General features: G+C 45.5%; 3 protein-coding genes and 1 long non-coding RNA gene across 7 annotated transcripts; 1 reads left to right on the top strand and 3 right to left on the bottom strand.

Moving 5' to 3' along the window:
• Positions 1-12072: 12072 nt before the first annotated feature.
• LOC115542899 (uncharacterized) lies at positions 12073-13343 on the bottom strand. Its single transcript, XR_003976631.1, has 2 exons — positions 13141-13343; positions 12073-12556 (listed from the first exon to the last, which is right to left on the bottom strand). It is a non-coding gene; the product is annotated as an uncharacterized LOC115542899 (long non-coding RNA).
• A 12643-nt stretch (positions 13344-25986) lies between these two features.
• On the bottom strand, positions 25987-97426 carry LOC115541881 (metalloreductase STEAP3). Of its 4 annotated transcripts, none has more exons than XM_030353789.1 (6): positions 97163-97411; positions 96097-96331; positions 89460-89726; positions 88586-89119; positions 58034-58198; positions 25987-26580 (listed from the first exon to the last, which is right to left on the bottom strand). In XM_030353789.1, exons 2-6 carry the CDS (start codon positions 96319-96321, stop codon positions 26278-26280), a joined length of 1494 nt encoding a protein of 497 aa, XP_030209649.1. In that variant the 5' UTR covers positions 96322-96331; positions 97163-97411; the 3' UTR covers positions 25987-26277. The 4 variants fall into 4 exon arrangements, with proteins under 4 accessions (XP_030209649.1, XP_030209650.1, XP_030209648.1 ...); XM_030353790.1 differs by lacking the exon at positions 97163-97411 and adding an exon at positions 97019-97148; XM_030353788.1 differs by lacking the exon at positions 97163-97411 and adding an exon at positions 96747-96868.
• LOC115541880 (uncharacterized) lies at positions 34190-40794 on the bottom strand. Its single transcript, XM_030353787.1, has 2 exons — positions 34533-40794; positions 34190-34278 (listed from the first exon to the last, which is right to left on the bottom strand). The coding sequence occupies exon 1, from the start codon at positions 40771-40773 to the stop codon at positions 34822-34824; it is 5952 nt and encodes a 1983-aa protein (XP_030209647.1). The 5' UTR covers positions 40774-40794; the 3' UTR covers positions 34190-34278; positions 34533-34821.
• Positions 97427-115201: 17775 nt separating the features above from the next.
• On the top strand, positions 115202-116782 carry LOC115541708 (zinc finger protein 862-like). The gene is made up of 4 exons (XM_030353553.1): positions 115202-115353; positions 115462-115858; positions 115949-116257; positions 116487-116782. The coding sequence occupies exons 1-4, from the start codon at positions 115204-115206 to the stop codon at positions 116780-116782; spliced, it is 1152 nt and encodes a 383-aa protein (XP_030209413.1). The 5' UTR covers positions 115202-115203.
• The last annotated feature ends 27397 nt before the right edge of the window (positions 116783-144179 follow it).

Raw genomic sequence — 144179 nt, 5'->3', positions numbered from 1 at the left:
TTATTATGTACAATTAGTTAAAAGTCTAGAGCAGTTATTATCCCATCCAAGGGTTTGACTATGATTGAAAAGGGACCCCAGAGGTGCAGGGAAGGTTTTTTTTATGACATTGTTGATGGTGCTCTTTTAAAATCACATCCCTTATTTTCAGAGAAACCAAATGCACTGCAGATTGTTCTATACACGGATGAAATACAGATCTGTAATCCACTTGGATCATTTGCATCAAAAAATAAGTTGTTAATGGAGCCCGATTAAATCCGGATATTTTAATAAATTTGGTGTTATAGGTTTTAAACAACATGTCCGAGTTATTTGAATGACAGAAGCTCCGCTAGCTCGATGCTAAAGTGCTAACCGGAGCTAACAGCCTGTCCCCTCCCGTCCTATTAACTGTATTTATGGCTATGCCTTTTTCTCTTTTCAATATGACCAAACACAATGGCCAGAGGACCAGCATCCTTTTTTAACTAATAAACAAAATAATCTTTGAGTTCTACATGTTCTAGAAATGTTCATTAATTGACAGTCCTAATGTTTATTTTCTTGTCTTCTGATTCTTTATTGCAGTATGGAAGGGGAGATTTGGAGGTACCTGGTCAGGTCTTGGTCAGCCTTCAAATCCCAGATGTGGAGACTGCAGGGATACCTCACAGAGAAGACACTAAAGAGTCAACTCTCATTCATCGAGTGGACTCATTGGTTTGCGAATTACCACAAAGATGCTCCCATAGGCAGATTGCTGCATGGCATGCACCGCTTATTCAAATTGAAGAGGTTGAAGCAGTCTTCCTTGTGGTCACTTGCCATAACAATGTCATGTGTTTTATGAAAACACCATCAGTAACATTTAAATTGAGTTAATGTGGACGGCTCTTTTTTTTGTCCGATTTCTTCAGTGTTCAGTGCCTGTTTGTGAGATATGCATTGTTTGAAAGATAAGCCTTTGATTTTGTTTAATTGTAATATGCCTTTCATCAACAGTGGTTTGGGGTTTTATAACAACAATTAAAGTGCTTAACTACTGGTGAACGATGTTGCAGAACATATATGGTTTGTGTTGATTGCATGGAAAAGGGAATAACCAGTTACAACTTATATGGTAAGAGCCTGGTAATACCATGGAAACAAACTAGGCTTCCTTTTACAGTAGTTTCAGCTTACTTACTGGGTAAATTGTCGTGTTTTACTTGGTAACGTCGCAGAACGTACATGGTACAAGTCTGTGTTGACTGCATGTAAAAGGGAATAATGTATTACAAATTATATGGTAAGAACCTGGTAATACCAAGGAAATAAACGAGGCTTCCTTTTACAGTACAGTTTCAGCTTAATTACTGGGTAAATTGTCGTGTTTTACTTGGTAACGTCGCAGAACGTACATGGTACAAGTTTGTGTTGACTGCATAGAAAAGGGAATAATGTATTACAAATTATATGGTAAGAACCTGGTAATACCATGGAAACAAATGAGGCTTCCTTTTACAGTACAGTTTCAGCTTAATTACTGGGTAAATTGACGTGTTTTACTTGGTAACGTCGCAGAACGTACATGGTACAAGTTTGTGTTGACTGCAGGGAAAAGGGAATAATGTATTACAAATTATATGGTAAGAACCTGGTAATACCATGGAAACAAACGAGGCTTCCTTTTACAGTACAGTTTTAGCTTAATTACTGGGTAAATTGACGTGTTTTACTTGGTAACGTCGCAGAACGCACATGGTACAAGTTTGTGTTGACTGCATGGAAAAGGGAATAATGTGTTACAAATTATATGGTAAGAACCTGGTAATACCATGGAAACAAACAAGGCTTCCTTTTACAGTACAGTTTCAGCTTAATTACTGGGTAATTTGTCGTGTTTTACTTGGTAACGTCGCAGAACGTACATGGTACAAGTTTGTGTTGACTGCATCGATAATGGAATGTATCTGTTATAAATTATATGGTAAGAACCTGGTAATACCATGGAAACAAACGGCTTCGTACCCAGTATTTAAGAAGATGTACCATGACACTAGAGGAAAACAGATTCCTGCAGAGGTTGTTACCAGGTAAGTAATTCCATAGTGGTAAATCGTATAAACCCTTTCTAGATGGGAGTAGCTATGAATAATAACGAAGAAAAAGTATTTTATTGTAAAGTACTATGCTAATTTCTAGATTGTACATCATTAAATTTGGGCTGTTGCCAACATAAACCTTGGATAATAGGTGTTTCTAAGAATTGGTAGCCTAATTTCGTAGGAAGTACACAATATCGGAGTTATTACCAACCTAAAACAGTTACAACTACACGCTACTTAGTTGAGTTGATGGGTAATAGTGAAGGTTTTACTTGGTACATCAGCTGTAATTCCTCTGTATTTACCCTCTTATTACCAGTGGTAATTACACAGTAATACACTATAATTTACCGGATAATTCCTCTGTATTTACCTTCTTATTACCAGTGGTAATTACCCAGTAATACACTATGATTTACCATGTATTTACCGGGTAACTACCTCTGTATTTACCTTCTTATTACCAGTGGTAATTACCCAGTAATACACTATAATTTACCATGTATGTACCGGGTAAATACCTAGTAATTAGGGGACTGTAAAAGGAAGGGTTACCAACATTGTCTCTTTAAACAATGGGCTTCCAAGCTTAATTTTAAAAATGTATGCAGGTCTTTGATTAATCAGAACCAAATATATGAAAGTTGTCAAAATGTTGACCCTTCCAAGCACCCAATTTTTTCAAATGAAAAAGAGATGGGACCTGTATCTGAGGTTAAGGATCTACAATATTTTACGTGGAAAATTTAGACTTTCTAGGTTTCAATGAAATACACCATGCTGCATCAGTAAAATGGCTTGTGATAAATGGTAATAAATACATAACTGAGAAGTCCATGATCCTTGCCAAAGTACTGAATGGTAATATGCCAGAATTTGGACTGGTCAAAAACATCTTTATTGTTGATTCTAGGCTTTATTGTCTGGAATATCAACCATTTCAAACTATACACTTACAGCGTCCACACCTTGCACAGGCCAATGATTTAGTTGATGCTGAAAAGCTGGTCAATTGTACCTCTTATTACACAATTAGCAGCAAGAGCCAAACGTATCTCATCTCATCTCATCTCATTTTCGTCCGCTTATCCGGGGTCGGGTCACGGGGGGAGCAGCTCAAGCAGGGGGCCCCAGACTTCCCTTTCCCGGGCCACATTGACCAGCTCTGACGGGGGGATCCCGAGGCGTTCCCAGGCCAGTGTTGAGATATAATCTCTCCACCTAGTCCTTGGTCTTCCCCGAGGTCTCCTCCCCACTGGACGTGCCTGAAACACCTCCCAAGGTAGGCGCCCAGTGGGCATCCTTACCAGATGCCCGAACCACCTCAGCTGACTCCTTTCTAAGTAAAGGAGCAGCGGCTCTAATCCGAGTTCCTCACGGATGGCTGAGCTTCTCACCCTATCCCTAAGGGAGACGCCAGCCACCCTTCTGAGAAAACTCATCTCGGCCACTTGTACCCGCGATCTCGTCCTTTCGGTCATCACCCAGCCCTCATGACCATAGGTGAGGATAGGAACGAAGATCGACCGGTAGATCAAAAGCTTTGCCTTGCGGCTCAGCTCTCTTTTCGTTACAACGGTGCGGTAAAGCGAACGCAATACCGCCCCCGCTGCTCCGATTCTGCGGCCAATCTCACGCTCCATAGTACCCTCACTCGCGAACAAGACCCCGAGGTACTTGAACTCCTTCACTTGGGCTAAGGACTCATTTCCTACCCGGAGTAAGCAATCCACCGGTTTCCTGCTAAGAGTCATGGCCTCAGATTTAGCGGTGCTGATCCTCATCCCAGCCGCTTCACACTCGGCCGCCAGCCGATCCAGTGAGTGCTGAAGGTCACAGGCCGATGATCCAATGAGGACCACATCATCTGCAAAAAGCAGTGACGAGATCCTCAGACCACCGAACTGCAACCCCTCCCGAACGAAACTGACTGGCTGCCGAGGACACGAACACAGCTCTCGCTTTGGGAGTACAGAGATTGGATGGCCCTGAGGAGAGACCCCCTTACCCCATACTCCCGCAGCACCTCCCACAGTTTCTCCCGGGGGACCCGGTCATACGCCTTCTCCAGATCCACAAAACACATGTAGACCGGATGGGCATACTCCCAGGCCCCCTCCAGGATCCTTGCGAGAGTGAAGAGCTGGTCCGTAGTTCCACGTCTGGGGCTAAAACCGCATTGTTCCTCTTCAATCTGAGGTTCGACGATCGGCCGAACCCTCCTTTCCAGCACCTTGGAGTAGACTTTACCAGGGAGGCTGAGAAGTGTGATACCCCGGTAATTGGCACACACTCTCTGGTCCCTTTTTTTGAAAAGGGGAACCACCACCCCGGTTTGCCACTCCTTTGGCACTGTACCCGACTCCCACGCGATGTTGAATAGGCGTGTCAACCATGACAGCCCCTCAACACCCAGAGCCTTTAGCATTTCTGGCTGGATCTCATCAATCCCTGGGGCTTTGCCACTGCGGAGATGTTTGACTACCTCAGTGACCTCCACCAGGGAAATTGACGACGAAACACCATCAACCTCGAGCTCTGCCTCCAACATAGAGGGCGTGTTATTCGGATTCAGGAGTTCCTCAAAGTGTTCCTTCCAACGTCCGTCAACCTCCTCAGTTGAGGTCAACAGAGTCCCATCCTTACTGTACACAGCTTGGATGGTTCCCCGTTTCCCCATCCTGAGGTGCCGGATAGTATTCCAGAAACACTTTGGTGCCGACCGAAAGTCCTTCTCCATGGCCTCTCCGAACTTCTCCCACTGCTTAGCCTCCGACACGGCAGCAGCTGCAGCCCTTCGAGCCTGTCGGTAACCTGCAACCGAGTCAGGAGTCCTCCAGGATATCATATCCCGGAAGGCCTCCTTCTTCAATCGGACGGCTTCCCTGACCACCGGTGTCCACCACGGTGTCCGAGGGTTACCGCCCCTTGAGGAGCCTAAGACCCTGAGGCCACAGCTAGCCACCGCAGCTTCAGCAATGGAGGCTTTGAACACCGCCCACTCCGGCTCAATGCCCCCAACCTCCACAGGAATGCCAGAAAAACTCAGCCGGAGGTGTGAGTTGAAGATACCTAGGACGGGGGCCTCCTCCAGACGTTCCCAGTTCACCCGCACTACTCGTTTGGGCTTACCAGGTCCATCCGGAAATTTCCCCCATTCCCTGATCCAACTCACAACCAGATGGTGGTCGGTTGACCGTTCCGCCCCTCTCTTAACCCGAGTGTCCAAAACATGCGGCCTCAGATCAGATGACACGATCACGAAATCGATCATCGATCTACGGCCTAGGGTACTCTGGTACCAGGTACACTTATGAGCACCCTTATGTTCGAACATGGTGTTTGTTATGAATAATCCATGACTAGCACAGAAGTCCAATAACAAACGACCGCTCGGGTTTAGATCAGGGAGGCCGTTCCCCCCCACCACGCCTCTCCAGGTGTGTCCATCGTTGCCTACGTGGGCGTTGAAGTCACCCAGCAGAACTACGGAGTCCCCTACTGGAGCCCCATACAGGACTCCATTCAGGGTCTCCAAGAAGGCCGGGTACTCTGAGCTGCTGTTTGGTGCATACGCACAAACAACAGTCAGTTTTCCCCCCTACAACCCTTAGGCGCAGGGAGGCGACCCTATCGTCTACCGGGGTAAACTCCAACACCGCGGCGCACAGCCGGGGATTTATGAGTATCCCCACACCCGCCCGGCGCCTCACGCCCTCGGCAACTCCGGAGAAGAATAGAGTCCAACCCTTATCCAGGAGTACGGTACCAGAGCTGAGACTGTGCGTGGAGGTAAGCCCCACCAGATCTAACTGATAGCGCTCCACCTCCCTCACAAGCTCCGGTTCCTTTCCCCACAGCGAGGTGACGTTCCACGTCCCCAGAGCCAGCTTCTGCCGCCCGGGTCTGGTCCGTCGAGACCCCTGACCTTCGCTGCCACCCATGTGGCTGCGCACCCAACCCCAACGGGTCTTCCCACAGGTGGTGGCCCATGGGATGAAGAGGGGGGGGTGCCAAGTAGTTTGTTCGGGCTGTGCCCGACCGGGCTCCGTGGCAAACCCGGCCACCAGTCGCTCGCCAACGAGCCCTCCGTCTGGGCCTGGCTCCAGACGGGGGCCCCGGGCTTCCTCCGGGCCGGATCACATCTCCTCTTCTTCCGTTATTCATTGAGGATTTTTTAACCATTCTTAGTCTGGCCCCTCACCTGAGACCACTCTGCCATGAGAGACCCTACCAGGAGCACAAGGCTCCAGACAACACAGCCCTCAGGTTCACAGGGACACGCAAACCTCTCCACCACGATAAGGTGACGGTTCCAGGAGAGCCAAACGTATGTACAAGTAAAATACCATCTTGAGGATGTTATGGAAATGCACAACACTTCAAACGACTCATAGTGTGTTCCCAAGATACAAAGCTTTTAACCCTTTCTTTGATAATAATGGCTTTCTTTGAGGTTTTTTCAAATCTTTATTAGACCACGTGTTAGCGTGTTTAGGTGTCAAGAATGATCACAATGCTGCTCCTGTTGTGTAGTGTCATTGCTCTGTACTGTATTAAATATCGGGACATATGTAATTGCTGTGTTTTAAGATTGACAATTAAACAATGAATTCCATTTGATTGTTAACTGTTTTTAATAGTTTGTAGTTAATTCAGATTTTGATTAAGCAGTTTTGTACTTGTCAGTATTGATGTAACACCTTTAGAATAATGGTAACTCTCATTTTAAGCATTAACATACCCAGAACCAGTAATTCAATCTCAATAACAGGTTATAATGAGTTATTAAGATAATTCAGGAAAAAAAACACAAGTGAAATGCTCTGACGCAAAAACTGCCTGGTAACAAGAATATTTTGCCTTGATTTAAGATATTTCATCTTTGCTAGATTTCAGTTTTTGCAGTGTAGGCTACCTGAGGCTGCACCTGGTAAGGAAAGTTGTGCTGGAGCCCGGGTAAAATCGCACATGGCTTATTCAAGTTGCACGCTAGACATTCTCTAAAGTGTCGAGGCTCAAGCACTTAACTTACCTTAACCGATTGTTCCATACAAATTTTTTAATTTGTATGTATTTTATGTTTGTATATATTTTTTTAATTTTTTAACGGTTTACCAACTTCAACATCTGCTATTACTGTAGTTTTTTTTATTGTAGAACTTACTAGGTCATGGGCTAATGACCTTGCACAGAGGGAAAACCACCTGTACCAATTGTCATTGATTTCTATGCATTCACCGATCTTTATAGATGGGTTTGTTTTAAGCCATTGAATTTAATTTCTCTGCCCTGCAACACATTATAAGCTACACATGTTGGTTTGTTAAAAGACAAATATGGTCTAGGTCACATTGAAACAGTTATTATACAAACATTATACCATCATAGCAACAGGCAAGTTTATTCAAACATCACACTAACAAGAACACAATAAGAACAGTAACTAAAAGTAAATAAACAAAAAAATTAGAAATGATTTAACAACACAGAACATACTGAACAGAGGCAGGGGAAAAGGACAGAGGATAAAGTCCAACTGTAGAGATCAAGAAAGGAAGAGGCATGAGGAGGAGTACAACAGAACACTGTGCTCTCTAGGAGATGGTTTACTGATGTAAACTAAGTTTATGCAGTCTTACAATTATGATTCAAATCCAGGTTTCTATTATAGGAGAAAGATAGATAATCAGCCGACAGCCAGCCAGCTGATAGCAGCTAGCACTAGATAGAAATCAATAGCGATGTTGTTACTAAAAAAAAAGCTTTATCATCGGCACTAGTGAGGATTAAAAAAAACACACTCTCTGTAAGTAACATAAATATGTAAAACATTCACGCATTTATTGTTTTTACATTAGCTCACTAAAACTCTCTGTAACTCGTGTATTAAGCAAAAAAAGCCTTCAACAGCTATAGTTATCATTGTGGATGCCACGAGAAAAGGGAATGATGCGGAAGTGCTGTAGTGATTCACAAACTGCCGTAAAGCAGTACCTCTGACAGTATGACAATGTGTGACGTCATCGCATTTTTTAACGCCTTTTTTAGAACAGACACGTGACCTTAAAAAATGCAATATTCAGCTCAGTTTATTATCTTAGCCCCACCTTTTGACCGCAACTTTCAAATTACTTGACAAAAAATTACATCGTGAGAAAAGTGGATTCTGAGGGTAAAACCCCATAGGCTCCCATTAATTCTGGACTCGCCTGCGAGCGCCCCGCGTGGACAGAGATTATTACTGCAACCAGTCCAGAGCCCTGTTTCAGGTATCTGGTTTAACATACTCTGAGTTTAATCCTGCGCTCTGAGTTGGTTGACTCAGAGTTCAGGGTTGAAAAGCAACTCTGGGTTTTCGGTTTCAGAACAGGTGATCAGCGTTGGGTTAATCAACTCTGGGTATGTTCACTATGGGTTGAGGGCGTGCCTGTTGACTATGAAGAGCCATCATCAATGGATCTCTGATAACATGATCAAACATGGACCAAAAGCGTAGATCCACTTACTTTTCCCCCACGAAATTGGAAATTCTAATGAACGCGTATGGCGAGCATGCCCATTTTAACAAAAAAAAGCAATACCGCCGCGGCAGCGAGAGCGCGAGAGAGAGCTTGGCAGGAAATTGCTGAACAAGTCAATGCGTGAGTAAAATAAATTAGCAAAATAAAATATGAGGAAAGTTTAATATCTTCCACTTATTCAATATGTAAATTGTGTGTGTGTCAATTCACGCAGGAACAACCCGAGTTGCCCCAAGAGGACTTGGCAGCAAATGAAGATGAAGTAGGAAAATATAGTTCAAACAGGTAAACTGTTTAATTGAAATCAAATCAATCAATTGTGCTGTTTTCTCTCCTCTACCTAATTTAACAGCTATATTCAACATGTGATGGGCATATTCAACATGTGATAATGCTTTAAGCATTATATATATCTTCAAAATAGCCCTTATTGAATATTAGGGTAACATTTTCCTCCATGTTAGCAAATCAAAAAAAAGCAGAGGCCCGGAAGACAGGAAGGGGTCCACCACCTGCAGCCCTCACAGAGGCTGAGGAGATGGCCCTCAGCCAACAGAGTATGCGTCCTGTGGCTGAGGCCTGGGGGGAGCTCCTCTGATCTCCCCCACCCCCCAGGATAGAAGTGCCTTTATAAGAGGTTGGTTATTCAAAATCATTTAATATGTACACGCAACCCAGCTCGTTGCAAATTAGATGGGGCAATATTCTGGCTCAAGTAATAATTTCACTGTCTAATCATCTTCTTCCAGTTACTGATAGCGTCATCGCCCTACTTGAACCTGATGCCCTCACCAACCTCCATGCAATTGTAACAATTCTTCACCTTCCACAGATTATTAATAATGTATTGGTAATTGCTGAACACAACTGTTAATGTCATTACAGGAAGATGATGGAGAAACATTGTCTGCGGCATTCGAAAGGGAAGAGGAAAGGCCTATTGAGGTTAAAACCTTTTAAAAATAACATCTAAAAGTTGATGATAGCGTTGTACAATTTAAAACTGACATCTTCTTTCTCTCAAACAGGATGATAATGAAACGCTCTACTTGGCACTGTGAAATCCAATGTCATTTTTTTGCATTCCTATAGCTTCCAGTCAAAGAGCTATATAAAATCTATCTAGAAAAGCAAATACACAAAGCAGACTTGGAAATGGACCACCTTAGGCAAAAGATGCAATAGGATGCTTTGGAGATCCAAATTTTGGAACGTAAGTTAAAGGTGGGTGAGGCTGGGATACTGTTCCCTGCTCTAAAAACATACCCAATATGAATGACTTTTTTCTTTAAAGAAATCCTCATAAAAAGTAGATTGTCTTTATTAGAACACGGGCTGTGGTGGGACAAGTTATTTTGTTAACAGTTTTAACAGTTTACTCAAAGGGTTTTACTTCAGTGAACAATGCAGACGATTGTGCTGAGCATGTGCATGTAGAGAAGAACAGCATCTGGTTAAAAGCAGTACCAGGGTATTTTCTGCCTTGCATTCTTAAAATGAGCTTCTTGACTTGCAGCAGTTATAGGTCCGAGGCTAGTCAGCTACTCTGATCATGGGAAAGCCACAACCTTAAAGTGACTGTAGTACAGAGCGGGTGGGATGCACGGGGCGGATCATTCTGCACATGCGTTAATTGCGTTAAAAAAAACCAACTAAAACTTAAAGCATGCCCCCGGTGCGTTTGACAGTTAACATGGGGGCTGAGAAGGTGGTCTAAATAAATGATAGATTGCACTGAAAAACGATAGAGCTCGTGAAGGAAATTATCAGGAAAAAAATGTATATCCAACCAGGGTCTAAATAAACGTTCCTCACGGAGATTCCTTCTGAGGATCGCAGCCTCTACGTCCAAAGGCTCTCGTAGAAAAGGACATGCCATTTCTAACACTTCCTTCTGTCGGATAGCTGCCTTCAGCCTTGTAGACTACAAACTCAGAGTAGGTCTAACCACCTCCCGAGCAGGTTAGACCCACGGCGTATGTTGCCGCAGCAACTAACTCTCGGTTGCGCTGAACCTGCGACCTGAAACGGAAAACCCAGAGTTTCCACTAACTCAGAGCAAACAAACTCGGGGTTGCCTCAAAACCAGCTACCTGAAACAGGGCTCAGAAAACCGGAACTAACCAGCGAGTGCCTATTCTCCTCATATTAGACCATTGGTTCTCATAGTGTGGCCCGCGGGCCTATGGCGGCCCGCAGAAACATTCCTGGCGGCCCACAATGACATACAGTTGTAAGTAAAAACAAATTAAAAAAAAAGTTGGTAACACTTTATAATAACTACACACAATTCATCATTTATTAAGCATTTTTTACCTATTGGGTAATGGTTTGTTCACCATTAGTTATTTATTGTTCATACATAACGTATCATTAGTAAAGCATTTCTTCACACAGTTATAAATGGGTTTGTTCATAGTAAATAAGCCTTCTAAAAAACTATTAAATAATGGTTTGTTCACCATAAGTTATTTATTGTTCATACATAACGTATCATTAGTAAAGCATTTCTTCAAACAGTTATAAATGGTTTGTTCATAGTAAATAAGCCTTCTAAAAAACTATTAAATAATGGTTTGTTCACCATTAGTTATTTATTGTTCATACATAACGTATCATTAGTAAAGCATTTTTTCAAACAGTTATAAATGGTTTGTTCATAGTAAATAAGCCTTCTAAAAAAGTAATTTTACCATTATTATCTAGGTACTTAGGAATGTATAAGGCCGGTTAAAACCTGGAAGTTGATGATTAACAGACTATCTAGACCTACTGTTCATGCCTTAAATAAAATTTTATGATTTAGAAATAGGCCTCAACTAATAGCTGGGGTGTTAATACACATGTTACAAATACTTACCAATTAGGTCACCCATGATTAATTCATGAGTTACTACGGATTAGTTGACTAAATGGTGTGAACCCATCTAAAGTAAGCACTTTCTATGCTTTACAAAGCATTTATAAATGAATTGCAAACATAACCTGGACACAAATATGTATTATTCTATTTGGACATGCCTTCAGAACTATGCCTACGGATAGCTAGTGTTACTGCATCTTTAACAAGCACTTAAAAAAACTTCAATTCATGATTAACTCATGAGTTACTACTGATTAGTTGACTATATGGTGTGAGCCCATCTAAAGTGAGGACTTGCTATGCTTTACAAAGCATTTATAAATGAGTGGCAAACATAACCTGGACACAAATATGTATTATTCTATTTGGACATGCCTTCAGAAATATGCCTACGGATAGTTAGTGTTACTGCATCTTTAACAAGCACTTAACAACACTTCAATTCATGATTAACTCATGAGTTACTACGGATTAGTTGACTACATGGTGTGAGCCCATCTAAAGTGAGGACTTGCTATGCTTTTCAAAGTATTTATAAATGAGTGGCTAGCAGATACCAAAGAGACACAAGTTAAAACAAAATATTATTTTAAGAAAAGGGAAAGAAGCTATGTGCTGAAGTGCTGAAAACGTACAAATATTTATTTTAAACTACATAAATTCTTCTTTTCAACAAAGAACACACAACAAAAAAATACAGATAAAATATGAACAGTGGTATTGTACAGAAAATGTAAAAATTACTTTACAGGAACACTTGTAAAGCATAATACAAAATGCACATAATTATTTATTTTTCAGTGGTAGCAGCTTACCACTGGCTTTAAGCGTGTTAACTGCGTCAACTATTTCTACATCGCCTAGAATTGTCAAGGCACAGTGTTCCGCAAATGCTTTCAATTTTGTGGAATGGGTATACGTTTTCAAAGCTTCCTTGTACTGGTCTGGGGCAGCAATGGAAAGCTCGGCGATTGGTGCATTGACCACCACTGTATTACGGTCAACACCGACCTTTCGAAATGCCCCAGACATGGTTCCAAGCCTCTTGTAGCATTTAAGAATCTTTTTGTACCGGGCCAAAGCCTGCTCGGGATTCCGGGCTGCAATTAAGAGAACATACAATTAGTGCTATCTATAGTAGTAGTTTTGTCATTTAGATTACTGTACTCATACTGTACTCATCTTTAACACGCACACACTATCTCCTTGCACACACACACACAACGTCAACTATGCTCAGTATGTGTTGCCGGTGAGAGTCAGGAGAAGCTACAGTGGTGGAATGCCCACACACACACAGGGTGAAGGAGCACACACACACAGAGTGAAGGAGCACACATACACAAAATCTACTTCCCTACACACACACACACACACACACACACACACACACACACACACACACACACACACACACACACACACACACACACACACACACACACACTACACTACACTATGAATCTAGTGTGGCTTGTCAGCTACACACTTAAATCTGATTTCAATCTAGAATATGAGATGACCACAAGCTATTCCTCTAAAATTCACTGTGTGAGTGCTAGAAACAATAAAACATGCAATGTCACATCATATGGGAAGAGCCAGCTTGGAGAACACAACACAGCGAAGCAGGAGTGATCTAGCACCCAGGTGAGTGGAAAGTGGTGAAATTAGTATTTCTAACCTCTTTGCAGAGTTTTTTCCATTTTAACCCTCTTGGATGCCTTCTTTCTCCCTTTCCCCTTCTTCTTCCTCTTTTTGTCCTCTGAGGATGAGCTGTTGGATGACTCCGAGTCTGTACTCTTTGAACTCATCTCGGAGGAAGATGAGTCCAGTGTAGAGACACTATTGGAACCGGCAGTTGCTTTGGGCTCATCTTTTTTAAGAGCTGTTTAAAAAGATTAAAATACAAACATAAGAGTCACAACACATCATACATAACAACACATATGTGCACGCATACAATGCACAGCCAGATCCTGCAAGTTCATGGTCACACTTTTTCCCCCACTACTTTTTAAAGTAATTTTAATACTAATGTGAATGTTAAAACAACAATCACAATACTAATGTAAATTGTATTCGGGAGATATGCGAATAACAGGTACACAAACACACGCAGACTGAGAGTCAGACGTTCCTGTCATTAATTGATAGATGTAGCCTGCTGCCAAGCAATAGTAGTACTATTTCCGATGAAAGCAAAGACTGCCTCATAAACCAGAACCTTACTAAGCGAAGACTTTAACATCATGAGTTTGCGGTTGTGTGTTAATAACAACAGTTCAATAACCTGATGGACTGTGGAAAGGGAATGTGTGGAACTGCTATAGGGCTTTGACTTTGGCCCAAAAATCATATTCGAAGTTTGTTTGTTTATTAATATTAATATTCGAATATATTCGAATATTTATTAATACTATTTTGACCATTAAATGCCTTCAGTAAGACCTGGGCTGAATCTGAATACTTAGTACATACTATTTCTGTTCAGTGTCTACTACTTCACCGTACTACAGCTATGCGTAGAACGCCTCTGAAACTCCACCGGACGTTTGGAGATGACGTATCTCCCCTCAGATGCCGGCAAAATTACCTTGATAAGTTACCTGTTTTCCGTCTTGTCATCGTTGCTATTAAATTAAAAATGTATCTTTTTACTTAATTACTTACTTTACTTTTTTAATGTCTCTTTTTTTCGCCGCTTTCTACGACGTCTTTCTAAGCCGCTGCTAGTGTCGGGTCAGCCATCTCTTCTTCGTTCGTTACCAGACTCCGGTTGCATTGTGGGATAGCGTAGGGACCTACCGTTGCATACTGTGGCGGTAGTACGCATTCTTTAACGTTTTCCATACTACACAATGCGTACTGAGCATTCGGACGCGCTATATTTGTGGCGTACTACAAAATGCATACTACAAGTATGAGTATTCGGATTCAGCCCTGGATTGGGTTTTGCGAGATTGTTTTGCGAGGTTGGTTTACCGGCGTTGCTATGGTTACCGGTCTTGCGTGTTCCAACGGTTTATTAGGTTTCTAATAAATCGCTGTCTAATCAATACTTCAGTCACTGCCTCTTCCGTGGTCATTACAATATTATGAATGGACTGCGTCAGGTTCTCCGACGTCTCTCCCTCTTGGCCTGCCCATAACAGGTTCGAATATTAAGGGCTGCCTAATATTTGTTCGAATTTTGATTTATTTTTTGATATTCGAATTATATTCGAATTACGGAGTTCGAAGTCAAAGCCCACATTCTTGGACCATTCGGCAGATGACTGTGGCGGACTGGAGGCGAAGAGGACACGCAATGCCTTCCTTCGACCCTACTAAAAACAAACCAACACTTTGACTAAACATTGTGTTGGGAGACTTGCCGGATGCTAGTTGTTCCTTGAGGAAATCTCTCTCCTTGGTCAACTCCTCTATTTTCTCATTCTGCCATTCCATTTTCTTTTTGCACATCTGCAACTCATGTGCTTTATTGTTTAGTGCCAGCTGTGCTGTGGGGGCTGCTGACGCACCTAAAATAAATACATATGTCATTATTGAATGAATGTAGAAAATCTAATTAAAGTAAAATCACTGGACACTGGACAAATCACAGGAATTCAGTAAAATGTCATTCTTCTATTCAAGCACGGGTTTCATAAAGTAGCCTATAAAACATTAACTGTTAGCCTATTAAAGTAACCTCATCTGACAGAAAGAAATTAAACTAATGGATTTCAGTCAATTTCCTTTTCTAACGCCTGTATAGCTTATTGTTCAGGTATGCAGTGTGAAATACTATACAATTAGTTCATTACAGACTGCATTCAGAGGTTTTCATTCGGTTATCTTATACTGTCTTTATAATACGTTAACAAGATTAATTTGGTTTGCTGAAATCAGGAGAAACATGCTGAATTAATTTGTTGACGTTCCATGGTAGTTAGGCTACAGTAAACTCTCACTTCTTATTCATTAAATTGCTGATGCAGTTCAGTGCCCCCGCATATGAGTAGCTAGCTACTATATGTGGCTGTACTGTATAAGTAGCTAGCAAGCTAGCAAGCAATCTACCTCATTGTCAATCAATGTAAGTTTAAAAAAACAACAAAAACACATATGTATACTCACCAACACTGCTGCCTTCCGCTTCTGTCTCCTCTACATATTTTTTTCCTCTGGTCTGTATCCGTTTTCTGTTTGCCATTATTACTGCTACTGTCAGCTGGAACAGGTGGCTATATCACTATAGAATAAGCGCGAAACCTTTCTTTGTCCCACGTTGATGACGCGATTCCTACTGAACGCAGGCGTTAGATTCTGTGGCAGCACGATCCTGGCGGCATCATTCACCAGTGTAATGACAAGATTCAGCAGTGTGAGAAACCTTCTACATCAGGAAGCTTCTAAACAAAATGCTTGGAAGCTTATTAAGTGGTTTCAGAGGAAGAAACTTTTGAGAAGAAAAATGAAATGCAGTAAATGCTATCATGGCATGGAGCTGAAGAGAAGAGGAAACAGTGTGGACCAATATGCTTGGTAAGAAAGGGATAGCTGAGATGAGATACATTCAGTTTGAATAGCATGATATGCTGCAATTTTTTATTGTAAAGAAACGAAGTAATTTATTTCTTCAACTTCATATGGGACTAGACTGAGCCTACTTGGGGTGCACATGTTGCACACTTGAAGAAAGTAACTCTAAACAGTGTGCTGGGAAAGATTGCCTTCATTTATTTATACATTTACACATATTTCAGCTCACTTCATAAGCAACGACTGCTTCCCTTTTCCTTATCATGTATTTTGTAGTTTATAGTAAAATATGGGGACATGTACAATTGTGCTGATTGTATTTTAATTGTATGATGCACCTCTCTAAATAACAACAACGGTATGTTACTGTTTGTTAGGATCTGTCGACGGGCTGCACATTACAGAAAGCCCACACAAAAATCTGTGCGGCATAAGTCAATGTTCAGTCATTCAAAGGTCTCTCTGAAAAATTGGATGCAATTCATGTACAGGTAGGTAAGCAATACATTTGAGTTTTAAGAAATCACCTTGCCATTCTGTTAATGTAATTGATTATGGAGCCATACTTTTATTAACTTTTTATAGTTGTACCTTTTTATTTTAATTGATTACTATTTGTTTTGTAGCTGAACATGCTTAAGCCTACACTCAATGTATTACGATGGCATTATTATTTGTATTATTGTAATGTATGTGCTATTGTTGAGTTAACATTATATTTGTCATTGCTTGTTATTATTGGCTATGTTGGTACTTTTTAGTGTTATGCGTTATGTGTAAGGTTAACAATAGGTATATAATATAACCACCTTTATACAACCCTATTAGCAAAAATAACTACAAATGTTATTCCAAGGAATTACCAGTGCATGACAATGCAAAAGTGACTTAACATGTCATTGAAAGCTAAAACAGATAATGCGTAGAAAGACTGTTGTGTTGCTAGACATGGTGGCTGCTAGGTAGTAGAGACAGAGAGCCTTTAAAGTTCAGCAGTTAAGTGAGCAAGGACCTTTTGAAATAGCACCATGCACTTGAGCAGAGGAAGTGTAGAAAAGTAAAACACACCGAGAAAAAGAGCCTATATTTTGAGTACTTGAAACATGCCAAGCATTTTCTTTTTAAAAATAAATAAAAGAACAAAATGAATAGTATAGAGTGCTCGGTTAATATGTGCTTGATTGTCTGAATATGATGTTAACCACATTTCTATGTTGAAGGTTCTCGAAGTATTTTTGGGTGCCGTCACGGCTGTTGATGTTTCAAACAAAACAGAGAGCTAGCATATTCAGCGGACAGGCAGCTAGTGGATCGTTAGGAGATGATTGCTGTATGTGACAAAATAAATGTTCTAGCTAAGAAACTGCGTAGCAAGATTTAAGCCAGTCAAGCTGAATTAATTATTGAAGAAACAATACAGTGTATTGTTTTGCTTTTTGCTGGTCTCTTTGATTGTGTTAAATGTATTAACAGTACAACATTTTTTCTATTTACCTTTGAAGATTTTCACAGGGTCTTAGACTTAGACAAATTGACATGATGGAAGACAGCATTGCAGCCAGTTCAGCCACTCTGACCAAAATGGCCAAAAAAATAAGGGAGGCATGTGTGTTTGCGATGGAGAGGTTGAGGAGGCGGACAGGTCAGCAGATTGGTGGGAGAAGGGAGTTTGTAGCTATTGATGAGAGCCATTTTCGACACAAACGAAAGGTATGTTTTTAGCTTTAGTTTACAACATTTTGATACTTGTGAAAAACAGTAGTTAATCTAGTTATTTTTTTATATTAATATGATTGTATAATAGTAAAATATATAACTGATTATATCTGTATTGTTTTTTTCCTGTATAAGTATGGAAGAGGAAGGATGGCTGGTGGGTGGAGACGGCGGAAGTGGGTATTTGGGATGCTTGGCGTGAATGGAGAGGCAAGGAGGCCAGTTTTGCGCCTTGTAGAGAAGAGATCCAGGGGGCACCTCGTGCCTTTAATAGTTCACCATGTCAGACCAGGGACATCAATTATAAGTGATGAATGGCGTTCCTACCGTGTACTCTCAGGGCTTGGGTACCACCATCATACTGTGAATCACAGTAGGTGGTATGTTGATCCGCGTACGGGGGCTCATACTCAGCACGTGGAGAGGGCCTGGCGCTCTTACAAGGAGCAGATATGGAGACTGAGGGGCAATCGGTCAGAAAGTCTGCTCTCTGACCATTTGACCCTCATAGAGTGGAACGAGTGGCTGGCGAAAAAGCACCACCATGGTGTATTTGGTCGGCTAATGCACGACATCTCAAAAAAATATAAGTAGGCCTAGGTAGTGTTAATTAATTGTACATGCATATGTTTATATTGTTGTTTGTTTGTTTTATGACAACATAAGTATGCATTAATTGTATTTTTTTATTTATTGTAATTTGCCTTTTTTTAATGTTTGTTCAATACCATTGTTCATAGCTTATTTTCAGTTTCTTTTTTTCCCCCTGGGGTGTGTGATCTTAGTCACTGTTTAAAAACACAATTTGTGTTGAAAATAATTATAATGTATTGAGTTTTAAATAAATATTTGTACGTTTTCAACACTTTGACATTTCTTTCCCTTTTCTTAAAATAATACTTATTTTACTTGTGTCTCTTTGGTATCTGCTAGCTTTTGCCACTCATTTATAAATACTTTGAAAAGCATAGCAAGTCCTCACTTTAGATGGGCTCACACCATGTAGTCAACTAATCCGTAGTAACTCATGAGTTAATCATGAATTGAAGTGTTGTTAAGTGCTTGTTAAAGATGCAGTAACACAAACTATCCGTAGGCATATTTCTGAAGGCATGTCCAAAAAGAATAATACATATTTGTGTCCAGGTTATGTTTGCAATTCATTTATAAATGCTTTGTAAAGCATAGAAAGTGCTCACTTTAGAGGTTAGGTTATAACCTAATTGGTAAGTATTTGTAACATGTGTATTAACACCCCAGCTATTAGTTGAGGCCTATTTCTAAATCATAACATTTTATTTAAGGCATGAAGGTAAAATTACTTTTTTAGAAGGCTTATTTACTATGAACAAACCATTTATAACTGTTTGAAAAAATGCTTTACTAATGATACGTTATGTATGAACAATAAATAGCTAATGGTGAACAAACCATTATTTAATAGTTTTTTAGAAGGCTTATTTACTATGAACAAACCATTTATAACTGTTTGAAGAAATGCTTTACTAATGATACGTTATGTATGAACAATAAATAACTAATGGTGAACAAACCATTATTTAATAGTTTTTTAGATGGCTTATTTACTATGAACAAACCCATTTATAACTGTGTGAAGAAATGCTTTACTAATGATACGTTATGTATGAACAATAAATAACTAATGGTGAACAAACCATTACCCAATAGGTAAAAAATGCTTAATAAATGATGAATTGTGCGTAGTTATTATAAAGTGTTACCAAAAAGTTTTAATTTTATTTAATTATTTTAATTATTATATCAATATTAATTTAAACTAAAATAAATAAATTTGAAGAGAAATGTCGACTCTCTAGCTTTCATTTAAGTCCTGTTACATTTGTTAATTTTAATCCGACTGTACAGTACTTTGAAAGGATGAACCTCAGTTTCCTGATATAGACCTCACTTGACCTCACTCCCAGAGGTCCACGGTGCAATGTTTTTCTTCACCACTGGGATGCTGACGGCGTTTCCCGTTTGATTTTTTTTCTTTGGCGGCCCTCAGTCAAATTTTGGGTTCCTAAATTGGCCCTCAGCTGTCCAAACTTTCAGAACCCCTGTATTAGACATTCTCTGGCCAAACTAGGGCAGACCGTCCTTCGGTCGGCCTTCACGGTCTACGAAGGCCACACCTTCATAGACCGCGTCCTTCGAAGGATGCGCCCCCTGAATTGAGACACAGCCACGGTTTTAATGAAGTGACAATTTTTTATTCTGTCCATTTCAATTGGAAAATAATTTCCCATTGATACATCCGATCCAACATGGCAGCTTGAAGGAGCTTTTTTCAATATGAACAGAACAAACTATTTTTATATCACTATCTTCTTCTGCAGTTCTAACTAAATAGAAAAATATGAATCAAACAAAACACATTTTTAAATTTAACAGAAAGACAGAGCAAACTCTACATTTTTTTTTTTTTTCACTTAAATTTTTATTGCAAAATTCACATAGACAGTCCACAGTCAAAAATAACACAATAAACAAAAAAAACAAAAAACAGAAACCAAACAGAAAGTTTGGCTTGGGAGTTACATTTCTAGCAGTTCTTATTTTCTCTTTGTGTCTTCGTCTAAGTAATTTGTTCCTGTCTATATTCCACGTCGCTGGTTTTGGTTCTTAATATGATCCATTTCTCCCACTTTTCTTCGAGCTGTGCTTGTTGTAGTCTTAGGCGGTGTGTCAGTCTCCCCATGACATAGATTTCCTCCACTATGCCTATCCATTCTTCCCTTACAAGGAGGCTCCACCTTACCCCATTTCCTAGTTATAGCCTTCTTACCAGCTATCAGTAGTATTTTAACCAAATATTTATCTCTCACTCTTATACTCTCTTCGGCAGAATTGAAATTACAAAGGTATAGTATCATATAGCTCATTGGAATATTGTAACCTAGTATCTTTTGTACAGTTTCATGTACAATTCCCCAAAACTTAAACACTTTATGACATTTCCAAAATATGTGTGAGTGGTCTGCAGCATCCTTTACTCCACACTCTCTCCAACATGTTAAATTTGTGTTATTATACTTGCTCTTGACCTTGGGCGTGATAAAAAAAACGAACCAGATTTTTCCAAGAGAACTCCCTCCATATCCGCGAATTAGTGGTTGTTTGATGTGTTTTCCACATGTCTTGCCAATCATCATCCGAAATTTTCGTATTAAACTCTGATTCCCATTTTTCCTTTATGTATTTAGTTGAATGTTTAGTTGTTGTCAATGTTTTATATAAAGCAGATATGATTCTTATCTTCTTCCCTTTGTATGTATTCATTATAAATTGGATCACACCATTCACTTCTGTGGAGGGGTCTATCCCGATTTCTTTTTTATAATAATCCCTTAGTTACCTGTAGAACTCCCGTTTATCCAAACTATATATATCTTTCATGTTTTGGAAACTCTTGAAGTACACCATGCCGTGACTCCCTTGTCTACCCACTGCTTGAATCCTTTATCATATTCAGCTGATTTAAAATTACTGTCAAATGCTACCCATCTAAGAACTTTTGTTTCTTTCTTTATCCTATATTTTTTAATAACTCTGAACCATAGTTCAAGTGTGAATGTTGTAATTGAATCTATATTATTTTTAATCCTTTTGTATATTTCTTGATCTCCAATAAGGCTCTGGATAGGATATTTTACAAACTCTATTTCCATGTCTTTCCATTTAGCCGTGTAATCTGGCATACACCAGCATATAATATGCCTAAATTGGGCAGCGTAAAAGTACTCTTTCAGTTTTGGGAGACCCATACCTCCTTTATCTTTTGGCAACTGGAGAGTTTCGTACCTAACCCTTGGTTTTTTGCCTCCCCAAATAAACCGAGATATTATCCTGTCCCAGGTCACAAATTGGGTTTGGGGGATCTCTACTGGTAGGGACTGGAATAAATAAAGAAGTCTTGGTTGTACATTCATTTTGATAATCTCAATTCTTGACTTAAGATCTAGTGGTAAAGCAGACCATCTTTCCGTATCTTTTTGTATCTCCTGACTTATCTTGTTATAATTGGCTTTATAAAGTTTAGATAATCCTTTTGTGATGGTAATCCCCAGATATTTAATTTTCTTTAGATTCCAATTTAAGTGAAATGCTTCCTGAATCTCCTTTGGTGGGGTGTAATTAAGTGCTAAAATTTGTGTTTTTGAAACATTTACTTTATATCCCGAAAGGTGTCCGTACATTTCGAGCTGTTTCATCAACGCAGGTAGTGATTTATTCGGTTGTTCGAGGAAGGCTACGACGTCATCCGCGAAAAGTCCTATTTTATGTTCCTTGCCATTTACTATAACTCCCTTAAGCTCTTCATTTTGGCGTACTGCTTGTGTCAGAGATTCGATAAAAAGCGCAAAAAGAGTGGGTGACAAACAACAGCCTTGCCGAGTTGATCTCTGTATACTAAATTTGTCAGTTAGGTTTCCATTTATTTTGATTCTAGCAGTGGGCTGGTGGTATAATGTCTTTATGCACTGTATTGACTTATTATTGAATCCAAATCGTTCTAATACTTTGTATAAGAATTCCCAATTTACCAAATCAAATGCCTTTTCTGCATCAATACTTACTAATATAGTACTTTGTTTTTCCTTTTGTGCTTGATCTACAATATGCAGGGCCCTTCTAATGTTATCATGTGTTTGACGTCCTTTAATGAATCCTGTTTGGTCTTCCTCTATCAGTTCTGTTATAAAAGTATTCAATCGTTTGGAGATAATTGTTGCATATATTTTGTAATCTACATTTAATAATGAGATTGGTCTATAGTTCTGACAGTGTTCCTTGTCCCTCCCTGGTTTTGGGATGATGGTTATAATGGCTTCAGCCCATGATGGAGGTATTTTATTGTTATGAAGAGTCCAATTAAAAGAATCCACAAGTAGTGGCGTCAGCTCTTTCCCGAACATCCTGTACCACTCTGCTGGGTATCCGTCACTACCTGGGGATTTATTATTTTTTAGTGTCTTTATTGCATCTTTCACTTCTTCTATAGTAATATTGGTCGTTAATGTCTCATTTTGTATACTACCAATTGATGGTAAATCCAAAGAATTTAAAAATAGCTTCCTTTCCTCCTCACATTCAGATGTGGGTTGTGTATATAGTTCCTTGTAGTATCCACAAAAGATGTTCTCTATATCCTCCGGTTTATCTGTTAATTCACTTGTATGTGGATCTCTGATTTTATGTATACTACTAAGTGCTTGTTGTTTACGTATACGTCTCGCCAGCAATTTAGTCGCCTTTGAGCCTGCTTCGTAATAATTTTGTTTGAAGAATTTGTTCCTTTTTTCAACCTCGTCTAATAAGTCATTTATCTTTTTTTTTACTTCCTTGATTTGTTGATATACCTTTGGATCTTCTGTTCTTTGATATCCCTGTTCTAATTCCCTCAGTCTCTCAGTATGTGTTCTATGATTCTAATTGAATTCGTTTTGCATGCGCAGTTTCCGCTATCAATTTCCCCCTTATCACGACCTTCATGACATCCCATAATATTGTTGGGTCTACTGCTCCATTGTTATTTTCCTCTATGTACCTTTTTATTTCTGCTTTTACCTTCTCTTTTCGTTGTTCATTGTTCAATATTCCTACATTCAGTCTCCATACAGTATTTCGTTTCCTGTTACTTAAACACATTTTTAAATAGAGTGGATTATGGTCACACGTCTGCCCCTCCTATTTTACATTCCGTCACTCTGTGTTTATCCCCTGTATTCAGTAGAAAATAATCTATCCTTGAATGAACTTTATGTGCAGCGGAATAGTGCGTAAAGTCTTTTTCCAAAGGATGCAGACTTCGCCATATATCTGTCATCCCCATCTCTTCTAGTGACATTGACAAATCTTGTTAAAGGCATTTTATTTCTTTCGAGACTCGTTGTATCCATATTGTGATTCATGACAACGTTTAGATCGCCCCCACAGATAAGGATTCCCTCTGTTTCTACTGCTATGACGTCAAAGAGGGACTTGAAAAAGTATTTGTCGCTTTCTGGGGGTGCATATACATTTACCAGTGTGATTGGTTCATTTTCTATTCTTCCTTTTACTAGTATATACCTTCCTTCTTTGTCTTTGATTTCCTTTTCGTAATAGAATTGTGTTGTGTTTGGTATTAATGTTGCAACTCCCCTCCTGCGTCCCTCCTTATATGTACTGTAGTATAAGCTCCTGTAGCCGTATCTTTTAAATTTTTCATGTTCTAATCTAGACAGATGCGTCTCTTGTAGGAATATAATTTGTGCTTTTTCCTTTTTCAATTTTGTCATCACCCTTTCTCTTTTCATTGTTACATTTAACCCATTCACATTCAGCGACATTATTTTGATGTTATTAGTCATTTACTGCTCTCTGAAAATATTCTCCCAAACCGTTACAAACTACATAAACATGAACATATAACTGAACACAAACCAAATACCTCCCGAACTTCCAAACATGGGGTATTCTTTTACTCCTCCCCACGTCCCCGTCGGTGGGTGAAGGGGATATCCTCATCTCTAATAAGGGCCCCTCCCTAGACCTAGGTACGCGCCCAACTTGTGGGGTACCACAGCGCCTATACATGTCCAACTTAAGTACCTCGACCTCTCCCAGTCGGTTCTTAATATATTATTCAAACTAAAGAAGTCCGAAAATGTTCAGATACTCACACCGTGGATCTATTCTTCTGTCAGTCTTTTTTCTTTTTGTTTGTTTATCCACTTAGTGCCGTACAGTGCTTGTTAATTAGTCTTTTTATTCCAGTCTGTTATTATGATCCTTTCCCATACCTTCTTTTAAGCAGAACTTATAGAACTTATTATTTCCACTGATAGTTTTGTAGCTTGTCTCTTGCTCGCTGCGCCGGGTCGGGTCCCCGTTCTTTCCCTCTCACTCGCTGCCATTCTGCCGCTCCTCGCATCCTTCCCTCGGCCGCGGCTCCGGTGTCTCCTCCTGGTATGTCCGCAGTGTAGCCTCTTTCCTTCATGTCCCGCGCCGCTTCAATGGCACTGTCATACATCTTCACTCCGTTGTTCCAGTGTATTCGCATCTTGGCGAGCGGCGTCTGGAAACAAATTCCCTTCTCCTTCAGTGCTCTTTTAATGCCCGCGTATGCCTTTCGTTTCTGAACAATTTCTGTAGGATAGTCATGATCAAAGAAGATTTGTTTGCCTCCTACTTGTAGCTTTTTCTGCCAGGCTCTCTTCAAAATCATTTCCTTCGTCTCGAACTGTAGAAAGTTGGCAATAATTGACCTGGGCGCAGCGTTCAGGGTCGGTTTCTGGTCTAGGGCTCGGTGGGCTCGCTGGATCTGGAGGTTGGTCCCCTCCGGGAGCTCGAGTTCGGCTTTTAGAAGCTGCTCCAGGTATATGGCTGCCGAGCTCCCCTCCGTGTCTTCTGGTAGCCCAAAGATTCTGATGTTGTTTCTCCTTGATCTCCCCTCGAGATCAGTTATTTTCTCTTGCATTCGGCGCGTCTGCCCCATCATCTCCGACAGCGCGGTACTGGCCTCCATTTTCCACTCTTCGACTTCTGCTATGCACCCCTGAACCTCGCTGATGCTCACCTGTTATGCCTTTAGGTCGTTGTTGTTCTCCTTTAGCTGACGGTCTATTTCTTGCCGGAGTTTGGTGATTTCCTCCTTCATCTCTCTCTTCAGCTTGTCTTTAAATGTGATCAGCTCATGGCGTAGTTCTTGTTTAAGTTCGTTGATGTCCTTGCTGATAGTAGCAAGCCCGACTCTCAGCGTCTCCGCGCTGTCCATGTTCTCGGTTGTCTCTTCTTCGTGTTCGCTAACCTCGTGTTCGCTAGCCTCGTATTCGGAGATTTCTTCCGTTACGGGTTGCTCTGCTGCTTTGTTTTGCTTTTTGTTGATTTTCTGACTTCTTTTCTTTTTTGTCCCACTCATACTCTAGTTTTGTTTGTCGAGTTATGTCTGAATAGTGGGAATATTTTACCGACTCTGGAGAGCTAGTTAACTATGCGTTTACTCTCTCCGCCATCTTCCCGGAAGTCCAAACTCTACATTTTAAAGTTTGGTTTCAGCAGAAGAAGAACAGCTGGGATAGATTCACATTGTTGCTCCTCGTTGAACCAAAAACACAGAATTCTTGAACGTACCACAGATTAACATATTAACACCGGGGTACAATTGATTTTTTTTTACATTTAACAATTTAAATATTTCTCTCTCTCATCGACCAGTGTGATTCTGAACATCCCAAATATGGGCAGATGTCCTGTTTTATGGGAAAAAGGAACGACATTCTCAAACGAATCAGAAATGTTTTATTTTTTCTAAATTATCACAAACTAAATAAATACATACTTATTTGATTGCATAGTACAGGTATTTGGTTTTATCGCCAATTCATTAATAACTAGTTTTTAATAAACTTTTTAAGAATTTAAGAATATATTGTTTTTTTTACTAAAACTACACCAGGTTAGTCTCCCTGTATCAGTGTGGGTTTTTGCACAACAGTAAACACAAGCGCACGTACACACACATCAAACACCAAGACACACAAAAACACACACCCATGGTCAACATACATAGCTATACGTTGCTGATGTCCTCCAGTGAGCGTCCATTCCCCACGGCCCCGCCCTCCTCTACGGGCAGGGAGAAGCGGAGGTGCCGGCTCCTCTCCCAGCCGCGGCGGATGCGTGCGAGCGGCGCCGCCAGGCAGGGCAGGCTGAGGGCCAGCCGGCTGCACAGCACGGCCAGGGGCAGGGCCAGCGCCACCATGAAGGTGGGCGGCAGGCAGAGGCGGTACTGCCCCGGGTCGAAGGCCCGGTCCCAGCCGAAGAGCAGCGTGTGGAGGGTGGCCATTGTCAGAGCCGCCAGGCCGATCCAAGACTGGGGAGGAGAGGAGAGGAGGTATCAGAATCAGAGTTACTTTCATTACATCTTATTGTACAACTACACAGGAGTTCAATTCTTAGGCTTGGTTCCTCAACAGCCACATAGGAGCAACAATACAAGATAAGTAAATCAGTAAACAAATAAGTAGCAGAAGTGGTAGTGGTACCAGCCAAAGATGATTGTAGTGCAAAAATGTTCTGCAAATTACAGAAATATATATTTAAATAATCTGTTTTTGTTGTGTGTGTGGGGTTGGTTTGGGGGTAGGGTGGAGAGAGGCGAGGAGAGAGAGGAGGTAGGGTGGAAAGAGAACAGGAGGGAGAGAGGAGAGGGTAGGGAGAGGAGAGGACGTAGGGTGGAGAGAGGAGAGAGAGGTGCGGGAGGAAGTAGAGGGCAGAGAGGTGAGGGAGATGATCGAGGGGAGAGTGAAGGGCGAGAAGATGAGATGGAGACTGAGAGGAAAAAATTAATGAGGAAGGCAAGGAAATCCGAGAGAGGAAGAGGAGCAGCAGGCGAGAAGGAAATGAGGTGGGTGGAAGAGTAGTTGGGAGCGGAAAAGGTGACAGAAGAGGGGCAGAGGGGACGGAGAGAGGAGTGTCTGCAAGGAAAATAAATGTATGCAGGTCTCCATCCAATACTGTTATTCGAATTTAGTATTAGAATTAGTATTTGGTTCATCACCATTAAACAACTGTAAATTAAATAGAAGGGTCAACGAGATGACAAATTTAAAAGAGCACCAGTCCAACCTCAAAGAAGGAAGTTATAGATAAATTGCCTCTATATTTTGCATAGCATTCGGTTTAGTTTTCCTTGATTGGAAGACACGTCAGTTTTAAAAGGTGTTCTCCATTAGAAGTGTCTTTACTTTATGCACCCAGCAAAGAGGTATTCATCAATATATGCACATTTCTCAGAAGAAGGTGAAACAACAATATATCGCTGTCGCTACAGTAAGGATGTTCATAGAACCAAGTGCCAAGCACTAACAATCGCTAGCTTAACCCATTCCCTGTATATACAACAAAGATAGCTAGGATAAGATGCTACAAAACTAAGTTCTATAGCGAAGTACGACGTACAATACGTGCGTACATTTAGTGCTAGGACGTACAACATACCGTAAGTGCGTACATTAAGTGCCAACATGTACATCATACAATAAGTAATATGGTGTGGGAGGGGTTGGCTAAGTATGCTGGTGAACTCTGAACAGGTGAGTCTTGAGTCTTTTGAGGAAGCTGGTGAAAGACTCTCTGACGTCGGCCGGGAGTTCATTCCTCCACTGCAAAACAGAGTTGTGACTTTGATGATCAATGCTTGCTTTGCTCAATTTTCGTTGTTTTCTGTCTTTTTGTTCTGGGTCCAAATGCAGCGGTGCTAGGAGTTCATGGGTTTGAATTAACCGGCTATTAACAAAGTTTGTACAGCAGAACAAACAAAGTTTGTTCTAGCTGTAAAACAGCAGAACAAACAAAGTTTGTTCTAGCTGTACAGCAATAAAGCTAGAACCGCTTTCTCCAGACTTGTACTGAATGTACCCATTGTTGATAAAGTGACATGACATGACTAAGCTACCAACATAAACAAAGAGGAGCTAGGAAAGGAAATTAACTAAGTGTTCAAGTTCAGAAGGGGCAAACGTGTGGCTACACACAGCACTACAAATCATCAGGATTGAAAAACAAAAAATATTTGTTGCACAGCTGAACGCTGTATCACCTCATGATCTGGCTGTTCTCAATTCACAACATGCATTCCATCCAATCTACATCAGGCATTCTGACCCAAACTCATGCACTCCCCACCATAATTATTACAGAATTCAAGCAAAGCAAGATTGACCAAAAGTCACTTTGTGTCAACAAGAGATTGACTCCACTCTAGTCATCTCCACTATAGTCAACACTGTGCGACGCAAATCGTGCAGAGGGGAACCCTCAGGGCCTTCTATGCCTTCAGAGAAGGCCTTAAAGAGTATTAAATAATATCTGTATTTATTAAAAAAAAATCTAACTAATTTAATTTAATAACAATACATCAAATTCCCGCAATGATTTATTTTCTCAGCCATTAGGGCTGAGATGAAGGCCCGGCTGTAGTGCTCCAAGTAGTCACCAAGTAGTCTAAATTAGACTACATGGTTGCTATGGCTAACATCAATTGCAACAGCCGACCACTTGAGTGCAGAAAACACAAAAGACTTTGCCACAGCACCAGCAAATTTTAAGCAATAAAATATTGCGTCTTGCCTTTATTTATGTGCTAGTAAAATAATAATAATTAATTTGATTCATTGAATTTATATAGCACATAATTTCTGGAAACTCAAAGCGCTTACAGTGAAGGGGAGGGAACCTCACTAACCACCACCAGTGTGTAGCACCCACTTGGGTGATGCACGGCAGCCAATCAGCGCCAGAATGCTCACCACAAACCAGCTTGAGTTGGATCGTGAGGGAATTAATGAATAAGCCAATCGTACAGGGGGATGATTAGGGGGCCAGATTGAATGAGCCTAGTTGGGCAGTTTTAGCCAGGACACCGGGGAATCCCCTACTCTTTGCGATAAGTGCCCTGGGATCTTTTATGACCTCAGTGAGGCAGGACCTCAGTTTTATGTCGCCTCGTTCCATAGTAATCATTGCATTTCGTTGTACTTTGTACAATGACAATAAAGCTTTCTATTCTATTTTATTCAGTGTCCCCGTCACTGCACTGGGGCATCGGGGATTGATGTTTTTGGCCAGAGGGAAGAGTGCCACCTACTGGCCAACACCTGGCAGTGGTCTGCAGATGCATCCCGATGTAGCCTACCACATCCATTGAGTTCAACAGGTTATCGCTCTGATACTGTCCATGGTATTAGCAACCTGCTCTTGTGCTTTTTACCTATGTATTCAGGCTATAATGACTTGATTGGCTGATGCCTCATCATTGCATCCCAGCCAAAGAGTATTGGTTTTATTAATGCCACATTCATTGTCCAAGCCTTGCTGGCAGCTCATACAAAAATAAGTAAGCAAGTCATTATTGAAAATAAGCCCCTTCAGGGCGAAGCAAGACCCCTCCGCTTCGCGTCAGTGTCCTGTTCGTCCTGTCTTGGCTTATTTTCCCGATAATGACCGGTGTTCTACACATTATCTCGCTTATTACATGGCTAATTACCAAAACTAAAAAATAACCTCAAAGACACACCTAACCGTGTGTCTTTTCACAATTTATTTGTTACCATTCGTGGTGTTGATCAGCAGAGAAATAGTTTGCCAAAGACGTTGACGTCGCTTATGGCGCGTTTCCACTGGAGGGTGCGGGTCGGGTCGGTTAGCAACCAACGACGCTGGGGTTGATAAGTTACCGGACTACTTGCGGAGTGATACGGAAGACATGAATCAGAGGCAAAAAAATCCACTTTCCTTGACAGTGGTCAAATATGAATCAGAATCAGAATCAGAATCACTTTTATTACATCTTATAGTACAGTACTCAAGAGTAAAAATCTTAGGCTTGGTTCCTCAACATTCACCATTCACATAGCAGCAACAGTAAAAGATAAAATAAATAAGAATAAGAATAAGAAACCATATGAAAAGGAACAAAGTAAAAATAAATAAATAAATAAGTAAGTAGCAGCATCAATAATACTAAAAAGTAACAACAGTCTGTTGTTGTGGTGTGCGTGTGGATGGTTGGGGCGTAGTGTGTTTTTCCAGGAGTCTGACTGCTTGGGGGAAAAAACTGCTTGTCATCCTCATTGCATCCCCATTGTCATCTGGCCCTTAGGCTTTGGTACCGCCTCCCTGACGGCAGTAGCTCAAACAGTTTCTGGTTGGGGTGGCTGGGGTCCCCAATGATTCGGAGGGCCTTCCTGACACACCGGGCCTTGTAGGTTTCCTGGATGGAGGGAAGCTCACATCCGCTGATCCTCTCAGCTGTCCGCACTACCCTTTGCAGCATTTTGCGGCTTTGGGCAGTGCAGTTCCCGTACCAGGCAGTGATGCATCCAGTCAATATGCTCTCCGTTGTGCCTCTGAAGAAGGCCCCCAGGATCTTGGGCCCCACGCCAAACTTTTTCAGACGCCTAAGGTGAAATAGGCGCCGCTGTGCTTTTTTCACCACCTGGTTGGTGTGCTCCTCCCAGGTGAGGTCTCTGGTGATGTGGACTCCCAGGAACTTAATGCTGTGTACCCTCTCCACAGCAGACCCATTGATGGAGATGGGGTGTTGAATCTGTCTCTTCTTCCTGAAGTCCACTACGAGCTCCTTGGTCTTATCGGTGTTGAGAATGAGGTTGTTGTCCTGGCTGTACTGAGCCAGACAGTCGACCTCGCTCCTATAGGCCGTCTCATCACCATCAGTGATCAGGCCCATGACTGTCGTGTCATCGGCGAACTTGATCACTGCATTGGATCCATGTGTAGCCACGCAGTCGTGGGTGTATAGGGAGTAGAGGAGGGGGCTTAGGACACAGCCCTGGGGGGCTCCTGTGCTGATGGTCAGAGGGGCGGAGATCTTAGGACCCATCTTCACCACCTGTTTTCGATCCGTCAGGAAGTCAAGGATCCAGTTGCATAGGCTGGGATCAATGCCTAGATCCCTGAGCTTCCTGTCAAGTCTGGAGGGGACTATTGTGTTGAATGCCGAACTATAATCAACAAACAGCATCCTCACATAGATGTTCCTCTTGTCGAGGTGGGCGAGGGCTAAGTGGAGTGCTGTGGCAATGGCGTCATCTGTCGATCTGTTCTTCCGATAGGAAAATTGGTGGGGGTCCAGGGCTGGTGGCAGCCTTCTGCAGATCAGCACCTTGATGAGCTTTTCAAAGCATTTGCTCACTATGGGGGTGAGGGCAACAGGGCGCCAGTCGTTTGGGCATGTTACCTTGCTCTTCTTTTGTACAGGAATGATTACTGATGACTTGAAGCAGGCTGGCACTATGCCCGCGGAGAGGGAGAGGTTGAAAATGTTTGTGAATACACCAGCCAGCTGGTCCGCACATACTTTGAACACCCGGCCAGGTAACCCATCTGACCCGGCCGCTTTTCGGATGTTGATGCGTTTGAACACCACACGTACATCCTCTTCTGTGATGACAAGAGCGCTGGCTGTATTATCTGCGTCCTCTGAGTAGGTCCTCTCTAGGAGACTGGTTTGGCTCACTTCAAAGCGGGCGTAGAAACTGTTCAGCTCGTCAGGTAAAGAGACAGAAGTATCAGCTGTGCAGCTAGAGGTCTCTTTGAAATCAGTGATGGTGTGTAGTCCCTTCCACATTCTGCGTGGGTCATTGCTGCTCAGCTGTGCCTCTATTTTTTTGCCATAATCCCTCTTTGCTGCTTTGATCACTTTTCTTAGGTTATACCGGGCAGCTTTAATTTCAGTTGTATCTCCCGTTTTGAATGCTGTTTTCCTAATAGTAAGTGCTGTATTAACATCAAAATTAATCCATGGTTTCCTGTTTGGATATACACGGACTGTTTTTGTGGGCACTACTTCTTCTATCACCTTTCCAATGAGACCCAGCGCTCCTTCCGCGATCTCGTTGACGTCACCACTGTTCTCCGCGAACTCAGTAATGGAATCAAAGCAGTCCTGGAGGATAGCGTCTGATTCGTCAGACCAGCATCGACATGTGCGCGTGATTGGTGGAGACGTTTTCAGCCTGTGCTTGTAGGCGGGCACAAGGAGAATGGAAGAGTGGTCTGATTTGCCGAACGGGGGGCGGAGGAGGGGTTTGTATGCATTGCGGAATTGAGTGTAGGCGTGATCCAAGCATCTTCCGCCTCTCGTATTTACAGTTATGTGTTGATAGAATTTTGGCAAAACTTTCTTCAGCGACGCTCGGTTAAAGTCTCCAACCACTATTAGAGCGGCCTCTGGGTGACTGTTTTCTATTTTGCTGATGGTTACGTACAGTTCCTTGAGTGCGACGTTTGTGTCAGCTTGTGGTGGAATATAAACTGCTATGCATATGACAGCAGTAAAGTCTCTCGGAAGCCAGTGTGGGCGGCAGAGCACGACTAGGTATTCGAGGTCCGGGGAGCAGAATGACTTGAGTGAGTGAACACTTACCGGTTTACACCAGGCTTTGTTCACCATGAAGCATACACCTCCGCCTTTACTTTTCCCCGAAAGTTCTCTTGACCTGTCCGCACGATGTACAGAGAAGCCCATGGGAGAGATTTCGTAGTCCGCGATATGTTCACCCAGCCACGTCTCTGTTAGACAGATGATATGGCAGTCCCTTGTTTCCTGTTGGAAGGTAATCCTTGCTCTCAACTCGTCCAGTTTGTTTTCTATGGATTGCACGTTGGCTAGCAGAATGCTGGGGAGAGGTGTTTTGCCTTCTCGCCGTCTGAGTCGGACGAGCAGGCCAGCCCGTCGCCCACGTCTCCGGCGTCTCCGACGCGGTAGTAGGGCCGTTGTTAGGCATTTGTCTACGTTTGCCAGCTGGGGTTCCCAGTAGAAAAACTCCGGTTGACCGTGAATAATTCCCGAATCTCTTATGTTCAACAGTGTCTCTCGGTCATATATAATGCAGCCCGCAACTTTACAGGGTAAAATCACGCATAAAAACACTAAAATAAGTAAAATACTGCTATGTTGTTGAGGAGTCCGTCGCTCGCTCGCCTTAACCGGCGCCGCCACCATGACAACCATATGCTGAGCAACGGTCAGTAATACAAAAATAATTGACAGCTGAACGTTGGGAAAGCCCATGCAACTGAATGTAGCAGTCTACAACATTGAGAAGACTCGTGTAATTATCCATAATCAACTCAAGGTTTTTTAAGTGATGGGTACAAAATTAATCTTGACGAAAACTGTTAGGTACTCGTCCCCAGGGTCCCCAGCGAAATTGACGCCTATGCTGCGAGGCGTGGTATTTCAGGCCAACTGGTAAAAGAGTGTGTAACAGCTTTCAAACATATAAACCATAAAGCCTATGGAAGCCTCGGGACCAGGGCTCCAGAGTGCGACCTATTAGGTTGCATATGCAACCTAATTTCTTAAGGTGCGAGTTCAAATTGAATGAGGTCGCTCCGGTGCTACTTGCAGGAGGACGTTTGAAAAAAATTAAATAGTTTTGTTTTTTTTCTTTCTCTCCCCACTCCCGCGGTTGTGGTTGATAATAAAATCTTACTTTCTGGCTCATTCCTGCGAGTCCACTACTCTCACTCGCTCCCTGTCTCTGCCTGCCTGTCTGTCTGCACCATTTACATTCTATGGTCTGCACACTACACGTGCACAGTCTTGCTGCGCAGGCAGCACGCACGAAAAAGTAAACAAAGCAGATACAATATGAAGCGGTCGATAGTCGATTATTTTAAGAAAAAAAATGTGCCAGAGGAAACGAATGAGGCTGTTGTTTAGTGGTGCAACGGTTCACGGGTTTCCCGTGATCCTATGCATCAACCCTCACGGTTCGGGACGCAAGTGATCCACGGATCGGTTGATAATAAAAAAAAGGTTGTTTTTTATCCGGGAACCGGAACCGGAACCGGGCATATGTATGTTTGTGTACTGTCCTCGGTGGGGTGTGCTAACTCCAACTAGACAGTGAGCTAAACTCTCTTCTATTCATGAACATGAAGAATGCCTTGAATTCTTGTTTGTAGATTTATTTTCATTCTTCACATTGTATTGAATCCATGTAGATAAGATCAAGAGATCAAAAGATGAAAGAGAGTGAAACTAGAAAACAAACAACAAAGTATTGCAATTAGTTAAGTCACCTAGTTTCCTTGAACAATACCTTAAGTATAGAAATCACATATAAAGCTAAATGTTAACATTTCTTAGAACTAACATTATCTTGAAGGCCAACGTGTTGAAACTAACATGCATAGTTAACATTCCCGATTAGTTAGCCTTATAACTCCGTTTTTACATCATGTAATTAACATACAAATGAGTCAACACAGCCACAACAAAGATACGATACGTACAAGCGATGCCTCTGCTGGGGAACCAACATGCAAGAAGCCTTTCTCTGGGGTAGTGACCGTCTGCACTCCCAAACAACCTGCCGTTTCCAACGTTTTCTACGCGCGCATTCTAACGTGATCTAAACTATTTTCCTTCCTGCTTCCTGTGCAGCTCGAAAATACAACGTCAAAATAAAAGTCTGGATGAAACACAAATTTAAAGTATTCAATTCAAATGAAATGCCTGAAGGGCAGAACACTCCCCGTCTGACCTTAAAGGTCACTATGAGCTTTTAAATGTCTCTGTCCTTTAACTACAGTCTTTTGGCAGAAGGAGAACTACTTCTGACACAGGTCTTAGGAACACCTTCGGAGAACCTTGATCCGATGTCCTGAGCTCCACCTTCCTTACTTTGCTGTCTTTCCCTGGAAAGACAGCTGTGATCATCGCCATAGGCCACACGTTGCGTGCGGCTTGATTGTCCTTCAGGAGCACAATGTCCCCTTCTTTCAGGTCCCGGTGGGAATCTCTCCATTTCCGGCGGGCTTGCAGAGTGGGAAGGAACTCCTGACGCCAGCGACGCCAGAATCTGTCGGCAAGGGCTTGGACTTGTCTCCATTGCCTGCTGAGAAGATCCTTGTCTGTGAAGTCTCCGTGCGGTGGGGTAACCCCAATCTTCTGGGTAAGTATCATTGCAGGAGATAGTATGAAGGGTGACTCTGGGTCAGTGGACACTGGAACGAGAGGTCTGGCATTGATTATTGCAGACACTTCCATCATCAGGGTGCACAGGACGTCATGGGTAAGTTGAATGTTCTCTTGAAGTAGGATAGCGTCCAGGATCCGTCTCGACAGGCCTATCATACGTTCCCATGATCCTCCCATATGGGACGCATGAGGAGGATTGAACACCCATGAGCACCCTTGCTGACTCAAGAAGTTCTGAACTGTGCTGTCAGGTTGTTGTTTGCTCATTCCTAGTTCCCTTGCTGCGGCTACGAAGTTTGTTCCGCAGTCCGATCTTATCTGCTTCGCAGGTCCTCTTATGGCAAAGAAACGTCTCAATGCATTAATGCAACTTGACGTGTCCATGGAGTCAATGATCTCGATATGCACGGCTCGGGAACTCATGCAGCAAAAGAGCATCGCCCATCTCTTGCTTTGGGCCTGTCCACCCCGTGTGCGTCTGGAGATGACTTGCCATGGTCCGAACACATCCACTCCTACATAGGTGAAGGGTGGGCATGTGTGCAGGCGTTCTTGTGGCAAGTCGGCCATGAGTTGTACCTCTGTTCTTCGGCGTAACCTTCGGCACACTACACATTTGTGCAGAACTGAGGCAATTAACCCTTTTCCGCCTATTACCCAGAAGCCTGCTGCTCTCAGGGCCCCTTCTGTGAGGTGGCGGCCTTGATGTTTGACATCTTCGTGATACTGTCGAACCAGTAGCAGAGAAACCTGACTGTTCTTGGGTAAGATGATAGGGTTCTTTTCCGGATTGCTCAAGTCGGCGTGTTTCAATCTTCCTCCCACACGAATGAGGTCGCCTTCAAGAATAGGTCTGAGCTTCTGAATGGAACTGTCTTTGGTTACAGCTCGTCCGAGCTCCAGAGCTGTGAGCTCTTTTGTGAAGACATCTTCTTGAGCAGCTCTGATGACGATGTGTCTCGCCTGAGCCAACTCATCCGGAGTACGTGGAAGGCTGCAGTGGTGCCATCCTTTACAGTCACTGGACGTGCTGTGTCTGTAAGCTCTGGCTATGTGAATTAGTAGCGCAATAGCCCTTGTGAGGGAGCACATGGAAGAGAAGCGCTGAAAACGTTCGGCGCTAAGGCCTTGAGTTTGAGTCTGAGTCAGGAAACTACACACTTCAGGGCGTATGTCCGAATCTGATTCTGGGTTAACAAGTCCAAATGTCTGACTTGTTTCTTCCTCGGGTAGTCTTTGTTTGTGCAAAAAAGCTGGTCCAGTGAACCACGTTGTCTGTGTCAGTTTGGATGCAGGAACTGACCTGGATGCGTGGTCAGCCGGGTTGTCCTCTGTGTTGACGTAGAACCATTGGTCAGGTTTTGTGGACTGACGAATTCGTCTGACTCGATTATGAACATAAACGTAGAAGCGTTTGGTCTGATTGTGAATGTATCCGAGCACGACCTTGCTATCACAAAAGAACTTGATTGTATTCAGCTTCGTGTCCAGTTCATCTTGGATGAGTTCAGCGACCTCCACGGCTAATACTGCGGCACACAATTCCAACCGAGGGATGGTAGGTTCGGACTGTGGGGCCAGCTTAGCTTTCCCTAGGATGAATCCTACTTCGACTTGTCCCTCAGCTTGAATGGTCCTGAGATATGCCACAGCTCCAATGGCCTTTGTGGACGCATCAGAGAATACACATAACTCTGTGTGTTCTGCATTGGAAAGTGACGTTGCAGTGTATGCACGTGGGATGTGCAGCTTGCTTAAGTCATGTAGTGACTCTCGCCACGCTTCCCATTGCTTCAGCTTTTGTTCTGGAAGAGGTGCATCCCAGTCGCATGTGTCAACACTGAGTCCCCTCAAGAGACTTTTGCCTTCAATGGTTACAGGTGCGACCATGCCTAAAGGATCAAAGACGCTGTTCACTGTTGACAGAACTCCTCTGCGAGTGAAGGCCTTCTTGTGCTCCGAGACTGCAAATGTGAAAGTGTCTGTCGTTGTCTCCCACAACAGTCCTAAACTGCGTTGCACTGGTGTGGCTTCACCACTGAGGTCAAGGTCTTTCAGGACGGCTCTGTCTTCAGGTGCGAATGCCTGTAGGACGGCTTCCCTGTTTGAGGCAAACTTGTGCAGCCTTAGGTTCGATTCACTGAGAGAGGTCTGCGTTCTCTGCAGGAGACTGATGGCTTCTGCTTCGGTGGGCACACTGATGAGCCCATCGTCTACATAGAAATGACGTTCGACAAACTGGACTGTGTCTTCTCCATGTTTGTGTGCACCTTCATGGATAGCTCTCCTCAGTCCATAGATGGCCACAGATGGGGACGGACTGTTGCCGAAAACGTGAACAGTCATCCTGTAGTCAACGATGTCCTTCGACATGTCGTTGTCTCTATACCACAGAAACCTCAAGTAGTTCCTGTGGTCTTTGCGGACGAGGAAGCAGTGGAACATCTGCTGTATGTCGGCGATCACTGCTACCTGTTCCTTGCGGAAGCGGATCAGCACCCCAATGAGTGAGTTATTGAGGTCTGGGCCTGTTAGAAAAACATCATTTAGAGATGTGCCAAAGTACTTTGCGCTGGAATCAAACACCACGCGGATGCTGCCAGGCTTTTGCGGGTGGTAGACTCCGAAGGTTGGCAGGTACCAACCCTCTTCGTTCTCCTCTAGTGGAGGAGCCACTTCTGCATGTCCGTTGTCGAATATTTTCTTCATGAATTCCACAAACTGGCCTCTCATCTCTGGTTTTCTCCGCAGCGTTTTCTCCAGAGAGGTGAAGCGAGTGAATACCTGTTCACGGTTATTGGATAAACGTTGCCGGGGAACTCGAAAGGGAAGAGGAGCGACCCAGTTGTTTGATGTCCCTCTGTACATTTCTCGTTCCATGATTTCCAAAAAGATTATGTCCTCAAATGATGGGGCAGGTTTGTTGTCGGAATCCGTCTCGTTGAAGACCTGTAGTCCGAGGGACTCCAATGATGTCTTGTGTGGTGGGTTCTTCTGCGCCCCTCCCTGGGACATATCCTCAGTCAGCTTCATGAAGCCTTTGCAAGGTTTGAGAAAGGTGGGTCGGCCATTCTCAAGCACATTTGTCTTGAATGTGCCCACAGCCGGCCTATGTGCGTTCCCTAGGCACACGTCTCCTACTATAACCCATCCCAAATCAAGTCTTTGTGCGAAGGGGGCATTGTGAGGCCCACTCACTTGCTGCCGGACTTTATGGACCCTCACAATGTCTCTGCCTAGCAAGATGAGGATCTCCGCCTTGGGATCGAGCTCAGGTAAGTGCGGCGCTACACTTCGCAGGTGTGGATGGTGACAGGCTGCGTCAGGGGTCGGTATTTCGGAGCGGTCGATGAGTATGTCATTACACTCAATTAGTGATGGTAGTTGTAGGCTGGTCTGCCCATCGAGTGATTCGACCTGAAAGCCCTCTGCCTTTCTGCCTGACGTCTCAACTAGCCCAGCACAGGTCTTGAGTGAGTAGGGGAATGGTTGACCCTTGATGTTGAAAAGCTGGAAGAAGTCTGATCGCACAAGTGAACGGTTACTTTGATCATCCAAAATCACGTACATGTTGACTGCCTTCTCACGTTGACCTTGTGGATATACTCGGACCAGACAAATCTTCGCACAGGATCTTGCTGTTCGACCTGGGCCACACACCTGGGTACAGTGTGAGCTGATGGCTGTGCTGTCGCTGTTGTGTTCCTCTTCCTCCCCGCCATTGTCTGATGGGGGTGTAGGCCTTCTGAAGACTTGAGGTGGCGGACCTGGATGCATAGCAGCATGATGTCGGTCGCTGTCACACTCCGCACACTTTACTTTTACTTTACAGTCTCTTGCAAGATGGCTAGCTGAAGTGCAGCATTTGAAACAAATCCCATGCTCTTTGAGAAGGCTTTTTCGTTCTTCGAGAACCTTCCCTCTGAATGTTCTGCATTTCCTCAGCGCATGTGGTTTGTTGTGAATGGGACAGTTTTTCTCTGGCCCATCAGGCTTTCTCTCAGGTGAGTTTGCAGGTGGGTCTTTACCTGGAGAGATGTCTGTCTTGTGAACAGATATTTTCCTCCCATAACTGTTAGAGGCTACTTTGTCTGACTTCAACCCGTTGCTGCTTGCGCATGAAAGGATAAAACTGGGGTCATTTCTCCGGCGTGCTTCATGACAGATGAAATCGGCGAAGTAATCAAATGGAGGGAAGTGGCCGTTGTTTTCTTCTTTAAACCTTGAACCTACTGTTAGCCATTTTTCCTGTAGCCCATAGGGGAGTTTCTCCACAATGGGCCCTATGCCCCTGGCTGTATCCAGGTAGGTCAATCCTGTGAGGTAACCTTCTTCTCTGGCACCCTGGAGTTCCATAAGAAGATCGCCTAGGTCCCTCAGCTTCCCATAATCTTTGGTTGATATTCTTGGAAATTCATCCAGTCTTTTAAAAAGAGCCTCTTCCATTACTTCCGGTGCGGCGTAGCACTCTTGGAGGCGGTCCCAGGCCTTTTTCAATGCTACGTCTGGATTTCCGACATACACAGAGCGGATCCTTTTGATGTGCTTGACCGACTCTGTTCCTAGCCATTTAATCAGCAGATCCAACATTTCAGTTGTTGTGAGTCCTAAGCCTGTAGTAGCATTACTGAATGATGACTGCCATGCTAGATAATTTTCAGGTTTATCATCAAATTGGTAGAGACTTGTACTCACTAAATCACGACGAGCCAGGTATCGTGCCAGGTGTTCTGTTTCAGGTGCCACACTTGCAGTGGGTGGAGCATACATGGGTACGTATGATGGAGCTGTTGCCTTAAATGGTGATTTGTGAGGATGATGTGTTGTCTTGGGTTTTGTGGGCTGTCCGTTACCTCTAGCGGGTGTTGTGTGATGTCCATTATCTCCAATGTTCGTTGTTTGTTGTCCATCGCGTCTTTCCTGATTTGTATGACCTCCATTGAGTGGTGCGCTGATGTGGGTTACATACCTAGATTTAGCACTGGGAAATGGCTGCCTTGGTGTTGCATCATGCCTAGATGGTCTGTAGGGAGTTTCATCTTCTTTTATCTCTCCCTGTGGCTCAGAGTTGTGCTCTGGTGGAGGGGGCCATGTGACGTAGCTTGCGTCTGATAGGGCTACTCCAGGTGATGTGGTATGGACGGATACCCTAGTCAGTGATACGTCAAGCCCAGCTTGTGCTTCCACATATTCGTTAGTGCGTGTTGCAATTTCATTTTGCAGATCTAGTGAAGATGGATCAGTCCTGATCGAATCTCCTATGTCTAGTTCAGCTGCTTCTAGTGCCTCGGCTTGGGCAATGGCTGCAGCTGCCTCTCTTTGAAGTGCGAGTGCGCTCAATTCAGCTTCCAGCTTGGCTTTACCTAATTGTAGCTCGGCTTCCTTCTCTGCTTTTTGTACCTTGAGTGTCACCTCTCTCACTGCAAATGTTGCTCGTGCTTTCGCCGCCTCTGCTTTAGCGCGCGCCCTTACTGCTGCACTCGATGTCGATGAGGAAGAACTCTTTGATTTTCTCGTATGTACAGATACATTAGAAGTCCCGGCTAATTCCATTTTTTCTTATCTTGCTTCTTTGGACGTTGAAACTCCAGTTGAATAACGCTTTTTCACTGTACTGTCCTCGGTGGGGTGTGCTAACTCCAACTAGACAGTGAGCTAAACTCTCTTCTATTCATGAACATGAAGAATGCCTTGAATTCTTGTTTGTAGATTTATTTTCATTCTTCACATTGTATTGAATCCATGTAGATAAGATCAAGAGATCAAAAGATGAAAGAGAGTGAAACTAGAAAACAAACAACAAAGTATTGCAATTAGTTAAGTCACCTAGTTTCCTTGAACAATACCTTAAGTATAGAAATCACATATAAAGCTAAATGTTAACATTTCTTAGAACTAACATTATCTTGAAGGCCAACGTGTTGAAACTAACATGCATAGTTAACATTCCCGATTAGTTAGCCTTATAACTCCGTTTTTACATCATGTAATTAACATACAAATGAGTCAACACAGCCACAACAAAGATACGATACGTACAAGCGATGCCTCTGCTGGGGAACCAACATGCAAGAAGCCTTTCTCTGGGGTAGTGACCGTCTGCACTCCCAAACAACCTGCCGTTTCCAACGTTTTCTACGCGCGCATTCTAACGTGATCTAAACTATTTTCCTTCCTGCTTCCTGTGCAGCTCGAAAATACAACGTCAAAATAAAAGTCTGGATGAAACACAAATTTAAAGTATTCAATTCAAATGAAATGCCTGAAGGGCAGAACAGTTTGTTTGTAGTCTTTTCGCTCTGTTCTCCGAATCAACCGTAGGGCTAGAACCAAGCAAAATTACTCTTGCAATGAGCAATGAGTCTTCCAACCGAAATCAATGGATTTACAAAATGCCAAATAAAACACGACAGAAAGTGTATTTCGCTACCATACTTTATGAAAAAAAAGAAGATGAGGATGTCAGCATTGTCTTGGGAGAGTGTAGTCTCTAAACTCTCCCCAGGCAATGCAGACATCCTGAATTTAAAGATGTAAATCCAGGGTTAGGGATAAACATTTCAACAAATGTTGAAATTAACATTTCCAGTCAACCGAGCACGCTTGAGCCAGATGCAGAAAGCAGACCCGACCCTTTAAGGGTGTTTTGCCAAGGTGGTGGGTAACAACAAAGCAAGGGATGAAAAAGTGGCATATATTATGGATGGTGAGATGCTGTTACGTAAATGGTCTTCCTTCGTAACTGATGATTCTGATTGTGATTCTGTTTACCAGATAGTCGTTCCTGTAGGATGCCGCCAGCATGTGATGTCAGTGGTTCACGAGAGTACGTGGGCAGGACATTTGGGCATAACCAAAACATATCAGGCCATCCTCCGACATTTCTATTGGCCAGGTCTAAAGTCGGACATTGCCAAACATTGCCGTGTTTGCCATGTGTGTCAGGTTGGCGGGAAACCTAACCAGATTGCCCCTCCTGCGCCATTACACCCCATTCCTGTGATAGCAGAGCCATTTGAGCGAGTGATTATTGACTGTGTTGGCCCTCTACCTCAAACTAAAAGTGGAAATCAGTATTTGTTAACTATTATGTGCGCCGCCACTCGTTACCCAGAGGCTATTCCACTCCGTTCGATAACCGCTAGTGCCGTAGTGAAGGCTTTGCTTAAGATTTTTTCTACTTTTGGATTACCGCGGGTGATCCAGACAGACCAGGGCTCTAATTTTAAGTCTGGTCTCTTCAGACAGGTACTCAAGAGCTTGAGTGTGCATCACATCGTGTCGTCTGCATACCACCCCCGATCGCAAGGAGCTTTAGAGCGCTGGCATCAGACACTAAAGTCGATGCTCAGGAAGTACTGTGTCAAGACTGAGAAGCAGTGGGATGAGGGAGTCCCCTTTGTCTTGTTCCTGCCCGTGCAGGAATCGACTGGCTTTAGTCCTGTACCGCTGACGGTATTGATCATCCTGTTGCTTACTTTTCCCGCAAGTTCAACCGACACCAGGCAAATTACTCCACCATTGAGAAAGAAACCCTTGCTCTTTTGTTAGCACTACAGCACCTTGAGGTCTATGTTGGGTCTACCTCTCTGCCTGTTGTAGTGTTCACTGATCATAATCCCCTTGTTTTTCTGTCCCGCATGTTTAGTCACAACCAGCGACTCATGCGGTGGGCTCTGTTGGTACAAGACTTCAACCTCGATATCCAACATAAAAAGGGGTCTGAAAATGTGGGCGCTGATGCTTTGTCTAGGCTCTAGAGCTATGTGTGTTAGCTATGTTTTATAAATATAGGTACAAAACCAAATAAACAAATCAAAAACAGTCGCTTTTTCGCTTCAAATACTTTATTTTCTTCTCAAAACTTGGGAAGTAATACAGCGCAGTACCGAGCGTTTGAAAACAATGTTGGCGTCTCCTGTGGCTGCCTTGCGCACCTGCGTTATATTAATAAATATGACTTTGGCAGTAATGTTTTAAACCCCGCCGTGCACGCAAGTGTAAACGTGAGCAGAATAGTTGGGTGCCTGCCTGCTTTCAGCGTGTAATTATTATTTGTAATTATTATTATAATTACAAATAATTATAATAATAACTCCTGAATCCGAATAACACGCCCTCTATGTTGGAGGCAGAGCTCGAGATTGATGGTATTTCATCGTCAATTTCCCTGGTGGAGGTCACTGAGGTAGTCAAACATCTCCGCAGTGGCAAAGCCCCAGGGATTGATGAGATCCAGCCAGAAATGCTAAAGGCTCTGGGTGTTGAGGGGCTGTCATGGTTGACACGCCTATTCAACATTGCGTGGGAGTCGGGTACAGTGTTCAAAAAGGGGGACCAGAGAGTGTGTGCCAATTACCGGGGTATCACACTTCTTAGCCTCCCTGGTAAAGTCTACTCCAAGGTGCTGGAAAGGAGGGTTCGGCCGATCGTCGAACCTCAGATTGAAGAGGAACAATGCGGTTTTAGCCCCGGACGTGGAACTACGGACCAGCTCTTCACTCTCGCAAGGATCCTGGAGGGGGCCTGGGAGTATGCCCATCCGGTCTACATGTGTTTTGTGGATCTGGAGAAGGCGTATGACTGGGTCCCCCAGGAGAAACTGTGGGAGGTGCTGCGGGAGTATGGGGTAAGGGGGTCTCTCCTCAGTTTCAGTGGGTGCTGGTCTCCGCCAGGGCTGCGCCTTGTCACCAATCCTGTTTGTGATATACATGGACAGGATATCGAGGCGTAGTCGTGGTGGGGAGGGGTTGCAGTTCGGTGGTCTGAGGATCTCGTCACTGCTTTTTGCAGATGATGTGGTCCTCATTGGATCATCGGCCTGTGACCTTCAGCACTCACTGGATCGGCTGGCGGCCGAATGTGAAGTGGCTGGGATGAGGTCATGAGGGTAGGGTGATGACCGAAAGGACGAGATCGCGGGTACAAGCGGCCGAGATGAGTTTTCTCAGAAGGGTGGCTGGCGTCTCCCTTAGGGATAGGGTGAGAAGCTCAGCCATCCGTGAGGAACTCGGATTAGAGCCGCTGCTCCTTTACTTAGAAAGGAGTCAGCTGAGGTGGTTCGGGCATCTGGCAAGGATGCCCACTGGGCGCCTCCCTTGGGAGGTGTTTCAGGCACGTCCAGTGGGGAGGAGACCTCGGGGAAGACCCAGGACTAGGTGGAGAGATGATATCTCAACACTGGCCTGGGAACGCCTCGGGATCCCCCCGTCAGAGCTGGTCAATGTGGCCCGGGAAAGGGAAGTCTGGGGCCCCCTGCTTGAGCTGCTCCCCCCGCGACCCGACCCCGGATAAGCGGATGACAATGAGGAGGATTATTATTATAATTTTTTTTTTAAACAATAATTTATCAGTCACAGCACTCACAGCAGCCTTTCCTCTTCGGGTAATTCGAGAAATTTAATGGCAACAGCAAATTTTGCATATCAAGTAGGCTAGCAAACACCGTTGCCATTCAACAGCGTGTGTGACAACAATGTGTGCTATGTTCTAAACTTCAACTCGTGTCCGCTGACTTTCTGCTTAATGTGCATGTATGCAAGTGTGTGCGGTTTCGTTTTTTTAAGTACTGGTTCGACAACCGTTTTAGCACCGGAACCGTTTAAAAAGTACCAAGTAGGCACTGGTATCGGATAAAACCCAAACGATAACCAACCCTAACTACTACTACTGTTTAGTTCTTTGGAGATGTGTTCATCCAGAGCGTCTTGCAGTCCATTTCCTTTAAAGGTCATTATGGTGTTTAGGGCCATCCTGCTCAAGGATGCCTACAGGTGAGACATCTGGAATCAATCCCAGAACCTCTGAGCTGAGAGTCAAATACCTTAGCCACTACCTTACCCCCTCCCCCACTATACTCTTATACACATACACAGCGTAGAACAAACAAGAAAAAACTGTTGTTTTTTTTGTTTGTTTGGCTCTTTGTCCTGTGTTTGTTGTAATTTACAATAAAGCTGACTTTGACTTTGACTTGACATTACAAATATGTATAATTAAATCATTTACTATGAAGGTATTAATATAGCATAAGTCTTTAGCATGCGTACACTAAAGTCACAAATGTGTAACAGCAAATTTGAAGTTGTAAATATTTTTCCTTCCATTGTAAACACAAAACAGGGGCTACGAGTTCCCAAGTCCTTTGTTACAGGTGCAAAAATCCTATTCTGTGCATCGCAACTTCAAAGAGTCATGCGCTTGACACTTTTGCTACAATCATTGCAGCGCAGTTGATGCAAAACACATTCACAAACCCGTGTTTCATAATCTGAGAACATGCACAAAATTTGTGCATTCCTAAACCCAAATGTGAACTAATGCATCAGAAGTTCCACATCTGTGAAATATTTCCTAACAAATGAATGATATAGACCACTATGTTCAATGAGCATTTTAATGAGCAAGCACAAGTCCATCGATACAACTGCTCGAATCTGCTGCTACGAGTCTCATCTGTTGTTTTTCTTGCGGATACTTTTGCCACACGTCTATGTGTTGCAAAAATGATTTGTATCCTATCTTTTGCTACAAGTGTAGCAAAAGTTATTTGTATCTGTATGACGCAGAGCATCCGTAGGCGGGACAAAATTGCTTCTTCTTCTTTCGTGTAACATCAGAGGTCCAACTCGGTGTCTTGTAGCCATGCCCTTGTCTCTGGTCCCACGTCAAAGAGGCCGGCTTCCGAGGGTGGTCTGTATAGGGGGCAGGTGGTCATAATATGCTCGACATTCTGTTCAGGGGCACCACACTCGCATGCAGCGCTGTCTGTCAGGCCCCACTTCTTCATTGAAGATTTGAACCGACCGACCCCTGTACGTAGACGGTTCAGCAGAGTCCATTGCCGGCGTGGAAGCTCGTCTCCTGTGGCGCCATCTCCTGGATCCAAGATGTAGTGGTGGATTTGGGTTGGCCCAATTGCATCATTAACCAATGAAAGTCGCTGGCAGGGGTTGCATTTTTCAAACTACACTGGGACCATCCAAGCAAACTCTTACTTTCTGCAGACAAGAGGGAATACTACACGACGGAGTTGGGTAAGATTCAAGATTAAAGATGCTTTATTTATCCCGAGGGAATTTACTGTGCAACAGTTACAATACAAAGGTGGGAAAGTAATACAGTGTTGGAGTCAAAATAGATAAAATAGATGGAAATAAAATAAAATAAGTACAAACTAAATAAGTGAAAAGGAGCGATTGGATAAAAGTGGTATTAGTGGTAAAAGTGGTAAAGTGATAAATATTATAGCAGCAATTGTTGGCAGCATAAATTAACCAAAGTTATGAAGTGAAAATTTCAAATTTCAAATTGGGTAAAAAATAAATAAATATATAAATAAATAAATTGGGTAAAAATAAATAAATAAATAAATAAATAAAGTGACATTGGACTCAGGGCATAGTGTCTCCACGGTCCCTTCTGCAGCCGAAGGTAGATGCATTAAACAGTCTGATGGCCACAGGAAGAAAAGAATACCTCTGGCGTTCTGTGTTACACCGGGGGAGGATGAGTCTATTGCTGAAGGTGCTTCTGCTCGAGGTCAGCACCTGGTGGAGAGGGTGAGCATTGTTGACCAGGATATTGCGTAGTATACACAGCATCCTCCTCTCAGACACCACCACCAAAGAGTCCAGCTGGACCCCCAGGATGGAGCCAGCCTTCCTGATGATCCTACTGATCTTCCTGGCATCCGCTTCCCTCAGCCTGCTGCCCCAGCACACAACTGCAAAAAAGATGGCACTGGCTATCATCGACTGGTAGAACATCCTCAGCATGATGTTACATACTTTGAATGACCGGAGCTTCCTCAAGAAATAGAGTTGACTCTGGCCCTTCTTGTAAACAGCCTCGGTGTTCTTGGCCCAGTCCAGTTTGTTATCCAGGTATACTCCAAGGTATTTGTAATCCTGGACGACATGGGTGTAGGGGCAGATTTCCTCCTGCGGAAATCCACCACCAGCTCCTTAGTCTTGGTGGGGTTGATAAGCAGATGGTTAGTTGCACACCACTCGATAAAGGAGTCAACAACGCTCCTGTACTCCTCCTCCTTCCCCTCACTAACACAGCCAACAATTGCAGAGTCGTCCGCAAACTTCTGCAGGTGGCAGGACTCAGAGAGGAACTGAAAGTCTGAGGTGTACAGGGAGAACAGAAAGGGGGAAAGAACAGTTCCCTGAGGAGCCCCAGTGTTGCTGACCACAGTATCAGACACACCGTCCTGCAGTCTGACATACTGCGGTCGACCTGTCAAATAGTCTGTAATCCAGGAAATCAGGTGAGGGTCCACCTGCATCACCGTCAGCTTACTCCCCAGCAGAGCAGGCCGGATGGTGTCGAACGCACTGGAGAAGTCCAAGAACAGGATTCTCACAGGGCTTCCCGGACTGTCCAGGTGGGCGCAGGCACGGTGGAGCAGGAAGATGATGGCGTCTTCCACTCCTAGTCTCGGCTGGTAAGCAAACTGAAGAGGGTCCAATGATGAGCTGGCCAAGGGCCGAAGAAGTGACAGGACCAGCCTCTCCAGGGACTTAATCAGGTGAGACGTCAGTGCCACCGGTATGTAGTCGTTGAGGATGCTGGGACGCGCCTTCTTCGGTACAGGTACCAGGCAGGATGTCTTCCACAGTACAGGGACCCTCTCCAGACTCAGGCTCAGGTTGAAGATGTGCTGCAGAACTCCACTCAGCTGGGTTGCACATGTTTTGAGGACCCTTGGGCTGACACCGTCGGGTCCTGCTGCCTTGCCTGGGCGGAGTCTGCACAGCTCCTTCCTCACCTGCTCTGCAGTGAAGGTCTGTCTGCCGTGTGTGTTGAAGGGGGTGGGGAGAGTTGATGGTGGGGGGGAGAGAACAGCTAGGGTGTAGTCAGGAAGGAATGGAGGTGGGCAGCAGGGCTGGAGGTTTGGAGTTGGATGGTTGTAGAGGAGCTGGGGGAGGGGTATTCCGGAGCCCTCTCATCAAACCTATTGAAAAACAGGTTCAACTCGTTGGCTCGTTTAGTACCACCTCCTATTGTTTGGCTGCCCGATGGTTTGTGGCCAGTGATGCTCCTCATGCCGCTTCACACGTCCTTCAGGTTGTTCTGCTGGAGTTTGCGCTCCAACTTCCTCCTGTAGCTGTCCTTACCCTGTTGGATCCTCTCCTTAAGCTTCCTCTGTACCCGCCTCATCTGCTCCCTGGCCCTATCTCTGAAGGGCCTCTTCTTCTCATTCAGCAGGACCTTGATGTCTCTGGTGACCCACGGCTTGTTATTGGGGAAACAGCGTACAGTCACTGTAGGAACAACACTGTCCACACAGAAGTTGATGTACCCTGTTATGCAGTCCGTGAGATCATCAAGGTCCTCTCCATGTGAATCACAGAGCAACTCCCAGTCTGTTAGTTCAAAGCAGCCTTTCAAAGCTTCATCGGTCTCCTGTGACCATCTCCTCACAGTCCTGGTGGTCACAGGTAGCCGCTGGACTTGGGGCTTATACAGGGGCTGCCGGTGGATGAGGTAATCGTCCGATTTTCCAAGAGGGGGAAGGGCAGTGGAGCTGTAAGCATCCTTAACATTTGCATACAGAAGGCCCAGTGTCTTGTTTTCCCTGGTAGGACAGTCAACAAACTGCTTGAAAGTGGGCAGTGTTGCAGCCAGAGTGATGTGATTGAAGTCCCCAGATATCGCAAAGAATGAGTCAGGGTGCCGTGTCTGGAGTCCCGCGACGACGGTGTGGATGACGTCACTCGCGTGCACCGCGTTTGCAGTCGGAGGAATGTAAACAACCAGGAATATCACATGTGAGAACTCCCTCGGCAGATAATATGGCCGCAGACTCACGGCAAGCAGTTCAATGTCCGGGCTGCACACCCGCACCTTCACCATGACGTGACCAAGATGACACCACTTGTTGTTAATAAGAATAGCAAGTCCACCACCTTTCCTCTTGCCACTCTCTCTGTGATTCCTGTTCGCCCGAACAGTCTGAAAGCCGTCCACAGTAGGGCTGAACGATTTCAGGAAAAGATTGAATTGCGATTTTTCTGGCAGATATTGCGATTTCGATTTTCTTCACGATTTTCTTCAAATCAAGCTTCAGTGCAATATTCACAATGTACAGTAATATTTACAAACATGACATCATACCATTAAAACATTACATGCTATTACTCTAACTAAAGTTAAAAAATAATTGTAAATGTATTTATTAAGAAACATGCATGTAAACTAAAGTCCTTGACCAACTGCAGTTGTTACAAATGAACTAAAAGAGCCATCTTTGACTGTCTTAACTTAGAAAAGTACTACTACTTTTTAGCTGTTTTTTTAAGACAGTCAAAGATGGCTCTTTTAGTTAATTCGTGCATTAGAGTATAACAACAAAGGGAGAGACGTCGGAGAACCCAACGCAGTCTATTCATAATATTGTAATGACCACGGAAGAGGCAGTGAATGAAGTATTGAATAGACAGAGAATTATTAGCTAGGCCTACCTAATAAACCGTTGGAACACACAAGACCGGAAACATAGCAACGCCGGTAAACAAACCCCGAGAAGCCCAATCCCTATGACAGCTCCCCGCGCTACGGCCATCCGGAGGCGCACAAAGTTTTTGTCCGTGATATTATATATAGAAATATTATATTACATACTATTATATTATATATATAGAGCTCCGGGAGTCGCAAACGGCAACATTCACTTTCTCCTCCATGCTGCAGTTCACCCCGGACTGAACTGCACTGAGTTTGACGGTTGAACGCTGATTGGCTGTTACGTTACACATGTGACTCAGTGGCCACGCTGTTGAACGCATGTTAACGCTGTTAACCATAGCAACGCCGGTAAACAAACGCCGGTAAACAAACCCCTCGAAGAGAGCTCCCAGCCCTACGGCCATCCGGAGGCTCACACAGCTTTTGGCCATGATATTATATATACAATTATATTATATTAATTCGCCCGATTCGCGTGTCTACTTGACGCGTGAACGCACAGTAAAACTGAAAAAAACGTGTCTTTGGCAATCCCGAGATCGCGTTGTCTGAAATCGTGATTTCGATCAGAAAACGATAAATCGTTCAGCCCTAGTCCACAGTAACATTAACGTCCGGAATGTCCTCATGGAGCCACGTCTCCGTGAAACACAGCACACTGCTCTCACGATACACCCGCAGAGTCCTCACCAAGCCTGCCAGCTCGTCCGTCTTATTAGCCAACGACCTCACATTCCCCATGGTGATGGAAGGGAGAGATGGTTTATATCTCCGCTTTTTTTCTCAGTGTTTACGTCCAGCCTTACATCCCCTGAACTTCCTCCTCAGTTCTCTGGGGATTTCAGGTCTCTCCCGCATCAGTGCCGATGGTTGTAGCGACAACAGCTGATCTCGGGTGTAAACAATAGATACGCCGCATTGTTGCGCCCCAACGGAGACGCGGTCGGGAAAAATTGTCCCAAGAATGAGACACACGGACAAAAAACACGAAAAAAAAGTTCCCAAACATAGTTGGCTAAGGTTAGTACAACAACTTACTAAAGAAAAAAAACGGTAATAGAAAACAATAAATATGAAACAAATAGCTAAAAGTGAAGAAAAAAGAGAGAGCAACTGTTGCTGGCTGCCGCTCGACACAGCGCCATGGTTAGGATACGCCATTATAACTTCGAGGCATTGATAACTTCGTAAGTGCACAGATTGTTTATTAATAAGGACATTATATACACACAATACCAGTAGTAGTTCACCCGTCTACGCCATCTTGTCTTTAAGATTCGATAAGTAGATTGAAGGACACAGAGACTGTGCCATCCGTCAACAACACGCAAGCGTTGTGTTCGCCAATCTACTTATCGAGTCTTAAAAACAAGATGTCCTTTTAATAAACAATCTGTACACTTACAAAGTTATCAATGCCTCGTTTTATATGTTAAGACCCTTATTATACTACCAAAGAAGTGTCAGGCTACTTCTAGCCTGTTAAGTGGTTTAAAATAACGATTAAATTTTTACCATAACACATGCCCCCATCGTTCCAAGTTTATAGCGTTTTGGTAGAATCGGCTAAAAACAGCCAACTTAAAAATGCGTCTATACGCGCTTTTTTGCTCCCAAACAAACATTCCAACTCGTTATCATACTAAACATATCCAAGATCCATTTTACACCGGATTTCTACTTTAACATGCCGCAAGTGTCCTTCAATGTATTTTAATGGTCTGCTTGGATGGTCCCAGTGTAGTTTGAAAAATGCACCCCCTGCCGGCTAGCCTGGCTCCGCCCGCCTAAGTACTTCCGCTCAATTTGAATTTCCCTTCAGTACTAGGTCTGGACCTGCTGTATGTAATTTGGTTTTCTGGGGCCGCCACAGCGGCGCCCAATCAGCGAACAGAGGGCGTGTCTGAGAACAATGACGATGGCGTGTTGTCAACGATTAGACCCAGCTTCGAAAGTTGACTGCATACATCATCTCTGGCCTTACTATAAAAGATTGATTTACAATGTGCAATTTTTCCCTGATAAATTAAATTCGACGAACAAAACCTGCAGCTGTCGTTGACGGACATTTTCGTGCAGACGCGCAAGGTTTTTGGTTTGTGTACAACCTGCGCCTGATTCCCGGCGCATGACATACGTCACAACCAAACGTTAGCGATTGGTTATGGCAGATCCAGAGTGGCACTGGGCAGATCCAATACTTTTAAACTTCAACAGACACCCGCCTTCAAGTGAGTTAACGTTTGTCAATTGATTAGGTCCAGACTCTCTGTACAAATGAAATGAAATGAAGTGAAGTACGAGAGTCTGGTAGAACCAGGCTACCTGCCGGCGACTTTCATTGGTTAATGTATGGAAGTAAATCTGTGCCATCGGATTTTGAAAATAAAAAGCCATTGAATTCTAAGCACTGAATATTTATGCATTGACATAACGTGTCTTGATATATTGCCTCTTCATTTAACTCAATAAATCATATGCAGCTTTATTTTTCAATGTAAAAAATTCAAAATCAAATTTTCAACGTTAAAAATTAAACGAAGAGATAATGGAAACGACCCCAAATTCCACATGCCAAATTCAGGTGCAAAATCCAATGTCTAAAAATTCAGTGTTAACATCCGGTGACCCAAGTCAAGCAAGGAGAGCGGGAATAAGAGCGTCACTCGCTGGTTCTTTCTTTCTTGATACAAACGTTAATTCTAAGCAGCATTTTACAGAGTAGCCAATAAAAGGAAATGCTCAAAGGTAAATCAACGTCATTAAACACTGACTGTTGCTTTTTATGGGGAGAGAAGCCACGAACAGTGTGACCCTAGGGGGCGCTGTTGCACATTTTCTGCAACATGCAAGAGTTTGAAGCGTAGACAGGCATGAAGTCGTTCACGTGCGGAAAATGCCCAAGCTTAAAACTTAAAGTGTAATTCCGGCACAAATTGAACCCAGGATCTTTGTTTTGGCATGAAAACCCATCTAATAAGCCTTCCAGATACCTTTTTAATTGAAAATCAAGTATTATAATTTGCCGGGCGCAATGTTTGGCGTCCATGTTGTTGGCTTGGGGCATTGAGTTTCGCTTCTAAATCTGCATTTTTGAACCACTAATATTGTTAAAAATAGCACCAAACCTATGCAGTAGCATGACTAGGGTCCCTACACATAAAAAGAAGCACAAACAACTTAGTTTGCTTTTATTTAAAAAGACAGTTTAACAAGCATTACCGGTAGGTCCGTGTTTACAGTCGAATGCCGAATGCGCCGGAGTTCAGTTCAAGGAGGAAAGTGTTGTAATTTATAATTTATATAATTTATATTCATAAATAATATATAGCAAATGTTGACACGTAAATGAAAGGAATTGCATATGTAAGTTAGTTACAAAATAATTGTTTGCTATAATCAAGCATGGCACGTTGTTGACGAAAGACGCACACGTGATTTCGTGACTCCCCCACACCAATTGTGAACAATCATATACAACACGAAAATAAGCTAACAACTTTACCTCAAGTCTATCCGTAGCCACTTGCTGCACTCGAGGGATTGCATTCCTCATCAATGAAACTCCTTTTGGGTTCTTTGGGTCAGCAGCTCTTTTGGGAATGATGAAGTCGTCCTTATCAAAATGAGCACTGCAGACACGGTGATCCTTCTGCATTAGCGTCTTGATTGGCGTCTCAATGACCATATTCAGAACAATAAGCCACTGGTCTACCAGAGATCGGTCATTGTACCGCAATGGCAGTCTATGGAAAGTTTCTGGAGTGTAACTTTTCTTTTCTTTTTTCGCAGCCAGGGACCCTAACCCTAAAACACAAACATGAACCATCTCTCTCTTGACCTTCAAGCTGTAGATGGGTAGTCTTCTCCGGTGATGAGTCAATCACGTGTGCTGTGCTTCTTCCGTCAACAACGTGCCATGCTTGATTGTAGCAAACAATTATTTTGTAACTGTAGTTACATATGCAATTCCTTTGATTGACGTGTCAACACTTGCAATATATTTTTTATAAATATAAATTACATAAATTATAAATTCCAAAACTTTCCTCCTTGAACTGAACTCCGGCGCATTCGGCAATCGACTTGTGTGGACTTCCTGTAAACACAGACCTACCGGTAATGCTTGTTAAACTCCGGGTTTGCAAACTAAGTTATTTGTGCTTCGTTTTATGTGCAGGGACCCTAGTCATGCTACTGCAGGGGTTTGGTGCTATTTTTAACAATATTAGTGGTTCAAAAATGCAGATTTAGAAGCGAAACTCAATGCCCCAAGCCAACAACATGGACGCCAAACATTGCGCCCGGCAACCTATAATACTCTATTGTCAATTAAAAAGGTGTCTGGAAGGCTTATTTGATGGGTTTTCATGCCAAAACAAAGATCCTGGGTTCAATTTGCGCCGGAATTTAACTTTAACTTTAACTTTACACTTTAACGTTTGTATCGTCATCGAGCACTCGGAATGGGGGTATTCTTTTAGTGACACTGGATGCACGTTAAGTGGCTGGAGCAGTTGATATGTCTCTGTGGTGGCATAACAAGAGCGCAACGAGCGCGCAGAGCCAAAATTATTCTGCACTGAGTGACACAATACAGATATGAGTATGACAAATAAAAAGCAGGTTGCTGTCGGGCGCCTCTTCCCGAGGCACGCCGTGCTTCCACTGGAACTACAGGCTGCTGCCGCTTCAGTGGCGCAATACTGTCGGCTCTGCGCTCTCGTTCCAGAGTGGACGGCGGGCTTCAGCATCACATCACAGATCACCCCAGCATCACACCAGACGTAGGCAAAGTGACGACGGTGGATGGCCCCAAATTCGTGCCCTAATAAATTGGGCTCCTTGACCCACTACAATTACTATTACGTTGCATGTAAATCCAGCCAAGTCACTGCAATCACACACACACTTCACATACAGGCATTAGTTCATCGTTTACTTCATACTGCAGTAAAAAAAACAAAAAAACGGTGTGAATTATAACAAAAACATAAATAAAACATAACCTTGTTATTAAATGTGCTTAATAAATACATTTGATTTGATTTGATTAGCATTTTACAGACCGATACAATGGCTAGGGCGTTTAGTAAGGTCCACCACCATTGCTTCTCTACCCATAAAAAGCTAGTCAGTGTTTAATGACGTCGATTTACCTTCGAGCATTCCCTATTATAGGCTACTGTGTAAAATGCTCTTATTCCCGCTCTCCTTGTGTGACAGCGATCTAGCATCTAGGATTGATTGCTCTTCCTTGGGTCCCCGGATGTTAACACTGAATTTTCTGACATGGAAATTTGTACCTGAATTTGGCATGTTGAGTTGGGAGACGTTGAAAATATTTACGTTGAATTTTTTAACGTTGAATATTTGATTTTGAATTTTTAACATTGAACATTTGCTACACTTGTACCACATAGACGTATTGCAAAAAAAACAACAGCTGAGACTCGTAACAGCAGATTTGGGCAGTTGCATCGATGGACTTGTGCTTGCTCATTAAAATGCTCATTGAACACAGCGATCTATATAATTTAATCTGTGAGGAAATATTTCACAGATGTGCAACTTCTGATGCATTAGTTCACATTTGGGTTTACGAATGCACAATTTTTGTGCATGTTCTCAGATTATGAAACACGGGTGTGTGAATGTGTTTTGCACAAATTCTGCTGGAATGATTGTAGCAAAAGTGTCAAGTGCATGACTCTTTGAAGTTGTGATGCACAGAATAGGATTTGTGCACCTGTAACAAAGGACTTGTGAACTCGTAGCCCCTATTTTGTGTCGGTGTGAACCGGTATACCGCCCAGCAATTAACGCAAGTTGACGCAGCAACACCATTGGGGCGGGGCAGGGGGCGTTAAAAAAAAAGTTATCAGATTATCCGATCTCGTTACTACCATTTACGTCGGAACCGGTGCCCAATTGGAACAGAGTGTCGGTGCTCAACCCTACTAATCAGTGGTGGTGAGGGGCCAGACCATCCATGGCCAAATATGGGCATGGACCTCTGCAGTGACGTCAGGGTTCGATCTTGAAATGTCTACAGCCAAACTGTAGGCTTCCTTGAGCAAATGAAGCCCCGCCTACATACTTAACGACATCCGAGTTGACCACTGCGGGACCAAAAGCCTGCTGATCGATTGATAGACCTGATCTCCAAACCCATCAGGAACGTGTCCTGCTCCGTGCCTAGACGCTTAAAAGAGATCCCAGAGTTAAAAAGTTGTTTGTAACAGCAGCAGTAGACAGTGTCAAGCGGCATTGGTGCTAATTGCTAATTTTGGACGGTGTTAATGAGCGTGTTGATGTGGTTGTCAGCAGGGCTGAACAGATGGACCACGATGCAGTACGGCAGACCGTATGGCGGCCGCGCGGCGTAGGCCTAAATTTTGTACCATACCGAACCGGTGACATCAGTGTCAAAATTGTTGGTTATGGTTATGATGATATTGTTGTTATTGTTGAATGTTCATTATGTGAAAAGAAATGGGATACTACCTGCAGTCTATTACCCAATGTTTTTATCCAATGCTCATGTGTGGCCAATAGACTGTACACTGAGATCATCATTACACTCATGCCTTCACACAGTCACTGTATTCTGTCCACTGTCCGGCTCTCCTCTGTCTGTTTCTTATCTTCCTGTATCTCCTCTCTTTGCTCTGTATCTCCTTTAACTCTTCTCTCTGTTCCTCCTCTCTCCAATCTCCTAATCTACCCCTTGCTAAACGACCTAGAAAAGCATGTCTGAATGTCTAATCAAGTGCTACAGCCCAGGTACACGTTCACACACGTTTCTGTTATTAGAGAAGCATCTTAAAAAGGGCGAAGGGGAGGGAGAGCTTTCTGAGAAAACTTTCTGCCAGAGTAAGCGTGTTCTTTATTTCCCTACGAAGTGATGACATGCACCAACATCATCCATGCCCGTTTGTTGTGTCTTTATACCCGAGATTGCATTGTAAGAGAAAAATACGCTTTGTAACACGCAGTACAGCAACTCAATAAACATAACTCAGTAGCGAAGAGCTGTGTACAATTAGTGGTAATATTATCGTCACTGATTGAATGCATAGGGTTTTGCTCTTTGGACTTTCTTTGTAATAGAGTCTTGTGTTTATATCTTTGGGAGGAGAGACGCTCCATGGACGCCCTGGTCGTAAGATTGAACTGTACTGATGTTTTGTAGTCAGTACCGGAATACATCACCAGTGTTTTATGAAGGGCTGTGTGTGTGTGTGTGTGTGTGTGTGTGTGTGTGTGTGTGTGTGTGTGTGTGTGTGTGTGTGTGTGTGTGTGTGTGTGTGTGTGTGTGTGTGTGTGTGTTTCCTTCTATGTCAAAACAAATCCATCATGACTATTAGTCGACCCAGTCGTCATAAACCGTGAAGGAAATTTCAGACACAAGTTTCACAAATCTTAAAGTTTTGGTCTGTTTCTACTTTTAATTCTTGTTTTATTTGTTATACACGGTGCAAACCTCAATGATTATGCTTACTTTTAGTTCTGTGATAGTTTCCACCAATTGACACACATGTCAGATTTAGCATGTACTTTTTGCATATATGTGTTAAACTCACACCAGAGCAATATTTCTATTTGCTTTTAACACTTCTAAATTACAACTTTGTGTTATAGCCATTCAGCTATAACACATATAGTATATCAACATTTTGAAACCTGAGACGTGTTTCGTTTAATATTGTTTAGTAAGGCTATTGTTTAAGAGAAGGCTATTTTGTAATTGGCCTATTTTGTAGATTAAAAAAAGTACACAAGCTGCTCTTGAAATGTTTGATCCTTAAATACACAACCGCAGAGCAGTGCTATGCTGCTTCAGCTTTGATATCGGGGTTCCTACTGGGCGGTCATTACTCTGCGGGGGAAATCAGAAATAGAATCTTGTTTCTATAATGCAGCTCTTTGCTTATTTGATGCATTGTATGTACTCATCTCTCCCAGTACCGTTAAGATTAAAATAAAAAACTCATGGTTGCTTCATGGTTGCTTCATGGTTGAATGCACTTATTGTATGTCGCTTTGAACCAAAGCGGGAGCTAAATTAATGTAATGTATTGCAACTCCACCTATCTAGGCCAGCCAGTAAACGTTGGGGAATTAACCTATCTAGTTTCAACAACAATAAAGACTATAAAACTACAATATATACATTTATATATAAACTATAATAACAATAGAAGCCCGTGCTTATCATCACAAAAAATGTGATTCCTCGACACAAACCGACGCTGAATAAGTCGAGTAATTCTGGATTTCTCACGCCACTTTCGAGCCGACCGATCTCCTGTGTGTGTGCATTTGACCTTACTTGCACAAAGGTGAATTCACGCCAGTTCAGGGCGTCGGCCACCGAGGGCAGGGAGGCGATGGCCAGCAGGGAGAGCAGACAGAGAGCCATGATGCCCGTGGAGAGGTACAGCTCCATCCTCCACACCTCATCCTCCTGCCAGGAGTCCGCCACCCCCTCCTTCACCTGGGGAGGAGAGAGGGATGGAAGAGCAAGAGAGCAGAGAAAGAGGAGAGAGGAGAGGGAGAAGAAAAGAAATAGGAAAAGCGAGAGGGAGAACTCAAATGTCATTAAATATATTAGATGCATTTTTTTTACTTACAATCTACGTAAAGCATTCAACTGTTCCTCTTTCTATTCAATATATCTTTCTTCCAAACTAGCCAGTGGACACACACCCAGAGCCATAACAACAATGAGGAGAATCATGAAAACTATTTCTTGATTACCTCATAGTTTGTCATTTCCTTCTGGGTTTTTCCTATTCCTTCTCTTTTGTTTCTCTCTCAAAACAGTGAATCAAAAAAAGGAGACGGACCAGAGGAAGAGACACATGAATCACATTTTGAAGTGGAAACCTGACACACACGGTCATGCAGACAAACCAATGTCTTGTTCTTTTTATTCAAGACCATAGACTTTCAATATGGCTATTTGCGTCCATTGTGTATTTACAACATTTACAAGTTGTAAAGACATTAATAGCCTTATTAGCCTTATTATTAGTACTTGTTCCCTTTGAAATCCTTTTGAAACAACACTGCGGTCACTCAGAGTTGCATATGCATGCTGTCCTTGAAAATTTCTTCTACCTCCATTGCCTGCATTAGCAAATTAAAGAAAATCAATGCATAAACGATATATATCAGAAAAGCCTTACCAACTGACGTCATTTGGTAAATTAATATTCATGGCCTCGCCCATCTTGGCTTGCGACGGCCCACGGGAAGACACCAGAGATGAGGGGACTCGAGTCAAAGACTTGACTCGAGTCCGACTCGAGTCGCCAGTTTTGCGACTTGTGACTTGCTTGACCAACACTAACGAAAGACTTGACTTTGACTTGCCCCTTCCTGACTTGTGACTTGACTTGAGTCATGTGACTTGCCAAGTCATTGCAATCTTGTTAAATATTTTAAATAATAATAAAAAAATATATATTAGATGAACATTGTTTTATTGTGCGCGAGTGCTCCTGACCTGCAACCTGGCAACCCGCCCTCTTCCACGCAATGTGACATTCCTGCATGAGTCTAGTGAGTGATCATCAGCAGAGATGAAAGGCGCTCCGACCAACATCCCGAAAATAATCAATTTTGGCTATAAAGATTACACAACATAAAATAAAAGAGGAGCGACATGCAAAATCTGCAATGTCAAAATTACGGATTTGCCAAGCACCACGTCGAATTTCATCCGACATTTCAGGACAGCACATAAAGAAAGGTGAGTAACATGTTGCAAACCTAGATGGATTAACGTCCTTGATTGTCATTTTGCTACTTGGCTGCTGACATTAGTGAGAGTACTAGTAGGCTAGTTGTTATTGATGATTTTACTTAAGCTAAAAAATATATATCTGAAATTGCAAATCTGGTGAAAAGTAGCTGCTATTCTCGAAGCGCTAGCTAGCTGTAACACCAGAACTGACTAGCTAGTTGCTAAATATCAATGCATGCACGCCTCTAATGAGGTTATACGGAATCAAAACTTTTTTTGCGTTTGCATCCCTGAGCTTGAACACTAAAACTGCATGCCTAGAATATAATGAGGCTATACGGAATAAAAACTTCATTTTCAAATGTTATGACTACTTTGTAGGCAGTGATGGCAAGCTCCCACATCATCCTCTGGTTTGCTCTCTTGCTTCGCTAGGCATGCATGGATAGATAGATACTTAGCAGGCGGTGTTCAAGCTTATGGATGCAGACACGTGTAGAGAGAAAGGCAGAGGACGAGGGAGCACATTTAAGGAGGCACTAAATCATGACTTCACATATCAGGGGTGCAAACCTGTCACCGTTTTTAAGCCAAAATAGGTAATTTGTGTGATTCATATAGATCTGTAATAGATCGGGGGGGGAGGCATTTTCAAAAAACTTTAAGGTAATGTGGAACGTTGGTACGCTGCAAGAACGTTTGGCTATGTAACGTTGGCTATCCTGCTCTCTCTCTCTCTCTCTCTCTCTTTCTCTCACACACACACACAGACACACACACATCACACACACACAAATAAAAAGCTGTTTGAGATTCATTCATGTTGAGCTGATTCATTACGTAACTTATCTTCTTACATTTAAAAAAAATGACTCTGAAAAACAGGTTTGATGAAATACAGACATTTGAAAAAAACGAATTTGATATGACTTGACTTGACTTGACTTGATGATGAGACTTGACTTGCTTGACTAAAGCTGTGCTTGGACTTGACTTGCTTGATCCTCCTTACTGACGACTTGGACTTACTTGAGACTTGAGGGCCAAGACTTGCGACTGACTTGAGACTTGCATGTATGGGACTTACTCCCATCTCTGGAAGACACTATTGATTTTGCGGCCAGGTGAAACAGACCCCATCTCGGCAGGTAGGAGGTAACAGCAAGGTGCAAACATTTCGGAACAAGTTCCTGCCTGTGCTATTTGTGGCGACAACAAATCAACGTTGCATCTCTTGGCCAAGAAATAAGAGTTGAGGAAGAAATGGTTGAATGTGACATTACCACTATTTCAACATTTAGTTTTCCGCATATTGAAGAGGCTAAAATACTGGCACTACTTCTTCCTGTATTCAATCAACCCCCAAGGAGCCCAGTGGTGTTGTTGTGGCTCAACCAGTGTTTTGTTATGAGTAAGAAGTTTAATGCTACAGGTAAAGAATACATGCTTTACATTTAGTCAGCATTACAGAATTATGTGTTCCAGGAATGTGCATTTCCTATGCGTTTCTATTCAGGACGTGTTCACTTCAAGACGGTTGGTTCCAATCGGCCTATCGCGTGGCTCCAGGAAGTAAACACTCAGTGGCGTCTAGCTGGTTCAGCGTTTCATTCAAATCTGTTAAATCCATAACAATTTAATTGCATCTGTGCGTCCATTAAACCTGTGGAAGTGAGAATTACGTTTGCATTGTCTTGGTGTTTTTGGGAAAGAGTTTAGCTGGCCATCAGGGTATTAGCAGACATACCGAGGACGGCACAACCAGAAACCCCCAAAGGAGCCCAGGGCCCAGTTTCCCGATAACGATGGATCTTCGCTCGTACGATCATTCTCACAATGGATCTTGTGAACCATCGTTCATTTCTTTGGAGCGTTTCTCGAAACTCCTCTTAACATGAACGCATATTCGCTGCACTCACAACGTTCGTAGGATTGCACCTGTCCACTGACATGGTGCTGAAACGGGCTATGACGCAGGGGGAGACGCAGGAATGTCGCAGGAAAATGGGGTTGAAAAGGGTTAAAATATCTCCCCATCAAGGCCAACCGCAGAGTAGCCTACGAAAAGGTAGTGCAATAATATGAATGCTAAAAAATTTAAAACACAATTGATTAGGCCTAGGCCGACATATATATCAGTCCTAATCCTGAACGCACTGTGCATACATTTATTCATGGCATTTCCCCCCCTGAAATAATTCCATATTACAAAAATCCAAAATAGCTTGTGTGACAACTACATTTATCTGAATGTGCTGATTTCTGAAACATACTGTAGCGACCCTGGGACATTTAAATAGTTTGTGTGCTATGTGTTGCATTGTATTTCGTTGTCCGTTATTCCAGTTGTTCTATGTGCATGTATTGCAATGTTCTTCTCGTCAATCAGTGTGGGGGCGAATCATTAGGTCAGCTGGGGGAGGGCCTTGGAAGAACAGGAGGGTGGGGGCTTGCACGTGAGAGAGACCGTGTTGGGGGTTGCCGGGGTACCCGGTGTTTGTTTGGTGTGGGATTTTTGCCGTTGATTACGCGTTTCAGTGACCTAGTTTTGTCACATTAAAAAATTCCTTCAAATACCTATGACTGGACATCATTATGTCACCGGCGAGGTCATTACATTGGTGTCAGAAGTGAAAGTTTTCTTTTTCTTTTCCCGTCTGCTCGGCGGGTCGGCTGAAGTTGCTATTGCCGTTAGCTCTGTTTTTGTTGTCGCTTTTTCTGTACAACAATAATGCTCCCTGTGGACTGTCGGGTGAAGATAGAGATGGATGACTACGGCGAGGGGGCGTGTGGAGTAGCTTCGGAGTCTCTGGTGAGGGGTAGAACCCAAAGGGAACCGGCTGCCATTGAAGAAGATGATTTTTCCCGCATAGTTCGCAGCGCAGACTGCCCGTGGCCGCCACAAGACGGCGACAGACATGGCGGTGCTTTTCTCACATCGAGCCCGGTGTTCATCAAGACGCCTAGATACACCGGTAAGGCTGACTGGGAAGCTTTCCACGCGCAATGTGAACTTTTGGCAGATGCTGCCGGATGGTCAGTGAAGGTCAAAGCCTGCAGCTTGCGATGTGTCTGGCGGACGACGCATTGTCTTGTTTGTTGCTGCTTAGCCAGGACAGGGGGGGACTATGTTGCCCTAGTGGGGACAGGGGGGACTATGTTGCCCTAGTGGGGGCACTAAGGACGCATTTTGGACTTTGTGTTAAGCCGGGGCTAATGCACTCAGAACTCTGTAATAGGCGCAGGAAGCCGGGGGAGATGCTGCGGGCCCTTGCCAACGATATCGAGAGCCTGTCTCGGCGAGCATACGCTCACATGCCGCCAGCCGTGCAGAGCGAACTCGCTCGGGATCAGTTTCTCCAGGCCCTTTCCCCTACAGAACTACACATGCAGACCCAGCTAGCCCACCCGCAGACTTTGCAAGAGGCCTTGGAGATGGCCATAGAGAGGGACCTGGTGTGGGCTGGAGCAATCAACGGTCATCCTGCTCGTCAGCCGATGGTGAGATCGGCAAGGGAGAGGAGTGAGGACTCACAGAAGCCAGCCTGGGTGGAGTCACTGAACTCGTCCGTGCTGTCTCTATGCAGGCGGACTGCCGCTCCCCGTCTCGTCGAGAGCAGAGGGTCTGCTGGGCTGCGGGCAGCCTGACCACCTTGTCAGAGAGTGCCCTAAAATTGTGAGAGCCTAGGGAAACGGGTCAGGGTCCGCGTAATTGGGGAGACGCGAGGCCCTGCCCCCTCACCCCCTTCGTCGTCGGGAGGAGCCCGTCATCGTAGCCGGGGGTACGGGGCTCCACCCCCCCCAGAAGCAGACGACAGCATCCTGGAGCCTGTTGTCTTTTGGGGGCGGACCTGGGCGGGGGACTTTTGTCATGTTCCTGTCACTGTTGAGGGGTTGGCCTGTTTGGCTTTAGTCGATACAGGGTCTACAGTGACCCTGGTGAGGCCGGACATTTTGCCATCCTGGACGGTACTCAAACCTACAACTGTGCAGCTCTGCACAGTCACGGGGGAGAGGGCTCCCATGAAAGGGAAAGGGTTGTTGTCCATCTGCGTAGGGGGAAAGACTGTCCTCCACACAGTGTGGGTAGCAGCTGTGCAGGACCCCTGTATCTTAGGGCTGGACTTCCCGTGGTGCACAGGCTGCCAGCTGGACCTGGAGAGGGGGGCGATGGAGGGCCCACAGTCTATATGGCCCCGCCAAACACCTCCTACATCCGGCCCCCACCGACAACAGCTCAGATGGAGCAGTCACACGTCCCCGGCCCCCTTCAACCCCTTGCAAAGACCTTCCAACCACCCTGTCTTCCCGATCCCTGTCCATTGTCTCAGTCCTCCTCCCGGAACCCTTCCCCCTTTCCCACCCCCTTGTGTCAATGTTTCGGCCCCTACAGACTACTCCATTGCCACCCCAGCACCCCACTGCATGAGCCTTGGCCCCTTCCCCTGCCCTTCCCAGCTTCCCCAGACAGGTGAGGAGACTGTGCTGTCTACTCTGCGGGCAATTTGGCAGGGGCAATGTGAAGCACTAGACCCTCAACATCAGGAGCAGCTGTGGCTACTACTGGCAGAGTTTAAGGACAGCTTTGCCTTGAATGAGAGCGATGTGGGGTCAGACGCACCTGGTGCAGCATGAGATCGATGCCAGGCCCATCAGAATGCGCCCGCGTCGCCTACCCTTGGCCCGCCAGGAGGCTGCGGACCAGGCACTGTGGGAGATGCAGCAGGCGGGCCTCATAGAGCCCTCAGATAGTCCCTGGGCAGCAGCCGTGGTGATGGTGCCTAAGGAGGGTGCCTTAGATGTCGTAGCTGGGTCGTCCTCACTCGATCTCCGCTCTGGCTACTTCCAGTGCCGTCTCGCCCCAGGATGCCAGACCCAAGACTGCATTCTGCACCAGCAGAGGATTGGTGCAGTTTCGGGTCCTCCCTTTCGGCCCTCTGCAATGCACCTGCGACCTTCGAGAGGCTGATGGACAGAGTGCTCGCCGGCATCCCCCGGCAGCAGTGTATCGGTCTACCTCGAGACAGCAACCTGCCTCGCTGCGTCAGATTCTGCAGAGAGTAGCTGCGGTGGGCTTGAAGCTCCATCCTGATAAGTGCCATTTCCTGAGGAGAGAGGTAACTTTCCTTGGGCACAGGGTGGGGGAGAAGGCATTAGCACCATGGAGGACAAAGTGCCAAGCTGTCCAGGACTGGCCCACACCCCACTGACACCAGACAGCTGAAAAGCTTCCTCGGACTGGCGTCTTACTACAGACGCTTTGTGAGGGGCTTTCTCGGTGCTCTCCCCTCCCTGACCCTGCCCTGCTCTTCATCCTGGACACGGACGCTAGTAACGTTGGCAACGGCGCCGTGCTGACACAGGAGGGGCGGAATGGTGAGCGGGTAGTGGCGTATTACAGCAGGACATTTAACAAGCTGAACGCCGCTACTGCTCACTCGTCGCGAGCTGCTGCCCATCGTTAGAGCTGTACTCCACTTCAAATATTACCTCTGTGGCCTGCACTTCACTGTAAGGACTGACCACTCCGCGCTCCAGTGGCTCAGGTCTTTCAAGGAGCCAGAAGGACAGGTCACACGGTGGATCGAAGAGCTGCAGTCCTACCGCTTCAGTGTGGTGCACAGGGCAGGGGCACGCCATGCTAATGCAGACGCCCTCTCCCGACGCCCCTGCAGTCAGGATGGCTGCCACTACTGTGAAAGGAGGGAGAGCCGTGAGAAGGAGCTATGCAGCCAGGAGGAGGGATGTTCTGCGGTGGAGGTGGCGTCCACAGTCTGCTGTGAGCTCCGGTAGGTCGACACAGCAGGATGGAGAAGGCAGCAGGAGGAGGACGCAGACCTTCGACCAGTGCTCCAGTGGTTGGACCTACAGCGGCGGCCCCCATGGGAAGAAGTGGCCGTTCTCTCCCTGGTCACCAAGGGACTGTGGGCTAAGTTTGAGGGGATGGCGTGCTTCAGCGGGCCTGGAAGGAACCCGCCACCGGAGAGGTGAGGTGGCAGGTGGTGGTACCTCACTCTCTGAGTGGGGAAGTGATTCAAGCGGTCCATGGTACTGTGGGCTCAGGGCACTTTGGGTTGACAAAGACCCTTCGTCGCCTCCGCCTTCCCTATGGAGAGGGTTGGGGTGGATGTGGTGGGCCCGCTACCCTGCACAGAGAGGGGGAACAAGTATGTCCTCACGGCCATGGACTATTTTACCAAGTGGCCGGAGGCGTACGCTCTGCCTGACCAGGGGGCGGAGACCATAGCGGACGCTTTGGTCGGGGGGATGATTAGCCGTTTTGGGGCAGCGGAGTCCATCCACAGTGACCAGGGGAGAAATTTTGAATCCTGTGTCATGCGGCTTTATGTAGCAGGCTGGACATGCAGAAGACCCGTACTAACCCCCTGCAGCCAAAGAGTGACGGCTTGGTGGAGCGAGTTCATCGCTCCACCAAGCGGGACTGTGACAATCATCTGCCTCTGGTGCTCATGGCATACAGGTCAGCTGTCCAGGAGTCAACGTCCTGCACGCCTGCTCTGCTGAAAAATAGCTATGATGTGTGTTCTCGTGGCAGGCACTTTGAGGCTGGGGAGCTGGTCTGGACCTACAGCCCGCTTAGAAAGAAGGGAAGATGCCCAAAGCTCGATAGCGAGTGGATCGGGCCATGCAGGGTCCTTGAGAGAATGGGGGAGGTGGTGTACAGGGTCCAGCTACCACCTCGGGGAAGGAGGGTGGCCCTCCACAGAGACCGGTTGGCCCCTTATCGAGGCACCGCCACCCCTCAACCTGCTCCAGCGAGCCCTGCAGCTCCCCGCACAGGTGCAAATGGGCCCCGGACACGCACAACTCAGTGTTCTGGCCCTGGGTCCCCACCTAAACCTATCCTTGTCTCCCCTCCCTGTCAATCACCACAGTCAGCAACTTGGCCCACAGCCCCGCCCCTCCCTTTCCCCCTGCCTGCCCCCGGACCTGACACTTGTGGGCCCCTCTCGCCCCCAGTCGCTTCTCCCCAGCCCCCCGTGGCCCCAATGCGGCCTCGTAGGGAGGGGAGAGCGCCGGGTCGCTTCCGGGACTTTGTTTGTTCCCTCGAGGACGAGGAACTTTGAAGGGGGGAGGCAATGTAGCGACCCTGGGACATTTAAATAGTTTGTGTGTTATGTGTTGCATTGTATTTCGTTGTCCGTTATGGCAGTTGTTATATGTGCATGTATTGCAATGATCTTCTTATCAATCAGTGTGGGGGCGAATCATTAGGTCAGCTGGGGGAGGGCCTTGAAAGAACAGGAGGGTGGGGGCTTGGACGTGAGATAATAATAATAATAATAAATGAAATTTATATAGCGCTTAATATGGTACTCTAAGACGCTTAGATAGACCGTGTTGGGGGTTGCCGGGGTAACCGGTGTTTGTTTGATGTGGGATTTTTGCCGTTGATCACGCGTTTCAGCGACCTAGTTTTCTTACATTAAAAAGTTCCTTCAAATACCTATGACTGGACATCGTTATGTCACCGGCGAGGTCGTTACAATACTTTGCGCAGCAAGAGAGCCGACTTTATCTGATTCCGCATAAGGTTTCATTGATTGGCTCTCTAGTATCGAATATTCGTAGACAAAAATGGTAAAAATGCAACGTTACATTCATTCATTATCATTCAAAGACGGCTATTGCTGACCCGATTAGGAGAGCTTGGTCTAGATCCTGCCCATATTGTTGGGCAGGATGAAGTAGGCTATAGGAAAGGTTTGAGTTATGTCGTGGAAATATCAATCATAACTATAAATATACAATCATATACAAATTATATTAACCCTGTTTATATAATTATTATGCACATTAGAAGGAACTGTATACATATAACTGTATATACTGTATACACATCCCTTCCTCTCTTTTAACTGAGAGATGTTAAGGTAATTCGGATTTGAGTTCCCACTGGAGCCAGTCAGTCTGGTATTGAGAACAGGCCAATCGACTGACTTCTTTGTTGTGTAAACTTGTTTACAGCCATGACTTACAGACCTGCAGACATGTTCAATTTCCACCTATTGTCTTACAAATTGACTTGGCCTAAGGTCACTCCCACTTCCTACCCACAATGAAAATGTTTCACTATAAGAATCTTGTTCATCTATTGTCTCGTCAAATGTATTCTTGGTAACTTTGCTGCCAGTACTTTTCCCATGATCATGCCTTAAGATTAAATCAAATATTCCGCTGTCCGACGTGTCCGCGAGAGAACTTTCTCTTCATCAAGTTTTGATTCCATCTCTGTGGGGGTCTCTTAAAGTTGTTGACGGTGGGGGGAGACCGTACCGGCCTTGCACTGAATTTTGACGGGGGGAGGGGGGGGGATATAGGACGTAAATATGGGCTATGACACGGCACTTCTCAATGCCGTGGAATGCTCCGTTCACTTGCATGGACCCTTCACAACAACGTCAGCTTTTTCGGTTGCTAAGCGTCGTCAACGTCTTTGGCTAACTATTTCTCTGCTGATCAACACTATGTATGGTAACAAATAAATTGTAAGAAGACACCTTGTGAAGTTATTTTTTCGTTTGACCGGCGTTCACAGAAAAAGGAATGCAGGAAGGTTGAACGCATCTGGCGTAAAACAAAACTTCATATTCACCATGATATCTATAAAGAGAGCCTCCGTGCCTACAATTTAGACTTAAAAAATGCTAAAGAAACATTTTTCTCCAATATCATTAAAACCAACACTAATAATGCAAAAACCCTATTTGCAACTGTTGAAAGACTGACCAACCCCCCCAACAGAAATTCCACCTGATCTCCATTCCACGCAGAAATGCAATGAGTTTGCAGCTTTTTATATTGATAAAATTGAAGGTATCAGACGCGCCATCAATATCTCCACGTCAAACAAAAATGTTGGACTACCACCCTGTTCAGGCAAAAATTACGTGGCAAGGATGGCATGCGTTAATGTTATAGACTCTCAAAATCTTGTGGAAACTGTGACACAACTAAAGCCATCCACCTGTTGCCTTGATACTATACCTACCAACCTCTTTAAGAATGTTTTCGACTGCCTAGCAGTAGACACATTGCAGATAGTTAACAACTCTCTCCAGTCAGGCAATTTCCCAAAAGCTTTGAAAACTGCAGTTATTAAACCCCTTTTAAAAAAGCGGAGCCTAGATGCCTCTATTATTAACAACTACAGACCAATATCAAATCTACCCTTCATAAGTAAAATCATTGAGAAAGTTGTCCTCCAGCAACTAAATCACTTCCTGGCATCAACTGGTTGCTATGACACCTTCCAATCAGGATTTCGACCCCTGCACAGCACTGAGACCGCCCTTAATAAAGTTGTAAACGACATCCGTCTTAACACAGACTCTGGCAAAACCTCAATACTAATGCTACTTGACCTCAGTGCTGCATTCGACACTGTAGACCATACATTACTTCAGGAAGGTTAGAAAACTGGGTGGGGCTTTCAGGCACTGTCTTAAATTGGTTCAGGTCCTACCTACAAAATAGGAACTACTTTGTTTCCATTGGCGACTTTGTATCAGAATCAACCAACGTGACATGATGAGTCCCACAAGGTTCAATCTTAGGACCCTCTTTATTCAACATCTACATGCTCCCACTAGGGCAAATCATGCAAAATAACAATATTGACCATCATTGCTATGCTGATGACACGCAAATCTATGTATCGCTATCACCAAATGACTATCGGCCCATAGATCTGCTGTCCCAGTGCATTGAGCAAGTGAAGGAATGGATGTGCCGAAATTTCCTTCAACTAAATGAGGACAAAACAGAGATAATGGTATTTGGTTCTAAAACGGAAAGGCTTAAAGTAACCCAAAACCTTCACTCTCTGTCCCTGAAAACCTCAATCAAAGCCAGAAATCTAGGGGTTATCATGGATTCAGATTTACATTTTGACAGTCACATCAAATCAGTTACAAAATCGGCATATTATCACCTTAAAAATGTAGCAAGACTTAGAGGGCTCATGTCCACCGAAGACTTACAAAAACGTGTACATGTCTTTATCACTAGTAAGCTTGATTACTGCAATGGTCTCCTTACAGGTCTCCCAAAACAAACTCTGAGGAAGCTTCAGCTTGTTCAGAATGCTGCTGCTAGAGTTCTAACAAAGACCAAAAAATTTGATCATATTACACCAATTCTGAAATCGTTACATTGGCTTCCTGTAGGTCAGAGAATTGTTTTTAAAATCATGTTGCTAACCTATAAATCCCTACATGGTTTAGGCCCAAAATATTTAACTGATATGCTTCCACTACATCAGCCTTCTAGACGACTAAGATCCTCTGAGACCAATCTGTTAATTATCCCCAGAGTAAACACAAAACATGAGAAAGCAGGATTTAGTTACTATGCAACAAATAGCTGGAATAAACTCCCAGAGGATTTAAGACTTGCCCCAACTCTGAGCACCTTTAAAACAAGACTGAAGACTTTTATGTTTGCTATAGCTTTCTGCTAAATCTTAAATACATTGCACTTTCTAAAAAGCTTTTTTAACTTTGCCTTTATTTTCTATTTTAATACTAAAATGCCTTTTTCTATTTTACCCATTTCTTTGCATATGTTTTTCTTTTACTTATCTATTATTTTATTTTATTGTATGACAATGTTTATATGTGAAGCACTTTGAGTCTGCCTTGTGTATGAAAAGTGCGATATAAATAAAGTTGCCTTGCCTTGCCTTGGCAAGTAGCCGCTCATTATTGAAAATAAGCTCCTTCAGGTCGAAGCACCTCCGTTTCGCGTTGTTGTCCGGTTCGCCCTGTCTTGGTCTTATTTTCCCGATAATGACCGGCGTTCTATTACCCCACTTAACGTCAATATTATTCTGCATGTGGAAGGAAAAATAGCTTTATTTGTAATTACAATATTATGCTGCTGTAATTTCAGAGACCCCCACAGATATTTGAATTTGCTGCTTTCTTGGGAGCCAGACCTCTCTCTATTGGGCCTTTCACACCGCCGCAAAATCTGACCCCGTTCCGGGCTAGTTCGGAGCCTGTTCCGGGCTAGTTCGGAGCTAGAGCCAGTGTTTTGTTTCACATCGCCAGAGAACTGGTACCAGCCTGTAAAAATCGGTTCAACTCCAGCCCCAGGATTTGAGCTGGGCTAGAACAAGAACTGCCTTTATGCCAGGGGCGGGGTTATCCTTACCTTCATAAAAAGGAAGACCAACGAAGACCGGCATTTTTAAAAACACTGAAGTAAACAATGGACCTGAAACCGTGTATGGTTCGTTCTTTGAATATTCTGATTTAAAACAAAATCAGAAAAAAAAATTAAGTCGTTTTTTGGTTTTTCTGATTTGGTTTTGAATCGGAAAAAGGGCAAAAGGAACAAACAAATAAACAGCATTTTATTTGTGTTTGTTTTTTAAACCCGAAACAGAAAAAACAAAAACAAAAACAGATACATTTATAGTTATAGGCTACACCAGAAGGCAGAACGCAGCGAAGAAAAAAGAGCCAACCACCTAAACCAGCAATAGACTGTCTAATTATATTTAGCCTTAGTTATGTCCGCAGTTAAACCTTATGGTGATATTTTTTTATTTGTTTATTCCTTTTTCAGTTTCAAAACCAAATCAGAAAAACCAAAAAACGACTCTGTTAATTGTTTTTTCTGATTTTGTTTTAAATCGGAATATTCAAAGAACGAACCATGCACGGATTGACGTGAAGATGAAATTTTTGTTGTTTGGTTTGAAACTGGCGCGAGGGTTCTTCTTCTTATTGTACAGTTCCGGCAAGGCTCGAGGGTTGCTTGGAAAGCAGAGACGTTTGCAGTGACGTCATGACATTGCTCTCGCTGGCTCCATGGCTGGCTCTGGCCGGTGTGAAACCAACTGGTTCATAACTGGGATAAGGCTGGAACCTGTTGTGAACTGGCCCTAGCACCAGCCCGGAACTGGCTCTTGGTTATTTTTGGTGTCAAAGGCCCATATGGGAGCTCAGCTCCCACTGGCTCCCACCTAACTCGAACCCTGGCTATAGGTCTTTTTACACTGCCGAGCCGGTTCGGTCGTAGCTTGGCACGCCCGGCGATTTCACCTTCTTATCTCAAGTTTCCTGTGTAAAACCGAGGGGGGGTCAAATCCCCCGTTCGTCACGGCGCGGGGTTTCTTGGTTCACTGGGGAAGGCGGGGCTGTGCACGGAGTCTCTGACCTCTTTAGAATAATTTGTATCATTGCATACTCCCGAATGTTTTCATTTTTTTATGAATGAAGACACCCGCATGCAATAATGAGTTAGAGTGTAGACTACAAACGCGATTAACTATGGTCAGGGATGTTCGTTGCTGTCTAGACAGGGTCCAATAAATAGTGAACTTCATCACAGCCTCACCGAAGCGCCTACAGGGCTTAATGCAAACAATTGCAACAAAAAACGCCTGCAGAAATTCTCAGACACCCGCTGGTCTCAGCATGATGCTAGTAGCCTATGTCTTCTGTCATTGATCAACATGAGGACATTTTTACCACGATGGTTGAATTAAAATCAGAGGGAGACAGCAAGTCCAGCTCGAGAGCGACCTCCCACAAAAGAGCAATGGAATCATTTGATTTTATTATACGAGTGTTGTGACGTGGCGTTTGATCTGTACATTTCGGCTGCGCATGTATTTTTAATTGCTGCAATAAATTATGTTGTTGTCTTCTAACATGTCTCTATCTTTGCTGTTTAAATCTAACAGTAGTCTTTGAGCAATATATCGGCGGTAACCACTGTTTTTGGTTGCGAAATGGCTCAAGCTGGGCATTCCGTTGTATTGGATGTGTTTTAATAAAACGCATCCAATACTAGGAATTCCGCTGGTGACGCCACTGAGGCTATAGTAGGCTAACGATGCTCTTAGCGTCCTACGAGTGGGAGTCCTCGTTAGCTACGAGCGTTTTTACGACGTTCGTTACCAACGATGCTTTCGGGAAACGGTGTGAAAACTGTATGATGCTCGTTACGACGCACTTCACGATCCACATAGGCTAACGATGCTTTCAGGAAAACTGGGCCCAGGGGTGTTGGTGAGTCTCTCTCTCTCACCACATTGACATTTGCATGTCATGGACTAAGAGCCAAACATCATGTCGTTTCCTCCCCGCCAACCTCCTCCACCACACTAGAACAGCATGAAACAGGAGCACCAGGAGCACCAGAGCATTTTTTTTCACTTAAACAGACGTCACACGGCATTCATTGCTACTAGTGACCACTGCAAAATAGAATGATTGTAGAATGATGAATGAATACTTAAATATCCACTAAAGACTTTACCCCATGTTCTCTGTGGTCCCTCGTGTCCAAGGAGTTGGGGTCAGAATAGTCAAGTAAAATTGAGAGGTTCTGGGTTTGATCTCCAATGTCTGCATCCTTACCTGGACACCCTAGAGCAATGGTTCCCAACCTTTTTTCTCCAGGGCCCCACTAATTTACTGATGGAATACGCGGTTTTTGGCTGTTTTATTTGGTTTCATTCTAATGTAAATGCGACAGCTCTGTGGTTCCGGGGGGGAACCCCGGAACCACTGTCTGCTGCACTGTCTCCACAGAGACAACGGAGCGATATCATCATGAGCATTCTAACTGGACGTCTGCCGTCACCTCACGGACCTGGATCTAGTCATGCAATTGGCGTGTCGGCACCATTTACGGTTTGGGCTGTGGGCACACTTTTAGGTTTAGGTGTGCTGGAATAAGAACTAGAACTGCAAGCAGTTATGCAGGGGTCCAAGAAATGTGCATTTCGCCGGCACAACGCGAAGCATGTGTTCAAAACAAATGGGCGTGGCCTATGCCAAAAGATGCAACTGACTCCAGTGAATCTGTGCATATAACGTTTTTGACTGTGGGAGGTTCGGTGTGGGAGTTATAGCCCAAAACGCGTTTTTAGAACATTCCATTGGCAAATTAGGAGACATACAATGTTGTCGTTTTTTGGCGCTGCCTTGTGGCGAAATTTTCCGAAGACAATTTTCCTTTTCCAAATAACTCCCGCCCACATTAATAATTCTTGGCCATATTTTCTATATAGACTCGGGATTGCCCCTTGATGGTTTCCCTTGAGTTTGAAGAACATTCCTTTGGCCAATTAGAAGATATACAATTTCCTCGTTTATTGCGCCCCCTAATAGCGAAATATTCCGTTTTTTTTATTGAACGCCATTAAGGGTAGCACCGACATGTTTCTAAAATTTGGGCTTGATCCGATGTCTAATTTTGGTATTTTTTGAATTTTTGCGTTTCGACGTAAAACATAGCTAATAAACCAATGTTCAAAACGCTACAGTTTCGTCGTCGAAGGTCGGATCAAAAAAGTAATGTAGGATTCCTTTTCGTGTGCGTCTGAAGATGCCGTGTGCAAAGTTTGGTGTCGATTGGTCAAGAAATGTGGGAGGAGTAGGGAAAAAGCAGTTTTGCGGTTTTCGCGATTTTGTGGAAAAAAATTATGGACGCAAATGGGCGTGGCCTATGCCAAAAGATGCAGCAGACTCCAGTGAATATGTGGGTACAAGTTTTTGACTGTGGGAGGTTCGGTGTGTGATTTTTGATTTTCCACGTCTAATTTAGCTAATATACCAATATATGCATTACCAATTACATCAATTTCTGTTATGATGACATCATGCCATCCAGGGTAATTCGTTGCTTCCCTAACAACAAACCATGGATAACCAGCAGCCTGAAGTCCTTACTAAATGAGAAGAAAAGGCTTTCAGGGAGGGCGACAGGAATAAAATCAAAGAACTTCAAAAGGAACTTAAGGTGAGGATTAAGGAGGGGAAAGAAGCATTTCGGCTCAAACTGGAACAACAGTTGCAGCAGGATGGAGTGAAGCAGGTATGGGCTGGAATGCGAAAGATCACGGGCATGAAGCAGAAGGGCAGTACACTGCCTGATGGTGAACTGAGTCTGGCCGATGATCTGAACCGATTTTTCAACAGATTTGACCACCTCCCCTCCCTCTCTCCAACACTCCTGAGATGTTACCTGCACAGAGTCCTCTCTTCTCACCTCCTACTCCACCAGCAACCCCACCTATGACTTTCCATACTGCCCAGGTTAAGATTATGCTGTACAGGCTGAAGCCAGGGAAAGCAGTGGGGCCCGATGACATCAGCCCAAGGCTACTGAAGACTTGCTCTTCAGAGTTGTGTGGTATTCTTACACACCTGTTCAACCTGAGCTTGCGCCTACAGAAGGTCCCAAGGCTGTGGAAAACATCTTGCCTAGTACCTGTCCCAAAGAAGACCCATCCCACAAACCACAATGATTACAGACCAGTAGCTCTCACTTCACATATCATGAAGACATTTGAGAGACTTGTCCTCTCCTCCCTCTGCACTAGTGTGTCTACGCAAATGGACCCTTTACAGTTTGCATATCAGCCTAACATCAGTGTTGATGATGCCCTCATTTACATGCTGCAGAGGGCATACACACATCTGGACACCGCTGATGCATCTGTAAGGATAACATTCTTTGACTTCTCATCTGCCTTTAATACCATCCAGCCACGTCTGCTAGGGGAGAAGATGGAGATGATGAAGGTGGATCCATTACTGGTACTGTGGTGTTTGGACTACCTTTATCTCAGACCACAGTATGTGCGCCTACAGAACAATATTTCATGCACCATCCTCAGCAGCACAGGGGCTCCACAAGGAACTGTTCTGGCTCCATTCCTGTTCACCATCTACACAGCGGATTACAAATACAACACTAAAAGCTGCTTCTTGCAAAAATATTCAGACGACACAGCTGTTGTTGGCCTCATTAAAGGGGGAAATGAGGAGGAGTACAGAGACACCATAGACAGTTTTGTGGAGTGGAGTACACACAATAATCTCCATCTCAACACCACAAAGTCAAAGGAGATAGTTGTGGATTTCAGGAGGGGAAGGAGGAGGACTCAACCAACACCAATCAGCATCGGGGGCACTATGGTGGAGATGGTCGCCAACCACAGGTACCTTGGTGTGCAGCTCGACAGTGAGCTGGACTGGAAAAGTCATATGGAAGCGGTGTACAAGAAGGGACAAAGTCGACTCTTTTTCTTGAGGAGACTAAGGTCATTTAACATCTGCCAACCCCTACTGTGCACTGTCTACCACTCAGTGGTGGCCAGTGCTCTGTTTTTCGCTGTGGCATGTTGGGGAGAAGGCGCCTGCACAGCGGACAAAAAGAGACTGGACAAGCTGATCAGGAAGGCCAGCTCAGTGGTTGGGGCTGAGCAGCTAAAGGTCCAGCAGGTGGCAGAGGCCAGAATCCTCAACAAACTGGCCTCAATAATGTCTAACCCCACTCACCCACTCCACGCCCTGAAGGTGATCAAGAACAGCACCTTCAGCCAGAGACTAATTGCACCAATATGCAAAACGGAGCGGTACAGGAAGTCCTGTATACCAGCTGCCATACGGTTTTACAATGCACAAAACTAACTTTGCACCTTATAGTATCTAGTATTTATTATTGTATTTATTGTAGTATTTAAGTATTTTAGCATATGAGGGAATGTGTGTTTGTTATGTCTGTCCACGCTGTTGTGACACTGTAATTTCCTGTAAAGGATTATTAAAGGATCTATCTATCTATCTAATATTCAAAACGCTACCGTTTCGTCGTCGAAGGTCGGATAAAAAAAGTAAGGTAGGATTTCTTTGCCTGTGCGTCTGAAGATGTCGTGTGCAAAGTTTGGTGTCGATTGGTCAAGAAATGTGGGAGGAGTAGGGAAAAAGCAGTTTTGCGGTTTTCGCGAAAAAAAAAATTATTGACGCAAATGGGCGTGGCCTATGCCAAAAGATGCAGCAGACTCCAGTCCGTGTGTCTAACGTTTTGGACTGTGGGCGGTTCGGTGTGGGAGTTATAGCCCCAAACGCGTATTCCTTGGTATAGCGACACCTAGTGGCCGGCATGTCTGGATTTGGTCGTCTGCCGTCACCTCACGTACCTGGATCTAGTCATGCAATTGCGTGTGTTGCACCATTACGGTTTGGGCTGTGGTCCCACTTCTACGGGGGAATAATAAGAAGAAGAATCCTACAAAACAATAGGATCCAACCTGTTGGCTTGGACCCTAATAAAAATCCTTACAAAAACAATAGGGATCCAACCTGTTGGCTTGGACCCCTAATAAAAAAGATCCTTACAAAAAACAATAGGGCTCCAACCTGTTGGCTTGGACCCCTAAAAATAAACACTACAAAAACAATAGGGATCCAACCTGTTGGCTTGGACCCCTAAAAAATCCTTACAAAAACAATAGGGATCCAACCTGTTGGCTTGGACCCCTAAAAATCCTTACAAAAACAATAAGGGATCCAACCTGTTGGCTTGGACCCCTAAAAATCCCAAAAAATCCAAAATTAGACGTCGGATCGAGTCCAAATTTTACACACATGTTGGTGCTAACCTTAATGTCGTTCGAGAATTTTTTTTGGAAAATCTCGCCATTAGGGGGCGCAATAAACGAGGAAATTGTACATCTTCTACAAAATTTCGCCATTAGAGGCCGCAATAAACGAGGGAATTGTTCATCTCATAACTGCCCAAAGGAATGTTCTGAAAACGCGTTTGGGGATATATCTCCCACACCGAACCTCCCACAGTCAAAACCTTTATATCCACAGATTCACGGTAGCGTTTTGAACACATGCTTCGCGTTGTGCCGGCGAAATGCACATTTCTTGGACCCCTGCATAACTGCTTGCAGTTCTAGTTAGGGGTCCAAGCCAACAGGTTGGAACCCTATTGTTTTTGTAAGGATTTTTATTATTTACCCCGTAAAAGTGGGACTACAGCCCAAACCGTAAATGGTGCACGCGCGCCAATTGCATGACTAGAACCAGGTCCGGCACCGCTACTCAGATAACAAAATCCAGACACGCCGGTCCCTAGGTGGCGCTATACCAAGGAATACGCGTTTCTCCTGCAGTCCAAAACGTTATACCATTACGCCCCGTGCCCACTACATGCGTCCGTTGACTGATGTGGGAAGGCGTGGCTGACTGATGGGGGAGTAGTCTTTGCAGATGCATCCGTCAGCCAATCAAATCGCTTCGCCGGGTTCTTCCCGCTACTTCCTGCTTGTTGCGATGCAAGATGACCCGCTTTCCATGCAGTATCGTCAGAGGCCAAGTCGCGTCACAGTGCTTAAATTTGCATACGCGATTGTTACGTCCCCCGCTAGGGGAAGGGGTGGCAACATAAAACCAGATGTCTTTGGTTAACTGGAAGTTGTTTATTTGTTTATTTAGCCCAGAGCATGGGATAAGTTCCCGTGTAGCAATTAACAAGAACCTCGATCAACCAACAAATAACCATTCGAAGACCCAATATGGCAAGCTTCATATCCAAGGCCAGCTGCCGTGGATGTTGAGCTCGCCCGTGCTTTATCCTCCCGGATCCTCGGCCCTCCGATGCAGCAGCCAATCACGTCCGGGGACAGGCACATCAAAATTAACATAATGGTCAACAAATCACACGCGGGGAAAAACACATTATCATTAGCATGAGCATCGACAAACTGAGGATTTTACCCATGAGGGCGGGGTGTCAATCAGCAACCGTACAGCAATCTGATTGGATGACGGATCCGTCGCTGCCAAAAAGTTGAACATTTTTCAACTTTCTGACGGAGCCGAAGGCTCCAACGGAACGGACGGATCCACAATGCATTGCGCTTCCGTCCCCATTAAAGTCAATGGGGATCACGCAACGGACGGAGGTAGTGGGCACGGGGCCTTAGATGCACTGGAGTCTGCTGCATATTTTGGCAAAGGCCACGCCCATTTGCGTCGATAAACGATAAACATTTTCCGCAAAATCGCGAAAACCGCAAAACCCTTCCCTACTCCTCCCACATTTCTTGACCAATCGACACCAAACTTTGCACACGACATCTTCAGACGCACATGCAAAGAAATTATCGGACAGTGTTTTGATCCGACCTTCGACGAAGAAACGGTAGCGTTTTGAATATTGGTTTATGAGCTAAATTAGACGTGGAAAATCAAAAATCCAAAAAAATCCAGAAGTAGACATCGGATCGAGTCCAAATTTCACACACATGTTGGTGCTAACCATAATGTCGTTCGATAAAAAATTCGGAAAATTTCGCCATTAGGGTGCGCAATAAACGAGGAAATTGTATATCTTCTACAAAATTTCGCCGCGAAAACGCTACACTGACTTCTCGCTACTCCTACCACAGTTAAATCCTTTGTATCCACAGGTTCAGGGTAGCGTTTTGAACACATGCTTCGCTTTGTGCCGGCGAAAGGCACATTTCTTGTCGCGTTGTGCCGGCGAAATGCACACTTCTTGGACCCCTGCATAACTGCTTGCAGTTCTAGTTATTATTTTACCTACATGGAAGTCAATGGCAGCCCATAGAACCGCTTGGCGAAAAGTTGTGAAATTTGGCACACTGGTTCAAGACAGCCCCATTAGCCCATTAAGCCAATGTCAGGTCGCTAGCCCAACAGCTCTAGCGCCACCAACAGGTCAAAGTTGCACATGCATTCATATTTATAACTTTTGACCCATTCATCCAATATTCACAAACCAGGTATCATTGGAATCCTTGGTCCAAGCGAAGTTCAACACACCCTATGACGTCATTTTGCGCCATGATGGATTTTCCGCCATCTTGGTTTATATCAAAAACCTTCAAAATGCTACTTCTATCACAAATCTTGTCTAATCATCTTGAAACTTGGCAGATATGATCTTCCGGCCATGCTTGATACAAAACATAGAATAGACTTTTCAAATTCACAACCGTTTGCCCACTAAAGCCAATCAAATTTGACCGCCAAGTCGCCAAACAGGAAGTAAGCCCATATCTCAGCAGCCCTATGACATATCATAACCAACCTTGGTACATAGACCCATGACCTGATAAAGGTAACACTGAATGAATTTGGTGACCTTTGACCTCTAGGGGGCGCTGTTATTAATGTTGATGTGTTTTGACTCCTCTCTCTTCACATGAGTATATTTAAAACTTATTTTCAATGTCTGGTGATACTATCAGACCTCCCCGTATAGCTAGTATATTATTTCTTGCAGAAATATCCGCGACAGCCAATGATATTCAACCGCGAAGCCGCCAGACCGGAAACACGCCAATATCTCAGCAGCCCTTTGACATATCATAACCAAACTTGACACATAGACCCATAACATCATCTTGGGGACACTGAATGAATTTGACCCCTAGGGGGCGCTATAATTAATGAAGACGTGTTTTAACTCCTTTCTCTTCACATGAGTACATTTCAAACTTATTTTCAATGTCTGAGGATACTGCCAGACCTCTCCATATAGCTTATAAGTTATTTCTCATTGCAACATCAGAACTTGGCCGCCATGTTGAAAGTTGTCAAAATCAGTTGTACATTTCCACAGGCCACAAATTATGTCCAATCTTCATGAACCTTGGCATATATGATCTTTAGACCAAGCTGAACAAATGTATTGAACAGCTTTCTCAAATTCAAAACCGTTTGGCCGTGACAGCCAATCAAACTTGAGGGCGCTCATTAATGGGTAGACACTGCACTCTTGTGGCGACAAGCGGTACTTTATGTATAATGCAACAATGACTATGTTTACCATTCCGCCCACTTACAATATAAACTGCAATTCCCACTGGATTAGATGCTTCACGAACAGGGGCGTTGCTAGACCTAGAGTTTTACTGGGGCACAGGCCCCCAACTGCCAATACTTTTTTTTTTTTTACGTGTGCACAATATGAAATAGATGGATACAGAAGGGTATGTGCGAGCTTCAAAATCATTGTCACTGTCATACTGTACAGTAGGCTATATTAAAGCACTGGTAAAGGTAAAGATTCAAAGATTCATGAGTACCGTACAATGATATTTATTTTAACACATACACATCTCAAAGATTTACAAATAAGGTAACTGACAAATAAACAAAAAGTCTCTTTATGACCTTCCTCTTTATCAGAAGTCTGCACATCTATATTTATTTAGAAGCTGTGTGGAAACAGCATAATTTTGCCAGAACGACATGGACTAAAAAGGCAAGAAAAAAGGTTGAGAACTAATAGAATTTCGGACTTAAGGTGAGGTGGCTCGTTGCCACCAATCAAACTGGGAAATGTAATAGAACCATCAAACCATCAAATTAAACTAAATAAGGCCATACATTACTGCATAGAGCCATTTTAAATGATTATTTTTTCCCTATCAGGCTGTATCGCCGCGCTTTCATGGTGGCAAAGCGGTCAATAACTTGGCTTTGACTCACTTTACATAGTTGCTCCCTTTCAATGGATAAAAGTGAAAGTTGGTGAAGCCTTCCCTGCCCCATTGTGGACCTAAGCCAGGTGTGGAGCCTTCTCAACACACTGAAAGATCGCTCACAACTACAGCTGTTCACAGGAATTGTGAGTGCAATCTGAATTAGCTGTGTCAGTGTTGGGAACATTGTTGGATCCAGTATGTTAACACCCTGTATATCCATAGTTTCCTTTTTGGTGTTCAGGAAGTTTTTGGCCACTAAAACTTCCTCAGGTTTTAGGTCAACACTGTAATGATCTGCCAGACCATGGAGGTGCTCTTGAGAGAAAAAGAAATCTGACTGGGGATTACAAGCCTGAACACCTCTAAGAACTTGACTGTTGACTGATGAAAATCGCTGCTCAATTTCACTCACCATCCTGTCCAGGCATGGTAGATACAGGTTTCTTTTTAAACATTCTGAATCACCAAGGTCACTCACTGCACCACATCTAGATTCCACTAGATAATCATCCAAGCGTTTCTGCTTCTGCCTTGCCTGTCTGGTACATGTTTCTGGAATCTCATTTGCTGCACAGAAGGTCTTTACTGTATCATACAGTTTAGCAGCATCCTCATCTGGGCGCATCTGTTTGAGAGTTACACAAACAGCTCCATTATATTCTACAGCCTTTGCCAGGTCCACTGTTTCACTCTGGAGATATTTGTGCAGATTCTCAGTCACAGACAGCAAAGTCTTGAACACCATGAGCTTATACACAGTGTAGAATGCACTGAGTTTAACGTGTAGCCCCACTGCATTGGCAGCCTTTATGCCAGAAAGGCACTCTAGAAGAGCAGGGTAGTTCTCCAGAACTGCATTTACAGAACGCAACTGGCATGACCAGCGGGTCTTTGACAGCTGCACAAGTTCAGATGGTTGCAATCCCAACCTATTTTGAACATCCCTGAATTTGTGATGATTTACCAGTGAAGTGCTGAAAAATGAGTATAGACTCTGCAATGTGTCAAATAAATCACTGGCTTCTGGCACTGCATGACAGGTGTGGCAGAGCACCAAGTTTAATTGATGCGCATAGTAGTGCACATAAATGGCCTCTGGGTGCTTGTCCCTGAATTTTGCTTGGACACCTCCAACAGCACCACTCATACTGCCGCCCCATCATAGGCCTGTGCAACACACTTCACATGTGTAATGCCATCATGAACTAGCTGTTCTTCAATGGCTGCAGTTATGCTCTCTGCATCGAATTTTCTCAATTCCCTCATGGCCAGCAAACTCTCCTTTACTCTACCCTCAGTTACGTAGCGGACACATATAGCCAACTGCTCGGTGTTGCCATCTCTGGCTTCATCTGCCATGATCGAAAACATTCCAGAATTTCTTAACTCCTTGACAATGCTTGCCGTTACCTCCTTCGCATAGCACTCAATTATTTCATTTTGCGATGAAGGTGATAAATAGGTGCTGTGGGATGGGGCTGAATATGACTGGAGGAAAGGATCAAACTGCTTTAAATATTCAAAGCACTCCAGAAATTTCCCTTTATTGCTACTAGATGTCCCCTCATCATGGCCCGGAATGGAATGTTTTGCTTTGCTAGCAATTGTGTGGTGGCCACAATGCGCCGCAAGTATTCTCGCCTATTTCTGATTTCAGCCTCATTTGCTGAATGTAACTGGTCAACCACACTCCCATGGGAGACACTTGATTTAAAACTGTGCCATGACACCATGCTTGCTTTATGGGCTGGTGTTTCCTCATGCTCTCTGAAGAGATCAAGAGCTTTCTTCCAATTAGTCAAACCAGTGCTAACAAAGGTGTCATGTTTTACATTTTTCCCAAACATTCTGCATGAAAAACAGAAACCTGCATCTCTTGTCACAGAGTACTCCAACCAAGAAAAATTTGCAAACCAGCTGGAATTGAACGATCTTTTTTTCAACCCGAACCAGTGCTGTGGGTATTGGGCCAATTTGACCTGATTTGGACCATCACATATCTCCCCTAGGTCACAGATATCCTCCTCAATATTCTGAATAGTTTTGCGTCTAGCCCCCAACATGTCCTCATCCGATCCTTGCCTGTCTCTCTCCTCTTCCTCCCCCTGCCTGGCCCTGGACCCCCCAGCCTGTGCTCTTTCTCCCCTCTCTCCTCCTGCTCTTCCTTCTCCTCCTCCTCCTCCTCCTCCTCCTCCTCCTCCTATTCCTTCTCCTCCTCCTTCTCCTCCAGCACTCTGCCCCTCAATCAGTGTAGCAGCCACTAGCCAGAAACATCCAAACACATAGGCCTAAGTATACTCACTGCATGCATTTCATAGGCTTTCCTAATTAACAGGGAAGCTTACCCAATTCAGTATAGACAAAACTGAATTGGCAAAAATAAACCATTGATCAAATCACAGCACATCATACTAGCAATTGTTGGCTATTACCAGCATAAATATTAATGTTGACGTTAATGTGGGCAATTATCATACCTCCCTCGTCCTCATCTCTCCTCACTGCTCCTCTCCCTCTGCCCGTAAAGAATTTTCTGATGTCCATCTGAATCGTTTTTCAGAAGGCGAATGTTTAGTTTTACAGGACAGCTTCACAAAACAAATGCCTATACTTTTACAGGACTCTCAAGTTTTGAAGATTCATTATTCATTTCCGCGTGTTTGCGTGCACGCATGGTGTGTGTGTGTGTGTGTGTGTGTCTGTGTGCTATAAAACTTCAGGCTACAGACGCTCAGTATTGAAAAACTGGTGCTAATTATGTGGGCAAAATTAACAGCAATCAAGTTGTCATTGTTTGTGTCAAACAAGTTGTGAATTTGTTGTTACGTTAAAACAGGAGATGACTTACTCTGTGCTGTTTCCAGCTCCCGCGGTTTCAAACGAAACATTCAGAGTTACGTGGACGAATCCGGAAATAACTGTTTTTTTTTCATTGGTTGTTGCATTAAATCGTACCCAGATACAGTAGTGCTATTTTCTGATTGGCTTTTATGTAGCACCTTTCGTTTTTTGATTGGCTGGTAAGTGGCAGGCTCGACTGAAGACTCCCGAGGCAGCAGGAGATTCATTTGATGAATCTTGCCGTTTCCATAGCGAGAGCGGCGCTTCTGCAGATTAATTTAATAATGAATCTGATCAATGGAATTTTACTGGGGCACTGGAGACTTTTACTGGGGCACGTGCCCCAGTAAAAAGGGGCTGACGACGCCTCTGTTCACGAACCACCTCCTGAACGGATGCTTGTTTACATTGTGTCTATTTTAGGGATATTGTTCTGAATACCCCTATTTATTTGTGACATTTGTTCTGTCAGGCAGACTGTATTGCGCCCTTACCACTAGGTGGGGTCCTTTTCCCATTTGGTAAACATTGACGCGTACTCGCATAATGCTCATCCCACCGGCTGTCGGTATTGCCGATTACCGAGGCGGTCTTCATGTAGCCCCCTGGCCGATTACGTCCATCCGGCAGAATTAGCCTACCGAGTCCCATTATGCTTGACACCCACATTGCTGCTCCCAGCTATATTTATTATTGGGTGTCAAGCAGCGAAGCTGCGAGACAACCTATTGTTTTTGTATGTTTTCCTATTATTATTATTCTGTCATGGGAGTCTATGGCAGCCCATAGAACACCTTGGTGAAAAGTTGTGAAATTTGGCACACTGGTTCAGGACAGCCCCGTTATCCCAACAAGCCAATTTCAGGTCGCTAGCCCAACAGCTCTAGCCCCACCAACAGGTCAAAATTGCACATGCATTCATGTTTATAACTTCGACCCATTCATCCAATATACACAAACCAGGTATCATTGGATTCCTTGGTGCATCCAATGATACGTAATTTTGCGCCATGATGGATTTTCCGCCATCTTGGTTTATGTCCAAAACCTTCAAAATGCTACTCCTATCACACATTTTGTCCCATCATTTCGATTCGTGGCACACATGATCTTCAGGCCATGCTTGATATAAAAATATGAAAGAGCAAGCGGTTTTTTCAAATTCAAAACCGTTTGGCCGCTACAGCCAATCAAATTTGGCGGCGAAGCTGCCAAACAGGAAGTAAGCCGATATCTCAGCAGCCCTTTGACATATCATAAACCAAACTTGGTACATAGACCCATGACATCATCATGGGGACACTCAAAGAATTTGGTGATCATTGACCTCTAGGGGCGCTATAATTAACAAAGACGTGTTTTAACTCCTCTCTCTTCACATGAGTATATTTCGAACAAATCTTCTATTTCTGGTGATACTCTCAGACCGCTCCATATAGCACATAAAATATTTCCCATTGGAACATCTGAAATTGGCCTCCATGTTGAAAGTTGTCAAAATCAACATTACATATCCACAGGCCACAAATTATGTCCAATCATCATGAAACTTGCCATATTTGATCTTCAGACCAAGCTGAACAAACGTGCCAAACAGCTTTTCCTAATTCCAAACCGTTTGGCCGCGACAGCCAATCAAACTTGTCGGCAAAGCCTGGCCGCCATGTTGAAAGTTGTCAATATCAACATTACATATCCACAGGCCGCAGATTATGTCCAATCATCATGAAACTTGACTTATATGATCTTCAGACCAAGCCGAACAAATCTGCCAAACAGCCTTTTCTTATTCAATACTGTTGGGCCGTGACAGCCAATCAAACTTGACGGCGAAGCTCCATAACAGGGAGTAAGCCTGTTGTCAGCAACTCTTTAACATATCATAGCCAAACTTGCTAGATTATGTCCAATCATCATGAAACTTGCCAGATTTGATCTTCAGACCAAGCTGAACAAATGTGCCAAACAGCTTTTCCTAATTCCAAACCGTTTGGCCGGGACAGCCAATCAAACTTGACGGCACAGCCGCCTAACAGGAAGTAAGCCTGTTCTCAGCAACTCTTTAACATATCATAGCCAAACTTGCTACATAGACTCATGACATCTTTCTGGGGACAGCCAAACAATTTGGTGACCTTTGACCTCAGGGGGACGTCAAACAACAATGACTTTATTTACCATTCCGCCCACTTACAATATAAACTGCAATTCTTACTGGATTAGATGCTTCATGAATCACCTCCAGAACGGATGCTTGTTAACATTTTGTCTCTGTTAGCGATATTGTTCTGAATACCCCAATGTATTTGTGTCATTTTTTCTGTCGGGCAGAAGATAATGCGCCCTAATGCCCAGTTCAGACCAAAGATTCACCTTGCAACGGCTTGCAACTCGCAACTCCTTGCAACGCCTTGCAACGAGACAGGCTGCGACGTTCTAAAACTGGGCAGTTCACACTGGCTGCAACGCGCTGCAACGGGCTGCGACGCAAGGTGGTTTCCATAGCAACTGTGAACGCTCTGGCACATGCTGAGAGCCGCAACATCATCATTTGCGTAGGTTAGGTTAGATTAGTTAGGTTTGCGATTAGTTAGGTTTGCAATTAGTTTTATTTTTATTTTACTTGAGAGTAGGCTAGAGTTACTATGTCTTGTCATTCTCCACTACATCTGCATTGGAGTAAATAGCTGGAGCTTACAGTTAGTTTAGATTACCCGTTGTTGGATACATTGCATTTTCAGGTCATTTGTCGTCCTCATATTTGTATTTGGACACAATTATTCATGTCTGCGATCATCACACAGTCCACAAGCAGCAGGTCGCAATTCCCGATGGGTCACAATTCATGACAGCAGACCGTCGAAATCTGCGACCACACTGTAAATGCGGGGAAAATGAGTCAAACTCCAACCAAATGTTTTCAGGTCATTTGTCGTCCTCATATTTGTATTTGGACACAATTATTCATGTCTGCGATCATCACAGAGTCCACAAGCAGCAGGTCGCAATCCCAGATGAGTCACAATTCATGACAGCACACCGTCGAAATCTGCGACCACACTGTAAATGCGGGGAAAATGAGTCTAACCCCAACCAAGTGTTTTCAGGTCATTTGTCGTCCTCATATCTGTATTTGGACACAATTATTCGTGTCTGCGATCATCACAGAGTCCACAAGCAACGCAGGTCGCAAACAACGATGCCACAATCAATCTAGCGCACCGTCGAATTCTGCACCCACACTGTAAATGCAGGAAAAATTAGACAAACCCCAACCAAATCTTTTCAGGTCATTTGTCGTCCTCATATCTGTATTTGGACACAATTATTCGTCGTAGAATTCAGCAAGATTAAAAGTGCAAATACATCAACAAAATACGACAGTACGGTACCGGGACGGAGTAAGGCCGTGACGTACAAGTTGTTCTGTGCTGTGATTGGCTGAAGAGGAATTGTTAAATCGCCGCGTTCTAAAACTGGACCTTGCGATTTGACATGTACAATCTCTGGCGACTCCTTGCAACGCCTTGCGACGCCTTGCAACGGCTTGCAACGACCCGTTCACACCGCCCCTGCGACGTTCTAAAACCGTCTCGTTGCAAGCCGTTGCAAGCCGTTGCAAGGTGAATCTTGGGTCTGAACTGGGCTTTAGGTAGGGTCATTTTTCCGTTTGGTAAACATTGGCATTCGCATAATTCTGTAGTTCATTCCACCAGACGTCGTTATTAACGATTACCGAGATGGTCGTCATGTAGCCACCCATTCCACCAGCCGTCGTGATTACGATAACCGAGACGGTCGTCATGTAGCCACCAAGCCGATTACGTCCGTCCAATTACCGATATGGTCATCATGTAGCAGAATTAGGTCACCGATTACCGAGACGGTCGTAATGCGCCCTTACCACTAGGTAGGCTCATTTTTCCATTTTGTCTTCATTTACGAGTATTCGCATAATGCTGTACTTCATCCCACCTGCCGTCATTATTACCGATTACCGAGACGGTCCTAATGTTGCCACCTAGCCGATTACCTCCGTGGGGCATAATTAGTTTACAGATTACCAAGAAGGTTGTCATGTAGCCAACCAGCCGATTACGTCCGTCCGGCAGAGTTAGTTTACCAATTACTGAGACGGTCGTCATGTAGCCACCCAGCCGATTCCGTCCGTCCGGCAGAATTAGCTTATCGAGTCCCATTATGCTTGACACCCACATTGCTGCATGCAGCTACATTTATTATTATTATTATTATTATTATTATTATTATTATTATTATTATATATTTTTGGGGATAAAATAAGAGTGATGACTATTGTCATGTCATTGCTCTTATTTTATCCCCAAAAACGCAGCTGATCGGACGCATCACACGATTCGGAGGCATGCATCACATTTAAGGATTTTAAAAACTGATTCTTATTCTTTTTTTTCAAAAATGCATTCGGCAGAGAAGAGAGACTAGCGCTGCTCACGGGTTGGAATGAAAGGGAGAAAAGGGGACAGAGTTGCCTGCGGAAGCGATGTCTGAGATGCAGAGACAGCTTCACACTACCAGTGTCTGTCTCGTACGGTGTGGAATGAGAGCTTGTGAAGGCACTATTGCACAAGTACGCCTGCTTGCTTGCGCAATAGCATACTGCTCGAGAATGCAGTATCGCTGTCAAATCTGTCCCTAGGAAAAGTAACGTTGCGCCGAATTGAATAAGGAAACGCTATAATGAAATAGCGGTAATGTTTCCACATTAATTGATAAAATAACAGGGGATGGGAATGGGGGATGGCTGTTTCAGAAGGGGGATGATTTTGATCATTTTAATTCCAAACGGGGATGCCATCCCCCCTCAACTCGAGTCCTGCGCGCCCCCCCAGGGGAAACGCGCCCCCCAGGATGGGAACCACTGCCCTAGAGCATTGATGCCTAACCCCTACCTGAAACCATCATAGCTCAAACCCTAACTCAGCCCACAGCGCTCACCCACACACGGTGCTCACCTGCTTAAAGGCGTCGTTGAGCATCTTGTATCGCGCCGAGCGCCTCATGGGCAGACACAGGCTGTAGACGGCATGTATGGCAGCGCAGGCGAAGCTGCACAGCCCCAACTGCTTTCTGCGACCCATCCAGCGGTCCAGCCAGCTGGGGAAGCGGGCGTACTTGGTGCCCCGGGACAGCTGCAGGCCCGCGGCGAGCGAGCCAGGGGCGTACACTGAGGCCAGCGTGACCAGGGCCACCGCCGGCAGCGTGGCGTTCACCGTCTCCACGGGCAGCTTGTAGAAGGCGGGGGCGCGGCCCAACGCCACGAAGGGGTGCAGCACGTCGCGCAGGAAGTTGTACAGGTAGAAGACCACGAAGAGGCCGAGCGTGGAGAGGACCGGGACGCGCCACGATGGGAAGAGCCTCAGTGGGAGGTTCTCCAAATCCAGGGCCTGGGCCGCCAGGAGGCCTGTGTCCACCGGGGCGAAGCCCAGTGCGCGGCACAGCCCGCCCACCACTGCCTTGGCCTCCGCGCTGTCACCGCACAGCATGACCTGGAGGACGGGGAGGAGAGGAGCACCGTGAGGTTACACCCCGGGGGGGACGAGGACCACCGTGAGCTAACATGAGGTCACACCCAGGGGGAAGCTCAGGGTGATAGAGCAGAAGAGGAGTGGACAGAAAAAGTGAGGATCACAGACCGAATTTATTTTCACTATTTTATTATCACTCTGCATGGAGCATGTGGGAAGCAGTTCTCAATTAGGCCGTTCTCGGGCATCAATTCAAATTGGAACCAAACTAAATGTCTGCGTCAAACACAATTGATACAGCGTGCAACTGAAAACATCCTCCGAATCCCGGACACGCCCGGACCTCAGACCGGGACCTCACCTGTCGGTTCCCGTCCCGCGGGCCGGTCTGGAGCGCCCAAGCTGACACGGTGTTGAACCCTTTCACCACGTGGCTCTCCGGGAACATGTCTGCCAGCTGCTCGGCATGGGATGTCCTGCAGAGGTTGACCTGGACGGCATTGCTGACATCCACCAGCACTTTGCCCGCCAGGACCTGCCTGAGGCCTGCCAGCGTGGAGTAGTGCTCGGGGAACAGCGCTACGAACACAACACCCGCCTGGCTGGCTGCCTCCTTCTGGGACGTCACCTGAGGGGACAGCGGGGCGAGACAGTGAGGATATGGGATTGCACAAGTCTTTACTGTAAACGTATTATATATTATAAATGTATTTCTCATAAACGTACTTATCATAAACGTACTACTTATTGTATGTCGTACGTCCTGGCACTTAATGTACACACTTATGTATGTCATACTTAGTTACAGTACTTAGTCGTGTAGCATCTTATCCCTGCAATCTCTATTGTATACAGGGAATGGGTAACCTAGCGATTGCTAGTGCTTGGCACTTGGTTCTATGAACATCCTTACTGTGCCGACAGTTAAAAATTGTTGTTTCTCTTTCTTCTGACAAATGTACTTATCGGAAGTCGCTTTGGATTAAAGCGCACTAAATCCCCTAAATGTAAATGTATACTTGTTTCACTCTTTTTTTGAGTGACATCAATTATTGTGCAATTTAAAAAAAGTTTGTGTTTTCCAGGGACCCCTATTGCTTTGCCGTTCCCTGTGGGGGCATTGGATCGTAGAACCGTCAAATCAGGAGATTTGAGGCATAAATTTGGATTATGCAATACATTTTCTTCCGCCGTTTTTAGTTGATGGAATCTGGGCTGTTGGATTTGATACCGGAGGGGGGACACTAGCCTGTAGAACAGTCAAGTCAGGAGATTTTAGGCCTTACTACGGGATTTTAGATCTTTGAGTGAGTGAGTATACCAGTTAGTAAGTAAGTGAGTGAATCCATGAACAAGTGAGTGAATCAGCGAATCCCGGGGTTGAATGCTGTAGGAGAAGAGAGTGACGCAGCTACTGAGTCAGTGAGTGAAAAAAGCAGTCAATTTGCAAGTTCATCAGCTTTAGAGTTAGTAAATAATGCAAGTGAGTAAATGGATGAATAAGTCAATGGATGAATGAGTCAACGGACCCTTTTCACAGATCATCAACAATGGTGTCACTTCCTGTTTCTGTGATTGAAAATTAGGCTGTTAATTAAGTCCATCGCAGGACTTCCTGCCTCTGTGATTAAACCTTTGCAGCGCATCCAGAATGCGGCAGCGCGCCTCATGTTCAACCTACCGAAGTTCTCCCATGTGACCCCCCTCTTCCGGGACCTCTGTCATGCCAAATTTGTACCGGCTGCCAAATTTGTACCGGGCGCGTCATCCATACGTAATCCACTCCAAATCTGCCTGGCAACAGATGATCGCTTCGTCCGTTGCCTGGCAACGGACGATCGCGTCGAATGATGTGAACATTCGCGAACCTTCTATCTAGCGATCCGTTATCTGTATTGTGCTATTTCGTCCTTGACCTGCTTTAAACACTCAGTTTACTTGCTAAATTTGATTAAACAATTAAATATAATACAAATATAAAGTAAAAACAAGTGTTATCTGTAATGATATCAACAACAGTTATTAGACCGTCACACGGAGCATGCGCAGTTGGATTGGCTCGCTGCATGTTGATGTCTGTTCCAAGATACATCGTGTGTTTATTAAGGAACCCAACAAAACATTACATTATCTAGCGATCCGTTAACTGTATTATGTTATTTCGTCTTTGGCAACATGAGCGCGAATGTTTTTTGAAACCTGCCCGGCAACGGACGATGCGATCATCTGCTGCCATGCAGGTTTGGAATGGATTACGTATGGATGACGCGCCCGATACAAATTTGGCAGCCGGTACAAATTTGGCATGACACCTCCACTGGCTCCCTGTAGTAGCTTGCATCAAATTTAAGACGATGGTACTGGCATACAAGGCAGTCGATGGAACTGCCCCTGCCTACCTCCAAGCATTGCTAAAGCCACACACCCCAGCTCAATCCCTCCGCTCAATTACCTCAGCTGGACGTCTGGAACCGCCATCGCTAAGAGCTAGCAAAGGCCGTTCAGCAAAGTCACAACTTTTCTCGGTTTTGGGACCTCAGTGGTGGAACGAGCTCCCTGCCGCTCTCAGGACCGCAGAGTCGCTCACTATCTTCCGAAAAAGACTCAAGACTCACCTGTTCAGAGTCCACCTCAACACTGCATAGCCACCCTCCCCCTTCTGGCCACCATTGTACACTGTATTGTATTGTATTGCATTGTATTGTATTATTATTATTATTAGTACTTAACTGTGTATCAACTGCAGTAGCTGCTATCATGGCTGTAACACGGGGAATTGATTAGCCTAGCGATTGTGGTACTTGCACTTGGTTCTATGAACATCCTTTCTGTACCGACAACGATATATTGATGCACTTCTTCTGACAAATGTACTTATTGTCAGTCGCTTTGGATAAAAGCGTCTGCTAAATGCCCTAAATGTAAATGTAAATGACTAGCATGGTCAACGTATATATGAAGTTACTAGCTATATCTACTAATACTGGCTCACTGCCACTCTTACAGTGAACAAAACCATCATTGTTATGAGCAGCATATTACGCTCGCTAATAGACCCTTTTCAAAGTAGGAAAGAAACTGTTGTGGCAACAGTGTTTGTCTTACTTTCAAAAGGGTCTATTAGCGAGTGATTCTGACTGTGAGGGACTGAATGGTTCTTGCACCATTTTTAAAGTCAAATTTAAGACTTTTTAAGACCTTTTTAAGACCAACACATACATAAATTAAGACCCAAAAAAATTCTGAAAAATTATTTCATAGAAAAGGGAATTTATTGAGTCACTTATACACATCAACCGTAGCCGTAGTACTAGCAGTAGTAGTACTCTTGCAAAGTTATCTCGGAAGTGTGCGGACACGACGATACGCGAACACATGAACCCACCCGTGTCACCCATAATCACCCATGTCCCGTTGATTAGCAACCGGACACGCTGGGGTTGATATGTTACCGGACTACTGTAACTACTACGGAGTGATAACAAAGACATGAATCAGGCAATAAATCCACCGTCCTTGACAGCGGTCAAGTTTGGTGTGCGGAGTGGACCAAATGCGAACTACTGCAGCTGCTCTAAGTTAAACCCCAAACTAATCGGAATAAGTGTATGCATGTTGATTATAGCAGACTACACCACCTCTTCTGTTGCCGAATAGAATTATATTCCAAACAGATGATTGTATTCCGATTGAGGCGTATATATGATCCTTTTCTATTCCGATTGAGCTGTTCTTCCACATCTATGCGGATCAGATGTGTCCATGTAAACACGGCTGACAGTGAACACACACACACACACACACACACACACACACACACGCCGAACTTCCTCATTCGAATATAATTTGAATATCAAAAAATAAATCATAATTCAAACGAATATTAGGCAGCCCTTAATATTCGAATCTGTTATGGCAGGCTAACCCGACGCAGTCTACTCATAATATTATAATGACCACGGAAGAGGCAGTGAATGAAGTATTGATTAGACAGCGATTTATTGGATAGGCCTAATAAACCGTAAGAACACGCAGGACCGGTAACCATAGCAACGCCGGTAAACAAATCTCGCGAAGCCCAATCCAGGGGCCCGTTTCAGAAAGCAGGTTCAACAAACTCTAAGTTAAATCCTTAACTCTAGGTTGACCAACTCTGAGCTGTAAAACTCTGAATTTTCGGTTTCAGAACAGGTGATAACTCTTAGTTCAATCAACTCTGAGTCAAGGTAACTCTGAGTGAAGCTCGTGCATGAGGATATAAAAAGCCCTCATCAATGGAACACAGATAACATGATTCACCATGGCAACAAGTACTAACAAGCCTCGATCCTCCTACTTCTCCCCAGCGGAGTTGCAAATCTTAATGACTGCATATGCAGAAAGCGAGCATATCTTTTTACTAAAAAGCAATACTATGGCAGCAGCCAAAAAGCGGGAGCTCGCGTGGAAAAATATAGCTGACCGAGTCAGAGTATTTGAGAAAAAGAAAATGTTTTCTCTTGAATGTTCCACTTATTCAACATCTATTTTCCATATGTGTGTTTGTGCGCACAGGTGCAACCCAACAGGCCCCAAACGGACTTGGCTGCAACTAAAAATGAAATATATAAATATAGTTCTAACAGATAAGGTATAATTTAAGTACAAGCAATTGTGATGTTGTTGAGCCTGCCCTCATTAAACAGCATTTAGTGGCTGCATTCAACATGTGATGGATATATTTAAGTAATTAGGGAAATCTGCTAAACAAAGAAAAATCCCAACACTGCCAGTATTTAATATTGTCTATATGAAAGCAACACCTAAATGCCTTTTATACATACAAGTCTCCAAATTTGTGTTTTCTGGTTATCTTAAAATTTGACCTCCATTATAGCCAACAGAAAAAAGGCAGTCAGTTAGAAATGATTGAAGCATATCATGTCTCTAACAGCTCTTCCATCTCGTGCATCAGCAGGGGGGTCAGGATTATTACCTGGATCATTCGGGGAAAGAGTAGGACATTGTTCTCCTCTAATAGTGGCAATGTTGTGGAGAACCAAACATGCCACTATAATGTCACAAGCCCTTTCCGGGGTGACCCTGAGCCTACGAAGGCACTAGAACCGGGCCTTGAGTATGCCGATGGTCATCTCCACTCTGGCTCGTGTCCTGCAGTGAGCCAAGTTGTAGTGTCGCTGTGGGCAAGGGTCAGGGTCAGGGTAAGGGGTCAGCAGATAGCGCTGGCAGGGGTACCCTCTGTCTCTGAGTAGATAACCATCAAACTCTCCTATGATAATACAAGATACACTTTATTGTTTCAGTTGTAATAGGAGGAAACAAAATATTGATCATAGGATATAACTATATACTGGATATATAAACTATATATATAAACTCACCACGGGCAAATCTGGCACTCAGTGTAGACTCACGAAACATTCGTGAGTCATACACAGACCCAGGCCACTTCGCTTCCACATTATTTATCATGTGGGCTGCGTCACATATGATCTTCACAGTGGAGAACAGTAATTAGCTGTATAGTGAAGCATATTTCATTTGGAATGTTAAAGGCTATTATTTAGGCCTACCTGTACATTAATGCTGTGGACAGATTTCCTATTCACATAATCTCCTTCATTTATTGAAGGAGCTATGATAGGAATGTGAGTGCCATCTATGCAGCCAATCACACCTGGAAACCCTAAAATATATCAAATTGACTGATTAGTGCTTCAAGTCTCAAAGCTTTATGACATAAATGAATTACTGCTTAGACTGATACCTGCAATTCTGTGGAACTCTTCTTTGAGAAGTCTGGTGGGTCTGTGACTTGGGAACACTACAAACGTGCATAGTAGCCGTTTCAGTGCAAGTGTCACATTTCGGACAGCCCGACAGACAGTTGCCTTGGACACATGCTCTGCATCACCGACGTTATACAAAAAACTGCCATTGGCAGAACGAAGTGCAATACAAAGAATTTGCTCGGAACTGAGAGCGTGTCCACGATGTGTCATGTGAGCGATGTGAGGGCTGAGAATATTGTTTATATAATTTATTGATGATGCAGAGAAATGGAAACGCTCAAACAGGTAGCTACTCATCAGGGAATGATAAAACATCCAAGTATCTGCGCCTCGACATCAACTGGCTCTTCAATAAAAGGACACGCCATGTCTGCCACTGCCTTCAGTCTGCAGGCTTCAACTTAAGAGCAGGAGAAACTCGGGGTTAGTTGAAGAAAACCTGCCAGCGAGCAGGTTAGGTTAACGGAGTATGTTGCCAGGGTAACTGACTCAGAGTAAAGCTGAACTGGCTTTGTGAAACTGAAAAACCAGAGTTTCCCTCATCTCAGGGTTAACTAACTCTGAGTTTTCACTAAACCTGCTTTCTGAAACGGGCCCCAGGTCTTACTGAAGGAATTGAATGGTCAAAATATTATGAATAAATATTCGAATATATTTGAATATTAATATTAATAAACAAACAAACTTCGAATATGATTTTTGGGCAAAAGTCAAAGCCCTAGGAATACTTAAATTAAAATGATCCAGCATGAACTGTGATCCATAGTACCGCGATATGACATGGCTGTCGGTGTCGTCCGTGGGCCAGTACCTCACATGGATATCCATCCGTTTGCTTTTAGTGGTTTTGTTTTCTCTCATCGAACATGAGGACGTACTGTTTATCGCTTATGCAGCGTGCCAGCTCTCTTTTTATGAAAGATGCGATGCCGTATTTGGCGGATATATTTCTGCGACCTCATGTGACTGATGTCAACGTTAACGTAACGTAAAACTCCTGAAAATGCCGTAATTAAAAGACGCACTATGTGATTTGTTGTGTGCGACAATTTCCCCTAGTCTTAAAAAACCCTCTGCAAAATTTAATACCTAGAGCAAATTTAAAGTAAATTTAAGAAAATTTATGGCCTTAATTTCACACAAAAAAAAGTAAGACTTTTTAAGGACCCGCGGGAACCATAAAGAGCGAGGGAGGGTCACGCTCACCTCTGCCTCCTCAGGGAACAGCGCCCGGGAGCGTTTAGGGCTGCGGCTGCCAACCACCACCTGATACCCGGACGCCACTAGTCGCCCGCTCAACGAGCGGGAGAAGTCGCCCGTACCTAGGACACCCACCACGGGCGTGGCGGGGTCGGAGATCAACGCCTCCAGCGATCTGGAGCCCACCCCTCTGCCTCGGATCAAAGGCCTCTTCATCTCCTCACGAGGCATCACATCAGGTCTACATCAGAACAAACCAATAAATACTGCTTTACTGATACAACACTACAATACAGACGCCCTTGCACTTTTCGTTCTTACATAACCAGAATTAAAATATATAGAAATGTGAATCAAGACAGTGGATGATATTGAGTCAACGATCTAGAAATTAAATTGATCAACACGTAGTTATATCAACAATAATACAGACTTGATCAGGTGTCATTTATTAAAGGTAATGACCATGTTGTAGTACTGTTGGGTAACGCAATAGTCATTGTTGCATTTCCCAAGTGTTTATTTGCGGTTCAATGTTGGCACATCCTCGTAATAATGATGGTGAAGTTTCTAGTAACAAACATCTTTGCAAACCTTAATAATACAGAAAAGTACTGTCAATAAACTTGAGACTTATCAACAACTGGCAGGTCTACCGGACGGATCCCAACAGGGAGGTTCTCATGGTCGTTTTTCCCGACGAAAGGCTGTTTTCATTTCAAACCAATAGAGGTTTGGTGTCGAGTGTCTCCATGAACACGTCCTACACCGATCAAAGCATTGTATTACCCGATCGTCTCCTTATTAACTACCTGGTTTTATATAACGACAATAAACATATTCCTTACATTTTCCTACATATAACTTGAATCGCTCTCATGTCTCCTTTACAACACTTTGCTCTGTCCTTGGCTTATCTAAACTTTACCCGTTATTGCGCCTTTTCAGCTAAAGTGCATTGGAGTCGAAATCAAAAGACAATTAGGTAAAGACTCGAGGAGCATGGCTTTAACGACCCCAACAACATCGTTGAACATAAGAACAAACCCGTTTAGATTAGTTTCCCACTCACCTTCTTTTTTTTACAACTCTCTCTGCTTCCTTCCATGTGACTGTGCGTCTACCGCGGAGGCCCCGCCCAAACTGCGGAGGCCCCGCCAGAGCCTGTCTACGAAGTATGGAAAGCCAAGAAGGCCACTAACTGGCCCTAGAATGGCGCGGTAAAAGTGCAAGGAAAGGTTTGGCAGGAAATCCGTACGGTTTTTTAATGACTAATAGCCGCGGTTATTAGTTATTCACTCCGGCTATTAGTTCTTCACTCCGGCTATGAGGTATGCAGAACGAGCCCCTCCCACTTCTTTGCTTGACCACTTTGGTCAAGCAAAGGCTTGACCAAGTTTGAAGGCAGTCTAACCAATCAGTGAAGAGAAATACCAGACTTAAAGGCATACTGTACGATTTCCAGTGATATGCACTTTTTAATATGTTGTTGAAATTGGTTTTTACATCCTGACAGCAATAAATAACTTATGGGCAATGAAAAAGAAGCGAAAAAAAAACGAAATCTGTATCGGCTAGAAACCTGTTAAAATGCTTACCAATCGGAGACATTGTACCCGAATCTAAAGAACCAATCACAAGCCTGCGCGTTCTCTCCCCTCTGTGTACGAGACTGAGCCGAACTGAGCGCGTTCACGGAGGGCAAAGAAAGCGTTGTTGTCATAGTAGTTCCTGACAGTGGACTAGACCTAGTGAGCCTACAACGTCAACACGATGGAAGAAAAAAAACAGAAGTTACCACTGCCACCGTTACTTGCCCCGGTTCATCCTTTTAAAAAGGCAAGAAAAAGAAAGACAGAAACTGAAAAGGCAGCAACAAAAAAGAAGTTGGAGACTGCTCGAGGAAAAACGAGAATAAATATTGGATTAGCTTTTCAGCGATGGCGACAGCTGAGGGAGTTGAATGGCCTGAAAAGTGACGCAATGGTTGCCGTTGAAGTAAGCCGTAAGCAGCAGCAGCGCTCGTGCACGGCTCTGTGTCGAAGGGTGGGGGCAGGGAGTCCTGAAGGGTGGGGGAGGAGTTAAACGGAACTCCGAAGAGAAGCTAATTTCAAATCATGCTAGCTCTCTCACATCGTACAGTATAGCTTTAAGTAACGCATTGTCGAGAGCTGCAGTGCCTCCATGTTTCGCCGTAATATAAAGCTGTGTTGTCTTTACTAGGTTTCACTACAAATTGTAATGACCACCACTAGCTAGTGGAAAATACATTTGTGTCTAGTACAGTGATATATTTGTATATGTTAGGCTATATATTGAGATGGCAGTGTGCGAAATACCCGTCAATAATCGGGGATGTCCTCATCCCCAAATTGTTCTCGATAGGCAGTAGCCAGCTAGGCCATAACATTACAATATTTCATGGATGCAAGCAAGCCAAGACAATCAATCTATATCTATAGCCTACATGACAACACACACACACACACACACACACACACGCACACACGCACGCACGCACACACACGCACGCACACACTTTAAACACACTGGTAAAGCAATAGGAGCCTGCATTGGCTAAAGTTTTTGGGATGCACGTTATTTTATAACAGGGAGGGTTAGGTGTTACACCGAATTCTGCGACCCGTCGAAATGGCCCGTCAGTTGAACCTCTGAATTGATCCTGAAAGCCTATGGCCTAGAATAATTAATTTGTATTCCGTTTTAGGCCATCTCACTAAAGGTCACTTAAATGTAGCCTATTTAAGCTCACCAAGTCCAGTATTCAGAATTCAAAGCATTTATTCACAAATACGTTCTATTTTTTTGACAAGCGGAGCCGACAGTCCAGAGGCCTGTTTCAGGTTTTGAGGCAACCCCGAGTTTGTTCGCTCTGAGTTAATGGAAACTCTGGGTTTTCCGTTTCAGGTAGCAGGTTCAGCGCAACCGAGAGTTAGTTGCTGCGGCAACATACGCCGTGGGTCTAACCTGCTCGGGAGATGGTTAGACCTACTCTGAGTTTGTTGTCTATAAGGCTGAAGGCAGCTCTCCGACAGAAGGAAGTGTTAGAAATGGCATGTCCTTTTCTACGAGAGCCTGCGGACGTAGAGGCTGCGATCCTCAGAGGGAATCTCCGTGAGGAACGATTATTAAGACGCCGGCTGGTTATACTTTCTTTTCCTGATAATATTCTTCACGAGCGCTATCGTTTTTCAGCGCAATCTATCATTTATTTAGACCACCTTCTCAGCCCCCATGTTAACTCTCAAACGCAGCGGGGGCATGCTTTAAGTTTAAGTTTTTTTTTTAACGCAATTAACGCATTTGCAGAATGATCCACCCCGTGCATCCCACCCGCTCTGTACTACAGTCACTTTAACGTTGTGGCTTTCCAATGATCAGAGTAGCTGACTAACCACGGACCTATAACTGCTGCAAGTCAAGAAACGCATATTAAGAAAATACCCTGGTACTGCTTTTAACCAGATGCTTCTTCGCTACATGCACATGCTCAGCATAATCGTCTGCATTGTCCACTGGAGTAAAACCCTTTGAGTAAACTGTTCAACAAAATAACTTGTCCCACCACAGCCCGTGTTCTAATAAAGACAATCTACTTTTTATGAGGATTTCTTTATTTCCTGAAAGCACAAAAAAAGTCATTCATATTGGGTATGCTTTTAGAGCAGGGAACAGTATCCCAGTTTGCACCTCACCCACCTTTAACTTATGTTCCAAAATTTGGATATCCAAAGCATCCTTTTGCATCTTTTGCCTAAGGTGGTCCATTTCCAAGTCTGCTTTGTGTATTTGCTTTTCTAGATAGATTTTATATAAGTCTTTGACTGGAAGCTATAGGAATGCAAAAGATGAGATTGGATTTCACAGTGCCAAGTAGAGCGTTTCATTATAATTCCAGGGAGAATCTTACAGAGGTATGCTGTGATTTAGAAGTGGATGGCCTCTCATTGGATTCGATTTCATCCTGTTTGAGAGAAAGAAGATGTCAGTTTTAAATTGTACAACGCTATCATCAACTTTTAGAGGTTATTTTTAAAAGGTGTTAACCTCAATAGGCCTTTCCTCTTCCCTTTCGAATGCCGCAGACAATGTTTCTCCATCATCTTCCTGTAATGACGTTAACGGTTGTGTTCAGCAATTACCAAGACATTATTAATAATCTGTGGAAGGTGAAGAATTGTTACAATTGCATGGAGGTTGGTGAGGGCATCTGGTTCAAGCGGGGCGATGACGCCATGCAACCCAGTCGCCAAGAAAAAACGTTGACGTGTACGTTTCCATGAACACTGGATACGTAGCATTTCAACGTAAAAAATAGCGTGTTATACCTACAGTATCCACGCATGCCGCTGTGGAGGCGGGTTTCGGGGTTTGGGTTTCACGGGTTTCGCGGCAAATTGTGGACACGATTGTTGAGGGGGACTCTCTAAATCGACGCCACTTCGACCTGGGCGGGACTTTACGTCCTACGTCACTCGCTATGGGTGTGCATGTGTGCGCATAGCCGTCACTCGCGATGGGTGTGCATGTGAGAAAGGTTTTGGCTTTAGTGTCTATGGGTTGGTAATAACGGTTCTGATGATTTTTCTGATGGAAAAGTGGTCTTTTATTTCCATAATCTTTGTTCAGTGAACGCATAAACCCGTTTGTTAGTTAGCAGTTAAACAAAATGCGATCTCTTTGTTTACAGTTACCAACGACCAACTGATGATTGGGGGTTCGATTCCCTAGTGATGCAAGGTCTTTTCTTTCATTTTGGACTGCACACACATCGCGAGTGACGGATACTCGCACAATGTACACACATCACAGTCTTTACAATTTCTAGGCAACCGAAGTTTAAAGATTGTCAAGTGGTTAACTCTTGAATCGCATGTACTAAGACCTGATGGGTTAGTGGTCAGAGAACAACTCATTAATGCGGGGATAAGGGGTTCGATTCCTTAATGAAGCTAGCTTTTTTCTTTCATATTGGACTGGATGTTTGTATGCCATTTTGCGTAACTTGTAGTTTATGATGAAGAAATGTTACTGGGGTTAAGGTTAGGGTAACGGGTAAGACACAAAGTGTTTTTGCAACACAATATTTCTTATAATAACAAAGTAGTCCAAAGTTTTGATGACTCCAGTAGGAAACTTAAGATACCTAGAGAAATGCGTGAGTGCTCACAAAACATCAACAAGTCAGCAGTGTGGTACAGGGTGATCATTTCTGATATACAGTACAAAAGCTGACACTAGGCCTATTAGCCAGGAGTGGAAAAGATGCAGACGCAGACGTGGGAAGCAATAAGACGCTGTGGCATTCCCCCGGTGCCACGCCCCCTGTTCGGGAGAGTCGAGGCCGGGATATACCGCCGGTGGCCAACAGCCGGCGACAAATCCCGACCTCCCGAGAGCCGCAATCGGGGAAACGAGGAACACCTGGGCAGGAGACACCCAGGTGTTAAAAGGAGGCCACCGACCGACAGCAGGGAGAGAGTCGAGTGGAAGAGAGGACGACGCAGAGGATCGAGACACCGTAGAGTGAGCCGCACGGCGGACACGTGGACCACGACTCGAGCAACCCCCCGTCTTTGATGTACAGCGTGCGCTTGTGTGGCTATTGGAAACCGAGTGTAATAAACCGCCGTTTGAGGCTTTGGACCCTCACACCCTGCCTGGTCCTTACTTTGAGCCCCTCTACCGAACCGAGTTACCACATATGGTGGAGAATGCAGGCAGCTCGGTCCACGTACGGCTCACGGTAAGGACCCCACCCCGGGTTTTGGCAGTGGTTCTTCGTTTTTGTTTTTTTGTTTTTTTCCTGTGCGGTTCCTCCGTTCGCGGAGGTGAATACCCGCGGACGTCGATGCAGAACCCCGGGACAGCCGCAGGACCAGCCGGCCCGAGAGAATCGGACCCCAGCCTGGCCCTGCTGACGGAGGCGGTGCTCCGCCTGACCCAGCAGGCCACCCGCGACCCGCCGACCACCGCCCCGACGAGCCGGCTCACAAAACTAGGACCCGACGACGATGTGGAGGCCTTCCTAGAGACATTTGAGCAGGTGGCAACCCGGGAGAGGTGGCCAGAGGCCCAGTGGGCCTATATAGTGGCCCCGTTTTTAACCGGACCCGCCCAGCAGGCGAGTCAGGACCTCAACCCCGGGGACGCGGGCCGGTATTCCGCACTCAAGGCGGCCGTCTTGGCCTACTATGGACATGGCCTTGCTGCGAAGGCCCTCAACTTCCACGAGTGGACGTTCGACGTCCGAGGACCCGTACGGACCCAGGTGGCCCACCAATGTCGGCTAGCCCGGAGGTGGTTGGTAGACGGAGCGGGACCCAGCCCCGTGGATCGGGTCGTGGTGGACAACACCGTGCGACAGCTGCCTCCCGACGCCCGGAGGGTGCTCGCCCACCACCATCCTGAGACCGTGGACGACCTCGTGCGCCAGCTGGAGAACTGGCATGTGGCACAACGGCTGGCAGCGGGCCCGAAACCCAACCCCCGGGCCACCCGGAGAGAGACCCCAACCCCGCCGTCGAGGACCAGGCCGTCCACCCCGCCCCGAGAACGAGGGGAACCCGAGACCCGGCGCTGCTACCACTGCGGACAACGGGGACACCTAGTCCGGGACTGTCCCGACCGACAGGACGTCCCCATGCCCTCCGCGTGCACCGCCCCGAGAGACCGCCCCACCTGTATGCTGGCGACCTGCTGGACACAGGGCGCCAAGGACTCCCCCACCGTCCCCATCAAGGTGATGCACCAGGACACCCATGCCCTGGTGGACACGGGGAGTGCCGTGACCCTGGTGAGGGCCGACCTAGCTGGGGGCAGACCGGGAACCCCGATGCAGGTCTCCTGCGTACACGGCGACACCCGGACGTACGATACCTGTCACGTGGTAGTACGCACACCACAGGGGGTCTTCGTCGCCCGTGCCGGAATAGTGCCGACCCTTCCGGTACCGTTCCTGATCGGCCGGGACTGCCCCATCTTCGCTCGCTTTTGGAGCCCCATGAGGGGGAACCGAGGGGGACGGGAGCTGCACCGTCCGGCCGGCCGAAGCGGGCGACCGGCCCAGCGAGAGGCAAGGCGCCCGCCGATTCGAGAGTCCGGGTCGGAGTGAGGACCCGCCCCGTCGACCGCCGCAGACCACGGACCAGCCCTGGGAGCGACCCGCTGACCGACCGCCGCGCGGACCGAGTCGGACGACGAGCCGGGTTCCGGTGGAGAGGGTCCATCAGCGCCGGGAAGCCCGGCCCGATCTACCGGGGACCAGGTACGACCGGGACCGGGAGACGGAGCGGGGCCCAGCTCCGACACCGTCACCGCCTCCGAGAGGGGGAACACTCCCGAGGAGCCCGAGAGCTCCCCCCTAACTGAGCTATCGGACTTCGCCCAGGCTGGGGGGGAGAACTCGGCCCGACCGGGACAGTTCGCCACGGCCCAGCATCGGGACGATGCCCTGCGGCACGCGTGGGGACATGTGGTCGCCCACGACGGTCAGGTGAGGGACTCAGCTCATACCGATGCCCATTATTGAGACCCCCTTCGAGAGAATAGCGTTGGACATTGTGGGACCCCTACCCAGGACGAGCCGGGGACATCGGTATCTCCTCGTCATACTAGATTATGCGACCCGATACCCCGAGGCCCTCCCACTGCGTGCGGCGACTAGCAAGGCGGTAGCCCGAGAGCTAGTGCTACTCTTTAGCCGGGTGGGACTCCCAAAGGAGATCCTCACCGATCAAGGCTCCTGTTTCATGTCCCGCGTGGTCAAGGAGCTACTAAAACTATTGCAGGTCTCCCAGCTCCGGACCTCGGTGTATCACCCGCAGACGGACGGGCTAGTGGAGCGGTTCAACCAGACCATCAAACGAATGCTCAAAAAGAGCATCGAGGCGGACGGGAAGAACTGGGACCAGTTACTCCCCCACGTCCTCTTCGCCATTCGCGAGGTGCCCCAGGCTTCCACAGGGTTCTCTCCCTTCGAACTCCTTTATGGGAGGAGGCCCCGTGGAATACTGGACCTGGCGAAGGAGGCGTGGGAGAGTCATCCCTCTCCACATAGGACCACCATCGAACATGTGGAGCTCGTCAGGGACCGAATGGCCAAGGTCTGGCCCATAGTCCGAGACCACCTCGCCCGTGCTCAACAGGCCCAAGCGCGCGTATATAACAGGGGGGCGCGCGTGCGGAACTTCCGACCGGGCGACCAGGTCTTAGTGCTGGTCCCAACCAGCGAGTGCAAGTTTCTCGCGAAATGGCAGGGCCCGTACGAGGTGATAGAGGCCGTGGGGCCCGTCAACTACAAGGTGAGGCAGCCCGGGAGATGCAAGCCCACCCAGGTTTATCATGTAAATCTGTTAAAACAGTTGCGGGGTGAGGGCGACCCCCCCCTACAGGCACCCATGGTCTTGATGGCCCGGCCCGCGATCCCTGACGTCCCGATGGGGACCGACCTCAGCCCCGCCCAGAGACAAGAACTAGGGGAGCTGGTGCTGCAGAACCGGGACGTGTTCTCGGACGTCCCGGGGCGGACCTCGGTGATCTCCCATGAGATCCGGACCACTCCGGGGGTGACGGTCCGGATCCCGCCCTACCGGATGCCCGAGTCCCGGCGCAACGCCATCCGAGCCGAGGTAGAGCGGATGCTGAAACTTGGGGTAATTGAGGAATCCCGTAGCGCCTGGGCTAGCCCTATCGTGCTGGTGCCCAAACCAGACGGAACCCACAGGTTCTGCAATGACTTCCGCCGGCTGAATGAAGTGTCTGACTTTGACTCCTACCCCATGCCTAGAGTAGACGAGCTGATCGAGCGGCTGGGACCGGCCCGGTACCTGTCCACGCTGGACCTAACCAAGGGGTACTGGCAGGTCCCCCTGGCACCGTCGTCCCGGGAGAAGACGGCCTTTGCGACGCCGGGGGGCCTGTTCCAGTACACTGTCCTGCCCTTTGGTGTCCACGGGGCCCCCGCTACGTTCCAGCGGATGATGGACCAGGTCCTAAGGCCGCACTGCAGTTACGCAGCAGCATATATCGATGACATAATCATCCACAGTGCCAGTTGGGACGAGCACGTCAAGCACGTGCGGGCCGTGCTCAACGGCCTACGAGCGGCCGGGCTTACCGCCATCCCTGCAAAGTGCAGGTTGGGGCGGGAGGAGACGGCCTATTTGGGGTACCGGGTGGGGAGGGGGAACGTGCGGCCCCAGGAGGACAAGGTGGCAGCTATCCGGGAGTGGCCTCAACCCCGGACCAAGAAGCAGGTGAGATCGTTCCTGGGGCTGGTGGGGTATTATCAACGCTTTATCCCGGGGTATGCCACCCTAGCCTGCCCCTTGAACGATCTCACCCGGAAGGCCCTCCCGGATAGGGTCCAGTGGACTGAGGCAGCGACGAGGGCCTTCGAGGACCTACGGGGGCCTTATGTAAGGAGCCTCTACTGGTCACCCCTGATTTTAACCTCCCTTTCACCCTCCAAACAGACGCGTCCGAAGTGGGACAAGGTGGGGTCCTGTCCCAGGTCCGGAACGGAGAGGAGCATCCGGTGACATACCTCAGCCGGAAGCTCCTCCCCCATGAGCGGAACTACAGCACGGTAGAGAAGGAGGCGCTGGCCATTAAGTGGGCCGTCACAAAACTAACTTACTATCTCCTAGGACACCAGTTCGTCTTGGTGACGGACCACTTCCCACTGAAGTGGATGGCCACCGCCAAGGACACGAATGCCCGGATAACAAGGTGGTTCCTGTCCCTCCAGCCCTTCTCCTTCACCGTGGAGCATAGGCCGGGGCGGGAACACACCAACGCCGACGCTCTTTCCCGCCGAGATGCGTGCGGGGGCTGGGCCCCGCGCACGGAGGGGCATAAGCAAAGGGGGGGAGTGTGTGGCATTCCCCCGGTGCCACGCCCCCTGTTCGGGAGAGTCGAGGCCGGGATTTACCGCCGGTGGCCAACAGCCGGCGACAAATCCCGACCTCCCGAGAGCCGCAATCGGGGAAACGAGGAACACCTGGGCAGGAGACACCCAGGTGTTAAAAGGAGGCCACCGGCCGACAGCAGGGAGAGAGTCGAGTGGAAGAGAGGACGACGCAGAGGATCGAGACACCGTAGAGTGAGCCGCACGGCGGACACGTGGACCACGACTCGAGCAACCCCCCGTCTTTGATGTACAGCGTGCGCTTGTGTGGCTATTGGAAACCGAGTGTAATAAACCGCCGTTTGAGGCTTTGGACCCTCACACCCTGCCTGGTCCTTACTTTGAGCCCCTCTACCGAACCGAGTTACCACAACGCACCAACACACAGTTGCCTGTTGCCTGCCTATAGTCTAATGTTAGCTTGGTTCGTGTTGTTTCGTCATGTTAATCGCTAGTAATATTAAGTCATTTGTAGAAATATAGCCTATCATTACAGACTGTAGGAATGTCACCCACCCTCCATCGCGTACGACACTGACGCTCGTAATCTGTAGTGCAAGGGAGTTCGTGCACAGATCCCTGAGACAAACGGCTACGCGCACACATGCAAACCCATAGCGAGTGACGTAGGACGTAAAGTTCCGCCCAGGTCGAAGTGGCGTCGACTTAGAGAGTCCCATTGTTGAGGGGGGGGGGGGGGAGGTAGACTGTTGTTGACCGGGGAGGGGGGGGGGGGGGGGGGGGGAAGACACGTTTGTTTGAATGCTCGACAACGAGAGTTGTTTTTTATTGAACGAGACTTCAACACGGAACAGCTGCCCGGAACGATGGTCACGTCACTCTCGGTGATGGTGTCGACAACAATGAACAAACGAACAATGTTAATAGAACAACACACAACTACATAACATCCCGAACCCATTAACCCCACTTAATCCTAACAACAAAACAAGTTAACAAAAGCCCCTTTTGTCAACTGACAACCCCAATTCCCAGAATCCCCCGCGGCTCAGGAACACTATATTAATCTTTATTATCTGAATGGGAAATGCAATATTTTAGGACAGATACACCATTAAACGCGTTTCTAACGACATTTCTAGCGAGAAATGTACATTTTCCTTACATAATCTTCAGTCAGTGAATGTGTATGATCTTTATTAATCTTTATTATCTGAATGGGAAATGCAATATTTTAGGATCGATTCACCGTTAAACGTGTTTCTAATAACATTTCTAGCGAGAAATATACTTTTTACTTGCATAATCTTCAGTCAGTGATTGTGGCTGATCTTTAGTTTTATAGTTATTAGGAAGATTTAATCGTCTCGCTCGCATGTTTCAACGACGTCAGGTTGCTAGGGACGCTGCTTTCGCTAAACTAGCAGCTCACGTGTTTCCTGCGTTTGTGTTATTAAACTGTTACTTTATGTAACTTTTAATGATATCATCTTGTTAGAAACACGTATATCTGAGAGCCAACCCAGTCGCCAAAAGCATACGTTGACAGTGTACGTTTCGTGAATAAATTCATGCATTATCATTAAACTTGAACATTTGTTTTCATAGTAGATTGGTGGAGGGATGACGTATGTTGGCCAACCCGGAAGTTAGCATCGCCCTGGGTTCCCTTGACAAAAAGCCAACGGGTTTTTCCATTGGATTTTGGATTATTGCAGAAAAATTGGAATCTTTGAAGCACCTCCTCAAACCTGAAAATAAATAAATAAATAAAAAGAACCGTTTTCCAAAGAACGAAATGTAAACCGATGCATTCTGAATGGGAGTGTTTCTCCGATTTTTCCATGCTACACAGAACGAAATGTAAACCCATGCAAATAAAGACTTCATGGTCATAATAATTTAAATATTTTAATCTCCTGAGTGTGTTGGGTGGTATTCTATTTTTTTCAACGGGGCTGCATCCAGTCACTTGACCGTCATGGTTGCTATGGTGGTTGCTATCGACCGCCCCCTCTAATCCTTACATGGCTCTAAAAACCACGCGGCAAAGGAGCTGCCGTCAATTGTGTTGTTTTAGTCGTAAACTGGGGTCCGACGGTTAAAAAAATAGACCGATATTCCGAGGTATCCTTAAAAGGCAGCTTGGATGTTTTTATTTTCTGCAGTTTAGACTTCAACTATAACCTATTTTTGAAAGCAAAACACCAAGTTCATTGATTTAACGAGGCAGGGTTATTTGAAACAATTTATTAAATAAATATTTATGAGAGGTCATTCCTTCTCCTGAGTTTGCTTCCTATTTATGTCTAGTGTACACCCCTACTGTCCAAAAGCATCCCCCCCCCCTCCCCATATGGATTTGGAGAGTTGTTGCCACGTCCCAGTGGTGGAAGTATCATATAATATGAAAGAGGGCATTCAATTATACTACAATGATCAATTAGGAGGCCGAAGCCCTAAAGGAAGTGATGCAATAGTTGACTGAGGCGAGAACATTTAAGTAATCTGTACCTTGGGGTCTCTTATATATCAAAGGGGGTTTCAAAGGACGCATACGCTTCAACCTGTGGCTCCTGCCCTACAGGAAATGACTCAGCAAGTGCTCCATCTCGTTGCACCTGCACCCAGCAGCTCACTTGCAAGATTTTGGCCTGAAGTTCTTCCCAGACCTACACCCTAGCCATCCAACCTGCATATCTGAGAATCAGGCCTCTCTTCAATAATGACAAAATGTTATGAGAGAAATACACATTGGGCCCTATTTTAACGGTCTGAAACGCAAGTGGGAAGCGCAAAGCGCAAGTAGCTTTGTGGGCGGTTCTACGGCGCTATCGCTATTTTATAGGCGGATAAATGACGCTTGCGCCGCGGCGCAAGTGTCAAAAGGGTTGGTCTGAAGCAGCCTAATTACCCGTAGGTGTGGTTTGGGCGTAACGTGCAACAAACCAATGAGAGTGCCAGCTCCCATCCCCTTTAAGAGCCATGAGCGCATTAGAATCGGACGAGTTGATATTTTGACAGCGCGTCTGCAGTCTCCGATGAGACAGATGCACATGAATTTCAAACTGCAAATGGCTTAGTTCATTGCCAAATAATATGGCCTAATTCACACATGGAATAAGGGGTTTTCTTCCACAACTTCAGAAATACTGAGTCCTCAAATAAATTTCGGCAAAGAAAACGTATGATAGGCTATAACATGATATGCGGTAACTGTGGTTCTATTTAATGATATACGCAATACATTATAAACATTGTTTCTTATCAGTATTGTATGCTATCCTAATATGCATGTGTCCCCGCGGTAATAGACTTTGCCATTGATTGTATTATGCTTTACGTGTTTAGTTTGCCCAAGTGAAGGAGTTCAAGTACCTCGGGGTCTTGTTCGCGAGTGAGGGAACTATGGAGCGTGAGATTGGCCGGAGAATCGGAGCAGCGGGGGCGGTATTGCGTTCGCTTTACCGCACCGTTGTTACGAAAAGAGAGCTGAGCCGCAAGGCAAAGCTCTCGATCTACCGGTCGATCTTCATTCCTATCCTCACCTATGGTCATGAGGGTTAGGTGATGACCGAAAGGACGAGATCGCGGGTACAAGCGGCCGAGATGAGTTTTCTCAGAAGGGTGGCTGGCGTCTCCCTTAGGGATAGGGTGAGAAGCTCAGCCATCCGTGAGGAACTCGGATTAGAGCCTCTGCTCCTTTACTTATAAAGGAGTCAGCTGAGGTGGTTCGGGCATCTGGTAACGATGCCCACTGGGCACCTTCCTTGGGAGGTGTTTCAGGCACGTCCAGTGGGGAGGATACCTCGGGGAAGACCCAGGACTAGGCCCATAACTAAAGTTATGGGCATGTAGGCCTACACGATGTCTGTGTCAAGAAAATATGTGTTTGCTGTACGGTGTTTTCAGATGCATTGATTTAAAAGTACAACTTATTACCGCTGCATCAGCTGTTCTTTCCCAAATAATTTACCAAGAATGTGCGGCTAGGTAGATGAGAGAAGCAAAGTGTATGCCGAGGTGCACTAAAGCAATCCGCATTGCATCAAATGCGCATGTATGCATGCTGCCCCTTAAAATAGCATCTGAACAACGCGCCACTGACTTTAAACCAGGTATTTCCTGGTCAGTAGCGCAATGGTTATTCAGAGACGGCAAATACCGTTTGCGCCAGAACACGCCTCCTCTTCCGCCGAACCGCCCCTTGGGGCGCATGATCAATCCTAATTTACCGGCGAGTGGCGTCTGGTGGAAAAGAACGCTCTGCGCCAGTTGTAAACTAGCAACGACACATGCGCCAGTGACTAAGCCACTTGCGCCGGATGCAGATAGGGCCCATTAACTTTTTGTTATCTCATAAGCGGCGTGGTGCCGGTCCTTTTGACCTTTGACCCCCCAGACTTCAAAGACGTGGCCACAGGCCAGCTGCGTCTACACCACATCTCCAAGCCACAAATGTACACCCTCCATCCCGCAAAAAATCGGGGCCTAGAACCCTAACCCTGTCTCTATGTTACCTTGACTGTACTGTTGGAGGTCACGCCCCTTTTCCGGCCTTTCGAGACTACGCTCCCGGGCACTGCTAAAATGTTTACACCCCACTCTCTACCGGGGCCCCGAGAACGACATATCCAAGATTTGTAGTTCTAGCCCATAGAGAAAAAAAGTTTTCCTAAATGGACTGTCATTTGGACAAAGCCCCTCAGAAGTGTTGCCTGCGAGACCTAATGGTTCAGAATGTGGTGGAAAAACTGTTTTTGAGATAGGAAGGTCCTACCGCCCTGAAATTTGAATACCATATTCTAGGGCCTAACTGGGACCCCCGCACCGAAACTTGGCCCGGTCGGACCCCGAGTGCAGGAAGGGGGGGCCTGGACTTTCATAATCTTCGCTCTGTGAATGTAAAGGATATTTGGTCGGATGTTATGACGAAGAATCATAATGTGAATAGGAATATTCTATAAATGTCTTGATATCATCTTTCGTCTCAACACTTCTGCTGCAGCCGCTTAAAGTCTCACTCCGAGAACCTTAAAATATGAATCAATCCATTAGAAGTATGAAAATATCTTCCCGGTGGCGTAACAGGGCAAACAAGGTGTCCTTTGACATCTACGTTTCGAGGCGATTGCAACAGTGCCACACATGATCATATTTGAATATGTTTCGGGGTAGTAATTAGCTGTCGATTTGGAGACCTTTATTTTTTCAATAATGACCAGCTATAGATTTGCTTCCTGATGGAGATTTTTGACAAATTTCATGTTAATTAGCATCTACACGTTAAGCTGAGTCCAATGAGATCAAGCTCGCCCTCTTGCTACACCGAGATCATGTCCTAGACCTAGGTGTATCATGTAAAATACATGTTACCATTAGCTAGAGTGTCATGCTTGGTGTAATTTCTATCGGGAAGCAAATCAATAGCTGCTCATTATTGATTAAGGCCTCCAATTTCGACAGCTAATTACTACCATTAAACATGTTCGAATATGCTCATGTGTGGCACCGTTGCAATCGCCTGGAAGTAGATGTTGAAGGACACCTTGTTCGCCCTCTTACGCCATCGGGAAGATATTTACATGCTTCTGATTGACTAATGAATCGATTCAGCTATTCCCCCAGAAGTCTGGGGTCAAAAGGTCAAAAGGAGACGGCACCACGCCGCTTATGAGACAAAAGTTAATGTGTATTTCTCTCATAACTTTTTGTTATTATTAAAGAGAGGCCTGATTCTCAGATATGCAGGTTGGATGGCTAGGGTGTAGGTCTGGGAAGAACTTCAGGCCAAAATATTGCAAGCGAGCCGCTGGGTGCAGGTGCAACGAGATGGAGCACTTGCTGAGTCATTTCCTGTAGGGCTGGAGCCACAGGTTGAAGCGTATGCGTCCTTTGAAACCCCCTTTGATATATAAGAGACCCCAAGGTACAGTTTACTTAAATGTTCTCGCCTCAGTCACCTATTGCATCACTTCCTTTAGGGCTTCGGCTTCCTAATTGATCATTGTAGCAGCCCTCGACATTAACGGTTGCCCGCTTGCCCGGGGCAGGTAAACTCTGTGATCGGGCAACTAAAATGTGACGTGTAGTTGCCCGTTCGGGCAAGTGATTTTTTTTCTTTGAAAATACACTAAATTGACAAAATAAACGTCCTCCTATATCGCGGAAGCGGAGCTTTCTACAGCGCTGTGCTGCGGTTTTCGGCCAAACAGAATAAGAAGAATCGTAACAATAATTTCCCCCGTCACCTCCGGGCTCCGGCGTACGACAACCGCTACAAATATGTCACGTTATGTTCCTTCAGCCTCCGAAAACTGGCCAAGTGCCGGGTAAATGTAACGCAAATAAAAGAAAGACACCTGAAAACGAAACCCCGGGCCCGTCGGGATACGAAACTAAAAGGCAAAGGAACTTTTTAATAAGTTGGATTGAGAATTTTCCGTGGGTCCGTCATGACAAGGAAAAGGACGAGATGTTTTGCTTCCCTGCCGGGAGTTTCCGACAAAAGCAGACACGTAAGTAGAAACACAATTCACTATCCCCTTCCTATTTTAACAATAGCCTATTTAATTAGGGCGAGTTTTATCGGGAGTAACGTCACATTAGTGTCTGTCTGTCTGCCTGCGCACTGTTCAATTGTGATGAAAGAGAAATGAGTCCTCCAGTAAATAGGACGCACCTTAGCTACGACTTGGCAACGGGAGGTATTCTAGTCCGCTCAGCAATGAGCCGGAGAGCTAACGTTATGCATTGTACATAATCATAATTCGAAATTCGTCCCAGCCTTTATACCACAGATTCTCTAGGCGGGTCTATAGCACATAACCGCCTTGTCCGATTACAGTTTAATTCATATTTCACAATTTATCAGCTCTCGTTTTGAAGACCGAATCACCGCGCCATTCGTTTCAATGGGAATCGCGACGGTCTATACTTTCAACATAAAGTGTACAGATATTTATAATTTGAAATTCGTCCCAGCCTTTATACCACAGACTATACTATAGGGTCTATATCATATAAGTAAGGGATAATGCAGGGCCGGCGCCATAGGCATAGGCGAACTTAGCGACAGTAGCCGCGTTTACATGGCAGATCTATGCCGCATAGATTTCTATGCGGCATTGATCTGTTCCTAAAATGTGTTCCGAATGTACTGTATACATGGCAGTAACAAAAGTGTCCGTTATGTCTCTCGCGCACACCTGACACGTCTCTGGACCGGCGGCGACATAATGAGTGTCTTATCACTATCGGGGATTTTAAATTTGATTTTAATGAAAGCACAGCAGGAGAGAGCTTTTCTCTGCCTGCTCCTTCAATTAAGGAGGAGGAGGACAGCGCAGCAACGTCAATTTCTCGTCAGATCTTTATATTTACCCTATGCTCCGCCGCAAACAAGAGGAATTTGGATGCGAGTCCGCAGCCAAGACTGGTGGGAGAGAGTGGTCTTACGGGAATTTAGTGACCAGGAATCCTCGAAGGTCCAATTGCGCACTACTGCAGCTGCCATCTCTCTAAGTTAAGAAGGTATTTTAACGTTCACCCTGCAAAAGTACTAGTAGTAGCCTACTAATTTACAGTTATCTCGGACGCGCGCGGACACCTTATTAATAAACACCCATGTCCCGTCGCTTAGCAACCGGACACGCTTACCGGACTACTTTTACGGAGTGATAACAAAGACGTGAATCAGGCAATAAATCCACTTTCCTTGACAGCGGTGAAGTTCGGTGTGCTTAAAAGTACAGACGGAGCTCACTGAACTACTGCGGCTGCTCTAAGTTAAACCCCAACCTATGCGGAATAAGTGTATACATGGCGATTTAAAACGGACTACACCACCTATTCTATTCGGCATAGAATCTATGCCGAACAGATAATTGCATTCCGAATGAGGCGTATACATGACCATTTTCTATGCCGCATAGAAATCTATGCGGCATAGATGTGTCCATGTAAACGCGGCTACTGTGTACCAACGTAGTTATCACACATTTTATACTTCACTGTGTGACTGGGTTGTTACAATTACAGTAAAGGAATTATATTCTATATATAAATAACAACTGCCCATTTACTGTCATACATTCTGATGGGTCAAAGACTTCAGTGTAAAACTGTAACCATTTAGTTCAATCTTATTTTTTGTCAAGGCTTAATTATTAACCATGTTGATGTTCTTATTGCAGTACATCCTCTCTATATATTGGCACAAAGTCCTTCCGGCACAATATTTTAGAGGCTCATGGCAAGAGCAAAAGGCACGAGCACTGTGCCGTTGCCGCCAGAGGAACAGAAGCACCCATGCCAGCTGTCATCGAAGGACTGCAAAAGATGGATGACGCTCTGCGTCTAAAAATGACGAACATTATGCATGCTGCATATTATGTAGCAAAACAAGAAGTGCCCTTTACCCACTTTTCATCCCTTAATGGCCTGATCAACAGGACTGGAGGAAGTCTTCCAGGCTGTTACAGTCTGACAAAGCCTGTGCTAGGTATGCAACAGCACTTATTACCAACGTTTCCAATCCTTCCTGGCTTAACATTTATTTACTAAACAAAGAATGTCATCCCATGTAAAATAAAATACACTTCTGTCCAATTTTCAGGTTCATCGTAGACATTTACGATGTGGAGAGGGAAAAGTTGCTGGATAAAATTAAAAAAGCCATATACTTTTCAATTCTCATTGATGGGGCAACAGACAGCGCTACATTAGAGAATGAACTCATTTATGTTCGCTTTCTAGCAACGGATGGGCCAGTCAATGCCTACTTGTCTATCCAAGACGTTAAACATGGCAATGCAAATGGCATCCTGGATGCCATCCGTGCAGGTACTATAGGGATTAAATGAAATACTGCTGATGAATCGAAATTTCTCCTTTTAAGCTATCTGTTTCATAAAATACCTTTGTATATGAAATATGCTAATCAAATAAAATTGCCTTGCATAATGTTTATCTAATGATTTACATTTTTCTTTTTTTGTTCAGCTTTTGAGGAAGCTGGCATTATTGATTTGAAGGAGAAATTAGTTGGGTTTGGCAGCGATGGGGCAGCTGTGAATGTGGGCTGCAGAAATGGCGTTGCAGCGCTTCTGCAGAAGGAACTCAACCACCCCCTCATCTCAATCCACTGTGTTGCCCATAGATTAGAGCTTGGCATCGTAAAGGCAATTAAAACCCACAAAATGATGGCGCTAATGCAGACAATGCTAAAAAACCTGTACGATCAGTACCACTACTCCCCCAAGGCTGTCAGAGAGCTCAGAATGATTGCAGAGGCACTTGAAGAAAAGGTGTTGAAGCCATCAAATCTACATGGCGCCCGCTGGCTTCCCTATGTGCATCGTGCAATCAAGGTCAGAATTTTAGTGAATTATTAAACATAACCTGTTGAGTTAATCCTCTTGTTTATAATTTGACCAATAGAAAATGGTGCAATACAGTAATGATAATATCTTTTACAGATTGTGTGTGACAGCTATCCTGTACTGATTGCACATTTTGAAGACATGGCGTCTGTGGAGAGGTTCCCTAAGCCTTCAGCTGCAGTTCTCGGCAGGGCCAAACAGGTCCTTTCCTACCTGAAAGGATGCGATAATTTGCTCTTCCTCCACTTCATGTGTGATGTTTTTAACCACCTTGCCACCTTGAGCAAAATGTTTCAAAAAGTTGACCTGACTGTGTGTCAGGCAGTTGAGAGCCAGGAGGCCTGTTTCTGGGAACTCACTTCATTGAGGGTAGACATGGGTCCCCAAATGGCCAAGGTCAACCAGGCCATAAAGGAGACTGGCGTGTATAAAGGAGTGAGGTTCCAGAATCCAACCCACAACATGCTTGAAGCAGAGAGGATCGAGGTGATTGGTAAGAAAAAATGATGAGTGTGATTTGGATTGATTAATGAACCTTTACAGTAAATAAGTAATGATTATCATTAACATTTCCTGTTAACAGATTTGATCATCAATCATTTGGAAGAGAGGCTGAAGGATCTGCAGCAAGGAGGCATGGTTGCAAAGTTTAGGGCTTTTGACCCATCGTCCTGGCCAGCATGCAACCGTGCTGACCCAGTTGAAAATGAGAGGTTCAGGCAGTGTGGTGTCGATGAGATGAGGGAGATGGCCACGTTCTATCAGGAGCTATTGAGAAAAGCTGGCATTGAAGTCGATGAGGTTTTAGCTGAGTACAACCACTACAAGATCTTTGCCAAGGGACGAGCAGCAGTGCCGATGAGGGAGCTCTTCATGAGTGTCTTGCAGTCAGGTGTGAATATAGAGTGTAGAATGTGTGACAGATTAGTAAAGTGCCAAATCATATAATTTATCTTAGGAGACTTTTCATATAGAGCAGTTCAACACTGTTCATCTTTAAATATTATTTTAAAAAACAAGTGGGAGTCAGGTGTGTGACAAATGTTTTGAGACAAGTTGTTTAGTATTTTCTATGGTTAATTTCTTTTAATTTATATGAAATTCTCATTTCTGTGTTTCAGAGGAAAGGCGAGAACGCTTCAAGAGCTTGGCCCCCCTCATGGAGGTGTACCTGATCCTGCCAGTAAACACGGCAGTGTGTGAGCGGGGCTTTTCTACAATGAAGAGAGTGAAGACTGACTGGAGGTCGAGTCTTTCCTCTCTTCAGCTGCAGAGACTGATGTTCCTGTCAGTGGAGGGCCCCCCACTGGATAAGTTTAATGCCGAAGCTGCAGTTCACAGGTGGTGGACAACCTGCCAAAGACAGCGTCGGCCAGGGTTCAACCCCTGGGAGTATAGGCAGGGCTCAGAGAATTAAACGGAAATTTGAAGCCCTAGTCCACAATTCTGTTTTGCCAAAGTTAATCTACACTGTTCATTGTCTTTTTGTATTTTTTTTCCATCACAAACAGTTATGTATTTTAAGTACCTCGGTTCAGAGAATGAAATACATTTTGAGGCCCTTTCTTCTGTTGGGCTGACAGGTGGTTTGACAGCTTTGCAGACCATAATTGTTATGTTTTGTATTTGTATTTACATTATAATAAATTATTATAAAATCAAACAAATACCTGTTTTATACATTTTCTTAATAGGCCGACGTTTTCCATTTTGGGCAAGTACATTTTGCCATCGGGCAAGTAAAACAATACAGCCACTTGCCCTTTGGGCAAGTGGCTTAAAATGCTTAATGTCAAGGCCTGATTGTAGTATAATTGAATGCCCTCTTTCATATTATATGATACTTCCACCACTGGGATGTGGCAACAACTCTCCAAATCCATATGGGGAGGGGGGGGGGATGCTTTTGGACAGTAGACTAGACATAAATAGGAAGCAAACTCAGGAGAAGGAATGACCTCACAAATATTTATTTAATAAATTGTTTCAAATAACCCTGCCTCGTTAAATCAATGCACTTGGTGTTTTGCTTTCAAAAATAGGTTATAGAAGAAGTCTAAACTGCAGAAAATAAAAAAATCAAAGCTGCCTTTTAAGGATACCTCGGAATATCTGTCTATTTTTTTAACCGTCGGACCCCAGTTTTCGACTAAAACAACACAATTGACGGCAGCTCCTTTGCCGCGTGGTTTTTAGAGCCATGTAAGGATTAGAGGGGGCGGTCGATAGCAACCACCATAGCAACCATGACGGTAAAGTGACTGGATGCAGCCCCGTTGAAAAAAATAGAATACCACCCAACACACTCAGGAGATTAATGATATTTAAATTATTATGACCATGAAGTCTTTATTTGCATGGGTTTACATTTTGTTCTGTGTAGCATGGAAAAATCGGAGAAACACTCCCATTCAGAATGCATTGGTTTACATTTCGTTCTTTGGAAAACGGTTCTTTTTATTTATTTATTTATTTTCAGTTTTTGAGGAGGTGCTTCAAAGATGATCCGTACGGTTGGCAAGAATTCCGTACGGAATTCCTAGCCATCCAACGGCAGGTTGGATGGCTAGGGTGTAGGTCTGGGAAGAACTTCAGGCCAAAATCTTGCAAGCGAGCCGCTGGGTGCAGGTGCAACGAGATGGAGCACTTGCTGAGTCATTTCCTGTAGGGCTGGAGCCACAGGTTGAAGCGTATGCGTCCTTTGAGACCTCCTTTGATATATAAGAGACCTCAAAGTACAGTTTACTTAAATGTTGTCGACCCAGTCACCTATTGCATCACTTCCTTTAGGGCTTCGGCCTCCTAATTGATCATTGTAGTATACTTGAATGCCCTCTTTCATATATATGATACCTCCACCACTGGGACGTGGCAACAATTCTCCAAATCCATATGGGGAGGGGGGGGGGTGATGCTTGTGGACAGTAGGGTTGTACACTAGACATAAATAGGAAGCAAACTCAGGAGAAGGAATGACCTCTCACAAATATATATTTAATAAATTGTTTCAAATAACCCTGCCTCGTTAAATCATTGAGCTTGGTGTTTTGCTTTCAAAAATAGGTTATAGAAGAAGTCTAAACTGCAGAAAATAAAAACATCCAAGCAGCCTTTTAAGGATACCTTGGAATATCTGTCTATTTTTTAACCATCGGACCCTAGTTTACGACAAAAACAACACAATGGACGGCAGCTCCTTTGCCGCGTGGTTTTTAGAGCCATGTAATGGTACGAACACGCCAAACGCGTAACTCGCGTAAGATTTACGCGCGTAACGCAGCTAAAATGTTGCTTGACCATTTTGTGTCAAAAATGGTCCTACGCAGCTACACGCCTACGCTCCTACGCGCCTAGATGAGTCCATGTCCATGCAAGTGAACGGAGCGTTCCCTCTTCGTCATAACTATCAAACCAAACATCCTTCACATTCACCGAGCGAACATTACGAAAGTAAAATGCACATTTCTCGCTAAAAATGTTTCCATAAACGCATTTAATGGCGTAACTATGTTACTATTTCCACCCAGAATAAAGAAAGTTGTCGGCCGTGGCTGCGCTGGAGTCCGAGGTAGGAAACCCAAACGCCGCCGTGTTTGGGTGATAGAGTTTAGATCGGGTTAGATTAAATAATCTCGGATATAAATAACAATAATCGGGTAAAATAACTTCACATGGTGTGTCTGGTGTGTTTCCAGCATTCGTAGTGTTGATCAGCAGATATATAGTCCGCCAAGACGTTGAGGTTGCTTAGCAACCAGAGACTCTGTCCATGCAAGTGAACGGAGCGTTCCCTCTTTGTCATAACTATCAAACCAAACATCCTTCACATTCACCGAGCGAACATTATGAAAGTAAAATGCACATTTCTCGCTAAAAATGTTTCCATAAACGCATTTAATGGCGTAACTATGTTACTATTTCCACACAGAATAAAGAAAGATGTCGGCCGTATGCTTCTGTCCAAGCTCACTACTCTCTGCCAGTGACGTCGGGTCAAGCTCAACGCTGATTGGGCAACGCGGCTAATCGTCATGCGTAGGAGCTAAAAAGTTCAATTTTTTGAACTCCGCGCGTAGGTGCGTTAGGTGCGTATATATACGCAGCTCATACGCGGCTAACGCGGCTAAAATGTTGCTTTAGCGCATGTAACGCATCTACGCAGCTCATACGCGCGTAAACCAATGGTTCCCTATGGAAAAATTGCCGATTTTATACGCGTCGTACGCGGGTAACGCGGTTGGTGTGGCCGTACCTTAAGGATTAGAGGGGCTGGTCAATAGCAACCACCATAGCAACCATGACGGTCAAGTGACTGGATGCAGCCCCGTTGAAAAAAATAGAATACCACCCTACACACTGAGGAGAATAATGATATTTAAATTATTATGACCATGAAGTCTTTATTTGCATGGGTTTACATTTCGTTCTGTGTAGCATGGAAAAATCTGAGAAACACTCCCATTCAGAATGCATTGGTTTACATTTCGTTCTTTGGAGCACAGTTATTTTTATTTATTTATTTTCAGTTTTTGTGGAGGTGCTTCAAAGATGCACATTTTTCTGCAATAATCCAAAATCCAATGGAAAAACCCGTTGGCTGTTTGTCAAGGGAAACCCAGGTCGACGCTCACTTCCGGGTTGGCCAACATACGTCATCCCTCCACCACTCTATACTGTAAAAACACATGTTCAAGTTGAATGATAATGCATGAATCTATTCATGCTATTCATGACAATTATTTTGGCCATGGTGGATCCAGTTCTGTTCCGGAGCATTTCTGCACCTCGGCAACAGCGCAGGGTTGCCAGGTCCTGCCTGCAAAAAACGTCCTGCCCACATACCGTTCAAAATCCACCCAAAATGTCCTAGAAGCAGCCCAAGTTGTTGTTTTAGCAGTGTGTGTGTGTGTGTGCGTGCGTGCGTGCGTGCGTGCGTGCGTGCGTGCGTGCGTGCGTGCGTGCGTGCGTGCGTGTGCGTGTGTATGTGTGCTAACACGCTATTTTATGTTGAAATGCGACGTAATCCAGTGTTCACGAAAACGTACACTGTCAACGTAAGCTTTTGGCGACGGGGATGGCTCTCAGATAAACGTGTTTCACGTCACAGGGTTTGGGAGGAAGGGGCGGGCCTTCTGAGAGGGGGTTCCGGGGGTTTCCTTCTGGGCGGGAGTTTTGTTGTTGTAGTTTTCCGGTGGAGCTGTGCCTGCCTGTCCGATTGTGGAATCCAATAAACCTGCTATTGTGGTAGAAATTAAGGAGTATATTCTATGGTAAACCATGATTATTATGAGGTCTGTGTGTCTAATAGTGGAGAAACACACGGGGCCTGGGTGTCTGGGTTCAGAACAGATGGTGGGGCCCCTAAAAGGAGCAGAAAGCGGGGTTAAGGCATGCTGACCTTAGCCTAGTGTCTTGGGCTATCTTTGTTGACCATTTGCTGACCAATTGCTGACTGTTCAGGTTAAGATGAATTTATGACTGAACAGAGGCAGACACCTCAAGGAGAAGCCGCTCAGTTTGCGTGTATAAAGAGAAGCTGGAATCGATGTTCAACCAGTACTCTATAGACCTACTCAGGCTGTTGTCGTTGTTGTTTTTCTGCACGATAAAGTCTTTTGTCATTTCTTGCTCCGGACCCCTCGTTTTCATTTTACTCTCTCTCTCTCTTGAATTAGTCTAAGTGTTATATATCTCAGTTAATCCACTACACTATCAAGCTTACTTCGCTCAATGCCTCGCCTGTGGTTATTACAATATCATTAAAAGTTACATAAAGTAACGGTTTAATAACACAAACGCAGGAAACACGTGAGCTGCTAGTTTAGCGAAAGCAGCGTCACTAGCAACCTGACGTCGTTGAAACATGCGAGCGAGACGATTAAATCTTCCTAATAACTATAAAACTAAAGATCAGCCACAATCACTGACTGAAGATTATGCAAGTAAAAAGTATATTTCTCGCTAGAAATGTTATTAGAAACACGTTTAACGGTGAATCGATCCTAAAATATTGCATTTCCCATTCAGATAATAAAGATTAATAAAGATCATACACATTCACTGACTGAAGATTATTCAAGGAAAAAGTACATTTCTCACTAGAAATGTCATCAGAAACACGTTTAATGGTGAATCTGTCAAACAAATCAATCGACAATAGTTGCATAACGTGACGGCATCACCGTTGATAGACATTGATTACCTTTCGTCTATATCCGATGGTGAGGGATTAACATGAATGTCTATCTGGCGGTTGTTTGTGGTCTTAGTGAAACAGCCTTGCCTTGGAGTTGGAGAAGTTGGAGTGATTGTGTGCAAGGGCGTCAGTTTGTTTTTAGAAGTGGTGGGGACAATAACCATAAGCTTGAGTGTGGTTTGAAAAGTGCTGGGTACCCTTATGTAAGCTATTCATCCATTCAACGCTGCATTACAATATGCTCTACAGTATATAGTCAGGTGTTGAAAATCCTATTCGAACAATAAGTTGAAAACACAGTTTGTGTTTTGGCTTGTTTTGCAAAACGGCGTTGGAAACACCAGGGTATTGGCTCGGGATATGTAATACTAATACACACGGGACCAAGAACAGTGTTGGCAATTTAACACTTATCTTGACATCAACAAAGTATACCAGACAAACAATGCCAGACTGTAAAGGGGGTACGAAATGAAACGAGGTACTGAGCATCAGCCTTTTGAAGACGAGCAAGGGCTGCTGGTAGCATATGTTCTGCTGCATAAAAAAACAAACAAAAAACAAGCGCCCAGAGGAGAATTGCATCTGCCAAATCCTGACCACCAGTAAACACTTGCAAAGGACCAATGTAGACTTCACTCGTTGCAACATCATAAGCAAATTGCCCGCTAATAAAATCCCCTACATTTTAGGATAATCACACAGGTTATGCAAGAACATATTTATGTCAGGATAGGCCTACCAGGCTCCAAGTCGTCACATATCTAAATCAGACAAAACAACTATAACCGCATTGGCATAGCAATCGCACCGTGTGTAGCTGCTACTAGCTGCAATCTATACAATGCATACTAGCTGGAGCACCACCCAGAATCAGATCACAATCGCTTAGGACCGTGGATAACCTTTGGCCAGGTCATCACGAGCAAACAGAACCAGCAGCAAAGTTTACGTAAACCAATTCCTTACCTTATGTGGCCCTCCACATGCAGGCTAGATGATGTATCCATATCGTGTCACAAACATGCTTTTTACAGGAAGCAAAAGGACCGGTTATTTTCTGAATAAACTTTCCCCGCGCACAGACAAATTCGCTCGAGTTGAAATATTTCAACTTTGACACGAATTTCGCGTGATGACAGCCAATCAGCGTTCAACAGCGTGGCCACTGAGTGACATGTGTAACGTAACAGCCAATCAGCGTTCAACCGTCAAACTCAGTGCAGTGCAGTCCGGGGTGAACTGCAGCATGGAGGAGAAAGTGATTGTTGCCGTTTGCGACTCTCGGAGCTCTATCTATAATAGTATATAATATAATATAATTGTATATAATATCACGGCCAAAAGCTCTGTGCGCCTCCGGATGGCCGAAGCGCGGGGAGCTCATAGGGATTGGGCTTCTCGGGAGTCGGGGTTTGTTTACCGGCGTTGCTATGGGTTCCGGTCTTGTGTGTTCCAACGGTTTATTAGGTAGGTCTATCTAATAAATGATGTCTTCGTGCGCGCCTATCGCATGATTTTAGACTTGACGATTTCGGTTGAGTATGTGGGAATTTTTTCAGTCGCAATTGGTTTGCACATTTTTAAAATTGGTGGGGACAAAATTCGTTTTTCAAAGAATGGGGGGGACATCCCCCCCGTCCCCCCCGTAATCGACGCCTATGATTGTGTGAATGTGCGAGAGAGAGCGCACCTGCCGTGGTGATGTTGGGCCAACGATGCCGAAGTTTAATCCGCCGGACAGTTCTATTTCTATGGCAAGCCATCCCCGCCAGAAAACGGCATCATTTAGACGCGTATCACCTTCATGTAGAAAAACACCGTATTTTACGCCGTCATGCGCAAAAAAACGCCGCTTTTTAACCCGCAATTAAACCTTTCAAGAGCGCTCGTAAAAAGCGCCGTTTTGAACATCAAACCGCGCGTAAAATACGCTGCGTTTGTGCACATCTCAACGGCGTAAAATACGGCGTCTCTCTAGTATGCTAATAATCTCCGCCCTTCTTTTCTCTCAGCCAATGCATTTGAAGTGTTTGCGCCCAATCGCTGAACAAGACAAGCAGACCAAATCAGTTTAGCACAGATCTGCTTTGAGGAGTTCTCCTCTCATTTGTTGTTAGTTGTAGCGTCATATGTATGTATCAGTAAATCCAGTTCCAACAGTGTGGTCACCGTGGCAGTGGCCCAATCGATAGAGACGCTTGCTCTGTAGGCAAGAGGTTGTTTACAATGGTTCCCCCGTTGCTAGGCAGAAAAGTATATAATTTCGCCAATCAGCGTCGTCGAATTGTATGGCTTTGGGGCGCTCAAGATATAGCCCCAAGCGCAGTGCACCGTCCACTGCGCGTAGCCGCGCGTTTGCCATTACCTCAGAGATCAGCAAGATGGCAACTTTGAGTAGTGCTTCCACTGTTTCCCTGTGAGTTCAGCTAGTAAAAGAACTCAGAGCAGAAAAGCCAGAAGTGAACGTAACCCAACAAGCAAGGGAAAAGGATAGAACCTACAAGAGAAGTTTTTCCAGAGTTTGGTTCAGGCTTGGCTAACTAGCTCTGGGTATGCCAATGCAATTTTTTGCTTTCCTTGTATACTTTTTAAAACAAGTGCGTGTGATAGTTCGTGGACACAGACCTGACGTAAGAGGAATGACACATTCTGTCAGAACGGATCAAATAAACACAAGCGAACAAGAGTGCATATGAACAACTGTGTGAAGCTAGCCATGCTAGAGGTAAGCAACTTCTATTTATTCCACTAGCCTATATGTATTTCCCTTGAGATGGACACTGGTTGCAGACCCTCACAACCTCCCCCCACCCTGTACTGTCTATAGTTCTCTGCAAACCTATGGTGGGACCAGGCCTTCATTGTGCATATTGTATATAGTCCTCTGCAAACCTATTCAGTGTACATACTGTATATAGTTCTCGGCAAACCTATGGTTGCTTCAGGCCTTCAGTGTTCATATTGTATATAGTCCTTTGCAAACCTATTCTGTGTACATACTGTATATAGTCCTCTGCAAACCTATGGTGGCATCAGGCCTTCAGGGTGCATATTGTACTGTATGTAGTCCTCTGCAAACCTATGTTGGTATCATGCCTTAAGTGTGTCTTCAACAGCCACACACAAAAGTTTGCACATTCACATGAATTTTGTGGAATTCATATTTCATTGTATTTGTCTAAATGCTTACTAATGCAGACTGTAGATATATTTATGAGTGACGTTTACCAACACAATGGCTTGGCCGTAACACAGTCACCCATTATCTCTATCTCTCTCTCTCACTCACACACAGAGAGAGAGAGAATGTTCTTTTTTTGCCTTTACTATTTTGTCAGAATGCACCAGAATGCTTCGTTTGTTTGTGAAAATCACAAAAAAATCTTGTGGGGGAGGATGCCCCCAGACCCCCCTTTTTGGGTTTGGAATGCAAACGTTCAGCCCCCCCTCAAATAAATTCAACCAGCCGCCACTGGGACTGATATAGCATATATCGGGTTTTAATATTTGAAGCATCCATATTAGTCTATTCTTTTCGTAGGCTGCTCTGCTGTTGGCCTTGATGGGGAGATATTTTTTTGCTTCCATGCACAAATAGTTGAATCCAACAACATTCCTGCGTCTCCCCCTCATACAGAGCCCATTTAAGCACCGTGTCAGACTCAGTAGACTGTTACAAGCCTCTGAACGTTGTTAGAGCAGTGCAGGCGCGTTCATGTAAAGAGGAGTTTTGGGAAAAACTCATTTTTTCACGAAGTTTCGAAAGAATGATGGGCTGATGGGCCTAGTAAGCCTATCAGTAAGGCTACTTGGCTCCCCAGTTCATCATATCTCTCTATGGCTCCCTCTCACTCCTTTCCACTGTGTATTTATATCGATTGAACAAGAGAGGATGTAACGATAACTCCACGAAAATAAAGGCTCCATGGCTGTAATAATTTAAATATAATTAACTTATAAAGCGTGTAACAAGACACCTAGATGATCTGGCTGGCTGACTAAAAAGGCACTGAATTTGGAACTTATAACACAGGAGGTCAGGCTTGCGGACTAAAAAGCATTGCGAACATAAAAGCGTGACCATCTCACAAAAGCACAAATCGGACAATAAATGGATTCGATCCGACAAACTTTTGCCTACAGAGCAAGCATCTCTATCGATTGGACCACGGTTATCACAACGTTGAAACTGCATTCACTAATATATATATCTATATGACGCTATAACTAACGCCAAATGAGAGGAGATCTGTGCTGAACTGATTTGGTCTGCTTGTCTTGGTCAGCGATAGGGCGCAAACACTTCAAATGCATTGGCTGAGAGAAAAGAAGGGCGGAGATTATTAGCATACTAGAGAAACGCCGTATTTTACGCCGTTGTGATGTGCACAAAAGCGCCGTATTTTACGGGTGGTTTGATGTTCAAAACGGCGCTTTTTACGCGCCCTCTTGAAAGGCTTAATTGCGGCGTAAAAAGCTGTGTTTTTTGCGCATGACGGCGTAAAATACAGAGTTTTTCTACATTGTACTGCGTTTTTTATGGCGTAATGAACGTGATACGCGTCTATATGATGCAGATTTTCTGGCGGGGATGGCTTGCCATATATTTCATGTAGGCTACGCCGTCTAGGCTTCGCCTTATGGGCTTGTCCTGTAAATTCAAACTATGCACCTATCAGCGTGGGCACCGCCCACATTTCCCCACGGTATCGTGTCTATATAACGCGGTGTAAACCGTCGCTCATCCTCCCTTTTCTTTCAGCACTTGTGCTTATCAGCGAGAAATTGAGAACTACTATTAAGAAGATGAAAACTTCAACACGGATCTCCCAAGCCGGTGGCAGCAGCTCGGGCGACGCCGCGGACAAACGGCCCTTTTCAGGGCCACCTGAGAGCACTCCTGGAGCTAGGTAGTCCTTTTCAGGACTCCTATGCGCCTCCTGTCCCGCCTCCCTGGCACCGGGTGACGGGCACTTGGCGTGCTTTCGGTGCCTCGGCGCCGACCACGCCGCGGCTGCTATGGCGGCCCCCGTCTCCTGTGTTGCCTGCCGGGAGCTGCCTGAAGAGGGGATCCTCTCCAGGCATCTCTTCTTTTCCACTGCGGTTGAACTGACTGACGCCATCGACCTGTTCAGGGCCGGCCCTGACGACGACGATGGCATCATCGACGCCTCCATGGACGACGTCTTCGGCGACTCGGCGTCCGGTTTTTTACTCTCTCGGGTTACAACCGCCACCGTCGTACAACACGAGGGCCCGCGCCGGATGACCGATCTCTTCCGGGAGATCATGGGTGAGGCGGCGGCCATCAAAGGGATTCCCATGCCGGCCCCGCCTCTCGCCCCCGTATCTGACGATATGCAGGGCGAGTGCTTTCGCACCCCATCTTCTTCCCGGCGGGTTACCCAGTGCCCCATGTTCCCGCCTGTGCAGCACTTGTTTACTGCTGCAGGTGGGGACCCTTCGAGCCTGAAGGCTCCGGTAAGATCCTACACGGATTTCACCAACGTGGAGGGGTGGGCCGATACTCAGGCAAGGGGGATCCCTCGCCTGGAGCCTCCCCTGGCAGCGTTTCTCCGTCCGGGCGCCGGATGGCGCCCTAACGAAAAGTCGCTGCCCCCCGACCGCCTCCAGAAGCAGATTGTCGGCCTAACGGACAGGGTGTTCGTTTGTGCCTCTCAATCCGCGGCGGCGGTCAACAACATCGCCCTGCTCTCCTCTGCCATGGTCTCCTTGTCGGCTGACAGGGAGGCCTACGGCCCGGAGGAAGCTGCGAGATGGCTGCGGTGCTGGAAAAGCGGTTTCCCGCTTTTCCAGCACCATCCTCCAGCTATGCCAGCCGATAGCCGTTTCGGCCGGCCGGCATATGGCGTGGGCTACCATGATTCAAAGGGTCATATGGCTCTCCCACACTGCGGTGCCGGAACGAGAGCGAGCCAGCCTCGTCCAGGGTCCACTAGCGCCGGATGGCCTATTTGGTCCCCGGTTCTCCGAGGTGCTCGCGCACCAGCTGTCAGTCCGTGAGAATCGTTCCCGGTTCGGGGCGATTCTCACGGGCTCCTCTCGCCAGCAGGCTGGGAGGAAGCAGGGTCCAGGCCGGTCCCAGCGTTCCAGGGGGCCGCCTCCGACTCAAGCCCCGGTGCAGCAGCAGCCGCCGCAGACGGGGAGAGCAGCGCCACGGACCGAGATGTTCCGGAAGCTTGCTCCTACTTTTTCCTTCCCCATTAAAGAAAAAAGTAAAGACCGTTCGGCCGAACGGCAGTACATGGTACCTAAAGAGCGATATTCCTCAGGCCACCTGCGTCCTACGCTTGTGGTGCGTTCCTCCATGTTGCCTCTTTCCCCCTCTCAGCCCGGTGGCTGTAGGGTGGCGGTCGGACGGCGTGTTCACATGGCCTCTGGTTCACCTGCTTCTAAGAAGCGGCGTCCCTTGGAGCCTCGTGGACGGATCAGAGACTCGTTGCACAAGCCCGTGGATACGGCCGTTTGTACCGGTTTCCTGGTTCCCCACATTATCCCCTCTACCTCCCTTCAACAGTTTGTGGGAGGTGAGGAGACGGGTCCGCCTCGTTGATGGGTTGGGGAGGGCCGTGCCTCTCTCACTCGGTTGGAGACGAGTGGCGCACGCCCCCTACAGCACACATAAATGTGTTAGAGCTCGACGCTGTGAGGAAAGTGCTGTTGCATTTCTTTCACCTGGTGCGCGGCTGCCACGTTCTGATCAGGACAGACAGCGTGTCGGCGGCGGCGTACATCAACAGACACGGGGGAGTCCGCTCCCCTGCTCTCCACCGAAAGGCGGTCGAGCTCTGGCTTTGGGCTCATCAGTATCTCCTCAGTCTGAGAGCCCTGCATATCGCGGGCGCCCAGAACTTTGGGGCGGACCTCATGTCTCGAGGCGGTCCCCGCCGAGAAGAGTGGCGGTTACATCCCGACATTGTCAGACTGATCTGGCAGAGGTTCGGGACAGCGCAGGTGGACCTCTTCGCGTCCAGGGAGAACACGCACTGCAGGTGGTGTTTCTCCCTCAGCCCTCGGGATCTTCCCCCGTTGGGGGTAGATGCGTTGGCACACACACCTTGGCCGCGGGCTCTCTTGTATGCGTTTGCCCCGCTCCAGCTGATCCTTCCTCTTCTGGAACGGGTCAGACAGGAGAGACTGTCCCTGATATTAGTGGCCCCGGAGAACCGTTCAGCTCTTTGGTTTCCAGAGCTGGCCTCGCTCTCGCGGTCGGCGCCGTGGCCAGTACCATTCAGGCCGGATGCGCTTTCACAGGCCCACGGGACAGTGCACCACCCGCCCGATGTCTCGGGACGGCTGTTGGTTTGGCTCCTGAGAGGTTGATCCTGCAGGGCAAAGGTTTGCCTGAGACGGTTATCAACACTATTCAGAGTGCTCGTGCGCCTTCTACTTCTTCCCTCTAAGCGGTGAAGTGGTGCGCCTTCTCTAATTGGTGTGAGAGGAACCACGCTGTCCCATCTCAATGCGAGGTGGGAAGCGTGCTTTCGTTTCTGCAAAACTTATTGGAAAAAGGTTTGGCCTTCTCCACTATCAAGGTCTATGCGGCAGCCGTTTCGGCTGGCCATGCAAGCTGTGATGGTGGACTGAACTTCAGCCATCCACTGGTCAAGAGATTATTGCGTGGGGCTAGACGGGTTAGGCCTGTTTTCACGCGTGCTTACCCCACGCTGGGATCTCCCCACCGTGTTGCGCGGATTGTCCAGGGATCCTTTCGAGCCTCTTTCTCAGGCCCCTTTGGATGTCATTTAAGACGGCGCTCTTGTTGGCCTTGGTTTCTGCCAAGCGGGCCGGTGAGCTAACCGCTCTGTCTGTCGAGGACAGCTCCTTCGCGTTGCTCAGACCTAATCCTGCGTTCCTCCCGAAGAACATAAATAGTTATTTTCGGTCGAGGGATATTGTGCTTAAGGCTTTTCACCCCCCGCCTCATTCTAGTGAGGCGGAGGCGGAGTTGCATCTCCTGTGCCCGGTTCGGGCATTGGCTATGTACGTGAATCGCTCGGCTGCGTTCCGCTCCACACAACAGTTGTTTGTGTGTTATAGCGACGCTAGCAGGGGCCGCTCTCTCTAAGCAGCGGTTTTCTCGCTGGGTATGTGAGGGTGTTTGCTTAGCCTACTCTCGGCATGGCTTGGTGCCACCGTTTGGCGTTAAAGCTCACTCCACACGGAGCGTGGCCGCTTCAACGCTCTACTCAAGGGCGTTCGGTGGAAGACATCTGCGCGGCTGTGTCTTGGTCTTCCCCCGGGCCCCACACCTGCTGTACCCTCCAAATGCTGAAAGAAAAGCGTGGAGGATAGCGACGGTTTTTAACACCGCGTTATATAGACACGATACGTGGGGAAATGTGGGCGGTGCCCACGCTGATAGGTGCAATAGTTTGAATTTTCCGGGACAAGCCCATAAGGCGAAGCCTAGACGGCTACGCCTACAATCATAGAACTAGAGTTATAATAACATAACTATTGTTTCTGCTTCGAGAGACCTGGAGAATGGAGCGATTGGAAGAAAATGCTTTCATGGCGGTACCCGAACGGCTACGAAGCTGGATCAGAGGATGGAGGGGTAGGCCTACAGGTCAGCACCCTTATCTACGCCCAGGAGCGTCGTTAATAGACCTGGGTATTCGGGGCTATAGCCCTGGGATCTTTTGGGATCAGCCCGGATCTCTGCCCAGGCCCGGCGTCATGGGGCGAGCCTTAGGGGGCCCTGGCCCTCCCTCGGAGTCAGTTGGGAGTCATTCATGGTGAAAGCCAGGTGGGTTCTGAGAGTCAGGGTCTCCTGAGGTTGACCACTTTGCTCAAGCCGAAGCTAACCGGGCTACAGACGTTAGCACTAGGCACCAAGGGCCAGCTAACCCTACACAGCCGAGGCCATTACAGGCATCCGAGCCGGGGGATCTGGGCCTTCTATGTTCACTAAATACACAGCATCGGGCAAGGAGTGTTGTGGAGTTTGTTGTTTCTGCTGGGTGTGTTATTTCAATACAAACAAAAATGAAATGTCTTGTTGAGGAGTCCTGTTCTGCGTAAACAAATATTTTTTGTCAATAGGCTCAATTAATGAATTTATAACTTTTTTGATATTTGTTTAGAATCAAAGGCTAGCCTATTGTTTGCTTGTTTTTTTTTGTCTATTCTGAATGAGTGCTTCATCTGCTGTTGGATGAGCCCAGTGAAATATTCCTGCAATAGTTGATTCACATCGCATTTTCACTTTAAAAAGGGAACTGGAACAAAATGACATAGTTGCTTACAGTTTGCCATATCTCTGGTGCAGATTGTACCTTATTACACACTCAGCGGATCTAGAAATATTAGAAGAGTGGCTTTAACTGGTCCAACACAAGTGCTACAGATAGTTGCATCTCCGTTTTCCAAATTCCATGTGGAAGATATGCTACCTAATGTGTTATATTGAGGGTAAGAGAGCTGGGAGATGTAGAAAATGAAAATATGCAGTAATTATTAGGCTATGGTTTAATAGCCTAGATACACACAACTTAGAAGAAGAAGCCTTTATTTGTCATTGCACGGGATACAACGTAATTGGACAGGATACAGACTCACAATCCGTGTATGGTTCGTTCTTTGAATATTCCGATTTAAAACAAACTCAGAAAAACCAAACAACAGAGTCGTTTTTTGGTTTTTCTGATTTGGTTTTGAAACGGAAAAAGGGCAAAAGGAATAAACAAATAAACAGAATTTTTCAGTTTTTTAAATCAAAACGGGAATACTGAATAATCCAGTTGCTTGTTTTGTTTGTGTGATATTTAGATAAAACCACAATGAATGCCGGGAAAAGGGCATGTGGTTTTAAAAAAATACATATAAAGACGTTATTCGAAACTTTCCATTGAGTCTCGCATTGTCTACAATGGCCAAGCTTTATTGTTTTCCGGTGGGGGAGCCGCGACTTAGTCTGCGAGTGGGACTATGATGACCGTGGAGAAGATCGCCATGATATTCCAGGTGGCTGTTTACTAAGAAACCTAGCCTGGTCAGGCAAAAAATACATCTAAATGACAAGGTATAGCCTACTATGTTTTACAATAGGCTACATAGAAGAAGGAAAGAAACTAGATTTCTTCTTCGAAGGAGGTTGTGCTCACAGACAGAACCCTCCTCAGGCCCGCTCATAACGGAGCACTTCAGTGCACCAGATTGCTTTGGAGCGGTACTGATCTCCAGTCGCGTGTCCTTTCCATTGTCAAATAGTTTCACGAATAAAATCCCCATATGGTTCAAGTGCGGCCATAACTAAGGCTAAATATAATTGGACAGTCTATTGCTGGTTTAGGTGGTAGGCTCTTTTTTCTTGGCTCGCTGCGTTCTGCCTTCTGGTGTAGCCTACAAATGTATCTATTTTTGTTTTTCTGTTTCGGGTTTAAAAAACCAACAAACAAAACACAAATGAAATGCTGTTTATTTGTTTATTCCTTTTGCCCTTTTTCCGTTTCAAACCAAATCAGAAAAACCAAAGAACGACTGTTATTTGGTTTTCTGATTTTGTTTTAAATCGGAATATTCAAAGAACGAACCATACACGGATTACTCACGTTGGGTATGAGTTGAGTTTCGTGTCCTGCTGGTAACAATAATAAAAAAGTCTCTAGAGAATGTTTAGCCTATACTAGGAGGTGAATGATTCTGTACGTTTTTAAATTCTATTTAGTAGCCTATTATTTAAACCGCGCTCAGATATATTTAGCCTGCGCTTGCGCTACAGCCCTGCACTTGTTCACGTAAGTCAGACATGGTAGTTTTCTGCTCTTTCCTTCTCACGTTATAATTGCACCATGAGAGTAGGCCTGTTCACAGCTCCTTTACACACATATATATATATATATATATATATATATATATATATCACGGGGGAGAACCCCCCGATTAAACCGACCTATGACTTTATATTTCTGGGCCTAAAAAAATGTGCCCCCCACCCAGAGCAATGCAAGGCCCCCCCGCAAATCTGTGTCTGGCGCCGGGTCTGCTCTGCCGTAAAAAAAAAAAAAAAAACGTATGTATATAGGCCTATATATATATATATATATATATATATATATATATATATATATTAGAGCTGTCAGTTAAACGCGTTATTAACGGCGTTAACGCAAACCAAATTTTAACGGCGTTAAAATAATTATCGCGCGATTAACGCAATTATTTTATTCAAAAAAAAAAAATAAAAAAAAATTCTTTGGCTCAAAACAAAGAAGCAGTAGCCTGACTGCTGTGTTCAAATGACATTTGTTCAAAGCAGTCGTTTAATTGCACTATAGGCTCTTTTTTTGTATCGTCTTGTTTTGATCAGTATATGCCAATGTTGTTATCAAAAAAAATCATTTGCACAAGGCAAGCCGATGCACTTCACCATGTTGATAAGAGAATTAAATGAGAAGAATTATGGGACAAAAAATCAAGGGATATTTAGCATAGAAAAATAATTTGCGATTAAAACGCGATTAATCGTGAGTTAAACTATGACATTATGCGATTAATCACGAATAAATATTTTAATCGCTTGACAGCTCTAATATATATATATATATATATATAATTGTAACAGACTGTTCTGCGTTTAGTCTGGAAAAGGAGGTGTGTCCCTCGTGAGTTGCCGTAATGGGGAAGTTGACGGTTGATGTGTTGTGTGGGGGAGGGGCGATTAAAGTGAAGCGAGTGGGCTGCTGAACGCACTACCTCGTCTCTGGTCCCGTTCTTTGTTTTGGATAATAATTAGTACAGTATAGTTTGAACCCAGACGCTCGGCTACATTGGTGGCAGCGGTGTTCTTCTGTGAACCGCTGTTTGTGTTAAGTTGTGCATTTTGTCTGCTGCGGCACCTTGTCGGTGTTAGTTTTAGTTTTAGTTAGTTATTAGTTTAGCTGCCCCAGTATAGCTAGCTGGCTGACCTCACGTGGTGCGTGATAGACTGTTGACATGTGGAGTGCAGACGAGGACCCTTTTGCAAGCATGCTGGGCAGATACTCGCCGGGCGGAGCTGTAAAGATCGACCTGCCTGCTCCTTTTACCGGGGACGGGAGCCAGAGTTTTCCTCAGCTGGGCGAGGCAGTTGGAGGTGGCCGTCGGTGCCACGGCAGGGGGCGGCCACGGCTATAAGGAGGAGCTGGTGAGGATTCTTCCCACTCGCCTCGGCAAGTCCGCTTTTCTGCTGTGGGACAGTCTTCCTGATGCGACCAGTTGGTTATGCTGCGATAAAGAGAGGCTGGGAGCAGCGTTTGGACAGAGACAGTTAATGGACCGGTTCAGAGCAAGCCTGTCAGCCCGTGTGCGTGCTTCTGGTGAAAGCCTGGAGGTGTACGCTGCTGATGTGAGCCGGCTGGTCACAGAGGCATTTCCGGATTATGGTGGTGTTGCACAGAGGGAGGAGAAGTTTCGGCGCTTCCTGGCTGGTCTTGACCCGGCGTTGAAGGCCAAGTGTTTGGAGATGGGCGCCACGGACCTGGAGGAGGCTTTACACGTGGCGGAGCGATGTGAGAAAGCCAGAATGACCCTACAGAGAGACTACGTGAGTACTGCTGCTGCTGCCTACGGTGGTGGGGGCCCATCTGTACAGTCCGTGTCGGTCTCTGATGGTCTCCAGAGAGCTGTTGAGAAGCTAACAGAGGAGGACATGCACACCATGAGAGTGGGAATGAAAGAACTTTGTGAGGAAAATCTGAGACTGAGGGCGGGGGATGCTGACACAAGGGGGCGAAGGTTTCGCTCGCCCTCAGGAGGAGGCTGTAACTGTACCTGTGGCGAGTGGGGCTGCCAGTTGAGAGGCTCTTGTGAGGAACACCGTGGCCGCTCCCCCGAGCCTGGGCGGTCCCCGCGCCAGGGGGGTTTTCCGTCTCGTGGCTATCGTTCAGATAGCCACGAGTGCCCGACGTGAGGACGAGCCCAGGCGACTTGAGGACGAGCCCAGGCGACGTGAGGACGAGCCCAGGCGACGCGGCGTGCACTTCCTGCCACGACAGCAGGATGATTCTCGGGCAGTTAATGGACAAAAGTTAGACAGTTAGGGTACCAGTGAGATCACCTTCCTTCTGGGCCCGACCTGCTGGCAGCACACTTTCCATGTGCTAAGGGAATCCACTCAGTGTGTTCTGCTCGGACTGGACTTTCTGGCTAAGAATCATGCATTGTTGGATTTGGGGCGAGGGGTGTTACAACTATGGGACGTTTCTGTTCCCCTGCTTCAGGGTGGAGAGTTGGTCCCAAGTTGTTGTAACGTATCCCTCGCTGACGTCATCACCATTCCCCCGCTGAGTGAGGCTCTGGTGCCAGTGAACATTCTCACTCCTACTGGAGCTAGTCAACCTGCTGCAGACTTTCAGGGATATCTGGAGCCTAACATTCTAGAAACAACGGGGCTGGTGGTTGCTCGCACAGTGAGCAGTGTGAGGAATGGTGTGACCTCAGCCCGCATCCTCAATCCCACAGGGGAGGCGGTTGAACTCAGGCAGGGTCTACACCTGGGTGATTTTTTTTTTTAGTCGAAAAGAGAGACATTTTAGTGCCGCCTCGTGTCGTCGACAATCATCCAGCTGTGCCGCCGGCTGCTGCAGGCCCTGTCTCCTTGGAGGAGTCTCCTGTTACGGCTGAGCAGAGGGCCAAGCAGGCTGAGTTGCTGCAGAGGTTCACTGATGTTTTTAACCTGGGCGACAGAAACACGGGCAGGTGCACACTGATTAAACACCATATAAGGACTGGGGACCACCCCCCTGTGAAGCAGCGTGCTTATCGTGCAGCACCTGGGAAACGGACAGAGATTGAACGTCAGGTGGCTGAGCTGCTGGCTGATGGAGTTGTGGAGGAGAGTTGTAGCCCCTGGGCATCTCCAGTGGTGCTTGTGAGGAAGAAAGGGGGACAGTGGAGGTTCTGCATTGATTATCGTCGGCTGAATGCAGTGACGATCAAAGACTCACACCCCCTTCCGCGAGTGGATGATAGCCTGGATGCTCTGGCTGGCTCGGCCTGGTTCAGCACGCTTGACTTTTCGATTGGCGACTGGCAGGTAGAAATGGCTGAGGAGGATCGTGAGAAGACAGCTTTCACGACCGGGGCCTGTATCAGTGGCGGGCTATCCCTATGGGTCTGACCAATTCTCCAGCCATGTTTCAACGAATGATGGAGCTCATTCTGAGGGGCCTGCCATGGCACATTTGTGTGGTATATCTGGATGATATACTGATTTACAGCCGTACATTCTCAGACCATCTCCTTCATTTGGATGAAGTCCTTTCTAGGATCCAGCTGGCTGGCCTGAAGTTGAATTCCAAGAAATGCCACTTTGCCAGGGACCATGTCGTGTTTTTGGGCCACGTGGTCTCCAGGGATGGTCTCCAACCAGACCCGCGGAACACTGATAAAGTGAGAACTTGGCCAACCCCCCGCACCCCGTCAGAGGTCAGGGCCTTTGTGGGTCTATGCTCCTATTATAGGAGATTTGTGCGTAATTTCTCCCAGCACGCTGCACCACTGAACCGGCTGGCAGGGAGAATGTGCCCTTTGAGTGGTCGGCTGAGTGTGAGGCGGCGTTCACCTACCTCAGGCAAGTGCTTACATCTTCTCCGGTAGTTACGCTACCTAACTTTGCACTTCCTTTCAAGGTGTACACCGACGCCTCTAAAGACTCGGTTGGGGCAGTGCTAGCGCAGGATGAAGAGGGTTGTGAGAAGGTGATTGCCTACGCAAGCCAGGCCCTCACACACACACAGAAGAGATGGTCCACCTTCGACAGGGACTATGGGCTGTGGTGTGGGCAGTCCGTGAGTTCAAACACTATGTGGGACTATCCACGTTCTGCATCATCACCTGACCATTGCCTCTGCTGGCCTTAGGCGCATGGCCATTGATATGACCCTACTGGACGGAGGTGTAGTGGGTGCTGGAGTTGGACCCGATTGACTGGGTCATGGTCCACAAGATGGCGCCCGCCACAAAAATGCGGACGCTCTGTCCCGCCGACCCGTGTCTCCAGACTTTGTCGAGCCAGATGCTCCTTCAGCCGGGCTTTGCGCCGTGGCCTCAGTGGAGGTGTCTGACCACTCCTGCCTGCAGACGGGGCACAAAACTGAGCCAGTTCCTGTGTATTCACTCAGTGGTGGTGGAGCTGAATTGCGGTCAGCACAGCGTGAAGACCCTGACATTGGTTGGAGCAGGGCAGGGTGCGGCGGCCTCGTAGACTCCCCGGGGGTTCCTCTGCCGCTTGAGGAAGTTATGGACTGAGTTTCCACCGTCTGTCGGTAATGAAGGGTCTGCTGTGCCGCACGGCGTTGCCTGAAACCACGGGAGAGAAGCAAATTCAGGCTGTTTGTTCCTGCAGCCATGGTGCCCGGAGATCCTTCAACAGTTGCATGGGGGGCCGGCTTCTGCACACTTTTCCGCTGAACGTGTGTGGGAGAAAGCCAAGCAATCTTGCTACTGGCCCTTCATGTTGAGGGACATAAGACGGTGGTTTGAACAATGCAGGGCCTGTCAGACTCGCAGGAGCCCAATCCCAGGGCCGAGGGCTCCTATGGGGGGGTCCCAAGTTGACCGTCCTCTGCAGAGGGTGGCCGCAGACATTCTGGAGCTGCCCATGACATCTCAGGGGAACAGGTACATCTTAGTGGTCGAGGACTACTTCACAAAGTTTGTTGCCCTGTATGCCTTACCGAATCAGGACGGCACACTCAGTCGCGCGCTGCCTTTTTGAGGATTATGTGTTGGTGCATGGTGTCCCCGAAATCCTGCATACCGACCAGGGACGGCAGTTCGAAGCAGAGGTGATTCAGAGCCTCTGTCAGTGGCTGGGGATTAGGAAAACACACACCACTGCCTATAATCCCAAATCTGATGGCATGGTGGAGCGTCACAAAAACCGGACTCTGAATCGATCAGCTGGCGAAGATCGTTGCTTTCGCATGGAGGTGAATGGGACAACTTATGTGAAGCAAGTCGCCTTTGCATAAACTCCTCTAAACTGCAGCACCCGGTTCACCCCCTTCTACCTAATGCATGGACGTGGAGGCCCGGGTTCCTGCTGACGTGCTGGTGCCTGCTAGTGATCTGGACTCCCGGGGCACTGGGTCCCAGATGGATTATGCATCCACCATTGCAGAGCGGCTGGAGTCAGCCTTCGGCACAGCCAGGCTTAACTCTGTGGAGGCTCGCGAGAGACAGAAACTGTACCATGACGAAAGTAGCTGCCACCGTCCCTTTAGTGTAGGTGGGCTGGTGTGGCTGAATAACCCCACGGAAAGGCGTATGAAGCTGGCACCGCACTGGAAGGGCCCATATCGGGTTGTGCAAGTGCTGGTTTCTGGTGGGGAGGCTGCACTAACATATCGCATTATCAGCGCTCTCGACCCGATGGAGCGGGCTCAAGTGGTTCATCATGACAGACTGAAACCGTACACTCTGCCATCGCTGGCACAGACTGTTCCTGCCACTCCTGTTGCCGTTGGTTCTCCTCCTGTGGTCGAGTCTTCGCTCCCACAGAGCAGGGATCAGCCTCGGGCTGGTGAGTTGGACAATGGACTGTGTGGGAACTTACCGGAGCTCAGGTCCGGACAGTCTCGCGGAGGGCGAGTGGTGCGACCTCCATCCCATTTGCAGGACTTTCTCATGTTTTGAAGTTATTGTGTTCTGGATTTGTTAATGCAGTGGAAGCTTGCTAAAAAAAAAAGAAAAAAAAAAGAAAAGATTGGAATTGATGAAAAGGTGAAATGTATGGTGAAAACAAATGAATTTTTGTTTTGTTTTTGTTAATTTTGTTTCAGATTAGGTTTATGTGTATAGCCTCAAGGTGTTGCACAAATGTTTGGATGCATTGGTTATATGTTTGGGTCACTGGTTACAGGGTGACTGTATAGTTTTGCGCTTACCACTGCTTAGAGGATTTGGAATTCAGGTGTTTGATGTATGTTCTGATTATTTGTGTTGCCTATATTGTAGTTCTGTTGGGGTTACAGCAGATGGGAATTTGGGGGGATATTCTCCCCAAGTTTTTTTGTTTTGTTTTGTTTTGTTTATGTGAAACGTGGACGTTTCTTATTGAGGAAGGGACGTGTGTAACAGACTGTTCTGCGTTTAGTCTGGAAAAGGAGGTGTGTCCCTCGTGAGTTGCCGTAAGATGTGGTGTGTTGTGTGGGGGAGGGGCGATTAAAGTGAAGCGAGTGGGCTGCTGAACGCAGTACCTCGTCTCTGGTCCCGTTCTCTGTTTTGGATAATAATTAGTACAGTATAGTTGAACCCAGAACGCTCGGCTACATAATGATAGCTGCTTTCATACACGCAAGTACTGGCTGCTCTTTTGAATATATGCTGCATCGTTGCAGCAACATTGAAGACGATCGCGTTGACTTCTGCGGTCTGTTCTGCCTCCGTGCTGTCTGCGTCAAACCAAAACAAACCTGAGTGACAGCGGCGGCACTTATCCCGCCTCCTGCGAATTTACGTAATATCCCTCTCCTGCAATGCCGGCGCTGGCACTGGCCGCGGGAGCAAGATGTTATTCAAACAAAAATGCATCAATCATTGTTTTATTCTTTCATTACACAATTTCTTTCATTCTTATTAATAAAAAAAATATATAAATACATCTAGCAATAAATCTAGCCAACTTGGTGTCACTAAACAAATTCTGGTGTTGCTATGGCAACACCCTGGAGCCCGCCACTTCTCAGAGGTCTTCTCAGGTACAGTTATAAAAATCGTTGATAAGAGATGGACACAAGAAAATTATTTGGGAAGAAAAGGGCAGAGCAAGAACAAGCGGTGGAGAGTGTGGCATCATCTCCCGCAACCCCTGATGATGAGAACACTTCGATCAGCTCAGGTTTGTGAAAAGCAGCCAGTCGGTAGCTTAATTTTGATTGATTAATGCTGGTCTGGTGTTACTATCTAGTAGCTAGCATAGTAGCGGCACCTGTCTTGTCTCTCTAGTGGTCGTTCATTCTAAAACACTACAATCTTTTGAGAAGCAAATGGTTGCTCACTGTTGCGGCAAATCAAGTTTTGTGGCGCGGCAAATCAAGTTTTGCGGCGCAGCAAAGGTTTTGACGCGCTGCAAACGTTTTGCTGCGCCGCAGTTTTGCAGCGCGGGAAGTTTCGCGGTGCTTTTGAATTCATTCACAACCGACATTACGAGCATTGCATGTCTTTACCTGTTGTGGAAGAGGGAGAGACGTCGGAATGCCCGTCGTTTATGGGTTCATGAGACCATTCGGAGCCTGGAAGGCTGGTGCTGCCTGGCACCCAACTGGGTTTTGTTTGGGGTTGTTATGCTAGCCCTTTAGCATACTTATACATACACATACTACTATAGTTTAGTTTAACTGTAAACACAACTACACTACAGAATGCTGATTTGTGGGGTTTTTCGAGTTGCTAAATAAATGTAACGGTAGTGAACTCTAGGTCACTCCAAGGGAGTAACACTGATTGGCTGTTACGGCATGTCACTCAGTGGCAACGCCTCCGTGGCAACGCTGTTGAACGCTGATTGGCTGTCATCACGCGTTTGCTGCCGAAAAGTTGAAATATTTCAACTCGAGCAGCATTTGACGCGCCGCAAAATACGTGAACGCGCCCGCCGCCCGTGCCCGGCAGCGGGCACGGGCATGCCGCGCTGCAAATCAGATTTTGACGCGCCGCAAATCAGATTTTGACGCGCCGCAAATCAGATTTTGACGCGCCGCAAATCAAATTTTGCTGCCGGTTTTCTCGGCAGCAAATGCTGCGGCAGCAAAGCAGCAACGCGTCTCTACATTCACTTTGAATGGGATCGTGACGCGCGTCAACTTTTTGCATCTTTTGGTGCGAACGCAGGGTAAGACACAAAGTGTTTTTGCAACACAATATTTCTTACAATAACAAAGTCCAAAGTTTTGATGACTCCAGTAGGAAACTTAAGATACCTAGAGAAATGCGTGAGTGCTCACAAAACATCAACAAGTCAGCAGTGTGGTACAGGGTGATCATTTCTGATATACAGTACAAAAGCTGAAACTATTAGCCAGGAGTGGGAAAGATGCAGACGCAGACGTGGGAAGCAATAAGACGCACCAACACACAGTTGCCTGTTGCAAAATGGTTCAGAGTTTAATAGAAATAGTTAGGGTTAGCTGGTATGGCGTTATCTGGAATGGCTATAGTCTAATGTTACCTTAGTTCGTGTTGTTTCGTCATGTTAATCGCTAGTAATAGTAAGTCATTTGTAGAAATATAGCCTATCATCACAGACTGTAGGAATGTCACCCACCCTCCATCGCGTACGACACTGACGCTCGTAATCTGTAGTGCAAGGGAGTTCGTGCACAGATACCTGAGACAAACGACTACGCGCACACATGCAAACCCATAGCGAGTGACGTAGGACGTAAAGTCCCGCCCAGGTCGAAGTGGCGTCGATTTAGAGAGTCCCAGTTTAGGAATGCATATTCCGGGAAAACATTAGAACTCTGAAATGCTGACTAAATATAAAGCATGTTTTTATCTGTAACATTAAACATACACTGAGTACCAGGGCTGTAGTGGTCAAATTAGAGGTGGGTAAACTATGGATTTTGTGATCAGACCGACCTCGACACAACGCAATGCAACACAAAGTGTTGCGACTCTTTAAGGCTAGCCTGGCTATATTCCATTATGTTATCAATTAAAGTCATATTAAATCAATCAATGACAGTCAATGAATGTGTTTGTAGTTTATTCAAATTTCAACAGTAAAGAAAAGTATGTGTAGATTAAGAACTATCTATCTATGTGTGCATGTGTGTATGTGTGTGTATTAGTATGCATGCTTTTCACAGTAGTGCCCAGAGGGCCTCCTTGTCCTCCACGTCAGGTCCTGCCTTGCAGGGGCGTGTTCTGGGGTTCATGGCTCACCTGTGCTTCACCAGCCAGGACTTCACATACGTGTTGGATTGAACTTTGTGAGTGGTGGGCCATTCAGTTGAATAAACATCAAGGACGACACTGTGACCAAGTGCAGACTGCATCTCAGGGGGCACACTATGATGTTCATTAAGCTGAACCCCCTCTCACACTCAGCAGTGCTAACTGGAATGAGATGGTCGATATTCAGGAGTGGTGCAAGGTTTTCTGGAATGATGCTTGAGTTATCCTTAAAATCCCTATAGCCTTCAAGAATTTTTCTGTCATCATATCATATGTCATCAATATTTTTTTTTTTGTTGCGTCATCCGCCCGATCCACGGTTAAGCCGCGGAATCCACGGCTGCAACCGCCAACCTCGCATCTCCAAATTGAGGCTTTAACATAGCGACCGAGCTATAGCAAAGTTGATACGCCAAAACCGAAGTTTGATATGGATAGTAAAACTCTGACTGACTTTCGCTCATTTTGACATGGGCAGTACACGGATAGCATGACTACGCATTGGCCAATCTGAATGCTCGTAGTCATTTAATAGTTCGTCAAGTAAAATTGATTTATAAATCACAAAAACAACTCATGTGAATTGATCATCTTCGGTCTTACTTGGTACTTGAGGCCTTTTTCGGGCATCTGTTGGAGTGGGAGCATTCGAAGGTCTCTTCAAAAATCGCCTGATATCCATGGCTAATTAATGACAGGTAGGCAGGCATGATAATCCACAACGCGTAGGGCCATGTGTTTACATACTTCCTGTTTACATATTTTCCTGGATCCTGATTGGTGTTGCCGCCGCAGCCTTAAGGCACTGATTGGAGGGTCACAGACCATAATAGCATAGGCCTACAGCGCAGATGAAAATGATTCCGATTACAGCGTTTATTTGTTCAACCATATGAAACTTTGTCTTAGGTGTTTTAAAATGATACTACATTTATTTCCGGTTATTCCAACGGCAGAATACAAGGCACAGGGAACTTTGAGGTGCGTAAACGCTATTTAGAGGTGCGTAAACGCTATTTCCTAAATTCCAGAGGTGCGTAAACGGCGTTTACGTGCGTTTACCTTCCACTACAGCCCTGGCTACACAGAACGAAATGTAAACCAATGCATTCTGAATAGGAGCGTTCTCCGACAATTGACGTGCTCCTCAAAACGAAACGAGAGAGAGAAAGGGAGGGACAGAGATAGAGAGCGAGAGAAGCTTCAGAAAGGGTGAGCGCAGATAGTACAGTGCACCCTCTAGTTATATATCTGTAAATATTATTATCTAGTTATATATATGTCAACATTTCTGATTTGTAAGCAGACCTCCTCAAAAACGACGTTAATTTTCGGAGAACGCTCCCATTCAGAATGCATTGGTTTACATTTCGTTCTGTGCAGCACTAAAAAAGTCGGACAATTGTGATCTGGGACACGATGCGCACAGATTAACGTTTGTGTGCATGAGCACGAAATCACGTGATACCGGGTTGGTAATTTCACACTTTTACACAATTCAATTACTGTATGGTATGTTAGATAACAACAGTAAGAGCCAAAATTAGATAATTGAAAGAGTGAAACATCCCAGCTAGCATGTATATAGCGGACCACTGGTGGCGTTAGGACGGCAAGCCACCGGTGGTATGCCAACTGTGGCTCGACATCGGACCACTGACAGTTACAAAACACAAACCGGGCCATCGGCAGATTTTGGTAGGTAATCCGCGATGGTGTGCGAGTACAGCTGCACTGTCAAGGCGGTGGCATGCCACCTTCGGACCGCTGGAGGCCCGCTACTGTTACCACTGAGTTAGTTCTACTCATTCAATATGCGCGAGGGTGGCGGCTTGCCACCCTCGGACCGCTGGAGGACCGCTAGGCTCTACCCGTTTAATAACGGAAAATAACGGACGCCAGCATCAAGACTCCAGACATAGAATGACTAGGTAAGTAAAACATCTCTTCTCCATATCTCCACTGTTTTAATTAAATATACCATCATTTTCATATATATAAAAAAAAAAATGTAGACCGTTAGTCTGTTTCCAAAATGTTGCCTTTTTGTTGTGTGGCATAGCGACATTCTCTGACAGCAAGACAACTTTGTCAACATACCGGTAGGGTACTGGCTTGTAGAGTTACCGTTACCTCAATCGTTTGACTAATAAATTAGGCCAGTAGGATAAACAAAGTACATCGTCTCGTATATAAGTGGCTGCGCTGGAATATTTTACTCACACATGATAAATGTGTGTGTGTTTCTCGACAACTTCGTTGCTAACTAAGTTAGCAACTTACTTGCAATACAATTTCCCATTGGAAACCTAGTAAGTTGCTAACTGGTTAGCAACGATGCTATCGCGAAATGGGGTATTGATCGACAAGCAGTTTTAGATGTCGTGGGTTGATGGGCAAAGACAAATCACAGTATGACTTTTTCGAAATTAAGACTACTGGGGTTTATGGATGGCGTATGAGGTTTAACACAGGTCCTGTCACCAAAAAATGGTTAATTACAGCTCCGTTTTAGTTTCACCAATTCTGGTAGGCCACCCTCTCTCGAACAAGCCTTGGCTGTTATCATACCCATAGTGCTAGCCCCACACGTTTCTGTGTGTGTGTGTGTGTGTGTGTGTGTGTGTGTGTGTGTGTGTGTGTGTGTGTGTGTGTGGTGTGTGTGTGTGTGTGTGTGTGTGTGTGTGAGAGAGTGAGTTGATGC

This window comes from Gadus morhua, chromosome 4 (assembly GCF_902167405.1).
Source record: "Gadus morhua chromosome 4, gadMor3.0, whole genome shotgun sequence".
Taxonomy (NCBI): Eukaryota; Metazoa; Chordata; class Actinopteri; order Gadiformes; family Gadidae; genus Gadus; species Gadus morhua.
This window is presented reverse-complemented; position numbering and strand designations above follow the sequence as displayed.

Bases quoted from the DNA above. Each gene is read 5' to 3' on its own strand.
- LOC115541708 (XM_030353553.1), top strand. From the start codon at position 115,204: ATGCTAAAAAACCTGTACGATCAGTACCACTACTCCCCCAAGGCTGTC. The intron at 115,354-115,461 runs GTCAGAATTTTA...TATCTTTTACAG, and splicing joins ATGTGCATCGTGCAATCAAG to ATTGTGTGTGACAGCTATCC. The intron at 116,258-116,486 runs GTGTGAATATAG...TCTGTGTTTCAG, and splicing joins CATGAGTGTCTTGCAGTCAG to AGGAAAGGCGAGAACGCTTC.
- LOC115541880 (XM_030353787.1), bottom strand. From the start codon at position 40,773: ATGGAATTAGCCGGGACTTCTAATGTATCTGTACATACGAGAAAATCA.
- LOC115541881 (XM_030353788.1), bottom strand. From the start codon at position 96,775: ATGAGAACCTCCCTGTTGGGATCCGTCCG. The intron at 89,727-96,096 runs GTGAGCGTGACC...CTGTCCCCTCAG, and splicing joins TGTTCCCTGAGGAGGCAGAG to GTGACGTCCCAGAAGGAGGC. The intron at 26,581-58,033 runs GTAAGGTCAAAT...TCTCCTCCCCAG, and splicing joins GTGAATTCACCTTTGTGCAA to TCTTGGATCGGCCTGGCGGC.